This window comes from Camellia sinensis, chromosome 1 (genome assembly GCF_055761805.1).
Source record: "Camellia sinensis isolate YWXY chromosome 1, ASM5576180v1, whole genome shotgun sequence".
NCBI lineage: Eukaryota > Viridiplantae > Streptophyta > Magnoliopsida > Ericales > Theaceae > Camellia > Camellia sinensis.
Genome location: NC_138961.1, coordinates 3,929,141 through 4,073,319, shown reverse-complemented (window position 1 = coordinate 4,073,319; position 144,179 = coordinate 3,929,141). Strand labels below are relative to the sequence as shown.

At 35.0% G+C, this 144,179-nt stretch overlaps 7 protein-coding genes across 87 annotated transcripts; all 7 read left to right on the top strand.

Moving 5' to 3' along the window:
- The first annotated feature begins 10,692 nt into the window (after positions 1-10,692).
- Positions 10,693-20,915, top strand: LOC114306782 (uncharacterized). Of its 5 annotated transcripts, none has more exons than XM_082870998.1 (8): positions 10,693-10,848; positions 11,742-11,830; positions 12,325-12,357; positions 12,550-12,665; positions 13,228-13,306; positions 16,495-16,524; positions 20,291-20,415; positions 20,623-20,915. In XM_082870998.1, the coding sequence occupies exons 2-8, from the start codon at positions 11,806-11,808 to the stop codon at positions 20,683-20,685; spliced, it is 471 nt and encodes a 156-aa protein (XP_082727124.1). In that variant the 5' UTR covers positions 10,693-10,848; positions 11,742-11,805; the 3' UTR covers positions 20,686-20,915. The 5 variants fall into 5 exon arrangements, with proteins under 5 accessions (XP_082727124.1, XP_082727119.1, XP_082727133.1 ...); XM_082870993.1 differs by having other exon boundaries at positions 13,228-13,315; XM_082870996.1 differs by having other exon boundaries at positions 10,698-10,848; positions 11,707-11,830; positions 13,228-13,315.
- Positions 20,916-26,062: 5,147 nt separating this feature from the next.
- On the top strand, positions 26,063-39,002 carry LOC145791110 (uncharacterized). 5 transcript variants are annotated; one of them, XM_082871041.1, is made up of 7 exons: positions 26,063-26,105; positions 27,000-27,088; positions 27,583-27,615; positions 27,809-27,924; positions 28,487-28,565; positions 38,358-38,482; positions 38,691-39,002. In XM_082871041.1, exons 2-7 carry the CDS (start codon positions 27,064-27,066, stop codon positions 38,751-38,753), a joined length of 441 nt encoding a protein of 146 aa, XP_082727167.1. In that variant the 5' UTR covers positions 26,063-26,105; positions 27,000-27,063; the 3' UTR covers positions 38,754-39,002. The 5 variants fall into 5 exon arrangements, with proteins under 5 accessions (XP_082727167.1, XP_082727159.1, XP_082727153.1 ...); XM_082871033.1 differs by having other exon boundaries at positions 26,069-26,234; XM_082871027.1 differs by having other exon boundaries at positions 26,080-26,612.
- An 8,252-nt stretch (positions 39,003-47,254) lies between these two features.
- LOC114297143 (uncharacterized) lies at positions 47,255-69,017 on the top strand. Of its 28 annotated transcripts, none has more exons than XM_082870895.1 (8): positions 47,255-47,406; positions 48,315-48,403; positions 48,896-48,928; positions 49,121-49,236; positions 49,795-49,873; positions 53,061-53,090; positions 57,131-57,255; positions 57,463-57,736. In XM_082870895.1, the coding sequence occupies exons 2-8, from the start codon at positions 48,379-48,381 to the stop codon at positions 57,523-57,525; spliced, it is 471 nt and encodes a 156-aa protein (XP_082727021.1). In that variant the 5' UTR covers positions 47,255-47,406; positions 48,315-48,378; the 3' UTR covers positions 57,526-57,736. The 28 variants fall into 28 exon arrangements, with proteins under 28 accessions (XP_082727021.1, XP_082726982.1, XP_082727098.1 ...); XM_082870972.1 differs by lacking the exon at positions 57,463-57,736 and adding an exon at positions 68,795-69,017 and having other exon boundaries at positions 47,276-47,406; positions 49,187-49,236; XM_082870913.1 differs by lacking the exon at positions 57,463-57,736 and adding an exon at positions 68,795-69,017 and having other exon boundaries at positions 47,276-47,406.
- A 4,860-nt stretch (positions 69,018-73,877) lies between these two features.
- LOC145791097 (uncharacterized) lies at positions 73,878-83,759 on the top strand. 2 transcript variants are annotated; one of them, XM_082870988.1, is made up of 7 exons: positions 73,878-73,952; positions 74,563-74,651; positions 75,146-75,178; positions 75,372-75,487; positions 76,050-76,128; positions 83,115-83,239; positions 83,448-83,759. In XM_082870988.1, exons 2-7 carry the CDS (start codon positions 74,627-74,629, stop codon positions 83,508-83,510), a joined length of 441 nt encoding a protein of 146 aa, XP_082727114.1. In that variant the 5' UTR covers positions 73,878-73,952; positions 74,563-74,626; the 3' UTR covers positions 83,511-83,759. The 2 variants fall into 2 exon arrangements, with proteins under 2 accessions (XP_082727114.1, XP_082727108.1); XM_082870982.1 differs by lacking the exon at positions 73,878-73,952 and adding an exon at positions 74,037-74,175.
- A 4,984-nt stretch (positions 83,760-88,743) lies between these two features.
- LOC145791022 (uncharacterized) lies at positions 88,744-108,422 on the top strand. 28 transcript variants are annotated; one of them, XM_082870741.1, is made up of 8 exons: positions 88,744-88,874; positions 89,783-89,871; positions 90,364-90,396; positions 90,655-90,704; positions 91,263-91,341; positions 94,529-94,558; positions 96,551-96,675; positions 108,216-108,422. In XM_082870741.1, the coding sequence occupies exons 2-8, from the start codon at positions 89,847-89,849 to the stop codon at positions 108,276-108,278; spliced, it is 405 nt and encodes a 134-aa protein (XP_082726867.1). In that variant the 5' UTR covers positions 88,744-88,874; positions 89,783-89,846; the 3' UTR covers positions 108,279-108,422. The 28 variants fall into 28 exon arrangements, with proteins under 28 accessions (XP_082726867.1, XP_082726798.1, XP_082726762.1 ...); XM_082870672.1 differs by having other exon boundaries at positions 90,589-90,704; XM_082870636.1 differs by having other exon boundaries at positions 90,589-90,704; positions 94,466-94,558.
- Positions 108,423-113,310: 4,888 nt separating this feature from the next.
- LOC145791061 (uncharacterized) lies at positions 113,311-123,192 on the top strand. 2 transcript variants are annotated; one of them, XM_082870852.1, is made up of 7 exons: positions 113,311-113,385; positions 113,995-114,083; positions 114,578-114,610; positions 114,804-114,919; positions 115,482-115,560; positions 122,548-122,672; positions 122,881-123,192. In XM_082870852.1, the coding sequence occupies exons 2-7, from the start codon at positions 114,059-114,061 to the stop codon at positions 122,941-122,943; spliced, it is 441 nt and encodes a 146-aa protein (XP_082726978.1). In that variant the 5' UTR covers positions 113,311-113,385; positions 113,995-114,058; the 3' UTR covers positions 122,944-123,192. The 2 variants fall into 2 exon arrangements, with proteins under 2 accessions (XP_082726978.1, XP_082726971.1); XM_082870845.1 differs by lacking the exon at positions 113,311-113,385 and adding an exon at positions 113,470-113,608.
- A 4,984-nt stretch (positions 123,193-128,176) lies between these two features.
- LOC114303286 (uncharacterized) lies at positions 128,177-138,636 on the top strand. 17 transcript variants are annotated; one of them, XM_082870783.1, is made up of 8 exons: positions 128,177-128,309; positions 129,218-129,306; positions 129,799-129,831; positions 130,024-130,139; positions 130,698-130,776; positions 133,962-133,991; positions 138,031-138,155; positions 138,363-138,636. In XM_082870783.1, the coding sequence occupies exons 2-8, from the start codon at positions 129,282-129,284 to the stop codon at positions 138,423-138,425; spliced, it is 471 nt and encodes a 156-aa protein (XP_082726909.1). In that variant the 5' UTR covers positions 128,177-128,309; positions 129,218-129,281; the 3' UTR covers positions 138,426-138,636. The 17 variants fall into 17 exon arrangements, 13 of the variants coding, with proteins under 13 accessions (XP_082726909.1, XP_082726932.1, XP_082726955.1 ...); XM_082870829.1 differs by having other exon boundaries at positions 128,190-128,309; positions 130,090-130,139; XM_082870797.1 differs by having other exon boundaries at positions 128,266-128,452.
- Positions 138,637-144,179: the final 5,543 nt, after the last annotated feature.

Genomic DNA, 144,179 nt, shown 5'->3' with positions numbered 1-144,179 from the left:
ATGAGCTGTGACAGTCTGTATGCCAAAAAGATTTTTCATGCATATACAAACAGTACAGTCTATACAAAATTTACAGTCACACAGTACAGGGACCTAATCCCTTGATAACAGTACAGTTAGTAACTGACAGTCTATACAGTAATCCAAACAGTATGGAGACAGACGGGGGAAAACAAACAAAACACCCCAAAGCCATAGCATGGCAACTCGGAACCTCGCAGTGAGGCACAAAGGCTGGCTTGACAAAACTGGAATCTAACCCACGCTCCTAGCTCCGATCTGGTGGCTGAGCACCTACATATATATATAAACAGTGAGCTAAAGCCCAGTGAATAACATAATGCGTAAAGAGGTTAAGAATGAAATGTCCTTACAGTAATGAAAGCAGTTCATTAAACAATACTTCAGTCTTTCAAGTCAGAACAGTTATTCAGTCATATGTGGTACATCCATTAGCATAGTAGTAAACAGTAGGTCTTAAAGACCGAGCAGTAACGATGGCCATCAATCAGTAAACAGTAGTGGTTCCACGAGGGAACCGACAGAGAATTCTGTCACAGTAACAGTAAACAGTAGGTGCTAAGGATGCCACAATACAGTTCAGAATATAGGACATACATTCATTCAGTTAACAGTAAATCAGTTTAGAAAACAGTACAGTTCAGTCGTTCAGAAGATAATCATTTGTGAACATATCTTTACACAATCGTTACTCACAGAGTTTGGGCTACGGTATGCTAGAGCGTGTCTCCCCAGTCGCCAACCCTACACAGTTCACAGGTTGAACACACACTAAGCTACATAGTTGGGAAATATCATAACTTAATCCCTAATTTGCCTTGGTGTGTTCTACATCTATATCCTCATTAGGATGCAAAAATACACTTAGAAAACATTTTGCAAAGTTTGCTGAAAATAGGAGCCTCGCTCGAGCGAGACTTTCTTCGCTCGAGCGAGCTTCCAAAATCAAAGGCTTCGCTCGAGCGAGGAATCCTTCGCTCGAGCGGTCTGTCGAAACAGTAAAAATATTGGATGCTGTGATTTTACGCGCGATGGTCGCTCGATGGTCGCTCGAGCGGAGCCCTGGACAAAGGTGCTCGCTCGAGCGGGGAATCCTTCTCTCGAGCGAGGAAGCCAAATCTGGAATTTCCAGATTTGCCTCCCAAGCTCAAACCAAGCATTCTACCACTCCAAACTCGACCTCTTGGGCCCAAATTCTGGAAAACATAACTAAATTCAATGTATAACAAGTTTCAAAGCTCAATTTGTGAATTCAAGCCCCAAAGGTGAGTCAATTAAAACCATATTCAAACCCGTTTTCAAGAATATGAAGAACATGCAAACATGCATGGATTCAAACCAAATTCAACCTTCAAAGCTTGTTCAAATGGACTCATTTCTTCAAGAACATGATGAATTCATGGAGTATGACCAAAAGATGGACATGCATGTGAGGAAACATGGACTTACAACCTCAAAACTTCAATATATGTACATGCATGCAACAATTAAGCTTCAATTCAACAACAATGAACCAATTCATGACTTAGTTCTACAATGAAGCATGAATCATGCAAGAACTAGCTCAATGACATCATTAAGATGATGAACAATCTACCTTAGGTGTAGAATTAGAAGTGAGGGAGCTCAAATTAGTAATCAACCTTCAATTCTTCAAGTAATTCTAGCCAATTCACAATGAAGCAAGTTGAACTCAACTCTTCTAGCTCATCTCTCTCTCTAAGGTCGGCTAGAGCACAAGGAATGGGCTGAGGAAAATGTTTTTGGCTCAAGTATAATGAGCTCAAGGTATAGAGGTAGTGGCCCACTTAAGGGCAAAACGGTAATTAAGTCCAACTCTTTAATTGGCTTATTTTAATCTAATTTAATCATACCTAATCAGTTTTCGAATAATTATGCCATAAAATCACATTAATTATGAGGATCATAAAACACTAATCAATTCCGGATTCGGCCGTCGATAAGGCCTTCAATTAGCAATTTAAACATATAACACGAACAGGTCAAACAAACAGTCAACAGATAAAATGCAATTCAAACAGATGTATTCGTTCAATTCAGTTTCAATTTCGGTCAGTCAGTTCAGTACTTTTAGTCAGTTCAATTATCAGTCATAATCAATTCAGTTTAACGGTAATCGATGGTTATCGGCAATCAATCAGTCATTAATCAGTAAACAGTATGGGGGTTGTTACACGACCCAAACCCGGCCCTATGGGTTTAGCACCGTAACCGGCCAGTAATCCGAGATTACCGAAGGCCTGCAGAACAGTAGTACAGTAAAACAGAGTACAAGGCCTGGCGGAAGCCAATACAGTAAAGAAACAATGCCCAATGAGCTGTGACAGTCTGTATGCCAAAAAGATTATTCATACATTCATACATAAACGGTACAAAGCAGTATGCACAATATTTACAATCATTCAGACTAGGGACTTAATCCCTGCATAACAGTACGATAAACATTCAGTCTATACAGAACAGTAAGACAGTACAGAAGGGGAAAATCTAAAACTCCCCTAAGCCTTAACAAATAGGCTCGGAACCTCGCAGTGAGGCACATAGGCTGGCTTGACAAAACTGGAGTAACCCTGACGCTCCTAGCCGCGGTCCGGTGCCTGAACACCTACATATATATATGAGCAGTGAGCTAAAGCCCAGTGAATAACATAGTGCGTAAAGAGGTTAAGAATGAATGTCCTTACAGTATGAAAATAGTTCATTTCAATCAGTCTTTCAGTTGTTCAGTACAGTAAACAGTCATATGTGGTACATCCGTTAGCATAACAATAAACAGTAGGTCTAGAAGACCGAACAGTAATGATGGCCATCAGTCAGTAAACAGTAGTGGTTCCAACAAGGGAACCGACAGAGATCTCTGTAACAGTAACAGTAACAGTAACAGTAACAGTAACAGTAGGTGCTAAGGATGCCACAATACAGTTCAGAATATAGGACATACATTCATTCAGTTAACAGTAATCAGTTCAGAAATAGTACAGTTCAGTTGTTCAGAAAATAATCATTTGTGAACATATCTTTACACAATCGTTACTCGCAGAGTTCGGGCTACAGTATGCTAGAGCGTGCCTCCACAGTCGCCAACCCTACACAGTTAACAGATCGAACACACTAAGCTACACAGCTGGGAAAGATAATAACTTAATCCCTAAGTTGCCTCGATGTGTTCTACATCTATATCCTCAACAAGATGTCTTAAACTAGGCCTAAGAATGCCTAAAATGGGATGAGGATGCAAAGATGTACTCGAAAAGCAGTTTCAGAAAACAGAGTCCCGCTCGAGCGCAGGTTTCCCCGCTCGAGCGGACATGCAACAAAGGTACACGCTCGAGCGTAAACTTTCCCGCTCGAGCGTACTGTAAAAGTACTGGATGGGTGAAATCTCCGCTCGACGCCCGCTCGAGCTTGAGACATGACTCCGCTCGAGCGCCCAATCCTCCGCTCGAGCGGATTGTAAAACAGTGCAGAGAGATGCTGGATGCTCGGATTTCACGCTCGAGCGGCACTTCCCTCGCTCGAGCGGAAGTGCAGAATCTGGAAATTCCAGATTGCACCTCCAAGCTCAAACTCACATTCAAAAGCATTAAAAAACCAATCCTCTTGGGCCCATTTTCTGGAAAACATTTATAAACACATAGAATAACATGGTTCAAAACTCAATTTTGAGAAATCAAGGCCCAAGGGTGTTTAATTCGAACCCAATTTCAAACCATTTTCATGAACATGAAGAACATGCAAACATGCAAGGATTCAAATCAATTCAAAGCTCCAATTTGATGCTCTAGGGAGCCAATTGTTTCCAAAACATGATGAAATCATGGACTACACTCAAGACATGAACATGCATGTAACAATTTGCCATGAAAACAACTCAAAACTCATCAATTCAAACATGCATGCATGAACTATGCTCTATATCAACATGTATGAACTAAAACATAGCTTAGCTCTACAATTTAACATGGATCATGCAAGAATTAGTTCAATCACAAGAATGAGAAGGTGAAATTCATACCTAAGGTCCTTAATTACTAGTCTTGAGGTTCAATCTAGCAATCCACACTTCAATTAGCAAGCAATTCTCAAGTTGAGCTCAATTCTCTCCTATCTCCTCTCTTGGTCGGCTAGTGTAAGGAAAAGGGCTGAGGAAAATGTTTGTTTCAATGAGTGCAAGGCTCTAGTATGATATACTAACGGGCCCACTAGCCATGGCAAGATGGTAGATAAATCAAACTATGCAATTGATCAGTATTTAATCTAATTTAATCATACCTAATCAGTTTTCAGATAATTATACCATAAAATTACATTAATTATGAGGATCACGAAACATAAATCAATTCCCAGTTCGGCCGCCGATAGGGCCTTCAATTAGCAGTTTAAACATAAAATATGAACAGATAGTCAAACAGTCAAACAGATAGAATACAAATTAACACACATACTCAGTCAATTCGATTCCAGTTTTTCAGTCAGTCAGTTCAGTACTTTAATCAGTCATAATCAGTTCGGTTTAACGGTAATCAATGTTTATCGGTAGTCAATCAGTCATTAATCGGTAAACAGTATGAGGGTTGTTACAGGGGTCATCTATCCCCTTGCATGCTTCATTTCCTCATGTTTTGAGCTATGCTTTAGAGCATTTGTGTCGGCCTTGGTTTGTCCTTTTAGCCACTGAAATTCAATGGATTTTCAGTGGCTAACATGTGTCTTTGAGCCTCAAAATCAGAGAGGGGTGACCCTCTCACCCTTTGTTCTCTTTACTAGCTTTCTTGGCCTTCCAAAGGAGCCCCTATTTGCATGTTTCAAAGCCATGATCCAGGCCATTTTTGATGAGTTTTGTGACCTGCATGACCTCTGTCCAGAGGCGGTTTTGCCATATTAGATGTCTATTATGCATGTGTAGAGTAATCTTCTTCAAGGCCTTTCAAAGGGGCCTTCAGTTGCATGCTTCCCAGACTAATTTCAGGCCCTTTTCAGTGAGTTTTAGGGCCATCATAACCTCTGTCTAGAAGTGGTTTTGCCATTTTGTATGTCTATCTTGCATATATAGAACAACCCTCTTATTGGCCTTTCAAAGGGACACATCATTCTTGCATGCATTGACTGAGTTTCAGTGGGTTTTTGGGCATTATTTGGCATGGAATACTTCTTTTTTTGGCTAGTTTGGTGAGCTCTCATGTGCTTCACATAGTTGTAGTGCAAATCATGGTTCACTAGCTTGTTTTGCATGATGTTTTGGCCGCCTTTCCTAGCATATTTTGGTCATGCCTTAAACTAATTTTGTGCATATTTTGGACTGTCTTAGCTCTGTTTTTGGGTCTCATGGTCGAATGATGCTTGTTTTGCATGCTTGTAGTTCAATATCCATGCTTAACTTTGAGTTTCGAGGTCCATCGCATGCATATACTGAGGTGTTTTCATGTTTTCGGGCCATTTCACATCATATTTCAAAGCTTATATGCATGTCATATTCCCATAATTTCCACTCTTTAAGTGCATTAGAGAGTCGGGCTTGTATGCCTCATTTACCGACCATTGCATGGGCTTCACTCGAATGCATTCTGAGCCATCATTTTAGACCAATTTCCCACTATATTGGACTTGACTAGGATATGTTTGGGGCTGGTTTTACCATTTGTGCATTACTTTGTGTACCTCTAGTGTAATGCACTTCACTAGTTTCGGTATTCGGGCCATCTAGCATGCATTGTGTGAAGTGTTTGCATGATTCGGGACCATTCTGCATCATGTTTCAAAGCTGGAAAATGTGTGTTTCTATGCCATATTTCATCCTTTGCCATGCTTAGTTAGAATTGCATGTTGTGCCTTAGGATCAGTCCTTTGCATTCGTGCATGTTTGCATGTATTTCGGTTGTCTCATTTTCATCATATGGCCACTGATGTGAGCGTGGCTGAGATCCACTCATATTGGTGTAAGTCCATCTTGCATTTGTATATGCCATTTAGTTCATGTGCGCATGATAGTCTTCGTAAGTGCATTGTGTATGCCATGTTATGTCACGTGCGTTGTGTATGCCATTTTAGCCCATAGTATTGCGTATGCTAGGTTGCATGTTAGTCGCATTGTGTATGCCATCTCATTGCTTTGTGTTTGGAGTAGGGTTTAGTCTAAACACGGGAAACGAGGTACGTTTCGTACTCTAAGTGACGAAACGTGCCTTGATTCCCGGTCGCCGACACTCTTGACTATCCATGATAGAGTCGTTGGCTTTAGTTGCTTATATGTGCATTCACGTCCCATTGAGTCGTGCAATTTAACTTCTCGGCCATCATGCATCGAGATGCGTAATTGGTGGCACAAGGATCGAGGACTACACTCCCTTGAGCTTGTGGAAGGACGGGGAGAGTGGTCATGCACACATTTGTTGAAAATACATTGCCTTTTTTTCTCTCTTGCCTTTGTTGCCGAAAAACCAGAAACCAGAGGTGGAAACTGGTCGGCCGACTAGATTTTCTGGCTGGCCGACCACCCTCTTTGGTCTCCACCACAAAGGGTGGTCGGCAGGTGGTCTCCCATGCTAATAACTGGTCGGTGGCCTTCCCAAGGTAGAGTTTCAGCCTTCTAGAGCTTTATGCAAGTTTCTGAGATCAATTGCAAACAAGGGTAAGGCGAGGCATCGCGATGGAATTTACCGACAAAGCGACTCGAGCATGCATACACCCTTCGCCATCCGAAACAGAGCTGAGGCAATCCATTGTATTTAGTTTGCATGCTAGTTTATTGCTTACTTAGTTAATTTGTTGATTAATTAATGTTGTGTAATAATTAGCTGTAATTTGTTATTTAGCTTAGATTAGCTAGATGGTTTGTACTATTCATTCAAACCCTCCGAGCGAAGGCACAATTGTAATAAGTGTGCGTGTGTGTGATGTATGTCTTCCAACCCCACGTCTTACTCCCTTTTATTTACTAGCTAATGATGGTTAGTTTAGGGCACGTTTCAATTAGCATACTTATGATAGCATGTTTGCATTCATTCATCTGTCTTGCATGCACCGGGCTCGGCGTATCATACTAACTGCATTGTATTTCAATTCCGAGTTGAATACTTGTTAGTTGTAGTATTTCACATGACATCTTTAGAATAACCGAGCCTATTGTAGTTGCATTCCTGCATGTGTTGCATTAGGCATTTCAGTATAGTTAAGATCATGCATAGATTTCTAACATAGCTTCTGTTTTGGCTTGGAGTACTCGGTAAGTGTTTATGCTTTAGCATCCTTGCATGTGTGTGAGTGACTGCCATGATAGCATGCTTACCATGAGGCTATGTGCTTATGTGATATACCTGCCTGAATGCCTGTGGGTGAAGGTTGGATTATCTGAATTGGAATAATGCATTGACTGTGAGTTTTAAGCTCACTTGAGAGTGGCAAAACATTACGTTTTCTAAGCCCACCCGAGGGTGGCAAATTTGCATTTTAGCCTACTTGCGAGTAGCAAACCGTTTTAAAAGCAAACATGAGGTGTTTTGTTCCAATTCAGGCGATCCAATCTATATTTGTATGCTGTGCGCATCACATAGTAATTCTAGGCTAATAACCGGAATAAGAGCACATAATGTTTTCAAAACTCGATATCACGGTTAGTAGAGGCCGATCTCTGATCGGGCGAGCGGGGATGCTCACTAAGTGACCTTCTCCAATCGTACCCAAGTTCCCGAGCCGAGGCAACTTTGGTGGTGACGGACACGTGGCCTTAGGCAAACGAGTCCATGTTTGGCACTTCTTTCAAAAAAATCTATTTTCAAAAACGATTTGCCGGATTTGGACTCTTTGATGATTCATCGGTCTTGCATTGCATTCTGGGAGATTAGATACAGGACCGTGACATTTGAGTCCTGAACTGTAGTGAGCCCATATGAACAAAACGGGGGAATTTCTCCCGGGACGTTCGGGGACGTCTACAGTTCACAACACCCACTTCTTGGGTCAGGTTTCCCATACATGTGCCCTCTGGCAACTTTCCTTTATTGTTGGTCTTTCCGGCCACTGCAACTATCTCTGCTTCATTTCCTTCTGGTTTTATTGCAGTTTCTTTTTCATTGTCTGGCTCATCACTCAGCCATCCGAGATTATCAGTTGACCCGTTTAGATCAAACCACTCAATTTTTACCTCTCTCTGATCATGCTCATCAAAGAATTGCAGGTTGTCCAAATCCTCCTCGAGGTTTACCAAATCATTTAACCCTTGGCTCGATCCGTCTTCTCTAACCACATTAACACCTACCGAGCTTCGTAGAGCCACATCGGGCTTGGCCTGAGTAGTTGGGAAAATATAGCCACTCGGATCATACACGTTCTCAAACAGGACCCCAGAACACTCTGACAACAGGCTAGTACCCTCCCCCGAGGTCGATCTCCATTTCATTGCTAGTGTCATCACCACAGGCTTAGGTTGAGGTGTGGACGTGTCCATCATACACAGATTTGTGCCTTCCGGAATGAACAATGTCAGTCTTGGTAGGTGGGAAGAGGTAATATATACACTGGGGTCATAAAGGGTGGCCAGTGTATGGATAAGGTTAAGGTTCCGAGGTGGAGGGATTTGATTATGGGCCAACAGTGGGTTGGTAATTGTATTTGGTTTTTGGGGTAGTTGAGGTGGAGCGATGACCTTGTTGTCAATGAGATCCTGAATCTCATGACATAATCGGAAGCACTGGTCGGTATCATGACCATGCTGCTGGTGAAAAGCACAATACTTTGCAGGGTTGTGCTTGGAGGGAAGAGGATCAGGAAGTGGGCGAGGTTCTAAGAGTTTTAGGTGCCTTTTTTTGACTAGCACCTGCATGGCTTTGGACAGGGTCATGTATAGTTGGTTAAAGGTCCTCTGAGGTTGGGTAGGGTTGGATTATGTTTGTGGGCCTGTGTTAGCGAAAGGGTTAGCGGTCTTGGTTGTGGTGACAACACTTACATCCAACGACCTTGCAGTTGTGCTACTACTGGTTGCATTGGAACTGTGAACAAATAGCCTTTTAGCCAGCTCCTTCTCATCTGTAATGAGTCCCTATTTCATGGCATCATCGATTTGCACTCTCATTTCATGGAGTTCTGAGAATGTAAATAGAGGTAGAACAATCATCTTCTGTAGCAACTTGTCATGCAGATTCTAGACAACCATCCTTATTTGATCATTTTCTGAAGGTCGAGTGGTCATCATTGAGGCTTTAGCCCTCCATCTTGTCACAAACTCAAAGAATCTTTCCTCGGCTCTTGGCACGTCGTCTTGAGATCACGAGTTGTGACCTCGATTTGAGTGTTATAAGAATACTGTGCCATGAAGGCTTCAGCCATCTCCTCCCAATTCTGCTTTACTGAGTCTTCCAATTTGGCGTGTCGGATGGCCGCTATACCAAACATAGTCTGACCAAAGAGGCATAGCTTCTGTAACCTAGTCAAACCCATCGGTCGCAAGATGTTTGAAAACAACATTGACAAAATTTATCACAAAATAAATAACTATAACAACATTGACAAACACGAACTAGAGATCACGCGAATTTGCTTATCTATATACATACATACATATATGTATCGAGAGAGAGAGAGAGAGACACATACACACACAGAGTGCGTACGCAGAGATCGCCTGTACACAAAAATTCAGATCGCACAAAGAGATCGACCTCACAGCACAAAGAGATCAACCTCACAGAAAGAGATCGAGATCGCAGACAACCTTGCATAAGCGAGATCCACAATCTAAAATTTGATTTTGCACGTATATATATATATATATATATCTCAAATCAAAGAGTAATACAGTCATTTAAAAAATAAGAAATAAAAAACTGGACCTCTAGGTACAAAATTTTAAAAATTGTGGATCTATTGGTCTATCAAAAATATATTGGGACTAGAAGGACATAGGACTACATAGTAAGCCCTGGTTTGACATACACTAAAAAATACAAAAAGTCAAAAAGTTACTAAAAAAGTTAAAAAATTATCACTATTCGCAAGAAAAAAATATAAAAAAACCCCTTTTATACAGGCCAAGTACAAGCCACTGTCAGTATTGAATTGATGGCCACGCGGGTGCACAAAAAAATTTGCACATAATGGTGTTGTTCGGCCCGTGGGGCTCATCATGGGTCTTGTTTTGATAATCTGAACCGTTCAATATGTATAACTCGTCGAATACTATATGCTTATAAAAAATAACGTTAATTGGATATCGATAACTATATGATCAAATTAATTTTGTAAAAAAAATAGACGATAAAGAAAATTACGATTGACAAAAAACTAATATGATCGGATAGCTATCATATCCGACCCACATGGTTTTTTTCCAAGTATATAATACTCGACGATTTCTACATATTGAACGGTTTCGATTATCAAAACAAGACCCGTGGTAGGCCCCACGGGCTGAACAAGATCGTTTAATCTGATCTCGAACTATAGGCAATCTGCTCCTATATTTGTTTCCTGTCGACCGTTTAGCTTCCTGGACAATCCAAGTCAGGAGGCAATTCATTATAGTAGGGATAAAATGATAATTTTACTATTTTATACAATATTTTAATATATAATTTTTTTTTATTATAAAAAATCAAAAAATTATTCTAAAATTATTTTTTTCTTCTACTTTTTAATCTAAAAACGTAAAAAATCCATTAACAACTTTTAACTTTCAGAACTGTAACAGAATATTTTTGGGGAATATAAAATGAGCGGTATATGTATCGCAGCAACACGAGACAATGCAAGGCGTAATTTGAAGAAAATCGATTGAAAGAAAGAACATCTTCAATTCAACCCTCCGCTCCTCATGTACATCTCTTCTTCTTTCTTCTTCTTCACGTCGCTGTTTATTTTTGGGGGTTTTTTTGTTTGCAGGCTAGGGCTGATTGCTTTTTCTTCGTGTTCAGCATTTTTGTTTTCCCGGTTTTTTCCCCTTTAGGTTTGAGATCCAGGCCAATCTTCTCCGCCTCTTCTTAACAATAGAATTACAATTTTTGTATTTTTTTGTTGGTCTTATTTTTCTTGTTAATGATTAATTTTGGCCCTCTACTGAAGAATGAGTTATGGTTGTGATTTACAATGCTTATGAATTAGTTTGTCTATTTCTCTGAGAGTCGTTGTCATGGAATTAGCATTTTAAATCAATTCTATTGACTGAGAAAGAATGTGCTGTGCTGTTGTAGACTAGTAGTTTGTTATAATTTCAAGTGTTTAATCCTTCAATTATTTGCCTTCATTCAATTATCAATTTCCTTCCTTCAGCCTTGTTTGTGTGCTCTTTGCTTTGGCCAATCTCATGCCACCTGGACTGGGTACGGTTGTTCTTCGCATATTCTCCTAATTGTCAAATAAGGGGACTTGGCTAGAAACTGTCAAAAAAAAAAAAAAAAAAAAAAATTGGATACGGATTTAGCGTTAGTGAGCATATTCTCTTAATGTTAGCGTTAGTGAGCATGGCAAACAAATGAATCTCCTTATACTGACATTTATAATTCACAAATCTTCAAGTTTGTTTAGGTCAATCTGTGAATGTTTATCTGATTAATTTTGTTTTTTCAAAGATAGTTTTAATTAATTTATTTTTTATTATTCAATTGCATTCTCTCTGAATTTTGATAGTATTCATTAATCACATAAAAATTGTTATACATATTTTATTTCTTCTAGGATCTTACGATTCTTGATTTGATCATCCTATCTAGGCTGGTAGAATCCCAAAACAACAATTCAATTTTTTACAACCTTGCTTCCTGTTGATAAGGAGTCATGGTTCGTTTTTTTCGTGGTGGAGGTCAGTATCTGTTTCCTTTTGCCATCTCTCTCTTTTTTTCTATCTCGCTTTAAACATAATTTAATTATATTTCTTTTGCCTATTTCAATCTGTTTGTGCTTTTTGTTATCTGAAACCATTTGCTCAAAATGGTAGAGGTTTTTTTAAAAATTTCAGTGTCTTTTTGATCTTCTCACAAAAGGTACATGGCATCTGTGTACAACTTGCAGCATGTTGGAAACCAAAAATTCAAAACAAATATTGTTAGTTACTTTTTATGCTTGATTTATCACTAGTTTTACTTTCATCATTGACATTTCTTTCTCAGTTTGTGTTTGTGGATATGTTTTAATAAAGGTTCTTTGTTGAACTTCTAAGTTTTTTACAACCTCAACCTACGTTGCAAATTGATGTTTTTATGCTTTAGTTTAACTAATTCATGTTATGGGTTAATTGTTTTTGATATTGTCTTTCCATATTTTTCTTCTCAAATTTTTTGTTCTTGTCTTTTGCAGGAAAATCTTCTTCAGCTTCTTCTGGTTCAAAGAGTTTAGTGTGAACCATTTTTCTCATACTAAACGAAGTTGCTCGATCACTCCTAGTGACTTCCCTGCTTTTCGTTTCTAAGGGAAGTAGCGATCGGCTTTCAGAAACTTCTCTGGCTTTCTTCCGTTTTATTTTACGGTTATGATATCTTGTTTACGTGTTTACCTTTATCCTTTTGTTCTTTGTCTTCGTAGTTACTAGAAAAGTTGCAGCCATATTGAGTTTATCAGCTCTAAGCAAGAACTTGGAAAATTTTCCAGGAACGGCGGAGCTATATCCATGTGACAATGTAGACAAAGAATATGAAGAGGTACAATTTTTCACAGTTCAATGTCATTCGGAATGGTTATTGGTGATATAGTAGTTGTTGGCTCTTTTCTTAGTTGAAGATGTGATGGTGCAGCCCTTGATTGGTTAGATGGCAATTATTGGATTTGGAAGCCAATGTTGAAGTCCACGGGTCCAAAGTCTTTTTGGTCCCATAATTGTAATTGGCAGTTTATTATTATTTTTTACTTGGATTTAATTGAATAAAGTTAGCCAGGAATATTAATTGGTTTGGTTTCCTAATTAGAATATAAGACTTTGGTTATATAAATATTAGGGTTTTGACATTGTAATATTCAATTTTAAGAATATTATTTGAGAGTAAAACGCTGTGGCCGACTTTGAGTTCTTCTCCCTTTCTCTGCCCCGTCCTACACCAGGATGAGTCATAGGTTTATGGCTTAAATCCAAAGATTTAATTTTCCTAATGCAAAGATTTTAGTTTTATCTAAAAGAGTGTTTGGAGAGCTTTTATGTTTTCCTTTTCAATTTTCTTTTTAAGTACAGTGGTTGTACTAATATTTTTTCCTTTCTCTATTATGCAGTGCAAGAGCACAACTCCAACCAGTTATGATGCCAAACACTCTGAAAAAATTCGCAAAACGAAGGCATCTTGTCTTGAACGTAAGTGGGGTTTGTATGCATATCTGTGAACTTTCTTGTTTCCTGTGAGGTGCCACTTTTGCCATTAAATATTAAAGAATAAAATGATGATTTCTTGGTGCTTGTAAGATGGTTCTGCATTTTAATTATGCAAGAAACTCTATACTGTATTTCATACAAACCAAGAGTTCCATACCAATTCTAAAAGGAAAACTAAGAAGGTTCAATCGTTGTATAGGATTGTATTTTAAGGTGCCTTTATCTATTGTAATATGACTTTTGATCCATTAAAATGCAAAATACCATGTTCTAAGGTTTTGTTTTTTGGGGGATTGTTCGTGGGAGTAGCACATGTTGACAAAAATCATGTCCGTATTCGCCTGATCGCTGTTTTTTTTGGGATGTCATTAGATGGTTGTAGGCCTTCCAATTTACTGTATTTATTGGATTCATTTTATTTTTGATTTTCTTGGGAGGCAATGTAGTTAATAACCTTGTTTGCTTTGAGTTCTTCTACAATGTAGACTGCTTTTGCTTTGAAATTATAGTTACTATGGCTTATCAAAAAAGCGGCTTGCATAAATTTCAATTATGAACTTTATTAAGGTTCCTCATGGGGCGGTGATGGATTAGTGGTAAAAAGAATCTCAGGATTAGGACCGGTGAAAGTTGGATCTTAAGGTTTAGAAAACATGTAATGCAAGCTATTTGGGTTGTGATTAAAGAAGTTTACTTTCTAAAGAAAGATAAAGAAACAAAGAGGAGACAACATGGTGTATTTTTGATGAATGGATACAACATTGTGTAATATTAAGAAGGGAGAAAGTAAAAATGAGAAACCTATGGTGGGCTGAAATGATTAGGTTTGGAAACTAGACATGAATCCCAATTTATAAAGCTGTGATTAATGCTAACTTGTCAGGTGGTTTTCTGGTAATTCAATAGAGAATGCATGCTGAAAAATATGGGCCAATTATTTTTGATTCATAGTGTATGGGAATTTTGTATCCGGATTTAGGTTGAAACTTATTTGGTACTTAACCAAATCACCCAAACCAAACCTTTTGTCCCAATCAATTGGGGTCGGCTACGTGGGCCATATGCTTAAGTAAATTCATATCCTTCTTCACCATTGTATCACATGTCAATCTAGGTCTTCCATTCCCCATAGCATTTCCACTAGCAGTAATCCTATTGCACTATCTTAGTGTTGCCTCTACCAACTTCGTTGTACATATCCAGACTATCTTAGTTTATTCATTTCTAACATTATCAGCTCCAATCATTGGAGCTAATAATGTTAGTAATTTGTAATTTTGTTATAAACAAAGCATCTTGAATGGAAAGAAAACTGCTGGCTTCGGGGTGGGGGTAGAGGTGTGCTACAATAATTACATAAAAATAACTATATTTGTGGAGACATCATGTAGGCATGCAAGCTTTGGCCTTTTAAACCATTGATAAGGTGGGTTAACGTTTCTTATGAGTTATAAAGGTTATTGATGGTCCTGTTTTATTCGATCAATATGGTTTGATCAGTCGGAAGTGAGACTTCTTGATGGTGTTTCTCCAATAGGAAATCTTCAGTTGCTTCAAGAACAGGAAAGATGGCTCGAGCTTGGTGATCTGGTTAGTGAAAAGTTGCAAAGGGATGTTGATGGTTATGCATGAAGGCTTTATGAAGGATGATCTTGGTCAAGAGGATTTTTGTGATGATGGCGGGGGTATTCAATCAATTCATGGGGAAGACATTGATGAAGGATATTTTGGTGGCTGTCAAGCATTGGCAAAATTTGGGGATTATGGTGAATCTGATGACTTCTTAGATGAGTCTTTGGATGGCGATGATCACAACAAAAACTCGATCTCAGCGTTGCAAGAGTCCAACTTTGATACAGTGATTTTATTCAACAATGCTTCTGATCAAGAACAAGGGGAAAATCATTCATAAGGATTGATACAAAAAGGAAATGAGGGAACAAATGGTAATGGTGTTTTCACCGTTGAAATGGATCTTTGTGTATGCAAATCAAATGGGTATGAATGATCATATGAGTACTTGGCTTTGAAGGGGCATTATTGCTTTCCATTTTTGATACTGAATCTCTAACACCTTCCAATCCACTGAGAGATGCTTGCATTGGGGCTTGAGCTGATATTCTTTTTCCTTGTAAGGATCTTATACTAGTTGATGGCTGCAATTCTAATGCTGCCGTTAGTTACTTTGGACTTATGGAAGGGGAATCTGGCAACCATGACGAGGAGGGAGGAAGGATTTAGGAGAGAGTGGGGTTTACTAGTGTTTGCAGCCCGAACAATCCTAGGTTAATAGCTTTCTTCTAGGAGGAGTTAGTTGCTCTTTATGTGTTGCGTTCTCCCAGTTGGTGTCGGTGGTGACTTTAAGTTTAATATTACGGTAGTTTCAAAGAAGATTAGTGGGGATAAGTTACTTGAAGGATGAAGGATTTTGATATGTTCATTAGGAATTGTGATCTCAGTCGCCAAACTTGTCTTTAAGGCGGCTGCAGGGGTGCACTTGTCATCACAGGTCCATAACCATTCTCCTACCAACTTCCTTGAGGATACCTGTACATTTAAAGTAAGTTAGTTAATATACATATATATATTTTGTGTGTGCGCGTGTTTTGTGTTAGTGATACAAAAGAGTGGTGGTCGAGATTATGACAGGAAGAAGTCAACTTAGCCTGTTGGATAGGATCTTCATGATCACCTTGTAACTAAAGTTACAAAGATTGATTGGCTTCAAATCTGAAAGAGTCTTTAAGTTTTTAGGAAAGCAAAGATGAGGCACCGTAGCATATTCTATTAATGACTTATCCAACAGCCAGTTATCTGTCCAAAAGTGAGTTTAAGTTCCATCTCCAATAAGCCAACAAGAAATCTCAGTTAGAAGCTTATCATTGGAAATTCTTACAGACTGAAGCTTGCAATAATTTTGACAAGGAGTGGCCAGCAAGAGGCTTTTGTTTAATATATATTGGTTTGGGTTGACTGAGTTTTTTTTTTTGTTGGTTTGGAAAAGCTTGTTTGTATTAATGTTAACACTGTATGCTGTATTTCTCATGCTCTAAGTCATCAACATTTGTTTGATGGCACAAGTAGCTTAATTTTACCTTGTTGATCTTTATAGATGTCATATTTCAGTTATTTACGGGTTCTCCCCCCCCCCCCCCCCCCCCCAATCTTAGGTGCTCAAAGATGGGAACAACATCTAAAGGGTAAGTTTAACATTTTGATTTCTTGCTACTGTTTATTTCATTTTCCAATTAAAGCTTTCAAACTTCTATAGTGGTGTTGATTTATGTTTATTCATTTTATTTTTATTTAGAAAATGTTTTGAAAGTTATAAATATACCCCTTGAGGTTCTAGAAAATAAATATTGCCTCTCGATGTTTCAAATCACATGACAATTCTTTGTTAGGCAACCTTTAGGTCAACTTGCAAAAGTAGATGATGTTAGCAATTTTAGTGTTTGACATACCTAAACACTTTGCTCCTTTCTCTCTCTGTCTTTCCTATTCTCTTCCTTTCTTCCTCTCTGCCTCCCTCAACCACACCCTATTAGGAAAAGAAATGACTTTTTCATTTTATTTTCATTATTATATACTTCCATATAAATTCATATACAACTCTGTTAATGATTGCAAATTGCAAACACCAGTGAGGCTACATCCTTGTGAGACAATGCATCGAACTTTTGGCAAGTATCTTCCAAGCCTCTTCAAACATTTTAAAATTATTGTAAAATATGTCATATTTGCTCTTGGTTTTATAATTTGTAAACAGTTGGCCCCTCAAAAATCTCAATTTGCTTTAGTTAAGGTTATGATGCAATACACGTGGTGTATACCATATGCTAATTATGGTCTAAATTGGTGTTGGTTACGAGTCATCATGGTTTTTAGTTATAGGCCATTGTCTTAGTGAGGCTAACAAAGTATTAAATAAAAATTGGTTAAGTCTCATTATTATGTTTGATTATGTGTAAAAGTGATTTTAGTTACGACTTATTGTAGTGACTTTGGTTATGACCAAATTGGTATTTGATGACTCAAGTTGGTGTTAGCTACTACGACCAATATGGCTATGAGCATTGTGATAAAGTATTTAATATATGTTATTATTTTTATTTTTTTATTTTGTACATACTTTTTGTTTCATAAATGTCAAGTATTTATTGTTTGAATTTTTTTTTTTTTTTTTGCGAATATAATAATAATGTTCAATTCTTATTCTTAGAAGTATTTTTTTTGATAAATAAGCAAACTTTATTGAAAAAACATGAAGATGATGCAAATAATACAAAACCAACTAAAAGACTAGCCAGCAAAACACATATACAAGAGCAACACAAAACAGCTCCACAAGAGCATCAAAACAACTACTGAATCAAATCCTCTACGAAGTCAACAAAGATAGCACATTCGGATCAATTGATAATGATATCCAGCTATGCAACACAGTGAACAAACGTTGTTCCAACCATGCCACCGAACGTATCTCTCCCATAAAAACCCATCTATTTCACTCCAACTAAATCAACCACATCAAACAATGTCCAGCCAACTTCTATGCTTTCCGATGCCGCCTCCCAACCCTACCCCCAGCCCAACTTTGTAAAACCGCCAACACCGACACTGGTTGACCCAAACCAAACCAAAAATAATGACAATAAACATCCAAAGACGTGAAGCAACTAGGCAATATACAAGCAAATGATCCACTGTTTCCGCAGCCCCTCAACACATGCAACACTAGTTCACTTATCAAACAATGATGTCTACACAAAGAAAGCAACCTTGGACAGACAACCTGCCACCCAAACACTCTTCCACGGGAATGGCACCCCAGCCCCTCCCGTAAGCATATGATAGAAAGAATACACCGAAAAAACCCCTTTGGTCTTCGGGCCATCCTAACTCAAACAATCCTCTCCAACCCTCCCAAACCGAAGGCTATACAAAAAGCCCAACAAATCCAGCAGCTGGTCCAGCTCCCAATCCTACACATCACGTCGCAATCTGACATTCCACACCACCTCCAACCCTTGCACTTGTACACAGGAGGCCACCGTTGCCTCCCGGTCAACCGCAATGCGAAAAATCAATGAGAACCTCACCTCCAAAGCCAACTCTCCACACCATTGATTCCTCCCGACCTAACCAAATCCCTTTTATTAACTCTGCCCGTGTGATTGCTTCACCTCCCCTGTACTCCAATCCCCCCCATCCTAACCCATATTTAGCCTCCACCACTTTTCTCCACAACTGCTCCCTTTCTATCCCAAACCACCACAACCACTTTCCTAGAAGAGCCAAATGAAACAATACTAAACTTTGGTAAGAATTTAATAGAATAAATTTCGTAGTCAATTTTTTATTGTATATATAATTTGGCCCCCCTAAACGAGATTTTTGCGTCTACCATTAACTGAAGCGTGTTCTTGGTGTGCATCTTTAACCTCATTGCCAAAATGCACTCACTTCTTGCTCAAACCCACACCAAACTAGTCACCAACAAGCGTGTTTTGTCTAACACCGAGACGCTTTGGATACTCCTAAAAGTGTGTCTGACACTTCATCTTGTTTTAATTAAAAATTACATTTATAATATCAGACATTTAACCAACACAATGCAAACACTTTTGGTGACGTTTATTGCATTGCTTATTCAAGCCCTACGTGATGAACCCCTTTATATAACAGTGTTCTGCATTCGTTATTATATAATTCTCATGTGAATGATATCTTGATATTCAAACTATGAAATGTATTGTTTTTTTTTAATTGTAATTAGAGATATGTTATATTTTTTTAATTCTTTGAATAAATGATTTGTATATATGACCAGTGTTTTAAAAGGCTCTATGCGCACCGAGGTGATAAGGTCTTCTATAGCCTAAGTGTGAGGTGCGAGGCGAGGTGTGTGCCTCACCAAGGTGAGGCGCAATAGCAGAACAAAAGCAAAATTATTAAATTGGCAAATTTTTCAACATAACAAATATATATAGAATTCCAAAAATAACAAAGCAAGCTTCATCATTACAAATGATTGATAAACATAACATTCAATCTTCTAAAAATTAGAAATATAATATCCAACAAAAGATATAAAGTATTACATTCTTATGCACCAAAAACCTAAAGTTTTAAGATCATCTACATAAAGTTCAAAACAACTAAGCTTCTAGTTTGCAGTTCAAACAAGAAATGAAAAGCACTTAATTAACAGTTGGAATAAAAAAATAAGTAAAGCCCATGAAGGCCACGCTTCACGCCTCGAAAAAAAAATCCGTGCCTGCGCCTCGCCTTGACCAGTTTGAAGCGCAAGGGTGCGCCTCATTTTGCCTCGCACTTACGCGCGCCTTTTAAAACACTGTATATGACACATAATAAATTTGTAAAAAATGTAAAATTTTAATGTTTTTAAAAAATGTCGCGTTCTACATTTTTGGAAAATTGGAATGCTGGTGCATCTGTGTCTGTGCTATTTAGGTTCCAACAACTTCATCTGATGAGAAAATAGTATGTGTTAAGCCAATTGTGGATGGTGGTGTGATAAAGTGGGAGAAAATGAAAAGGAACAAAGGGGGATTGAGGACAAGTTGAGAGAGAAGCTAATATAGAGGGCAATTGTTCCAGCTCTTCTTGTCCATGGCTGCAAAAGGGTGTCGGTGAAGCATGCGAAGGGGTGGGGGTGGCAAAGGAGAGTGGATGAGGGTGGACATGGGTTTGCATAATGGAGGAAGGATGTGTAGGTATTAGGGTAAATTTATTTAGGTATTGGAGGGTAATTAGGTAATTTACATTATCTATTAATTCTATTAATTTAAGAGACAATCGTTGACAGGGGATATTTGAAATTTGTCAAATTAGGAGAAAATTTGTACTTTTGATAGACCTCAGTGGTATATTTGTAATTTAACCCAAGAAAATTTGTTATATACATGGTTGAATTGTGTTGGATCTTACTTTTTAATGCAGAATATAAGGAATCTCTCCAGAAAAAGGCAACTGCTGCAGGTTTTGACCGTCCTATAGATTACTTGTGGCATGAAAGGGAAAAGGACCCTCGATACTGCAGAATATCTTATGAGATGTACAAGAAGGTAAATTGTGTTTATTTTAGGAGCTTGTAGATATTTGTACACGTGATATAAATAACCGTTTCTTGCTTTTTCTACTTGAGAATGAATAACATGGACTAATTATTTAAATTATCGATTGTGTTTTTACTAAACAAGTTGTTAGTGTTACATAATCATGTGGTTGTCCAGAGTTATAACATTTGTTTTTCCTTTTCTTCAATCACGCAGTGCCTTAGCGAGAAAGAAACGATGTGTGAATTCATGCGCAACAATTGTCCCCAATTTAAATAGGCTACTAAATGTTGTGATGTTGTTCGCAACTACTTCATGAATGTCTGAACCACACTGAAATCTATAAATTATGCATCTGATCGGAGACTATTGTATCTATGGATGGAGTAATTATCCAGTTCAACCAATGCTTCATTTTAAGTAGGTTTGCTAGTTAGAGTTTGGTGTGATATATTAATATTTATATAATTTGTGTGATTTATATCTAAAGGAACTGGAATGAGCCAAAATTTTCTTGCTCTGGCTAAATTAGGGTGTGCATGTGAGAGATGTTCGCCATTATATTTCATGTCTCGTGAAATGCTTTGTAATTTAAAATATCGTGTTATGGCTAAGCAGATAGATAAATGTTGCTTGCAATAAGCTTCCGGTTAGATGAGATTGGACAGGTTGTTTTTGTGTATGTAAAAATATGTTGCATGCCCAACAGCCTAACCCTGTAATAATCTTCAGAATTCATCCTGGATATGTTACACACTTGTTGGCAGAGCTCAATTAATTTTTACAATGTTGAATAGTCAACTATGCACAACCATAGATGCATTTTTATTTTTTTATTTTTATATTATTTGTTTTTTGGGGAGGGTTTAGGAAATTTTGTTAGAGAAAGAAAAGTGGTGATGGTTGGAGAGATGGTGACTCACAAGGGAGGCTGTCATGGAGGGGACGCACTGGAATAGGAGAGAAAGAAATGGAGGCGGTGGGAAAGGGGTGGAGGAAGTGGGTGAGGGTGGTGAAAGTGTGGTGATGTGGGGGGTGGCAATGCAAATTCTAAAACACTCAAAATCTTTAATGGCGACGGAGTTGGTGATTGTGGCTGTGGTGGTGGTGGTGTGATTGTGGAGGTGTTAGTGGTGGAAAAATGTGATTATAATAGTAAAATTTTAATTAGAAAAATATTTTTATTCTATTGATCATAAAAAAATATTTTTCTTTGATTTTTATTTTACATTGTACTAAATATTAAAAAATGTAAAATATATTTTTTGTCCATAGAAAGGATAAAGGATTTTTAACCCTTAATCAGTCCAATTCACTCTCTTCAACTACAACCTCTTATGATTGAAATGATTATAATGCATTTTAACATGTCAAAGGAGTCAAAAGCACCAATCTAACGATTGAAAATAAATGTAGTGTTTAAAACAATTTCAACATAAAAAAATGTGTTGAGTTAATATAACAAAGAGGGTTAGCAATATAATATGAGTAATGTTATATATAACAATTAGTATACTAATTAGTATATGAAGTTCTTATTGGAATTTTCTCTTTTTTTAGTTAGAAAAAAAAAATATGTATATATATATTTTAAACTTTTGTATAAGTTTTATTTGTTGATACTTTTTATGAACAAATTTTTAATTTTAATTTATATGTACTTTTATATTTTTATGTGCAACTATTATATGAAGTTTCATAATTTCTTATTTATTAATATTGTAACCAATTATTCATACATATTTACACAAAACTAATTTTAAAACACAATCTTTGATAAAATTAAGAGTCTTGCTAATGACGGTTCATTATACGTTCGTTAAAAATCAAATAATATATAAAAAAAAATTAGAAATTCATACATTAAACGTATTTTTATACATTTGTCTATATACAAATCTCAACATTTTTTAAAAATTAAAATTTAAAATAAAGCCCGTGCATACATGAGTCGAAAACTAGTGGGTGTTTGGGAAGTTGCTATTTTAGTAGGTTATTTTATTTTTTTGAGTATTTTAGCAAGCTAAAATTTTTTTGTTTGGGAAGATAGTTGGATTTTTTTAAATATAATTTTGGTTAAGAAAAAAATAATAATTATCATTTTTATATAATTTTTATCTTTCGAGTGATTATAAATAATTTTTTACAAATTAAATGGAAACAACTATACGTGTGTATATAACTTGCCCAAAAGTTAAAATGATAATTTTTTTTACCCTTAAATGATAATTATTTTTTATTTTTTATTTCTTAACCAAATTAATTTTTAATTTTAAAAAAAAAATTCTAAAAATCAAACCATACATAACCTAAGAATCTTTTGATAGATCATTTCTTACGTTAGTAACTTATTTAATTATTTGTTAATTTTGCGACATTGTTACCATCAAAGGCCTGTTTGGTAACCATTTCGTTTTCAGTTTTCAATTTATATTTACTAAAATTTTAAAAACTGTCATAAAAATTTGTTTGATAATGTTTTTGATTTATAAATTGTTGTCTCAGTTTGTAAATTTGAGGAAAAAACGTAAATTCAAAAAATAAGTTTACATTACTTTTTAAACAAAAATTTAAAAATTTTACTAACAATTTTTTTTCAAATAATTTTTTTTCCCAATTAAATTTTTTTTTTCAATGAATTTTTTTTCCAACTAATACTAACCGATGGGGCAATTGGTAATGCTACCTTAAACCTTAATGAGAGGATTGTAATTTCTAAAATGTGAGGGGCGTCAATGTAATTTACCCAGTGAGGGCAAAATTGGTATTTAAACAAATTAAATAGCTGAGGGAAGAATCTGTAATAAACCTTTAAACCTCAGGGAGGGAGATGTAATTTCCAAAAGATGAGGGGGGAACTGTAATAAACATAAGCCTCATGAGGTATCAGTGTAATTTACCTCAAATAAATATATACCTTGATTACCATTGCTACAAGCAAATGCCCCTTATAACACGCCCTTTCAAGAATGCATTATTAACAAACAATAGCGGACGACAAAATTAAAATCCATACAAATATCCATGAAATGCCATAAACAACCTCCGAAAACACCCACTACTTTCATCACATTTAATTCAAACATACTTCCGGGATTCGTTCTTATACTCGTCTCAAGGTACCATTGAAGTTGGTCAAAAGAAGATGCAAAATCACCAAACAGCCCACCTCTTGCCTTATTAACTCCTAACCATGCAATTCGATCAGAAAAACATCTATACCATATTGTTTTTTCAACTTTTTTTAAATTTTGATAGGATGAGTCAACGGATTATTACTAATATTATTATGCACAATATCAGAGACAAGTCTAGAACCAACCATTTTGCTACAAGATCTACAAGCAACAACCCCACAAGTATGCACATTATCCAACTTCATAATAAAAAAAATATCGGAATTCATCAACACCCTTCCATGCACAAACCATTTATAACTCATAGTCGACTTCATCATACATTCAACAATTAGGCCAAGTTTGGCTACAAAGAAAAAAGTGCACTTATTTCATCTTTTTAGGATCACATCAATCAATATCTTCTCTCTACTTTTTCTACATATAATACAAAAAAAGTCAAAAAGTGTACTTATTTAGTCTTCCCAAACTAGGCCTTACTCTTGTTGCATTATTTTTCAAATAATTCACTGCAAAACCACACTCAACTGCATAATTAGCCAACGCAATACGGAACGTCGGTACTCTACCGTCAAATTCTTGACCAACATTGTGTATAATCCCCTTTCAACTAGCAGACAACAAACCACCAAAATCATTACAATCGTTAACCAAAGACTCACACAAATTACAAAATCAATCCTAGAAGAATTATCATCAACCTTCACAATTCTCCTATCACCCATAATAACATCAACAACATGAGAACCACTAGAAGCTACCATTGACATCATATTTCCCAAATCATCATTACATTCAACAATACAATTCGAATATCCAGAAATAGAGAAAAACAAACAAAAGTTACCAACACTCAACTTCTTGAACTTCGCACATATTTTCTCAATAACTTCATGATAACTACATCCATCACTAATCTTACTAGGAGCACAAGACTTACTGTATTTACACATTAACATGAAACACCCTTCCATATTACAAATCACAAACCAGTAAACAATTGATCATAGAATCCAAACTAGAAAATTATATAGTTATAATATATCAGTATCAAAACTTCAGAATTCACAATTCCAATTTACAAATTCAAAATACATTACACTATACAACAAACAAAATAAAAAAAAATTAAAATCATTACATTATATCACATACAAAAATCATAAAATCAATATCAAACAAACAAAATTTATTACAAAACAAAGAACTATAACAACATTGACGAACACGAACCAGAGATCATGCAAATTTGCTTATCTATATATATACATACATATATGTATCGAGAGATAGAGAGAGATAGAGAGAGAGAGAGAGAGAGAGACACACACACACATACACACACAGTGCGTACGTAGAGATCGCTTGTACATAACAATTCAGATCGACCTCACAACATAAAGAGATTGACCTCACAGAGAGAGATCGAGATCGCAGACAACCTCACATAGGCGAGATCCACAATCTAAAATTTGATTTTTCACACACACACACACACATATATATATATATATATAAATATAAATATATATATATTAAATCAAAGAGTAATACAGTCATTTAAAAAATAAGAAATAAAAAAGAGACCTCTGGGTATAAAACTTTAAAAATTGTGGATCTATTGGTCTATCAAAAATATATTGGGATTAGAAAGACATAGGACTACATAGTAAGGCCTGGTTTGACATATACTAAAAAATATAAAAAGTCAAAAAGTTACTAAAAAAATAAAAAATTATTACTATTTACAAATATATATATATATATATATAAAACTCTGCTTTACACAGGCCAAGTACAAGCCACTGTCAGTATTGAAGTGATGGTCAAGTAGGTGTACAAAAAAATTTGCACAAGATGGTGCTGTTCGGCTCATGGGGCCTATCACGGGTTTCGTTTTGATAATCTAAACCGTCAATATGTAAAACTCGTAGAGTACTATATGTTTGTAAAAAATACGTTGATCGGATATCGATAACTATATGATCAAATCAGTTTTGTAAAAAAAAAAATTGACGGTGAATAAATTAACGATTGACAAAAAACTAATATAATCAGATAGCTATCATATCCGACTAACATGATTTTTTACAGACATATAATACTTGATAATTTATATACATTGAACGGTTCCGATTATCAAAACGAGACCGGTGGTGGCCCCTACGGGTTGAACAGTACAGTCCAATTCAATCTCGGATTGTAGGTAATCTGCACCTATACTTGTTTCCTACCCACTGGCTTCCTCAACAATCCAAGTCAGGAAGCAATTCATTATAGTAGCGGTAAAATGATAATTTTGTTATTTTATATAATATTTTAATACATATTTTTTTATAAGAAGTTAAAAAATTATCTCAAATAATCATATATTTTTTTCTACTTTTTAATTCAAAAAATCAAAAAAAATATTTATTTAGGACATGCCAAACTATCCCAATTTTCCTAAACCCAAAATAGAAGTGTAACGGGATATTTTTGGGGAATATAAAATGAGCGGTATATGTATCGCAGCAACACGAGAAAGAAATAACATCTTCAATTCAGCCCTCCGCTCCTCACGTGCATCTCTTCTTCTTCTTCTTCTTCACGTCGCTGTTTTTTTTTGGGTTTTTTTTTTTGTTTTCAGGCTAGGGCTGATAGCTTTTCTTCGTGTTCAGCATTTTTGTTTTCCCGGTTTTTCCCCTTTAGGTTTGAGATCCAGGCCAATCTTCTCCGCCTCTTCTTAACAATAGAATTACAATTTCTGTATTTTTTTGTTGGTCTTATTTTTCTTGTTAATGATTAATTTTGGCCCTCTACTGAAGAATGAGTTATGGTTGTGATTTACAATGCTTATGAATTAGGTTGTCTATTTCTCTGAGAGTCGTTGTTATGGAATTAGCATTTTAAATCAATTCTATTAACTGAGAAAGAATGTGCTGTGCTGTTGTAGACTGATAGTTTGTTATAATTTCAAATGTTTAATCCTTCAATTATTTGCCTTCATTCAATTATCAATTTCCTTCCTTCCTGTCAGCCTTGTTTGTGTGCTCTTTGCTTTGGCCAATCTCACGCCACCTGGACTGGGTACGGTTGTTCTTCGCATATTCTCCTAATTGTCAAATAAGGGGATTTGCCTAGAAACTGTAAAAAAATTAAAAAAAAAAAAAAAATGGATACGGATTTAGGGACACCACATATTGCTTAATGTTAGTGTTAGTGAACATGGCAAACAAATGAATCTCCTCATACCGACATTTATAATTCACAAATCTTCAAGTTTGTTTAGGTCAATTTGTGAATGTTTATCTGATTAATTTTGTTTTTTCAAAGATAGTTTTAATTAATTTATTTTTTATTATTCAATTGCATTCTCTCTTAATTTTGATAGTATTCATTAATCATATAAAAATTGTTATACATATTCTATTTCTTCTAGGATCTTACGATTCTTGATTTGATGATCCTATCTAGGCTGGTAGAATCCCAAAACAACAATTCAATTTTTTACAACCTTGCTTCCTGTTGATAAGGAGTCATGTTTCGTTTTTTTCGTGGTGGAGGTCAGTATCTGTTTCCTTTTGCCATCTCTCTGTTTCTTTCTATCTCGCTTTAAACATAATTTAATTATATTTTTTTTTTGCCTATTTCGATTTGTTTGTGCTTTTTGTTATCTGAAACCATTTGCTCAAAATGGTAGAGGCTTTTTAAAAATTTCAGTGTCTTTTTGATCTTCTCACAAAAGGTACATGGCATCTGTGTACAACTTGCAGCATGTTGGAAACCAAAAATTAAAAACAAATATTGTTAGTTACTTTTTATGCTTCATTTATCACTAGTTTTACTTTTATCATTGACATTTCTTTCTCAGTCTGTTTTTGTGGATATATTTTAATAAAGGTTCTTTGTTGAACTTCTAAGTTTTTTACAAGCTCAACCTACGTTGCAAATTGATGTTTTTATGCTTTAGTTTAACTAATTCATGTTATGGGTTAATTGTTTTTGATATTGTCTTTCCATGTTTTTCTTCTCAAATTTTTTGTTCTTGTCTTTGCAGGAAAATCTTCTTCAGCTTCTTCTGGTTCAAAGAGTTTAGTGTGAACCATTTTTCTCATACTAAACGAAGTTTGCTCGATCGCTCCTAGTGACTTCCCTGCTTTTCATTTCTAAGGGAAGTAGCGATCGGCTTTCAGCAATTTCTCTAGCTTTCTTCCGTTTTATTTTACAGTTATGATATCTTGTTTACGTGTTTACCTTTACCCTTTTGTTCTCTGTCTTTGTAGTTACTAGAAATGTTGCAGTCATATTGAGTTTATCAGCTCTAAGCAAGAACTTGACAAATTTTCCAGGAATGGTGGAGCTAGATCCATGTGACAATGTTGACAAAGAATATGAAGAGGTACAATTTTTCACAGTTCAATGTCATTGGGAATGGTTATTGGTGATATAGTAGTTGTTGGCTCTTTTCTTAGTTGAAGATGTGATGGCGCAGCCCTTGATTGGTTAGATGGCAATTATTGGATTTGGAAGCCAATGTTGAAGTCCACGGGTCCAAAGTATTTTTGGTCCCATAATTGTAATTGGCAGTTTATTATTATTTTTTACTTGGATTTAATTGAATAAAGTTAGTCAGGAATATTAATTGGTTAGGTTTCCTAATTAGAATATAAGACTTTGGCTATATAAATATTAGGGTTTTGACATTGTAATATTCAGTTTTAAGAATATTATTTGAGAGTAAAACGCTGTGGCCGACTTTGAGTTCTTCTCCCTTTCTCTGCCCCGTCCTACACCAGGATGGGCCATAGGTTTATGGCTTAAATCCAAAGATTTAATTTTCCTAATGCGAAGATTTTAGTTTTATCTAAAAAAGTGTTTGGAGAGCTTTCATGTTTTCCTTTTCAATTTTCTTTTTAAGTACAGTGGTTGTACTAATATTTTTTCCTTTCTGTATTATGCAGTGCAAGAGCACAACTCCAACCAGTTATGATGCCAAACACTGTGAAAAAATTCGCAAAACGAAGGCATCTTGTCTTGAACGTAAGTGGGGTTTGTATGCATATCTATAAACTTTCTTGTTTCCTGTGAGGTGCCACTTTTGCCATTAAATATTAAAGAATAAAATGATGATTTCTTGGTGCTTGTAAGATGGTTCTGCATTTTAATTATGCAAGAAACTCTATACTGTATTTCATACAAACCAAGAGTTCCATACCAATTCTAAAAGGAAAACTAAGAAGGTTCAATCGTTGTATAGGATTGTATTTTAAGGTGTCTTTATCTATTGTAATATGACTTTTGATCCATTAAAACGCAAAATACCATGTTCTAAGGTTTTGTTTTTTTGGGGATTGTTCGTGGGAGTAGCACGTGTTGACAAAAATCATGTCCGTATTCGGCTGATCACTATTTTTTTTGGGATGTCATTAGATGGTTGTAGGCCTTCCAATTTACTGTATTTATTGGATTCATTTTATTTTTGATTTTCTTGGGAGGCAATGTAGTTAATAAACTTGTTTGCTTTGAGTTCTTGTACAATGTAGACTGCTTTTGCTTTGAAATTATAGTTACTATTGCTTATCAAAAAAGCGGCTTGCATAAATTTCAATTATGAACTTTATTAAGGTTTCTCATGGGGCGGTGATGGATTAGTGGTAAAAAGAATCTCAGGATTAGGACCGGTGAAAGTTGGATCTTAAGGTTTAGAAAACATGTAATGCAAGCTATTTGGGTTGTGATTGAAGAAGTTTACTTTCTAAAGAAAGATAAAGAAACAAAGAGGAGACAACATGGTGTATTTTTGATGAATGGATACAACATTGTGTAATATTAAGAAGGGAGAAAGTAAAAATGAGAAACCTATGGTGGGCTGAAATGATTAGGTTTGAAAACTAGACATGAATCCCAATTTATAAAGTTGTGATTAATGCTAACTTGTCAGGTGGTTTTCTGGTAATTCAATAGAGAATGCATGCTGAAAAATGTGGGCCAATTATTTTTGATTCATAGTGTATGGGAATTTTGTATCCGGATTTAGGTTGAAACTTATTTGGTACTTAACCAAATCACCCAAACCAAACCTTTTGTCCCCATCAATTGGGGTTGGCTACGTGGGCCATATGCTTAAGTAAATTCATATCCTTCTTCACCATTGTATCACATGTCAATCTAGGTCTTCCACTCCCCATAGCATTTCCACTAGCAGTAATCCTGTTGCACTATCTTAGTGTTGCCTCTACCAACTTCGTTGTACATATCCAAACTATCTTAGTTTATTCATTTCTAACATTATCAGCTCCAATCATTGGAGCTAATAATGTTTGTAATTTGTAATTTTGTTATAAACAAAACATCTTGAATGGAAAGAAAACTGCTGGCTTCGGGGTGGGGGTAGAGGTGTGCTACAATAATTACATAAAAATAACTATATTTGTGGAGACATCATGTAGGCATGCAAGCTTTGGCCTTTTAAACCATTGATAATGTGGGTTAACGTTTCTTATGAGTTATGAAGGTTATTGATGGTCCTGTTTTATTCGATCAATATGGTTTGATCAGTCGGAAGTGAGACTTCTTGATGGTGTTTCTCCAATAGGAAATCTTCAGTTTTTTCAAAGATGGCTCGAGCCTGGTGATCTGGTTAGTGAAAAGTTGCAAAGGGATGTTGATGGTTATGCATGAAGGCTTTATGAAGGATGATCTTGATCAAGAGGATTTTTGTGATGATGGCGGGGGTATTCAATCAATTCATGGGGAAGACATTGATGAAGGATATTTGGTGGTTGTCAAGCGTTGCCAAAATTTGGGGATTATGGTGAATCTGATGACTTCTTAGATGAGTCTTTGGATGGCGATGATCACAACAAAAACTCGATCTCAGCGTTGCAAGAGTCCAACTTGGATACAGTGATTTTATTCAACAATGCTTCTTGATCAAGAACAAGGGGAAAATCATTCAAAAGGATTGATACAAAAAGGAAATGAGGGAACAAATGGTAATGGTGTTTTCACCGTTGAAATGGATCTTCGTGTATGCAAATCAAATGGGTATGATCATATGAGTACTTGGCTTTGAAGGGGCATTATTGCTTTCCATTTTTGATACTGAATCTCTAACACCTTCCAATCCTTTGAGAGATGCTTGCATTGGGGCTTGAGATGATATTCTTTTTCCTTGTAAGGATCTTATACTAGTTGATGGCTGCAATTCTAATGCTGCCGTTAGTTACTTTGGACTTATGGAAGGGGAATCTGGCAACCATGACAAGGAGGGAGGAAGGATTTAGGAGAGAGTGGGGTTTACCAGTGTTTGCAGCCCGAACAATCCTAGGTTAATAGCTTTCTTTTTGGAGGAGTTAGTTGCTCTTTATGTGTTGCGTTCTCCCAGTTGGTGTCGGTGGTGACTTTAAGTTTAATATTACGGTAGTTTCAAAGAAGATTAGTGGCGATAAGTTACTTGAAGGATGAAGGATTTTGATATGTTCATTAGGAATTGTAATCTCAGTCTATCGCCAAACTTGTCTTTAAGGCGGCTACAGGGGTGCACTTGTCATCACAGGTCCATAACCATTCTCCTACCAACTTCCTTTAGGATACCTGTACATTTAAAGTAAGTTAGTTAATATATATATATATATATATATTTTTGTGTGTGTGTGTTTTGAATTAGTGGTACAAGGGAGTGGTGGTTGAGATTATGATAGGAAGAAGTCAACTTAGCCTGTTGGATAGGATCTTCATGATCACCTTGTAACTAAAGTTACAAAGATTGATTGGCCTCAAATCTGAAAGAGTCTTTAAGTTTTTAGGAAAGCAAAGATGAGTCACTGTAGCATATTCTATTAATGACTTATCAGAGCAAGGTTAAGAACTTAGTATTTTTCGCTTCACCGGCGGGCGGCAACCTCGCCTTGGCTGCTCGCCGGACCTCAACCTATTCCGCTTATTTTCTACGCATACCTTCACTCGGTTCGGATCACATGCGTCTTCAGGTTTCAAAGATGTGACTGCAGTGCTAAACACTGTATCTGGGGTTGCCTGCAGCGCTTTGACAATCCCATCTATTACTTCCGGATCAATTAGAGGTTCATCCCCTTGAATATTGACAACGACATCATATTTTTCCTTGAGCTTTTGTAGTGCTTCATTGCAACGCTCAGTACCGTTTCGGCAAGATTCTGATGTCATTATCACATCAGCACCAAATCCAGATCTGCAAACAGTAGAGGGATCTCAGATCAACCCATCCAAATTTACAACTCAAAGTCTCCTCCTCCGTAGCTTCGGCGACACCACCGCAGCACCGTCCTCCCGCTTCCTCTCCGCCTCGCGGGAAAACCAGCTCCACCGCACGTGCTCCAAACCGCCTGCGGAACTCCGGCATACACCTCCCCGGAAGTCCTCTGCGACACCACTGCAGCATCGAGAACCTGTGATCGTGCTCCTCCTTGGTGGCGTACGACTTTCCGAACTTGCTCTTGAAGAGGCTGAAGTGGTGGTGGTCGTAGTTCAACTGGTGGTCCTCGCCGACGACCTGCCGGATTCTGACGTCATCGCCGTCCGAATCGGCGGCTGAAGCGAAGGACGTCGCAATGACGAGAGAGAAAACGAAGAGGAGAGAGAAATGGTGATCCCTGTTTAGAGTCGTGCTCCTCCTTTATTTTATTTTTTTTTTATCTCCTTTTTGAAACGATAATCATCTCTCCCACCAAAACATCTTTCACATACATCCCACCACACTTTGTTTTTTAATATTTCCACCGGGTGCTTCTCTTTTTTTTTTTTTTTTCTTTTCTTTTCTTTTTATTTATTTATTTATTTATTTTTTAACTCTTCTTTTTTGAAACCATGACCATCTGTCCCACCTTTATTTTGCAACATCCATCTTCCCCACATCATTTCCTTTGTCTTTCCACATCCTTTCCTTTTGCTGGGCGTTACCCCCAACTTTATTTTGACACATCGTTTTTCCTTTACAAAAAAAAAAAAAAAAAAAAAAAAAACTTCTATTCATTCCATCTAATTTTTCTGCTCAGTCTTATACCTTCAAGCCATTCGGATTTGCGCAATACACTCATTTTATTCATATCGGGACTTCGCCCTGATCACAATTTTTACACCAAAAAAAAAAAAACAAACAAACAAACAAACAAAACAAAACAAACAAACCAACCACATCCACAGGCGGGCTTTTTCTTCTCTACTCTGCCGCCGGTCTCTTCTTCTTGCCTCCGTCCTGGACGGCCCTTGACGGTGTTGCTTCTGTGTTTCCCGTACCGCCGAGCACGTTCACTCCCTCCTGCTCCTCCACTGCAGCATATGGCGGACCTCCAAATTGGAACATAACGGTGGCCTTCTGCTTCAGCTCCTTGTTTTCCGCCTTTAGTACACATATTTCTGCTCGCGCATCCTTATGCATGCGCTGAAGCAAAGCCAGTTGGGCGTTTAACTGCTGCACCTCATTTGTCCTACTCTGAAGCTGGTGCGACAAGTTTGTGACTGCAGTCATCGTCTCCACACATGACTTCAATGTATACTGATTGGCCTCAATATCTGATTGCACTGCCATTCTTTGCTCCACAGACCGCATCAGAAAAGTCAACGGAGCAAACTCAGGGGCGCTTGGTTGCGGTTCAAGGGCAACTGCACCCGTTATCTCTCTTGTGGACTCGTTGAGGTTGGGAAAGAGAGTGAGCAGACCACGGGAAGAAGAGGCCATGTTCTGGGTAGCTGAACGGGAAGAAGAGGCCATGTTATGGGTTGCTGAGTGTTTCAGATGTTACAGAGTGTTTCAGGGTTTGCAGCTCTTAGAGACAAGCTCTCAGAGAACGAAAAGGTTTCAACTGGTTTGTTCTGCTTCCAAGCCTTAGGCCTCGTTTTGGTTTATATCGACAATGCCGAAGAGGACGCCACGACACTCTGTCGGTCACGTGCATCGCCGCGTGTCCGGCGCCCCTTTTGATGGCTCGACGCTTTCTGTCGGGCACGTCTTTTGATGAAGTGGGCGCGCCTTTTGAGGGCGCGACTTTTGAGGGCTCGATATATATATCCATGTATATATATTTGGGCAGCCTATATACACCATCCTACAGTGTATTTTACAGCGGTCCGGCATGACCCCATAAAACTGTCCCGACATTGATTCCGGTTAATTTTTCCAACGGTCCGGCATGACCCCATAAACTGTCCCGACATTGATTCCGGTTAGCTTCTACATCGGTCCGGTGTGACCTCGTCAACTGTCCAGACATTATCTCCTACAACAGTCTGACACGCCACTACAGTGTCTCCTATCCATTTTTTTTATTTTATTTTATTTGTCAGATTATTTTCCTGTTTTGTTACTCTCTCCAAACTCAAGTTGGTTAGTTCCTATCCCCCTTGAGTTTGAGGGGGCTGTTAAAACTACACCTACACCTACTCCACCTACTCCACCTACTCCACTACACCTACACCTACTCCACCTACTCTCCACCCTCATCTCCTATATAATGTACATACAATATATCAATCAATAATACAATTCTCTATTTCTTTTTTTATACATTAAATTTTAACAATCTTCATGATCACCTTGTAACTAAAGTTACAAAGATTGATTGGCCTCAAATCTGAAAGAGTCTTTAAGTTTTTAGGAAAGCAAAGATGAGTCACTGTAGCATATTCTATTAATGACTTATCCAACATCCAATTATCTATCCAAAAGTGAGTTTAAGTTCCATCTCCAATAAGCCAACGAGAAATCTCAGTTAGAAGCTTGTCATTGGAAATTCTTACAGACTGAAGCTTGCAATAATTTTGACAAGGAGTGGCCAGCAAGAGGGCTTTTGTATAATATATATTGGTTTAGGTTGACTGAGTTTTTTTTTTTGTTTTTGTTGGCTTGGAAAAGCTTGTTTGTATTAATGTTAACACCATATGCTGTAATTGGATTTCTCATGCTCTAAGTCATGAACATTTGTTTGATGGCACAAGTAGCTTAATTTGACCTCGTTGATCTTTGTAGATGTCATATTTCAGTTATTTACGATTTCTTCTCCTCCCCAATGTTGATTTATGTTTATTCATTTTATTTTTATTTAGAAAATGTTTTGAAAGTTATAAATATACCCCTTGAGGTTCTAGAAAGTAAATACTGCCCCTCGATGTTTCAAATCACATGACAATTCTTTGTTGGTCAACCTTTAGGTCTACTAGCAAAAGTAGATGATGTTAGCAATTTTATTTTTCAACATACCTAAACACTTTGCTCCTTTCTCTCTTTGTCTTTCCTATTCTCTTCCTTTCTCCCTCAACCACACCCTATTAGGAAAAGAAATGACTTTTTCATTTTATTTTCATTATTATATACTTCCATATAAATTCATATACAACTCTGTTAATGATTGCAAATTGCAAACACCAGTAAGGCTACATCCTTGTAAGACAATGTATCAAACTTTTGGCAAGTATCTTCCAAGCCCCTTCAAACATTTTAAAATTCTTGTAAAATATGTCATATTTGCTCTTGGTTTTATAACTGGTAAACAATTGGCCCCTCAAAAATCTCAATTTGCTTTAGTTAGGGTTATGATGCAATACACGTGGTGTATACCATATGCTAATTATGGTCTAAATTGGTGTTGGTTACGAGTCATCATGGTTTTTAGTTATAGGCCATTGTCTTAGTGAGGCTAACAAATTATTAAATAAAAATTGGTTAAGTCTCATTATTATGTTTGATTATGTGTAAAAGTGATTTTAGTTACGACTTATTGTAGTGACTTTGGTTATGACCAAATTGGTATTCGATGACTCAAGTTGGTGTTAGCTACGACCAGTATGGCTATGATCATTGTGATAAAGTATTTAGTATATGCTATTATTTTTATTTTTTTATTTTGTACATACTTTTTGTTTCATAAATGTCAAGTATTTATTGTTTGAAATTTTTTTTTTTTTTGCGAATTTAATAATAATGTTCAATTCTTATTCTTATAAGTATTTTTTTTGATTAATAAGCAAACTTTATTGAAAAAACATGAAGATGATGCAAATAATACAAAACCAACTAAAAGACTAGCCAGCAAAACACATATACAAGAGCAACACAAAACATCTCCACAAGAGCATCAAAACAACTACTAAATCAAATCCTCTACGAAGTCAACAAAGATAGCACATTCGGATCAATTGATAATGATATCCAGCTATGTAGCACAGTGAACAAACGTTGTTCCAACCATGCCACCGAACGCATCTCTCTCATAAAAACCTGTCTATTTCGCTCCAACTAAATCAACCACATCAAACAACGTCCAGCCAACTTCTATGCTTTCCGATGCCGCCTCCCAACCCTACCCCCAGCCCAACTTTGTAAAACCGCCAACACTGACCTTGGTTGAACTCAAACCAAACCAAAAATAACGACAATAAACATCCAAAGATGTGAAGCAACTGGGCAACATACAAGCAAATGATCCACTGTTTCCTCAGCCCCTCAACACATGCAACACCAATTCACTAAAATATGGCCACGGCGAATCAGATTATCAAACAATGATGTCTACACAAAGAAAGCAACCTTGGACAGACAACCTGCCACCCAAACACTCTTCCACGGGAATGGCACCCTAGCCCCTCCCGTAAGCATATGATAGAAGGAATACACCGAAAAAACCCCTTTGGTCTTCGGGCCATCCTAACTCAAACAATCCTCTCCAACCCTCCCAAACCGAAGGCCATACAAAAAGCCCAACAAATCCAGCAGCTGGTCCAGCTCCCAATCCTACAAATCACAACGCAATCTGACATTCCACCCCACCTCCAACCCTTGCACTTGTACACAGGAGGCCCCCGTTGCCTCCTGATCAACCGCAATGCGAAAAATCAATGAGAACCTCACCTCCAAAGCCAATTCTCCACACCACCGATCCCTCCAAAATCGAACTTGATCCCCCACCCCTACTTTAAAACAAACCCTCTTCCAAAATTCCTCCCGACCTAACCAAATCCCTTTCCACAAACTCCGCCCGTGTGATTGCTTCACCTTCCCTGTACTCCAATCCCCCCCACCCTAACCCATATTTAGCCTCCACCACTTTTCTCCACAACCGCTCCATTTCTACCCCAAACCGCCACAACCACTTTCCTAGAAGAGCCAAATTAAACAATACTAAACTTTGGTAAGAATTTAATAGAATAAATTTCGTAGTCAATTTTTTATTTTATATATAATTTGGCCCCCCTAAACGAGATTTTCGCGTCTACCACTGACTGAAGTGTGTTCTTGGTGTGCATCTTTAACCTCATTGCCAAAATGCACTCACTTCTTGCTCAAACCCACACCAAACTAGTCACGAACAACACAATGTGTTCACCGCTGAACTAGTCACCAACAAGCGTGTTTTGCCTAACACCGAGACGCTTTGGATACTCCTAAAAGTGTGTCTGACACTTCATCTTGTTTTAATTAAAAATTAAATTTATAATATCAGACATTTAACCAACACAATGCAAACACTTTTGGTGACGTTTATTGCATTGCTTATTCAAATCCTACGTGATGAACCCCTTTATATAACAGTGTTCTGCATTCGTTATTATGTAATTCTCATGTGAATGATATCTTGATATTCAAACTATGAAATGTATTGTTTTTTTTTTAATTGTAATTAGAGTTATGTTATATTTTTTTAATTCTTTGAATAAATTATTTGTATATATGACTAGTGTTTTAAAAGGCTCTATGCGCACCGAGGTGATAAGGTCTTCTATAGCCTAAGTGTGAGGTGCGAGGCGAGGCGTGCACCTCACCAAGGTGAGGTGTAGTAGTAGAAGAAAAGCAAAATTATTAAATTGGCAAATTTTTCAACATAACAAATATATATAGAATTCCAAAAATAACAAAGCAAGCTTCACCATTACAAATGATTGATAAACATAACATTCAATCTTCTAAAAATTAGAAATATAACATCCAACAAAAAATATAAAATATTACATTCTTATGCACCAAAAACCTAATGTTTTAAGATCATCCACATAAAGTTCAAAACAACTAAGCTTCTAGTTTGCAGTTCAAACAAGAAATAAAAAACACTTAATCAACAGTTGGAATAAAAAAATAAGTAAAGCCCATGGAGGCCACGCTTCACACGCCTCGAAAAAAAAATCCGTGCCTGCGCCTCGCCTTGACCAGTTTGAAGCGCAAGGGTGCGCCTCATTGTGACTCGCGCTTACGCGCGCCTTTTGAAACACTATATATGACACATAATAAATTTGTGAAAAATATAAAATTTTAACGTTTTTCAAAAATGTCGCGTTGGAAATTGGAATGTTGGCACATCTGTGTCTGCTATTTAGGCTCCAACAACTTCATCTCATGAGAAAATAGTATGTGTTAAGCCAATTGTGGATGGTGGTATGATAAAGTGGGAGAAAATGAAAAGGAACAAAGGGGGATTGAGGACAAGTTAAGAGAGAAGCTAATATAGAGGGCAATTGATCCAGCTCTTCTTGTCCATGGCTGCAAAAGGGTGTCGGTTGAGCATGAGAAGGGGTGGGGGTGGCAAAGGAGAGTGGATGAGGGTGGACATGGGTTTGCATAATGGAGGAAGGAGGTGTAGGTATTAGGGTAAATTTATTTAGGTATTGGAGGGTAATTAGGTAATTTACATTATCTATTAATTCTATTAATTTAAGAGACAATTATTGACAGGGGATATTTGAAATTTGTCAAATTATGAGAAAATTTGTACTTTTGATAGACCTCAGTGGTATATTTGTAATTTGACCCAAAAAAATTTGTTATATACATGGTTGAATTGTGTTGGATCTTGCTTTTTAATGCAGAATATAAGAAATCTCTCCAGAAAAAGGCAACTGCTGCAGGTTTTGACCGTCCTATAGATTACTTGTGGCATGAAAGGGAAAAGGACCCTCAATACTGCAGAATATCTTATGAGATGTACAAGAAGGTAAATTGTGTTTATTTTAGGAGCTTGTAGATATTTGTACATGTGATATAAATAACCGTTTCTTGCTTTTTCTACTTGAGAATGAATAACATGGACTAATTATTTAAATTATCAATTGTGTTTTTACTAAACAAGTTGTTTAGTGTTACATAATCATGAGGTTGTCCAGAGTTATAACATTTGTTTTTCCTTTTCTTCAATCATGCAGTGCCTTAGCGAGAAAGAAACGATGTATGAATTCATGCGCAACAATTGTCCCCAATTTAAATAGGCTACTAAATGTTGTGATGTTGTTCGCAACTACTTCATGAATGTCTGAACCACACTGAAATCTATAAATTATGCATCTGATTGGAGACTATTGTATCTATGGATGGAGTAATTATCCAGTTCAACCAATGCTTCATTTTAAGTAGTTTTGCTAGTTAGAGTTTGGTGTGATATATTAATATTTATATAATTTGTGTGATTTATATCTAAAGGAACCGGAATGAGCCAAAATTTTCTTGCTCTGGCTAAATTAGGGTGTGCAAGTGAGAGATGTTTGCAATTATATTTCATGTCTTGTGAAATGCTTTGTAATTTAAAATATCGTGTTATGGTTAAGCAGATAGATAAATGTTGATTATGGTTAAGCAGATAGATAAATGTTGCTTGCAATAAGCTTCCGGTTAGACGCGATTGGCCAGGTTGTTTTTTGTGTATGTAAAAATATGTTGCATGCCTAACAGGCTAACCCTTTAATAATCTTCAGAATTCATCCTGGATATGTTACACACTTGTTGGCAGAGCTCAATTAAGTTTTACAATGTTGAATAGTCAACTATGCACAACCATAGATGCATTTGTATTTTTATATTTTTATATTATTTGTTTTTTGGGGAGGGTTTAGGAAATTTTGTTAGAGAAAGAAAAGTGGTGATGGTTGGAGAGATGGTGACTCACAAGGGAGGCTGTGATGGAGGGGATGCACTGGAATAGGAGAGAAAGAAATGGAGGCGGTGGGAAAGGGGTGGAGGAAGTGGGTGAGGGCGGTGAAAGTGTGGTGATGTGGGGGTGGCAATGCAAATTCTGAACACACTCAAAATCTTTATATGCTCATAATATGGATCGTAAATTTATAATTTTTATGTTTGTTGCGGTGGGACAAAGGTGAAAGTGAAGTTGGTGGTGTGGTGATGGCGATGGAGATGGTGATTGTAGCTGTGGTGGTGGTGGTGTGATTGTGGAGGTGTTAGTGGTGGAAAAACGTGATTATAATAGTAAAATTTTAATTCAAAAAATATTTTTTATTTTATTGATTATAAAAAAATATTTTTCATCGATTTTTATTTTACATTGTACTAAATATTAAAAAATGTAAAATATATTTTTTGTCTATAGAAATGATTTTTAAGCCTTAATCAGTCCAATTCATTCTCTTCAACTACAACCGCTTATGATTGAAATGATTATAATGCATTTTAACATGTCTAAGGAGTCAAAAGCACCAATCTAATGATTGAAAATAAATGTAGTGTTTAAAACAATTTCAGCATAAAAAAATGTGTTGAGTTAATATTACGAAGAGGGTTAACAATATAATATGAGTAATGCTATATATAACAATTAGTACACTAATTAGTGTATCAAGTTCTTATTGGAATTTTTTCTCTTTTTAGTTAGAAAATATATATATATATATATATGTATTTTGAACTTTTGTATAAGTTTTATTTGTTGATACTTTTTGAGAACAAAATTTTAATTTTAATTTTAATTTATATGTACTTTTATATTTTTATGTGCAACTATTATATGAAGTTTCATAATTTCTTATTGTTAAAACCTATCACCTACTTCACCCACTTAAACCTACTCCACTAAACCTAACCCACTACACCTCACCTACTCCACTAAACCTAACCCACTACACCACTACCACCTCCACTTCACCTACTCCACCTACCACCTACTACCACCTACTCTTCTATATATAGGAATCATTGTAACAATCAATACATCAATTAATAATACAATCATTTCTCTTTATACATTAAATTTTTACATGGTATTAGAGCAGGTTTAGAACCTAGTATTTTCGCTTCCCCAGCGGGCGGCAACCTCACCTTAGCCGCCCGCCGGACCTCAACCTAATCCGCTAGAATTTTCTACACATACCTTGAAATTTCTTCGAGTTCACCACCTTCACGCCCAACTCCTTCGAGTTGCTATCCTTGACTCACCCAGTCAACCCATCACCACCATTTTCCTACCAGCAAACTTGCAGAAGAGAAAGCAAAGGAACTGGTGTGTTCATCCCACAGTCGTCGCATCCGAGAAGAAAGAACAGGCAAGGGCAAAACAGCTCATCCCACAACACGAAGTTCCAAAGGCACTCTGATAACTCCAGCGGTTCTCTCCGCCGGTTTACCCGTCCACCCCGGCTTGTCCGACGCCGAGTTTGCCCAAGCCGAAGCTGAGTTCGGCTTCGCATTCCCTCCTGACCTCAAAGCCGTACTCTCCGCAGGAGTTGAGTTTCCAGGGGATAAACCTGGCCATATTGATGAGCTAGGTATGCAACCTAGTGAAATAAAGAGGGAACAAAATCAGCCACCTAGGCCTACAATGGGAGAGAACCAGCAACATCACAGGGTGTCTTCTGTTCCAGTGCCAGACACGAATATTGATGACAGTGGCATGATGGACAATAAAATAATTGATCTTAATGCCAAGCCCCAGCGTATACACGGGCAGGCTTCAAACAACCAGGAACAAGGAATGGATGTTCTAAGTGGGGCTAATCATGAATCTGCTGGTACAGCTTCAAGAGCCTTGCACATGCATTGTCTCTCTCTCTCTTCCTTTTAATTAAGTGTTTTATATTCCACCGCCTGCACATCCTCTCCCCAAAAAAAAATATTCTCTGTTTTCTTTCTCTATTTTATTTTATTCTTATTATTATTTTTTAACCAAAAAAAAAACTCCAACCTATACTTTTCTTTTTTTATTCTTTCCCCACAATCTTTTTTTTAATCAACCCACTATCTCTCTCTCTGGTCCCGTTGTCTACTTTAATCAACCCCACTATCTTTTATTATTATAATATATTTCCCACACTATTATCCTTCACTCACCCTATATCCACTGATTCATCAATATATATATATATACTAATTTTTCACAAAACTTTATTTTATTTTCTTTTTATTTTTTCTATCTTTCTTTTTCATCAATACTTCAATATTCTACAACACAGTTGGTGAGTATCATCCTTTTTCCATTCTCTTATTATTTTATTTTATTTTTATTCCAATACCAAAAAAAAAAAAAAAAATCCATTCACCACCAACTCGTTTTCATTTCACAAACTTGTCATTTCTTCATATCGGGGCTCACCCCGATCACCATTTTACATTCCAAAAAAAAAAAAAAAAAAAAAAAAAAAAAAACACAAACAAACCAAAACAACAAAACCACATCCACAGACGGGATTTTTCTTCTCTACTTTGCCGCCGGTCTTTTCTTCTTGCCTCCGTCCTGGGCGGCCTTTGCCGGTGTTGTCTCCGTGTTTTCCACGCCACCGAGCACGTTTACTCCCCCATACTCCTCCACTGCAGCATATGGCGGACCTCCAAATCGAAACATAACGGTGGCCTTCCGCTTCAGCTCCTTATTTTCCGCCTTTAGCACACTTATCTCTGCTCGCGCATCCTTATACATGCGCTGGAGCAGAGCCAGTTGGGCGTTTAACTGTTGCACGTCATTTGTCCTACTCTGCAGCCGGTGCGACAAGTTTGTGACTGCCGTCATCGTCTCCACACAGGACTTCAAAGTATACTGATTGGCTTCAATGTCCGTTTGCACTGCCATTTTTTGCTCCACAGACCGCATAGGAAAGTTCAACGGAGCAAACCCTGGGGCGCTTGGTTGAGGTTCACTGGCCCCCGCACCAGTTATTTCTCTTGTGGACTCGTTCAGGTCTGGAAAGAGCGTGAGCAGACCACGGGAAGAGGATGCCATGTTCTGGGTAGCTGGACGGGAAGAAGAGGCCATGTTTTTTGGGTTGCTGAGTGTTTCAGCGAAGCAGCGATTTTCGACTAGTCCTTTCAGAGAAGGACTGGGCAACAGAGTGTTACAGCGCATCTCTCTCAGAAAAGGAAGAGTTTTTCAGAGGTTTTTAGCAGGTTTTTTGTCTCAGCCTCTGCCTCAGCCTCAGCCTCCGTCTTGGTTAAATAGCCGAGGCAGACACGCGCATCGCGCGCCACTTGACGCCAGACGACAAAACGGGCGCGCAAGCCAATGTGGTCACGCGTCTCGTCATCATGTCCGGCACACTTTTTATGGAATGGGCACGCCTTTTGATGGCACGTCTTTTTTTGGATTGGGCACGCCTTTTGATGGCACGCCTTTTGAAAGATTGGGCACACCTTTTGAGGGTGCGACTTTTACAACGGTCCGACATGACCCCATAAACTGTCCCGACATTTGATTCTGGTTAGCTTTTCCAAGGGTCCGACAAGACTCTGCAAACTGTCCCGACATTGATTCCGGTTAGCTCCTTCATGGGTCCGACAAGACTCTGTAAACTGTCCCGACATTGATTCCGGTTAGTTTCTACAAGGGTCCAGCAAGACTCCGTAAACTGTCACAACATTGTCTTCTACATCGGTCTGACACAACCATCCAGTGTCCTCTACAACGTTATGACACCACCATACAGTGTCTTCACCATCGGTCTGACACGACCATACAGTGTCTCCTATCCTCTTTTCTTTTATGTATTCGTCTATTTTCTTGTTTTGTTACTCTCTCCAAACTCAAGTTGGCTAGTTCCTATCCCCCTTGAGTTTGCGGAGGGCTGTTAAAACCTATCACCTACTTCACCCACTTAAACCTACTCCACTAAACCTAACCAACTACACCTCACCTACTCCACTAAACCTAACCCACTACACCACTACCACCTCCACTTCACCTACTCCACCTACCACCTACTACCACCTACTCTTCTATATATAGGAATCATTGTAACAATCAATACATCAATTAATAATACAATCATTTCTCTTTATACATTAAATTTTTACATTTATTTATTAATATTGTAACCAATTATTCATACATATTTACACAAAACTAATTTTAAAACACAATCTCTGATAAAATTAAGAGTCTTGCTAATGACGGTTCATTATATGTTCGTTAAAAATCAAACGTTCGTTAAAAATCAAATAATATATAAAAAAAAATTAGAAATTCATACATTAAACATATTTTTATACATTTGTCTATATACAAATATCAACATTTTTAAAAATTAAAATGTAAAATAAAACCCGTGCATACATGAGTCGAAAACTAGTGGGTGTTTGGGAAGTTGCTATTTTAGTTTTGACTATTTTAGCATGCTAAAATTTTTGTGTTTGGGAAGATAGTTGGATTTTTTAATATATAATTTTGGTTAAGAAATAAAAAATAATTATCATTTTTATATAATTTTTATCTTTCGAGTGGTTAGAAATAATTTTTTACAAATTAAATTGAAACAGCCATACGTATGTATATAACTTGCCCAAAAGTTAAAATGATAATTATTTTTTACCCATAAATGATGATTATTTTTTATTTTTTATTTCTTAACCAAATTAATTTTTAATTTTTTTTAAAAAAATTCTAAAAATCAAACCATACATAACCTAAGAATCTTTTGATAAGTCATTTCTTACGTTAGTAACTTATTTAATTATTTGTTAATTTTGCGACATTGTTACCATCTAAGGCCTGTTTGGTAACCATTTCGTTTTCAGTTTTCAATTTATATTTACAAAAATTTTAAAAACTGTCATAAAAACTTGTTTGATAATTTTTTTTTGTTTATAAATTGTTGTCTCAGTTTGTAAATTTAAGGAAAAAACGTAAATTCAAAAAATAAGTTTATGTTACTTTTTAAACAAAAATTTAAAAATTTTACTAACAATTTTTTTTCCAATGAATTTTTTTTCCAACTAATACTAACCAAGGGGGCAATTGGTAATGCTACCTTAAACCTTAGGGAGGGGATTGTAATTTCTAAAATGTGAGGGTTTCATTGTAATTTACCCAGTGAGGGCAAAATTGGTATTTAAAAAAAATTAAATTGCTGAGGGAGGAATCTGTAATGAAACTTTAAACCTCAGGGAAGGAGATGTAATTTCCAAAAGATGAGGGGGAAACTGTAATAAACATAAATCTCATGAGGTATCAGTGTAATTTACCCCAAATAAATATATACCTTGATTACCATCGTTTGATGTTGCTACAAGCAAATGCCCCTTATAACGCCCTTTCAAGAATGTACTATCAACAAACAACAACGGACGACAAAATTAAAATCCATACAAACATCCATGAAATGCCATAAATAACCTCCGAAAGCACCTACTACTTTCATTCACATCTAATTCAAACATACTTCCGGGATTCGTTCTTATACTCGTCTCAAGGTACCATCGAAGTTGGTCAAAATAAGATGCAAAATCACCAAAACAACCCACCTCTTGCCTTATCAACTCCTAACCATGCAATTCGATTAGAAACATCTATACCATATTGTTTCTTCAACTTTTTTTTTAATTTCGATAGGACGAGTCAACGGATTTTTACTAATATCATTATGCACAATATCAGAGACACGTCTAGAACCAACCATTTTGCTACAAGATCTACGAGTAACAACCCCATAAGTATGCACATTATCCAACGTCATAATAAAAAAAATACCGTAATTCGTAAGCACCCTTCCATGTACAAACTATTTATAACTCGTAGCCGACTTCATCATACATTCAACAATTACTCTTGTTGCATTATTCTTCAAATAATTCACTTCAAAACCACACTCAACTACATACTTAGCCAATGCAATACGGAATGTCGGTACTCTATCGTCAAATTCTTGACCAACACTGTGTATAATCCCCTTCCAACTAGTAGACAACAAACTACCAAAATTATCACAATCGTTAACCAAAGACTCTCACAAATTACAAAATCAATCCTAGAAGAATTATCATCAACTTTCACAATTCTCCTATCACCCACAATAACATCAACAACATGAGAACCACTAGAAGCTACCATTGACATCATATTCTCCAAATCATCAATACATTCGACAATATAATTCGAATATCCAAAAATAGAGAAAAACAAACAAAAGTTACCAACACTCAACTCCTTGAACTTCGCACATATTTTCTCAATAACTTCATGATAACTACATCCCTCACTAATCTTAATAAGAGCACAAGACTTACCGTATTTACACATTAACATGAAACACCCTTCCATATTACAAATCACAAACCGGCAAACAATTGATAATAGAGTCCAAACTGTAAAATTATATAGTTATAACATATCAGCATCAAAACTTTAGAATTCACAATTCTAAACTACAAATTCAAAACACATTACACTATATAACAAACAAAATAAAAAAAAAAAATCAAAATCATTACACTATATCACATACAAAAATCACAAAATCAATATCAAACAAACAAAATTTATCACAAAACAAAGAACTATAACAACATTGACGAACACGAACCAGAGATCATACGAATTTGCTTATCTATATATAAACATACATATGTATCGAGAGATAGATAGATAGAGAGAGAGAGAGAGAGAGAGAGAGAGAGACACACACACACACACACACAGAGTGCGTACGCAGAGATCGCCTGTACATAACAATTCAGATCGCACAAACAGATCGACCTCACAGCACAAAGAGATCGACCTCACAGAGGGCGATCGAGATCGCAGACAACCTCACATAGGCGAGATCCACAATCTAAAATTTGATTTTTCACACACACACACACACACACACACACATATATATATATATCAAATCAAAGAGTAATACAGTCATTTAAAAAATAAGAAATAAAAAAGAGACCTCTGGGTACAAAACTCTAAAAATTGTGGATCTATTGGTCTATCAAAAATATATTGGGATTAGAAGGACATAGGATTACATAGTAAGGCCTGGTTTGACATACACTAAAAAATACAAAAATTCAAAAAGCTACTAAAAAAGTAAAAAATTATTACTATTCACAAAAAATATATATATAAAAAACTCCGCTTTATATAGGCCAAGTACAAACCACTGTCAGTATTGAAGTGATGGTCAAGTGGGTGTACAAAAAAATTTGCACAAGATGGTGCTGTTCGGCTCGTGGGGCCCATCATGGGTCCTGTTTTGATAATCTAAACCGTTCAATGTGTAGAACTCGTAGAGTATTATATGCTTGTAAAAAATACGTTGATCGGATATCGATAGCTATATGATCAAATCAGTTTTGTAAAAAAAAATTGACGGTGAAGAAATTAACGATTGACAAAAAACTAATCTGATCAGATAGCTATCATATCCGACCAACATGATTTTTTACAAGCATATAATACTTGACAATTTCTACATATTGAATAGTTCCGATTATCAAAACGAGACCCATGGTGGCCCCCACGGGTTGAACAACAACGTCTAGTCCAATCTCGGATTGTAGGTAATCTGCTCCTATACTTGTTTCTTGCCCACTATCTGGCTTCCTGAACAATCAAAGTGAGGAAGCAATTCATTATAGTAGCTGTAAAATGGTAATTTTATTATTTTATATAATATTTTAATACATATTTTTTTTATAAAAAGTCAAAAAATTATCTTAAATAATCATATTTTTTTCTTCTACTTTTTAATCTAAAAAATAAAAAAAAAAAAATTTATTTAGGACATCCAAACGATCCTAATGTTCCTATAGCCTAGAAGTGTAACAAACCTAAAATAGAAGTGTAGCGGGATATTTTTGGGGAATATAAAATGGGCGGTATATGTATCGCAGCAACACGAGAAAGAAAGAACATCTTCCATTCAACCCTCCGCTCCTCATGTACCTCTCTTCTTCTTCTTCTTTTTCTTCTTCTTCTTCTTCACGTCGCTGCTTATTTTTGGGGGTTTTTTTGTTTTCGGGCTAGGGCTGATAGCTTTTTCTTCGTGTTCAGCATTTTTGTTTTCCCGGTTTTTCCCCTTTAGGTTTGAGATCCAGGCCAATCTTCTCCGCCTCTTCTTAACAATAGAATTACAATTTCTGTATTTTTTTGTTGGTCTTATTTTTCTTGTTAATGATTAATTTTGGCCCTCTACTGAAGAATGAGTTATGGTTGTGATTTACAATGCTTATGAATTAGGTTGTCTATTTCTCTGAGAGTCGTTGTTATGGAATTAGCATTTTAAATCAATTCTATTAACTGAGAAAGAATGTGCTGTGCTGTTGTAGACTGATAGTTTGTTATAATTTCAAATGTTTAATCCTTCAATTATTTGCCTTCATTCAATTATCAATTTCCTTCCTTCCTGTCAGCCTTGTTTGTGTGCTCTTTGCTTTGGCCAATCTCACGCCACCTGGACTGGGTACGGTTGTTCTTCGCATATTCTCCTAATTGTCAAATAAGGGGATTTGCCTAGAAACTGTAAAAAAATTAAAAAAAAAAAAAAAATGGATACGGATTTAGGGACACCACATATTGCTTAATGTTAGTGTTAGTGAACATGGCAAACAAATGAATCTCCTCATACCGACATTTATAATTCACAAATCTTCAAGTTTGTTTAGGTCAATTTGTGAATGTTTATCTGATTAATTTTGTTTTTTCAAAGATAGTTTTAATTAATTTATTTTTTATTATTCAATTGCATTCTCTCTGAATTTTGATAGTATTCATTAATCATATAAAAATTGTTATACATATTTTATTTCTTCTAGGATCTTACGATTCTTGATTTGATGATCCTATCTAGGCTGGTAGAATCCCAAAACAACAATTCAATTTTTTACAACCTTGCTTCCTGTTGATAAGGAGTCATGTTTCGTTTTTTTCGTGGTGGAGGTCAGTATCTGTTTCCTTTTGCCATCTCTCTCTCTTTTTCTATCTCGCTTTAAACATAATTTAATTATATTTTTTTTGCCTATTTCGATCTGTTTGTGCTTTTTGTTATCTGAAACCATTTGCTCAAAATGGTAGAGGTTTTTTTAAATTTCAGTGTCTTTTTGATCTTCTCACAAAAGGTACATGGCATCTGTGTACAACTTGCAGCATGTTGGAAACCAAAAATTAAAAACAAATATTGTTAGTTACTTTTTATGCTTCATTTATCACTAGTTTTACTTTCAGCATTGACATTTCTTTCTCAGTCTGTTTTTGTGGATATATTTTAATAAAGGTTCTTTGTTGAACTTCTAAGTTTTTTACAAGCTCAACCTACGTTGCAAATTGATGTTTTTATGGTTTAGTTTAACTAATTCATGTTATGGGTTAATTGTTTTTGATATTGTCTTTCCATGTTTTTCTTCTCAAATTTTTTGTTCTTGTCTTTTGCAGGAAAATCTTCTTCAGCTTCTTCTGGTTCAAAGAGTTTAGTGTGAACCATTTTTCTCATACTAAACAAAGTTGCTCGATCGCTCCTAGTGACTTCCCTGCTTTTCATTTCTAAGGGCAGTGGCGATCGGCTTTCAGCAACTTCTCTAGCTTTCTTCCGTTTTATTTTACGGTTATGATGTCTTGTTTACGTGTTTACCTTTACCCCTGTGTTCTCTGTCTTTGTAGTTACTAGAAATGTTGCAGTCATATTGAGTTTATCAGCTCTAAGCAAGAACTTGACAAATTTTCCAGGAATGGTGGAGCTAGATCCATGTGACAATGTAGACAAAGAATATGAAGAGGTACAATTTTTCACAGTTCAATGTCATTGGGAATGGTTATTCGTGATATAGTAGTTGTTGGCTCTTTTCTTAGTTGAAGATGTGGTGGCGCAACCCTTGATTGGTTAGATGGCAATTATTGGATTTGGAAGCCAATGTTGAAGTCCACGGGTCCAAAGTCTTTTTGGTCCCATAATTGTAATTGGTAGTTGTGTTATTATTTTTTACTTGGATTTAATTGAATAAAGTTAGCTAGGAATATTAATTGGTTAGGTTTCCTAATTAGAATATAAGACTTTGGTTATATAAATATTAGGGTTTTGACATTGTAATATTCAGTTTTAAGAATATTATTTGAGAGTAAAACGCTGTGGCGGACTTTGAGTTCTTCTCCCTTTCTCTGTCCTGCACCTGGATGAGTCATAGGTTTATGGCTTAAATCCAAAGATTTAATTTTCCTAATGCAAAGATTTTAGTTTTATCTAAAAGAGTGTTTGGAGAGCTTTTATGTTTTCCTTTTCAATTTTCTTTTTAAGTACAGTGGTTGTACTAATATTTTTTCCTTTCTCTATTATGCAGTGCAATAGCACAACTCCAACCAGTTACGATGCCAAACGCTGTGAAAAAATTCGCAAAACGAAGGCATCTTGTGTTGAACGTAAGTGGGGTTTGTATGCATATCTATAAACTTTATTGTTTCCTGTGAGGTGCCACTTTTGCCATTGAATATTAAAAAATAAAATGATGATTTCTTTGTGCTTGTAAGATGGTTCTGCATTTTAATTATGCAAGAAACGCTATACTGTATTTCATACAAACCAAGAGTTCCATACCAATTCTAAAAGGAAAGCTAAGAAGGTTCAATCGTTGTATAGGATTGTATTTTAAGGTGTCTTTATCTATTGTAATATGACTTTTGATCCATTAAAACGCAAAATACCATGTTCTAAGGTTTTGTTTTTTTGGGGATTGTTCTTGGGAGTAGCACGTGTTGACAAAATCATGTCCGTATTCGGCTGATCACTATTTTTTTGGGATGTCATTAGATGGTTGTAGGCCTTCCAATTTACTGTATTTATTGGATTCATTTTATTTTTGATTTTCTTGGGAGGCAATGTAGTTAATAAACTTGTTTGCTTTGAGTTCTTGTACAGTGTAGACTGCTTTTGCTTTGAAATTATAGTTACTATTGCTTATCAAAAAAGCGGCTCGCATAAATTTCAATTATGAACTTTATTAAGGTTTCTCATGGGGGCGGTGATGGATTAGTGGTAAAAGGAATCTCAGGATTAGGACTGGTGAAAGTTGGATCTTAAAGTTTAGAAAACATGTAATGCAAGCTATTTGGGTTGTGATTAAATAAGTTTACTTTCTAAAGAAAGATAAAGAAACAAAGAGGAGACAACATGGTGTATTTTTGATGAATGGATACAACAGTGTAATATTAAGAAGGGAGAAAGTAAAAATGAGAAACCTATGGTGGGCTGAAATGATTAGGTTTGGAAACTAGACATGAATCCCAATTTATAAAGCTATGATTAATGCTAACTTGTTAGGTGGTTTTCTGGTAATTCAATAGAGAATGCATGCTGAAAAATGTGGGCCAATTATTATTGATTTATAGTGTATGGGAATTTTGTATCCGGATTTAGGTTGAAACTCATTTCGTACTTAACCAAATCAACCAAACGAAACCTTTTGTCCCAATCAATTGGGGTCGGCTACGTGGGCCATATGCTTAAGTAAATTCATATCCTTCTTCACCATTGTATCACATGTCAATCTAGGTCTTCCACTCCCCATAGCATTTCCACTAGCAGTAATCCTATTGCACTATCTTAGTGTTGCCTCTACCAACTTCGTTGTACATATCCAAACTATCTTAGTCTATTCATTTCTAACATCATCAACTCCAATCATTGAAGCTAATAATGTTAGGAATTTGTAATTTTGTTATAAACAAAACATTTTGAATGGAAAGAAAACTGCCGGCTTGGGGGTGGGGGGAGAGGTGTGCTACATTAATTAAATAAAAATAACTATATTTGTGGAGACATCATGCAATCATGCAAACTTTGGCCTTTTAAACCATTGACAAGGTGGGGTAACGCTTCTTATGAGTTATAAAGGTTATTGATGGTCCTTTTTTATTCGATCAATATGGTTTGATCAGTCGGAAGTGACACTTCTTGATGGTGTTTCTCCAATAGGAAATCGTCAGTTGCTTAACAGGAAAGATGGCTCAAGCTTGGTGATCTGGTTAGTGAAAAGTTGCAAAGAGATGTTGATGGTTATGCATGAAGGCTTTATGAAGGATGATCTTGATGAAGAGGATTTTTGTGATGATGGCGGGGGTATTCAATCAATTCTTGGGGAAGACGTTGATGAAGGATATTTTGGTGGTTGTCAAACATTGGCAAAATTTGGGGATTATGGTGAATCTGATGACTTCTTAGATGAGTCTTTGGATGGCGATGATCACAATAAAGACTCGATCTCAGCGTTGTAAGAGTCCAACTTTGATACAGTGATTTTATTCAACAATGCTTCTTGATCAAGAACAAGGTGAAAATCATTCATTAGGATTGATACAAAAAGGAAACGAGGGAACAAATGGTAATGGTGTTTTCACCGTTGAAATGGATCTTAATGTATGCGAATCAAATGGGTATGAATGATCATATGAGTACTTGGCTTTGAAGGGGCATTATTGCTTTCCATTTTTGATACTGAATCTCTAACACCTTCCAATCCTCTGAGAGATGCTTGCATTGCGGCTTGAGATGATATTCTTTTTCCTTGTAAGGATCTTATACTAGTTGATGGCTGCAATTCTAATGCTGCCGTTAGTTACTTTGGACTTACGGAAGGGGAATCTAGCAACCATGACGAGGAGGGGGGAAAGATTTAGGAGAGAGTGGGGTTTACCAGTGTTTGCAGCCCGAACAATCCTAGCTTAATAGCTTTCTTCTAGGAGGAGTTAGTTGCTCTTTGTGTGTTGTGTTCTCCCAGTTGGTGGGTCGGTGGTGACTTTAAGTTTAATATTACGGTAGTTTCAAAGAAGATTAGTGGGGATAAGTTACTTGAAGGATGAAGGATTTTGATATGTTCATTAGGAATTGTGATCTCAGTCTATTGCCAAACTTGTCTTTAAGGCGGCTGCAGGGGTGCACTCGTCATCACAGGTCCATAACCATTCTCCTACCAACTTCCTTGAGGTTACTTGTACATTTAAAGTAAGTTAGTTAATATATATATATTTTTTTTTGTGTGTGTGTGTTTTGAATTAGTGGTACGAGGGAGTGGTGGTTGAGATTATGATAGGAAGAAGTCAACTTAGTCTGTTGGATAGGATCTTCATGATCACCTTGTAACTAAAGTTACAAAGATTGATTGGCCTCAAATCTGAAAGTCTTTTAAGTTTTTAGGAAAGCAAAGATGAGTCACTGTAGCAGATTCTATTAATGACTTATCCAAAAGTGAGTTTAAGTTCCATCTCCAATAAGCCAACGAGAAATCTCAGTTAGAAGCTTGTCATTGGAAATTCTTACAGATAGAAGCTTGCAATAATTTTGACAAGGAGTGGCCAGCTAGAGGCTTTTGTTTAATATATATATTGGTTTGGGTTGATTGGGTTTTTTTTTTTTTTTTTGGGTGGTTTGGAAAAGCTTGTTTGTATTAATGTTAACACCGTATGCTGTAATTGGATTTCTCATGCTCGAAGTCATCAACATTTGTTTGATGGCACAAGCAGCCTAATTTTACCTTGTTGATCTTTATAGATGTCATATTTCAGTTATTTACGGTTTTTTTCCCCCCCTCATGCATCATGTATGCAATCTTAGGTGCTCAAAGATGGGAACAACGTCGAAAGGGTAAGTTTGACATTTTGATTTCTTGCTACTGTGTATTTCATTTTCCAATTAAAGCTTTCAAACTTCTATAGTGGTGTTGATTTATGTTTATTCATTTTATTTTTATTTGGAAAATGTTTTGAAAGTTATAAATACACCCCTGGAGGTTCTAGAAAATAAATACTGCCCCTCGATGTTTCAAATCACGTGACAATTCTTTGTTAGTCAACCTTTAGGTCAACTAGCAAAAGTAGATGATGTTAGCAATTTTATTTTTCAACATACCTAAACACTTTGCTCCTTTCTCTCTTTGTCTTTCCTATTCTCCCTCTCTTCCTCCCTCAACCACACCCTTTAAGGAAAACAAATGACTTTTTCATTTTATTTTCATTATTATATACTCTCATATAAATTCATATACAACTCTGTTAATGATTGCAAATTGCGAACACCAGTAAGGCTACATCCTTGTGAGACAATGTATCGAACTTTTGGCAAGTATCTTCCAAGCCCCTTCAAACATTTTAAAATTCTTGTAAAATATGCCATATTTGCTCTTGGTTTTATAACTTGTAAAGAGTTGGCCCCTCAAAAATCTCAATTTGCTTTAGTTAGGGTTATGATGCAATACACGTGGTGTATACCATATGCTAATTATGGTCTAAATTGGTGTTGGTTACGAGTCGTCATGGTTTTTAGTTATAGGCCATTGTCTTAGTGACGCTAACAAATTATTAAATAAAAATTGGTTAAGTCTCATTATTATGTTTGATTATGTGTAAAAGTGGTTTTAGTTATGACTTATTGTAGTGACTTTGGTTATGACCAAATTGGTATTCGATGACTCAAGTTGGTGTTAGCTACGACCAATATGGCTATGATCGGTGTGATAAAGTATTTAGCCTAAGTTTGGCATCTTAAAAAAAAGCCAAAAAGTCAAAAAGTCACTATCCTATTTAAGTCACATCATTTTATTTAAGTCACATCACCTCTCTACCACATCACTTCAAACCCAACCCATATTTCATAAAAAGTCAAAAAGTGCACTTATTTAGAACATCCCAAACAAGCATGTTATTATTTTTATCTTTTTATTTTGTACATAATTTTTGTTTCATAAATGTCAAAAGTATTTATTGTTTGAATTTTTTTTTTGTTGTGAATTTAATAATAATGTTCAATTTTATTCTTTTAAATATTTTTTTTTGAAAAATAAACAAACTTTATTGAAAAAATATCAAGATGATGCAAATAATACAAAACCAACTAAAAGACTAGCCAGCAAAATACATATACAAGAGCAACACAAAACAGCTCCCCAAGAGCATCAAAACAACTACTAAATCAAATCCTCTACGAAGTCAACAAAGATAGCACATTTGGATCAATTGATAATGATATCCAGTTATGCAGCACAGTGGACAAACGTTGTTCCAACCATGCTACCAAACGCATCTCTCCCATAAAAACTTGTCTATTTCGCTCCAACTAAATCAACCATATCAAACAATGGCCAGCCAACTTCTATGCTTTCCAATGCCGCCTCCCAACCCTACCCCCAGCCCAACTCTGTAAAACCACCAACACCGACCCTGGTTGAACCCAAACCAAACCAAAAATAACAACAATAAACATCCAAGGACGTGAAGCAACTGGGCAACATACAAGCAAATGATCCACTGTTTCCGCAACCCCACAACACATGCAACACCAGTTCACTGAAATATGGCCACGGCGAATCAGATTATCAATAGTCAAAATTTGCACCAACAGTTATGTCTACACAAAGAAAGGAACTTTGGACGGACAACCTGCCACCCAAACACTTTTCCACAAGAATGGCACCCCAGCCCCTCCTATAAGCATATGATAGAAGGAAGACACCGAAAAAACCCCTTTGGTCTTCGGGCCATCCCAACTCAAACAATCCTCTCCAACCCCCCCAAACCGAAGGCCATACAAAAAGCCCAACAAATCCGGTAGCTGGTCTAGCTCCCAATCCTACACATCATGACGCAATCCGACATTCCACACCACCTCCAACCCTTGCACTTGTACACAGGAGGCCCCCATTGCCTCCTGATCAACCGCAATGCGAAAAATCAATGAGAACCTCACCTCCAAAGCCAATTCTCCACACCACCGATCCCTCCAAAATCGAACTTGATCCCCCACCCCTACCTTAAAACAAACCCTCTTCCAAAATTCCTCCTGACCTAACCAAATCCCTTTCCACAAACTCCGCCCGTGTGATTGCTTCACCTCCCCTGTACTCCAATCCCCCCCACCCTAACCCATATTTAGCCTCCACCACTTTTCTCCACAACCGCTCCATTTCTACCCCAAACCGCCACAACCACTTTCCTAGAAGAGCCAAATTAAACAATACTAAACTTTGGTAAGAATTTAATAGAATAAATTTTGTAGTCAATTTTTTATTGTATATATAATTTGGCTCCCCTAAACGAGATTTTTAGGTCTACCACTGACTGAAGTGTGTTCCTGGCGTGCATCTTTAACCTCATTGCCAAAATGCACTCACTTCTTGCTCAAACCCACACCAAACTAGTCACCAACAACACAATGTGTTCACCACTGAACCAGTCACCAGCAAGCGTGTTTTGTCTAACACCGAGATGCTTTGGATACTCCTAAAAGTGTGTTTGACACTTCATCTTGTTTTAATTAAAAATTAAATTTATAATATCAGACATTTAACCAACACAATGCAAACACTTTTGGCGACGTTTATTGCATTGCTTATTCAAGCCCTACGTGATAAACCCCTTTATATAACAGTGTTCTGCATTCGTTATAATGCAATTCTCATGTGAATGATATCTTGATATTCAAACTATGAAATGTATTGTTTTTTTTATTGTAATTAGAGTTATGTTATATTTTTTTAATTATCTTTGAATAAATTATTTGTATATATGACCAATGTTTTGAAAGGCTCTATGTGCACCGAGTTGATAAGGTCTTCTATAGCCTAAGTGTGAGGTGCGAGGCGAGGCATGGTGAGGCGCAGTAGTAGAAGAAAAGTAAAATTATAAAATAGGCAAAATTTTCAACATAACAAATATATATAGAGTTCCAAAAATAACAAAGGAAGTTTCACCATTACAAATGATTGATAAACATAACATTCAATCTTCTAAAAATTAGAAATATAATATCTAACAAAAGATATAAAGTATCACATTCTTATGCACAAAAAACCTAAAGTTTTAAGATCATCCACATAAAGTTCAAAACAACTAAGCTTCTAGTTTGTAGTTCAAACAAGAAATTAAAAGCACTTAATCAACAGTTGGAATAAAAAAATAAGTAAAGCCCATAAAGGCCACGCCTCACGCCTCGGAAAAAAACCCGTGCCTGCGCCTTGCCTTGACCAGTTTGAAGCGCAAGGGTGCGCCTCGTTGTGCCTCGCGCTTACGCGCGCCTTTTAAAACACTGTATATGACACATAATAAATTTGTGAAAAATATAAAATTTAAACGTTTTTCAAAAATGTCGTGTTCTACATTTTTGGAAAATTGGAATGTTGGCACATCTGTGTTTGTGCTACTTAGGTTCCAACATCATCTCATGAGAAAATAATATGTGTTAAGCCAATAGTGGATGGTGGTATGATAAAGTGGGAGAAAATGAAAAGGAACAAAGGGGGATTGAGGACAAGTTGAGAGAGAAGCTAATATAGAGGGCAATTGTTCTAGCTTTTCTTGTCCATGGCTGCAAAAGGGTGTTGGTTGAGCATGCGAAGGGGTGGGGGTGGCAAAGGAGAGTGGATGAGGGTGGACACGGGTTTGCATAATGGAGGAAGGAGGTGTAGTTATTAGGGTAAATTTATTTAGATATTGGAGGGTAATTAGGTAATTTACATTATCTATTAATTCTATTAATTTAAGAGACAATCGTTGACAGGGGATATTTGAAATTTGTCAAATTATGAGAAAATTTGTACTTTTGATAAACCTCAGTGGTATATTTGTAATTTAACCCAAAACAATTTGTTATATACATGGTTGAATTGTGTTGGATCTTGCTTTTTAATGCAGAATATGAGGAATCTCTCCAGAAAAAGGCAACTGCTGCAGGTTTTGACCGTCCTATAGATTACGTGTGGCATGAAAGGGAAAAGAACCCTCGATACTGCAGAATATCTTATGAGAAGTACAAGAAGGTAAATTGTGTTTATTTTAGGAGCTTGTAGATATTTGTACATGTGATATAAATAACCGTTTCTTGCTTTTTCTACTTGAGAATGAATAACATGGACTAATTATTTAAATTATCGATTGTGTTTTTACTAAACAAGTTGTTAGTGTTACATAATCGTGAGGTTGTCCAGAGTTATAACATTTGTTTTTCCTTTTCTTCAATCATGCAGTGCCTTAGGGAGAAAGATACGATTTGTGAATTCATGCGCAACAATTGTCCCCAATTTAAATAGGCTACTAAATGTTGTGATGTTGTTCACAACTACTTCATGAATGTCTGAACCACACTGAAATCTATAAATTATGCATCTGATCGGAGACTATTGTATCTATGGATGGAGTAATTATCCAGTTCAACCAATGCTTCATTTTATGTAGTTTTGCTAGTTAAGAGTTTGGTGTGATATATTAATATTTATATAATTTGTGTGATTTATATCTAAAGGAACTGGAATGAGCCAAAATTTTCTTGCTCTGGCTAAATTAGGGTGTGCAAGTGAGAGATGTCTGCAATTATATTTCATGTCTTGTGAAATGCTTTGTAATTTAAAATATTGTGTTATGGTTCAGCAAACAGATAAATGTTGCTTGCAATAAGCTTCCGGTTAGATGAGGTTGGACAAGTTGTTTTTGTGTATGTAAAAATATGTTGCATGCCTGGCAGCCTAACCCTTTAATAATCTTCAGAATTCATCCTGGATATGTTACACACTTGTTGGCAGAGCTCAATTAAGTTTTACAATGTTGAATAGTCAACTATGCACAACCATAGATGCATTTTTATTTTTATATTTTTATATTATTTGTTTTTTGGGGAGGGTTTAGGAAATTTTGTTAGAGAAAGAAAAGTGGTGATGGTTGGAGAGATGGTGACTCACAAGGGAGGCTGTGATGGAGGGGATGCACTGGAATAGTAGAGAAAGAAATGGAGGCGGTAGGAAAGGGGTGGAGGAAGTGGGTGAGGGCGGTGAAAGTGTGGTGATGTGGGGGTGGCAATGCAAATTCTAAATACACACAAAATCTTTATATGCTCATAATATGGATCGTAAATTTATAATTTTTATGTTTGTTGCAGCGGGACAAAGGTGAAAGTGAAGTTGGTGGTATGGTGATGGCGACGGAGATGGTGATTGTGGCTGTGGTGGTGGTGGTGTGATTGTGGAGGTGTTAGTGGTGGAAAAATGTGATTATAATAGTAAAATTTTAATTCGAAAAATATTTTTATTCTATTGATCATAAAAAATATTTTTCATCGATTTTTATTTTACATTGTACTAAATATTAAAAAATGTAAAATATGTTTTTTGTCCATAGAAATGATTTTTAACCCTTAATCAGTCCAATCCATTCTCTTCAACTACAACCTCTTATGATTGAAATGATTATAATGCATTTTAACATGTCTAAGGAGTCAAAAGTACCAATCTAATGATTGAAAATAAATGTAGTGTTTAAAACAATTTCACCAATATCATATAAAAAAATGTGTTGAATTAATATAACGAAGAGGGTTAGCAATATAATATGAATAATGTTATATGTACTAAATAGTGTATTAATTAATGTACCAAGTCCTTATTGGAACTTTCTCTCTTTTTAGTTAGAATTTTTTTTTTTTAAACTTTTGTATAAGTTTTATTTGTTGATACTTTTTGAGAACAAAATTTTAATTTTAATTTATATGTACTTTTATATTTTTATGTGCAACTATTATATGAAGTTTCATAATTTCTTATTTATTAATATTGTAACCAATTATTCATACATATTTACACAAACTAATTTTAAAACACAATCTGATATACTTAACAGTCTTGCTAATGATGGTTCATTAGACGTTCGTTAAAATCAAATAACATATAAAAAAAATTAGAAATTCATACATTGAATGTATTTTTATACATTTGTTCTATATACAACTATTAACATTTTTTAAAAATTAAAATTTAAAATAAAACCCTTGCATACATGAGTCAAAAACTAGTAGGTGTTTGGGAAGTTGCTATTTTAGTAGACTATTTTAGTTTTTGATTATTTTAGGAGGCTAAAATTTGTATTTGAGAAAATAGTTTGATTTTTTTATAGTTGGATGTGATGTTTGTGAGAGAAAAAATAAAATGATTATAGGTTTGATGTGATATTTTGTCTTATTAATTATTTTAACCAATTTTATTTTTATTTTTTTTTTAAGCCCAAAAAGTGCAAATAAAAAACTTTGCCAATGAAACTAGCCTTTTTGCTAGAAACTTTCAAATGTTGCTACGTGTCCATGTAACAATCTGTCATGTGTCTTCTCCAAGTTATGTGTCCTTTTATTTTATTTATTTATTTTTTTGGCAGTATCTCATTCTCTTTCCGTGGTTGATTTGCAGCTTTTCATCTTCACATGAATTAAGCTATTGTACTCTTCATTTTCATATTAATTAAACTATTACATCTTTATTAACTATGCATCTATTCATCTGGCTCTTTGTCGAGAATTCTTATCTGTAATTTTCTTATTTGATTGTTTACAAGTCCTGATTTCCAAATTGTCATATTAATAGTTGCTTTTTAAATTGTATAAATTTTTAAAAAGAAGTCTGCTGTCTTATTACAAAGTGTCACAGGATTTTTTTTTGACACACAATTTACTGCCTGACACTAACTTTTCCCTTTTCCTTTCCAAATCTCTTCTCAAATCCTCCAACTAAATACAGCGTAAGTTGTAGTATTAAAGTCTCAGATAACAATACTACCAGTATGATTGTCAAACGTCCAAGTTGGATAGGTAATGTCATGAATTTGTTTTGATTAAATTTTATGTGACATGGTTCCAAATATTATTTTAGGCCAAATTTCACCCATGGTACCATCCGTCCTCCCCCGCCACCCCAATCACCAAACCCATCCCACAACCATTTATTTCTCTCCAAAATCTTTGCCTCTCACTCTAAAAATATATCTTCAGTTCACCCACAAAGAGAATTCATTGACTGATTACATGTCGAAGGCCCAAAATTATCAACATGAATATACTGTTATGTGCGGCTGTAGCAGAGCTGGTGTTCTTGTTCTTCTGTTTACCTATTTTTGCTAGGAAGGAAAGACAAAGAAAAACAGAGTTGCTGGAAGAGAGTTAGGAACAGGGAAATCAAAAAGAAAATGGGTATCACACAAGTGTGGAATAAAATTCTGGATGATTATTTCCAACTGAGATCAGTACAATAAATAGGAATAAAGTGAACTAATCTGCTAAAGGTCAACATCCAATATCACACTAAAATAGGAACAAACCCACTATCTCACTAAACTTGGAACAACCCAACAAAATAGGAATAACCTAACAGAAAATCTGATAAACATGAATATGAAATTTAAATTCTCCTAATGTCAAGTAAAGACTTATTCAACTAATTTATTGCAACTAAAGTCTTGCTCGCAAACAGAACTCAGCTAAATTTTCCCATGTGGCGTCGGAAGGTGACAATCCTTGCCAATGAACCAAAACTTCTTCTCTGTTTTTCTTCTTTCGCTGATTGAGGATGGCTTTCTGCAAAGGGACAATTGTATTACTCTCTTCAGGAATGATGGGAAGAGAATCCAAAGTTTCTACATTCATCCTCACCTTCTTTTTCAGCAAAGAGACATGGGACACCAGATGAAGCCTTGAGTTTTCTGGTAGTTTGAGCTTGTATGCCACTGGTTTAATTTTATCAAGAATTTCAAAGGGTCCATAATATTTGGGCGATAGCTTGAGATTTCTTCGAAGGGCTAAGGACACTTGCCTATATGGTTGCAACTCGAGATATACAAAATCTCCAACATTGAAACTTCTGTCAGTTCTGTGAGCATCATAGAACTCCTTCATTCGCTGTTGAGCCTCATTCAATCGGTCTAGTAACTCCTTGATAACTGGCTCTTTATCTCGCAACTCTTGATTCACAGCCTCTACTTGTGAAGTGCCTGGAACATATGATAGAAGTGTGGGTGGAGGTTTGCCAAACACGATCTTATAAGGGGTTCGCTTGGTAGGAGAATGTGTGCTGGTGTTGTAACAGTACTCAGCCCAAGGAATCCAGCGAACCCACTCTTTCGGCCTATGACTTGTGAAACAACGAAGATACATCTCGATTGTTCGATTGACCACTTCGGTTTGCCTGTCAGTTTGCGGAACTAAAGTTGAAGTTGGTTCCCTGCAAGTTAAAAAGCTCTCTCCAAAAATGCTAGTGAAAGTGGCATCTCTATCACATACGATGCTTTTAGGCATGCCATACAATTTAAAGATTTGTTGAAAAAAAACCTGAGCTATTGAGGCAGTAGAGTATGGATGAGAGAGAGGAATAAGTGTGCAAATTTGGAGAGCCGATCAACTACTACAAAAATAACACACTTCCCCTTTGAGTTAGGCAGACCTTCCACAAAGTCCATTGATATATTTGTCCACACTTGCGTAGGAATTGGAAGTGGTTGTAAGAATCCAGCAGGCTTGAGATTCTCTCCTTTGTGCCTATGGCAAGTTTCACAACTTGTGATATACTCTCATAGAAAATTTCTCATGCCTTGCCAATAAAAAACTGACCTTATTCTTTGCAAAGTATTGTGATACCCTTCATGAGTACTAGAATGCATCTCCTTAACAATAAGAGGAATCAAAGTAGAATCAACTGCTAAATAAATCTTATTCTTGAAGTAAAGGATACCTTCTTTGTAGTCCCATGGCCCAATAGCTTCTCCTTGTTGGCATGGCTTAACTAATCGTTGCACGCTAGGGTGGTTACCGACCTCTTTTTTTATTGACTCCATCCATGTAGGGATCAGCGCCGACAAAGCAAGTAATTGGCCTACCTCGTCTCTACGTAAAAGTGCATCAGCCACACAATTCTCATTCCCCTTTTTATATTCGATGGTGAAGTCAAACCCCATCAATTTCACCAACCACTTCTCTTGTACTACAGTGGTGATCCTTTGTTCCCATAAATGCTTGAGACTACGCTGATCTGTTCAAACAATGAACTTCATTTCCTATAAATATGGCCTCCACTTTTGCACTGCAAGAATTAGTGCCAACATCTCTTTTTCATAGGTAAATGAAAGTAATTTTTTACCTTGCAAAGCACAGTTGAAAAATGCAATGGGTCTCTTGTTTTGCATGAGAACCCCTCTAATACCAGATCTCGATGCATCACATTCGACTGTAAATGGATGGTTGAAATCTAGAAGGGCCAACGCAAGCACTCGGGTCATTGCTTGTTTTAGTTCTTCGAAGGATTTTTTTGTCAAGGAATTCCATTCAAAACACCCTTTTTTTAACATCTAAGTTAGGGGTCTAGCAATCCTGCCAGTTTTCAATAAACTTCCTGTAATACCCGGTCAATCCAAGGAAACCCCTTAATGCCTTAACCGTTTTTGGCTTAGGCCATTATAGCAACAATTTTTTCAGAGTTCGCCGCAACACCTTTAGTGGTTATTACATGGCCCAAGTATTTGACTTCCTGTTGAGCAAATGTGCATTTCTCTTTTTTCACAAATAACTGGTTAGTTTTCGAAATATTTAAAGTAATATCAAGATGCTTCATGTGCTCATCCCATGATTTACTGTAAATTAGAATATTATCAAAAAATACAAGGATGAACTTATGGAGGTAGATCTTGAATATCTCATTCATCAAGGATTGATAGGTAGAGGGGCCGTTGGTTAGGCCAAAGGGCATTACGAGGAACTCATAATGTCCTTGATGTGTTCGAAATGCTGTCTTAGTGATGTCTTTAGGATACACCCTTATTTGGTGTTAATCAGATCTTAGATCCAATTTGATAAAAAATTTTGCCCCATGGAGTTCATCTAACAATTCATCGATAATTGGTACAGGGAATTTATCTTTAATGGTAATCTGGTTCAAGCCTCTATAATCAACATAGAGCCTCCAACAATACTGGGAAAGAGTAAAGACTTTGACTTAGTCAGATCACCCCAGAGTTTAGCATATTAGCCACCAATTTTTCATTCTCATTTTTTTGATAATGAGGGTATCTATATGGTCTCATGCTAACTGCTTCACTTCCTTGCTTCAAAGGAATTTTGTGGTCATGGGTCCTAGGAGGAGGCAATCAATGGGGCTCCTTGAACACATCTTGATAAAAGCTCAAAATTTGCTGCAACTTTAGTGTATTTAATTCCAAATCCAATTGTGTTGAGAGGTTACCTTGTGTGGTCTGCGTTGAGAGAAAACAAATCTGCAACAGAGCTCCTGTCTTCTTTTTTCTAAATTCTTTGGTGATTTCCTTCTCACTCACGACCTTGTTTTTTGGAGCAGCTAAGCCAGTAAAAACCACCTCTTTTCCCTCATGACAAAACTTCATTTGCAGCTTAGAGAAATCCTAGATAATAAGTCCCAACGTACTCAACCATTGGGCACCAAGAACAACATCACACCCTTTTAATGGAAGCAATAAGTAATCTGGTGTACTACGATCACCTTGAATAATTGTGAAAATTTCCTTACAACGGCCAGCGCTGCTATTCTTTTCTCCGTTAGCAATGACAACTTCAAATCTTCCCGCGGAGTTAGGTGAAACACCAAGCTTACGGGCAACCTTACTATTCAAAAAATTATGAGTACTTCCTGAATCAATCAAAAGTGTTATTTGATGTTGGCCGATCCGACCTCGCACCTTCATGGTTTGTGGAGCTCGTGCACCATAGATTGCATGAAGTGAAATTCGTAGAGTTTCTTTATTTTCCTTAAGTTCTATCACCTTCATGTCTACATCATCATCCTCCTCATCTGACCAACTCCTTTCAATGAGAAATAATTTTTTACACTGATGTCCTGGGCTGAACTTTTCTTTACAATTGAAACATAAACCTTTGCTTCTTCTATCCTGGAGTTTAGCGGGACTAAGTATTTTAATAGGCAAGGGACTTGAGTTAGGAATTAAAGAACGATTACGAATTGTTTTATGCGCCTCCGGTTGAACAATCCGACGATTGGAGTACCAACGCACCTCATATAGCCTTGCTAATTGTAATAACCCCACTCCGTGATTAGTTACTAATTTGTGATTAAGAATGCTAATTAAGTGGTTAAGTGAAATTGTGTGATAATTGTGCATTTTGTGTGTGTCATGTACTTCTATCTGTCTGATGTAAGAATATTTGTCTGAGATTAAGTGGTTAAGTGTAAGAATATTAATGTTAACACCGTATGCTGTATTTCTCATGCTCTAAGTCATCAACATTTGTTTGATGGCACAAGTAGCTTAATTTTACCTTGTTGATCTTTATAGATGTCATATTTCAGTTATTTACGGGTTCTCCCCCCCCCCTCCAATCTTAGGTGCTTAAAGATGGGAACAACATCTAAAGGGTAAGTTTAACATTTTGATTTCTTGTTACTGTTTATTTCATTTTCCAATTAAAGCTTTCAAACTTCTATAGTGGTGTTGATTTATGTTTATTCATTTTATTTTTATTTAGAAAATGTTTTGAAAGTTATAAATATACCCCTTGAGGTTCTAGAAAATAAATACTGCCTCTCGATGTTTCAAATCACATGACAATTCTTTGTTAGGCAACCTTTAGGTCAACTTGCAAAAGTAGATGATGTTAGCAATTTTAGTGTTTGACATACCTAAACACTTTGCCCCTTTCTCTCTCTGTCTTTCCTATTCTCTTCCTTTCTTCATCTCTGCCTCCCTCAACCACACCCTATTAGGAAAAGAAATGACTTTTTCATTTTATTTTCATTATTATATACTTCCATATAAATTCATATACAACTCTGTTAATGATTGCAAATTGCAAACACCAGTGAGGCTACATCCTTGTGAGACAATGTATCGAACTTTTGGCAAGTATCTTCCAAGCCTCTTCAAACATTTTAAAATTATTGTAAAATATGTCATATTTGCTCTTGGTTTTATAACTGGTAAACAGTTGGCCCCTCAAAAATCTCAATTTGCTTTAGTTAGGGTTATGATGCAATACACGTGGTGTATACCATATGCTAATTATGGTCTAAATTGGTGTTGGTTACGAGTCATCATGGTTTTTAGTTATAGGCCATTGTCTTAGTGAGGCTAACAAAGTATTAAATAAAAATTGGTTAAGTCTCATTATTATGTTTGATTATGTGTAAAAGTGATTTTAGTTACGACTTATTGTAGTGACTTTAGTTATGACCAAATTGGTATTTGATGACTCAAGTTGGTGTTAGCTACTACGACCAATATGGCTATGATCATTGTGATAAAGTATTTAATATATGTTATTATTTTTATTTTTTTATTTTGTACATACTTTTTGTTTCATAAATGTCAAGTATTTATTGTTTGAATTTTTTTTTTTTTTTGCGAATATAATAATAATGTTCAATTCTTATTCTTAGAAGTATTTTTTTTGATAAATAAGCAAACTTTATTGAAAAAACATGAAGATGATGCAAATAATACAAAACCAACTAAAAGACTAGCCAACCAAACACATATACATGAGCAACACAAAACAGCTCCACAAGAGCATCAAAACAACTACTGAATCAAATCCTCTACGAAGTCAACAAAGATAGCACATTCGGATCAATTGATAATGATATCCAGCTATGCAACACAGTGAACAAACGTTGTTCCAACCATGCCACCGAACGTATCTCTCCCATAAAAACCCATCTATTTCACTCCAACTAAATCAACCACATCAAACAATGTCCAGCCAACTTCTATGCTTTCCGATGCCGCCTCCCAACCCTACCCCCAGCCCAACTTTGTAAAACCGCCAACACCGACACTGGTTGACCCAAACCAAACAAAAAATAATGACAATAAACATCCAAAGACGTGAAGCAACTAGGCAATATACAAGCAAATGATCCACTGTTTCCTCAGCCCCTCAACACATGCAACACTAGTTCACTTATCAAACAATGATGTCTACACAAAGAAAGCAACCTTGGACAGACAACCTGCCACCCAAACACTCTTCCATGGGAATGGCACCCTAGCCCCTCCCGTAAGCATATGATAGAAAGAATACACCGAAAAAACCCCTTTGGTCTTCGGGCCATCCTAACTCAAACAATCCTCTCCAACCCTCCCAAACCGAAGGCCATACAAAAAGCCCAACAAATCCAGCAGCTGGTCCAGCTCCCAATCCTACACATCACGTCGCAATCTGACATTCCACACCACCTCCAACCCTTGCACTTGTACACAGGAGGCCACCGTTGCCTCCCAGTCAACCGCAATGCGAAAAATGAGAACCTTACCTCCAAGGCCAACTCTCCACACCATTGATCCCTCCAAAACCGAAGTCGATCCCCCATCCCTTCTTTAAAACAAACCCTCTTCCAAAATTCCTCCTGACCTAACCAAATCCCTTTTATTAACTCTGCCCGTGTGATTGCTTCACCTCCCCTGTACTCCAATCCCCCCCATCCTAACCCATATTTAGCCTCCACCACTTTTCTCCACAACTGCTCCCTTTCTATCCCAAACCGCCACAACCACTTTCCTAGAAGAGCCAAATGAAACAATACTAAACTTTGGTAAGAATTTAATAGAATAAATTTCGTAGTCAATTTTTTACTGTATATATAATTTGGCCCCCCTAAACGAGATTTTTGCGTCTACCATTGACTGAAGCGTGTTCTTGGTGTGCATCTTTAACCTCATTGCCAAAATGCACTCACTTCTTGCTCAAACCCACACCAAACTAGTCACCAACAAGCGTGTTTTGTCTAACACCGAGACGCTTTGGATACTCCTAAAAGTGTGTCTGACACTTCATCTTGTTTTAATTAAAAATTACATTTATAATATCAGACATTTAACCAACACAATGCAAACACTTTTGGTGACGTTTATTGCATTGCTTCTTCAAGTTCTACGTGATGAACCCCTTTATATAACAGTGTTCTGCATTCGTTATTATATAATTCTCATGTGAATGATATCTTGATATTCAAACTATGAAATGTATTGTTTTTTTTTTTAATTATAATTAGAGTTATGTTATATTTTTTTAATTCTTTGAATAAATTATTTGTATATATGACCGGTGTTTTAAAAGGCTCTATGCGCACCGAGGTGATAAGGTCTTCTATAGCCTAAGTGTGAGGTGCGAGGCGAGGTGTGTGCCTCACCAAGGTGAGGCGCAATAGCAGAACAAAAGCAAAATTATTAAATTGGCAAATTTTTCAACATAACAAATATATATAGAATTCCAAAAATAACAAAGCAAGCTTCACCATTACAAATGATTGATAAACATAACATTCAATCTTCTAAAAATTAGAAATATAATATCCAACAAAAGATATAAAGTATTACATTCTTATGCACCAAAAACCTAAAGTTTCAAGATCATCCACATAAAGTTCAAAACAACTAAGCTTCTAGTTTGCAGTTCAAACAAGAAATGAAAAGCACTTAATCAACAGTTGGAATAAAAAAATAAGTAAAGCCCATGAAGGCCACGCATCACGCCTCGAAAAAAAAATCCGTGCCTGCGCCTCGCCTTGACCAGTTTGAAGCGCAAGGGTGCGCCTCATTTTGCCTCGCATTTACGCGCGCCTTTTAAAACACTGTATATGACACATAATAAATTTGTAAAAAATGTAAAATTTTAACGTTTTTAAAAAATGTCGCGTTCTACATTTTTGGAAAATTGGAATGTTGGTGCATCTGTGTCTGTGCCATTTAGGTTCCAACAACTTCATCTCATGAGAAAATAGTATGTGTTAAGCCAATTGTGGATGGTGGTGTGATAAAGTGGGAGAAAATGAAAAGTAACAAAGGGGGATTGAGGACAAGTTGAGAGAGAAGCTAATATAGAGGGCAATTGTTCCAGCTCTTCTTGTCCATGGCTGCAAAAGGGTGTCGGTGAAGCATGCGAAGGGGTGGGGGTGGCAAAGGAGAGTGGATGAGGATGGACATGGGTTTGCATAATGGAGGAAGGATGTGTAGGTATTAGGGTAAATTTATTTAGGTATTGGAGGGTAATTAGGTAATTTACATTATCTATTAATTCTATTAATTTAAGAGACAATCGTTGACAGGGGATATTTGAAATTTGTCAAATTATGAGAAAATTTGTACTTTTGATAGACCTCAGTGGTATATTTGTAATTTAACCCAAGAAAATTTGTTATATACATGGTTGAATTGTGTTGGATCTTGCTTTTTAATGCAGAATATAAGGAATCTCTCCAGAAAAAGGCAACTGCTGCAGGTTTTGACCGTCCTATAGATTACTTGTGGCATGAAAGGGAAAAGGACCCTCGATACTGCAGAATATCTTATGAGATGTACAAGAAGGTAAATTGTGTTTATTTTAGGAGCTTGTAGATATTTGTACACGTGATATAAATAACCGTTTCTTGCTTTTTCTACTTGAGAATGAATAACATGGACTAATTATTTAAATTATCGATTGTGTTTTTACTAAACAAGTTGTTAGTGTTACATAATCATGAGGTTGTCCAGAGTTATAACATTTGTTTTTCCTTTTCTTCAATCACGCAGTGCCTTAGCGAGAAAGAAATGATGTGTGAATTCATGCGCAACAATTGTCCCCAATTTAAATAGGCTACTAAATGTTGTGATGTTGTTCGCAACTACTTCATGAATGTTTGAACCACACTGAAATCTATAAATTATGCATCTGATCGGAGACTATTGTATCTATGGATGGAGTAATTATCCAGTTCAACCAATGCTTCATTTTAAGTAGGTTTGCTAGTTAGAGTTTGGTGTGATATATTAATATTTATATAATTTGTGTGATTTATATCTAAAGGAACTGGAATGAGCCAAAATTTTCTTGCTCTGGCTAAATTAGGGTGTGCATGTGAGAGATGTTTGCCATTATATTTCATGTCTTGTGAAATGCTTTGTAATTTAAAATATCGTGTTATGGTTAAGCAGATAGATAAATGTTGCTTGCAATAAGCTTCCGGTTAGCTGAGATTGGACAGGTTGTTTTTGTGTATGTAAAAATATGTTGCATGCCCAACAGCCTAACCCTGTAATAATCTTCAGAATTCATCCTGGATATGTTACACACTTGTTGGCAGAGCTCAATTAATTTTTACAATGTTGAATAGTCAACTATGCACAACCATAGATGCATTTTTATTTTTTTATTTTTATATTATTTGTTTTTTGGGGAGGGTTTAGGAAATTTTGTTAGAGAAAGAAAAGTGGTGATGGTTGGAGAGATGGTGACTCACAAGGGAGGCTGTGATGGAGGGGACGCACTGGAATAGGAGAGAAAGAAATGGAGGCGGTGGGAAAGGGGTGGAGGAAGTGGGTGAGGGTGGTGAAAGTGTGGTGATGTGGGGGTGGCAATGCAAATTCTAAAACCCTCAAAATCTTTATATGCTCATAATATGGCCGTAAATTTATAATTTTTATGTTTGTTGCGGTGGGACAAAGGTGAAAGTGAAGTTGGTGGTGTGGCGATGGCGACGGAGTTGGTGATTGTTGCTGTGGTGGTGGTGGTGTGATTGTGGAGGTGTTAGTGGTGGGAAAATGTGATTATAATAGTAAAATTTTAATTCGAAAAATATTTTTATTCTATTGATCATAAAAAAATATTTTTCTTTGATTTTTATTTTACATTGTACTAAATATTAAAAAATGTAAAATATATTTTTTGTCCATAGAAAGGATAAAGGATTTTTAACCCTTAATCAGTCCAATCCACTCTCTTCAACTACAACCTCTTATGATTGAAATGATTATAATGCATTTTAACATGTCAAAGGAGTCAAAAGCACCAATCTAATGATTGAAAATAAATGTAGTGTTTAAAACAATTTCAACATAAAAAAATGTGTTGAGTTAATATAACAAAGAGGGTTAGCAATATAATATGAGTAATGTTATATATAACAATTAGTATACTAATTAGTGTATGAAGTTCTTATTGGAATTTTCTCTTTTTTTAGTTAGAAAAAAAAAAAATGTATATATATATTTTAAACTTTTGTATAAGTTTTATTTGTTGATACTTTTTATGAACAAATTTTTAATTTTAATTTATATGTACTTTTATATTTTTATGTGCAACTATTATATGAAGTTTCATAATTTCTTATTTATTAATATTGTAACCAATTATTCATACATATTTACACAAAACTAATTTTAAAACACAATCTTTGATAAAATTAAGAGTCTTGCTAATGACGGTTCATTATACGTTCGTTAAAAATCAAATAATATACAAAAAAAATTAGAAATTCATACATTAAACGTATTTTTATACATTTGTCTATATACAAATCTCAACATTTTTTTAAAATTAAAATTTAAAATAAAACCCGTGCATACATGAGTCGAAAACTAGTGGGTGTTTGGGAAGTTGCTATTTTAGTAGGTTATTTTAGTTTTTTGAGTATTTTAGCAAGCTAAAATTTTTGTGTTTGGGAAGATAGTTGGATTTTTTTAAATATAATTTTGGTTAAGAAAAAAATAATAATTATCATTTTTATATAATTTTTATCTTTCGAGTGATTATAAATAATTTTTTACAAATTAAATTGAAGCAACTATACGTGTGTATATAACTTGCCCAAAAGTTAAAATGATAATTTTTTTTACCCTTAAATGATAATTATTTTTTATTTTTTATTTCTTAACCAAATTAATTTTTAATTTAAAAAAAAAATTCTAAAAATCAAACCATACATAACCTAAGAATCTTTGATAGATCATTTCTTACGTTAGTAACTTATTTAATTATTTGTTAATTTTGCGACATTGTTACCATCGAAGGCCTGTTTGGTAACCATTTCGTTTTCAGTTTTCAATTTATATTTACTAAAATTTTAAAAACTGTCATAAAAACTTGTTTGATAATTTTTTTGGTTTATAAATTGTTGTCTCAGTTTGTAAATTTGAGGAAAAAACGTAAATTCAAAAAATAAGTTTACATTACTTTTTAAACAAAAATTTAAAAATTTTACTAACAATTTTTTTTCAAATAATTTTTTTTCCCAATTAATTTTTTTTTTCAATGAATTTTTTTTCTAACTAATACTAACCGAGGGGGCAATTGGTAATTCTACCTTAAACCTTAATGAGAGGATTGTAATTTCTAAAATGTGAGGGGCGTCAATGTAATTTACCCAGTGAGGGCAAAATTGGTATTTAAACAAATTAAATTGCTGAGGGAAGAATCTGTAATGAAACTTTAAACCTCAGGGAGGGAGATGTAATTTCCAAAAGATGAGGGGGGAACTGTAATAAACATAAACCTTATGAGGTATCAGTGTAATTTACCTCAAATAAATATATACCTTGATTACCATTGCTACAAGCAAATGCCCCTTATAACGCCCTTTCAAGAATGCATTATCAACAAACAATAACGGACGACAAAATTAAAGTCCATACAAACATCCATGAAATGCCATAAACAACCTCCGTAAACACCCACTACTTTCATCACATCTAATTCAAACATACTTCCGGGATTCGTTCTTATACTCGTCTCAAGGTACCATTGAAGTTGGTCAAAAGAAGATGCAAAATCACCAAATAGCCACCTCTTGCCTTATCAACTCCTAACCATGCAATTCGATCAGAAAACATCTATACCATATTGTTTTTTCAACTTTTTTTAAATTTTGAAAGGATGAGTCAACGGATTATTACTAATATCATTATGCACAATATCAGAGACAAGTCTAGAACCAAACATTTTGCTACAAGATCTACAAGCAACAACCCCACAAGTATGCACATTATCCAACTTCATAATAAAAAAAATGTCGGAATTCATCAACACCCTTCCATGCACAAACCATTTATAACTCGTAGTCGACTTCATCATACATTCAACAATTACTCTTGTTGCATTATTTTTCAAATAATTCACTGCAAAACCACACTCAACTGCATACTTAGCCAACGCAATACGGAACGTCGGTACTCTACCGTCAAATTCTTGACCAACATTGTGTATAATCCCCTTCCAACTAGCAGACAACAAACCACCAAAATCATTACAATCGTTAACCAAAGACTCACACAAATTACAAAATCAATCCTAGAAGAATTATCATCAACCTTCACAATTCTCCTATTACCCATAATAACAACAACAACATGAGAACCACTAGAAGCTACCATTGACATCATATTTCCCAAATCATCATTACATTCAACAATACAATTCGAATATCCAGAAATAGAGAAAAACAAACAAAAGTTACCAACACTCAACTCCTTGAACTTCACACATATTTTCTCAATAACTTCATGATAACTACATCCCTTACTAATCTTAATAAGAGCACAAGACTTACTGTATTTACACATTAACATGAAACACCCTTCCATATTACAAATCACAAACCAGTAAACAATTGATCATAGAATCCAAACTAGAAAATTATATAGTTATAATATATCAGTATCAAAACTTCAGAATTCACAATTCCAATTTACAAATTCAAAATACATTACACTATACAACAAACAAAATAAAAAAAATCAAAATCATTATATTATATCACATACAAAAATCATAAAATCAATATCAAACAAACAAAATTTATTACAAAATAAAGAACTATAACAACATTGACGAACACGAACCAGAGATCATGCGAATTTGCTTATCTATATATATACATACATATATGTATCGAGAGATAGACAGAGAGAGAGAGAAAGAGACACACACACACACACACACACATACACACACACAGTGCGTACGCAGAGATCGCTTGTACATAACAGTTCAGATTGACCTCACAACATAAAGAGATTGACCTCACAGAGAGAGATCGAGATCGCAGACAACCTCACATAGGCGAGATCCACAATCTAAAATTTGATTTTTCACACACACACACACACACACACATATATATATATATATTAAATCAAAGAGTAATACAGTCATTTAAAAAATAAGAAATAAAAAAGAGACCTCTGGATATAAAACTTTAAAAATTGTGGATCTATTGGTCTATCAAAAATATATTGGGATTAGAAAGACATAGGACTACATAGTAAGGCCTGGTTTGACATATACTAAAAAATATAAAAAGTCAAAAAGTTACTAAAAAAATAAAAAATTATTACTATTTACAAATATATATATATATATATATATATAAAACTCTGCTTTACACAGGCCAAGTACAAGCCACTGTCAGTATTGAAGTGATGGTCAAGTAGGTGTACAAAAAAATTTGCACAAGATGGTGCTGTTCGGCTCATGGGGCCTATCACGGGTTTCGTTTTGATAATCTAAACCGTCAATATGTAAAACTCGTAGAGTACTATATGTTTGTAAAAAATACGTTGATCGGATATCGATAACTATATGATCAAATCAGTTTTGTAAAAAAAAAATTGACGGTGAATAAATTAACGATTGACAAAAAACTAATATAATCAGATAGCTATCATATCCGACTAACATGATTTTTTACAGACATATAATACTTGATAATTTATACACATTGAACGGTTCCGATTATCAAAACGAGACCGGTGGTGGCCCCTACGGGTTGAACAGTACAGTCCAATTCAATCTCGGATTGTAGGTAATCTGCACCTATACTTGTTTTTGTTGGTCTTATTTTTCTTGTTAATGATTAATTTTGGCCCTCTACTGAAGAATGAGTTATGGTTGTGATTTACAATGCTTATGAATTAGGTTGTCTATTTCTCTGAGAGTCGTTGTTATGGAATTAGCATTTTAAATCAATTCTATTAACTGAGAAAGAATGTGCTGTGCTGTTGTAGACTGATAGTTTGTTATAATTTCAAATGTTTAATCCTTCAATTATTTGCCTTCATTCAATTATCAATTTCCTTCCTTCCTGTCAGCCTTGTTTGTGTGCTCTTTGCTTTGGCCAATCTCACGCCACCTGGACTGGGTACGGTTGTTCTTCGCATATTCTCCTAATTGTCAAATAAGGGGATTTGCCTAGAAACTGTAAAAAAATTAAAAAAAAAAAAAAAATGGATACGGATTTAGGGACACCACATATTGCTTAATGTTAGTGTTAGTGAACATGGCAAACAAATGAATCTCCTCATACCGACATTTATAATTCACAAATCTTCAAGTTTGTTTAGGTCAATTTGTGAATGTTTATCTGATTAATTTTGTTTTTTCAAAGATAGTTTTAATTAATTTATTTTTTATTATTCAATTGCATTCTCTCTTAATTTTGATAGTATTCATTAATCATATAAAAATTGTTATACATATTCTATTTCTTCTAGGATCTTACGATTCTTGATTTGATGATCCTATCTAGGCTGGTAGAATCCCAAAACAACAATTCAATTTTTTACAACCTTGCTTCCTGTTGATAAGGAGTCATGTTTCGTTTTTTTCGTGGTGGAGGTCAGTATCTGTTTCCTTTTGCCATCTCTCTGTTTCTTTCTATCTCGCTTTAAACATAATTTAATTATATTTTTTTTTTGCCTATTTCGATCTGTTTGTGCTTTTTGTTATCTGAAACCATTTGCTCAAAATGGTAGAGGCTTTTTAAAAATTTCAGTGTCTTTTTGATCTTCTCACAAAAGGTACATGGCATCTGTGTACAACTTGCAGCATGTTGGAAACCAAAAATTAAAAACAAATATTGTTAGTTACTTTTTATGCTTCATTTATCACTAGTTTTACTTTCAGCATTGACATTTCTTTCTCAGTCTGTGTTTGTGGATATATTTTAATAAAGGTTCTTTGTTGAACTTCTAAGTTTTTTACAAGCTCAACCTACGTTGCAAATTGATGTTTTTATGCTTTAGTTTAACTAATTCATGTTATGGGTTAATTGTTTTTGATATTGTCTTTCCATGTTTTTCTTCTCAAATTTTTTGTTCTTGTCTTTGCAGGAAAATCTTCTTCAGCTTCTTCTGGTTCAAAGAGTTTAGTGTGAACCATTTTTCTCATACTAAACGAAGTTTGCTCGATCGCTCCTAGTGACTTCCCTGCTTTTCATTTCTAAGGGAAGTAGCGATCGGCTTTCAGCAATTTCTCTAGCTTTCTTCCGTTTTATTTTACAGTTATGATATCTTGTTTACGTGTTTACCTTTACCCTTTTGTTCTCTGTCTTTGTAGTTACTAGAAATGTTGCAGTCATATTGAGTTTATCAGCTCTAAGCAAGAACTTGACAAATTTTCCAGGAATGGTGGAGCTAGATCCATGTGACAATGTTGACAAAGAATATGAAGAGGTACAATTTTTCACAGTTCAATGTCATTGGGAATGGTTATTGGTGATATAGTAGTTGTTGGCTCTTTTCTTAGTTGAAGATGTGATGGCGCAGCCCTTGATTGGTTAGATGGCAATTATTGGATTTGGAAGCCAATGTTGAAGTCCACGGGTCCAAAGTATTTTTGGTCCCATAATTGTAATTGGCAGTTTATTATTATTTTTTACTTGGATTTAATTGAATAAAGTTAGTCAGGAATATTAATTGGTTAGGTTTCCTAATTAGAATATAAGACTTTGGTTATATAAATATTAGGGTTTTGACATTGTAATATTCAGTTTTAAGAATATTATTTGAGAGTAAAACGCTGTGGCCGACTTTGAGTTCTTCTCCCTTTCTCTGCCCCGTCCTACACCAGGATGGGTCATAGGTTTATGGCTTAAATCCAAAGATTTAATTTTCCTAATGCGAAGATTTTAGTTTTATCTAAAAAAGTGTTTGGAGAGCTTTCATGTTTTCCTTTTCAATTTTCTTTTTAAGTACAGTGGTTGTACTAATATTTTTTCCTTTCTGTATTATGCAGTGCAAGAGCACAACTCCAACCAGTTATGATGCCAAACACTGTGAAAAAATTCGCAAAACGAAGGCATCTTGTCTTGAACGTAAGTGGGGTTTGTATGCATATCTATAAACTTTCTTGTTTCCTGTGAGGTGCCACTTTTGCCATTAAATATTAAAGAATAAAATGATGATTTCTTGGTGCTTGTAAGATGGTTCTGCATTTTAATTATGCAAGAAACTCTATACTGTATTTCATACAAACCAAGAGTTCCATACCAATTCTAAAAGGAAAACTAAGAAGGTTCAATCGTTGTATAGGATTGTATTTTAAGGTGTCTTTATCTATTGTAATATGACTTTTGATCCATTAAAACGCAAAATACCATGTTCTAAGGTTTTGTTTTTTTGGGGATTGTTCGTGGGAGTAGCACGTGTTGACAAAAATCATGTCCGTATTCGGCTGATCACTATTTTTTTTGGGATGTCATTAGATGGTTGTAGGCCTTCCAATTTACTGTATTTATTGGATTCATTTTATTTTTGATTTTCATGGGAGGCAATGTAGTTAATAAACTTGTTTGCTTTGAGTTCTTGTACAATGTAGACTGCTTTTGCTTTGAAATTATAGTTACTATTGCTTATCAAAAAAGCGGCTTGCATAAATTTCAATTATGAACTTTATTAAGGTTTCTCATGGGGCGGTGATGGATTAGTGGTAAAAAGAATCTCAGGATTAGGACCGGTGAAAGTTGGATCTTAAGGTTTAGAAAACATGTAATGCAAGCTATTTGGGTTGTGATTGAAGAAGTTTACTTTCTAAAGAAAGATAAAGAAACAAAGAGGAGACAACATGGTGTATTTTTGATGAATGGATACAACATTGTGTAATATTAAGAAGGGAGAAAGTAAAAATGAGAAACCTATGGTGGGCTGAAATGATTAGGTTTGAAAACTAGACATGAATCCCAATTTATAAAGTTGTGATTAATGCTAACTTGTCAGGTGGTTTTCTGGTAATTCAATAGAGAATGCATGCTGAAAAATGTGGGCCAATTATTTTTGATTCATAGTGTATGGGAATTTTGTATCCGGATTTAGGTTGAAACTTATTTGGTACTTAACCAAATCAACCAAACCAAACCTTTTGTCCCAATCAATTGGGGTCGGCTACGTGGGCCATATGCTTAAGTAAATTCATATCCTTCTTCACCATTGTATCACATGTCAATCTAGGTCTTCCACTCCCCATAGCATTTCCACTATCAGTAATCCTGTTGCACTATCTTAGTGTTGCCTCTACCAACTTCGTTGTACATATCCAAACTATCTTAGTTTATTCATTTCTAACATTATCAGCTCCAATCATTGGAGCTAATAATGTTAGTAATTTGTAATTTTGTTATAAACAAAACATCTTGAATGGAAAGAAAACTGCTGGCTTCGGGGTGGGGGTAGAGGTGTGCTACAATAATTACATAAAAATAACTATATTTGTGGAGACATCATGTAGGCATGCAAGCTTTGGCCTTTTAAACCATTGATAATGTGGGTTAACGTTTCTTATGAGTTATGAAGGTTATTGATGGTCCTGTTTTATTCGATCAATATGGTTTGATCAGTCAGAAGTGAGACTTCTTGATGGTGTTTCTCCAATAGGAAATCTTCAGTTTTTTCAAGAACAGGAAAGATGGCTCGAGCCTGGTGATCTGGTTAGTGAAAAGTTGCAAAGGGATGTTGATGGTTATGCATGAAGGCTTTATGAAGGATAATCTTGATCAAGAGGATTTTTGTGATGATGGCGGGGGTATTCAATCAATTCATGGGGAAGACATTGATGAAGGATATTTGGTGGTTGTCAAGCGTTGCCAAAATTTGGGGATTATGGTGAATCTGATGACTTCTTAGATGAGTCTTTGGGTGGCGATGATCACAACAAAAACTCGATCTCAGCGTTGCAAGAGTCCAACTTGGATACAGTGATTTTATTCAACAATGCTTCTTGATCAAGAACGAGGGGAAAATCATTCATAAGGATTGATACAAAAAGGAAATGAGGGAACAAATGGTAATGGTGTTTTCACCGTTGAAATGGATCTTCGTGTATGCAAATCAAATGGGTATGATCATATGTGTACTTGGCTTTGAAGGGGCATTATTGCTTTCCATTTTTGATACTGAATCTCTAACACCTTCCAATCCTTTGAGAGATGCTTGCATTGGGGCTTGAGATGATATTCTTTTTCCTCGTAAGGATCTTGTACTAGTTGATGGCTGCAATTCTAATGCTGCCGTTAGTTACTTTGGACTTATGGAAGGGGAATCTGGCAACCATGACAAGGAGGGAGGAAGGATTTAGGAGAGAGTGGGGTTTACCAGTGTTTGCAGCCCGAACAATCCTAGGTTAATAGCTTTCTTTTTGGAGGAGTTAGTTGCTCTTTATGTGTTGCGTTCTCCCAGTTGGTGTCGGTGGTGACTTTAAGTTTAATATTACGGTAGTTTCAAAGAAGATTAGTGGGGATAAGTTACTTGAAGGATGAAGGATTTTGATATGTTCATTAGGAATTGTGATCTCAGTCTATCGCCAAACTTGTCTTTAAGGCAGCTACAGGGGTGCACTTGTCATCACAGGTCTATAACCATTCTCCTACCAACTTCCTTGAGGATACCTGTACATTTAAAGTAAGTTAGTTAATATATATATATATATATTTTTGTGTGTGTGTGTGTTTTGAATTAGTGGTACAAGGGAGTGGTGGTTGAGATTATGATAGGAAGAAGTCAACTTAGCCTGTTGGATAGGATCTTCATGATCACCTTGTAACTAAAGTTACAAAGATTGATTGGCCTCAAATCTGAAAGAGTCTTTAAGTTTTTAGGAAAGCAAAGATGAGTCACTGTAGCATATTCTATTAATGACTTATCGAACAGCCAATTATCTATCCAAAAGTGAGTTTAAGTTCCATCTCCAATAAGCCAACGAGAAATCTCAGTTAGAAGCTTGTCATTGGAAATTCTTACAGACTGAAGCTTGCAATAATTTTGACAAGGAGTGGCCAGCAAGAGGGCTTTTGTTTAATATATATTGGTTTAGGTTGACTGAGTTTTTTTTTTTTTTTTTGTTGGCTTGGAAAAGCTTGTTTGTATTAATGTTAACACCGTATGCTGTAATTGGATTTCTCATGCTCTAAGTCATGAACATTTGTTTGATGGCACAAGTAGCTTAATTTGATCTCGTTGATCTTTGTAGATGTCATATTTCAGTTATTTACGATTTTTTTTCCTCCCCAATGTTGATTTATGTTTATTCATTTTATTTTTATTTAGAAAACGCTTTGAAAGTTATAAATATACCCCTTGAGGTTCTAGAAAGTAAATACTACCCCTCGATGTTTCAAATCACATGACAATTCTTTGTTGGTCAACCTTTAGGTCTACTAGCAAAAGTAGATGATGTTAGCAATTTTATTTTTCAACATACCTAAACACTTTGCTCCTTTCTCTCTTTGTCTTTCCTATTCTCTTCCTTTCTCCCTCTCTTCCTCCCTCAACCACACCCTATTAGGAAAAGAAATGACTTTTTCATTTTATTTTCATTATTATATACTTCCATATAAATTCATATACAACTCTGTTAATGATTGCAAATTGCAAACACCAGTAAGGCTACATCCTTGTGAGACAATGTATCAAACTTTTGGCAAGTATCTTCCAAGCCCCTTCAAACATTTTAAAATTCTTGTAAAATATGTCATATTTGCTCTTGGTTTTATAACTGGTAAACAGTTGGCCCCTCAAAAATCTCAATTTGCTTTAGTTAGGGTTATGATGCAATACACGTGGTGTATACCATATGCTAATTATGGTCTAAATTGGTGTTGGTTACGAGTCATCATGGTTTTTAGTTATAGGCCATTGTCTTAGTGAGGCTAACAAATTATTAAATAAAAATTGGTTAAGTCTCATTATTATGTTTGATTATGTGTAAAAGTGATTTTAGTTACGACTTATTGTAGTGACTTTGGTTATGACCAAATTGGTATTCGATGACTCGAGTTGGTGTTAGCTACGACCAGTATGGCTATGATCATTGTGATAAAGTATTTAGTATATGTTATTATTTTTATTTTTTTATTTTGTACATACTTTTTGTTTCATAAATGTCAAGTATTTATTGTTTGAATGTTTTTTTTTTTTTTGCGAATTTAATAATAATGTTCAATTCTTATTCTTATAAGTATTTTTTTTTATTAATAAGCAAACTTTATTGAAAAAACATGAAGATGATGCAAATAATACAAAACCAACTAAAAGACTAGCCAGCAAAACACATATACAAGAGCAACACAAAACATCTCCACAAGAGCATCAAAACAACTACTGAATCAAATCCTCTACGAAGTCAACAAAGATAGCACATTCGGATCAATTGATAATGATATCCAGCTATGTAGCACAGTGAACAAACGTCGTTCCAACCATGCCACCGAACGCATCTCTCTCATAAAAACCCGTCTATTTCGCTCCAAATAAATCAACCACATCAAACAACGTCCAGCCAACTTCTATGCTTTCCGATGCCGCCTCCCAACCCTACCCCCAGCCCAACTTTGTAAAACCGCCAACACTGACCTTGGTTGAACCCAAACCAAACCAAAAATAACGACAATAAACATCCAAAGATGTGAAGCAACTGGGCAACATACAAGCAAATGATCCACTGTTTCCTCAGCCCCTCAACACATGCAACACTAGTTCACTAAAATATGGCCACGGCGAATCAGATTATCAAACAATGATGTCTACACAAAGAAAGCAACCTTGGACAGACAACCTGCCACCCAAACACTCTTCCACGGGAATGGCACCCTAGCCCCTCCCGTAAGCATATGAAAGAAGGAATACACCGAAAAAACCCCTTTGGTCTTCGGGCCATCCTAACTCAAACAATCCTCTCCAACCTTTCCAAACCGAAGGCCATACAAAAAGCCCAACAAATCCAGCAGCTGGTCCAGCTCCCAATCCTACAAATCACGACGCAATCTGACATTCCACACCACCTCCAACCCTTGCACTTGTACACAGGAGGCCACCGTCACCTCCCGATCAACCGCAATGCGAAAAATCAATGAGAACCTCACCTCCAAAGCCAACTCTCCACACCACTAATCCCTCCAAAATCGAACTCGATCCCCCATCCCTACTTTAAAACAAACCCTTTTCCAAAATTCCTCCCGACCTAACCAAATCCCTTTCCACAAACTTTGCCCGTGTGATTGCTTCACCTCCCCTGTACTCCAATCCCCCCCATCCTAACCCATATTTAGCCTCCACCACTTTTCTCCACAACTGCTCCCTTTCTACCCCAAACTGCCACAACCACTTTCCTAGAAGAGCCAAATTAAACAATACTAAACTTTGGTAAGAATTTAATAGAATAAATTTCGTAGTCAATTTTTTATTTTATATATAATTTGGCCCCCCTAAACGAGATTTTCGCGTCTACCATTGACTGAAGTGTGTTCTTGGTGTGCATCTTTAACCTCATTGCCAAAATGCACTCACTTCTTGCTCAAACCCACACCAAACTAGTCACGAACAACACAATGTGTTCACCGCTGAACTAGTCACCAACAAGCGTGTTTTGTCTAACACCGAGACGCTTTGGATACTCCTAAAAGTGTGACTGACACTTCATCTTGTTTTAATTAAAAATTAAATTTATAATATCAGACATTTAACCAACACAATGCAAACACTTTTGGTGACGTTTATTGCATTGCTTATTCAAATCCTACGTGATGAACCCCTTTATATAACAGTGTTCTGCGTTCGTTATTATGTAATTCTCATGTGAATGATATCTTGATATTCAAACTATGAAATGTATTGTTTTTTTTTTAATTGTAATTAGAGTTATGTTATATTTTTTTAATTCTTTGAATAAATTATTTGTATATATGACTAGTGTTTTAAAAGGCTCTATGCGCACCGAGGTGATAAGGTCTTCTATAGCCTAAGTGTGAGGTGCGAGGCGAGGCGTGCACCTCACCAAGGTGAGGTGTAGTAGTAGAAGAAAAGCAAAATTATTAAATTGGCAAATTTTTCAACATAACAAATATATATAGAATTCCAAAAATAACAAAGCAAGCTTCACCATTACAAATGATTGATAAACATAACATTCAATCTTCTAAAAATTAGAAATATAATATCCAACAAAAAATATAAAATATTACATTCTTATGCACCAAAAACCTAAAGTTTTAAGATCATCCACATAAAGTTCAAAACAACTAAGCTTCTAGTTTGCAGTTCAAACAAGAAATAAAAAGCACTTAATCAACAGTTGGAATAAAAAAATAAGTAAAACCCATGGAGGCCACGCTTCACACGCCTCGAAAAAAAAATCCGTGCCTGCGCCTCGCCTTGACCAGTTTGAAGCGCAAGGGTGCGCCTCATTGTGACTCGCGCTTACGCGCGCCTTTTGAAACACTATATATGACACATAATAAATTTGTGAAAAATATAAAATTTTAGCGTTTTTCAAAAATGTCGCGTTGGAAATTGGAATGTTGGCACATCTGTGTCTGCTATTTAGGCTCCAACAACTTCATCTCATGAGAAAATAGTATGTGTTAAGCCAATTGTGGATGGTGGTATGATAAAGTGGGAGAAAATGAAAAGGAACAAAGGGGGATTGAGGACAAGTTAAGAGAGAAGCTAATATAGAGGGCAATTGATCCAGCTCTTCTTGTCCATGGCTTTAAAAGGGTGTCGGTTGAGCATGAGAAGGGGTGGGGGTGGCAAAGGAGAGTGGATGAGGGTGGACATGGGTTTGCATAATGGAGGAAGGAGGTGTAGGTATTAGGGTAAATTTATTTAGGTATTGGAGGGTAATTAGGTAATTTACATTATCTATTAATTCTATTAATTTAAGAGACAATTATTGACAGGGGATATTTGAAATTTGTCAAATTATGAGAAAATTTGTACTTTTGATAGACCTCAGTGGTATATTTGTAATTTGACCCAAAAAAATTTGTTATATACATGGTTGAATTGTGTTGGATCTTGCTTTTTAATGCAGAATATAAGGAATCTCTCCAGAAAAAGGCAACTGCTGCAGGTTTTGACCGTCCTATAGATTACTTGTGGCATGAAAGGGAAAAGGACCCTCAATACTGCAGAATATCTTATGAGATGTACAAGAAGGTAAATTGTGTTTATTTTAGGAGCTTGTAGATATTTGTACATGTGATATAAATAACCGTTTCTTGCTTTTTCTACTTGAGAATGAATAACATGGACTAATTATTTAAATTATCAATTGTGTTTTTACTAAACAAGTTGTTTAGTGTTACATAATCATGAGGTTGTCCAGAGTTATAACATTTGTTTTTCCTTTTCTTCAATCATGCAGTGCCTTAGCGAGAAAGAAACGATGTATGAATTCATGCGCAACAATTGTCCCCAATTTGAATAGGCTACTAAATGTTGTGATGTTGTTCGCAACTACTTCATGAATGTCTGAACCACACTGAAATCTATAAATTATGCATCTGATTGGAGACTATTGTATCTATGGATGGAGTAATTATCCAGTTCAACCAATGCTTCATTTTAAGTAGTTTTGCTAGTTAGAGTTTGGTGTGATATATTAATATTTATATAATTTGTGTGATTTATATCTAAAGGAACCGGAATGAGCCAAAATTTTCTTGCTCTGGCTAAATTAGGGTGTGCAAGTGAGAGATGTTTGCAATTATATTTCATGTCTTGTGAAATGCTTTGTAATTTAAAATATCGTGTTATGGTTAAGCAGATAGATAAATGGTGATTATGGTTAAGCAGATAGATAAATGTTGCTTGCAATAAGCTTCCGGTTAGACGAGATTGGCCAGGTTGTTTTTTGTGTATGTAAAAATATGTTGCATGCCTAACAGGCTAACCCTTTAATAATCTTCAGAATTCATCCTGGATATGTTACACACTTGTTGGCAGAGCTCAATTAAGTTTTACAATGTTGAATAGTCAACTATGCACAACCATAGATGCATTTGTATTTTTATATTTTTATATTATTTGTTTTTTGGGGATGGTTTAGGAAATTTTGTTAGAGAAAGAAAAGTGGTGATGGTTGGAGAGATGGTGACTCACAAGGGAGGCTGTGATGGAGGGGATGCACTGGAATAGGAGAGAAAGAAATGGAGGCGGTGGGAAAGGGGTGGAGGAAGTGGGTGAGGGCGGTGAAAGTGTGGTGATGTGGGGGTGGCAATGCAAATTCTGAACACACTCAAAATCTTTATATGCTCATAATATGGATCGTAAATTTATAATTTTTATGTTTGTTGCGGTGGGACAAAGGTGAAAGTGAAGTTGGTGGTGTAGTGATGGCGATGGAGATGGTGATTGTGGCTGTGGTGGTGGTGGTGTGATTGTGGAGGTGTTAGTGGTGGAAAAACGTGATTATAATAGTAAAATTTTAATTCAAAATTTTTTTTTATTCTATTGATGATAAAAAATATTTTTCATCGATTTTTATTTTACGTTGTACTAAGTATTAAAAAATGTAAAATATATTTTTTGTCCATAGAAATGATTTTTAAGCCTTAATCAGTCCAATCCATTCTCTTCAACTACAACCGCTTATGATTGAAATGATTATAATGCATTTTAACATGTCTAAGGAGTCAAAAGCTCCAATCTAATGATTGAAAATAAATGTAGTGTTTAAAACAATTTCAGCATAAAAAAATGTGTTGAGTTAATATTACGAAGAGGGTTAGCAATATAATATGAGTAATGCTATATATAACAATTAGTACACAAATTAGTGTATCAAGTTCTTATTGGAATTTTTTCTCTTTTTAGTTAGAATATATATATATATATATATATGTATTTTGAACTTTTGTATAAGTTTTATTTGTTGATACTTTTTGAGAACAAAATTTTAATTTTAATTTATATGTACTTTTATATTTTTATGTGCAACTATTATATGAAGTTTCATAATTTCTTATTTATTAATATTGTAACCAATTATTCATACATATTTACACAAAACTAATTTTAAAACACAATCTCTGATAAAATTAAGAGTCTTGCTAATGACGGTTCATTATACGTTCGTTAAAAATCAAATAATATATAAAAAAAAATTAGAAATTCATACATTAAACATATTTTTATACATTTGTCTATATACAAATATCAACATTTTTAAAAATTAAAATTTAAAATAAAACCCGTGCATACATGAGTCGAAAACTAGTGGGTGTTTAGGAAGTTGCTATTTTAGTTTTGACTATTTTAGCATGCTAAAATTTTTGTGTTTGGGAAAATAGTTGGATTTTTTAATATATAATTTTGGTTAAGAAATAAAAAATAATTATCATTTTTATATAATTTTTATCTTTCGAGTGGTTAGAAATAATTTTTTACAAATTAAATTGAAACAGCCATACGTATGTATATAACTTGCCCAAAAGTTAAAATGATAATTATTTTTTACCCATAAATTATAATTATTTTTTATTTTTTATTTCTTAACCAAATTAATTTTTAATTTTTAAAAAAAAAATTCTAAAAATCAAACCATACATAACCTAAGAATCTTTTGATAAGTCATTTCTTACGTTAGTAACTTATTTAATTATTTGTTAATTTTGCGACATTGTTACCATCTAAGGCCTGTTTGGTAACCATTTCGTTTTCAGTTTTCAATTTATATTTACAAAAATTTTAAAAACTGTCATAAAAACTTGTTTGATAATTTTTTTTGTTTATAAATTGTTGTCTCAGTTTGTAAATTTAAGGAAAAAACGTAAATTCAAAAAATAAGTTTACGTTACTTTTTAAACAAAAATTTAAAAATTTTACTAACAATTTTTTTTCCAATGAATTTTTTTTCCAACTAATACTAACCAAGGGGGCAATTGGTAATGCTACCTTAAACCTTAGGGAGGGGATTGTAATTTCTAAAATGTGAGGGTTTCATTGTAATTTACCCAGTGAGGGCAAAATTGGTATTTAAAAAAAATTAAATTGCTGAGGGAGGAATCTGTAATGAAACTTTAAACCTCAGGGAAGGAGATGTAATTTCCAAAAGATGAGGGGGGAACTGTAATAAACATAAATCTCATGAGGTATCAGTGTAATTTACCCCAAATAAATATATACCTTGATTACCATCGTTTGATGTTGCTACAAGCAAATGCCCCTTATAACGCCCTTTCAAGAATGTACTATCAACAAACAACAACGGACGACAAAATTAAAATCCATACAAACATCCATGAAATGCCATAAATAACCTCCGAAAGCACCTACTACTTTCATTCACATCTAATTCAAACATACTTCCGGGATTCGTTCTTATACTCGTCTCAAGGTACCATCGAAGTTGGTCAAAATAAGATGCAAAATCACCAAAACAACCCACCTCTTGCCTTATCAACTCCTAACCATGCAATTCGATTAGAAACATCTATACCATATTGTTTCTTCAACTTTTTTTTTAATTTCGATAGGACGAGTCAACGGATTTTTACTAATATCATTATGCACAATATCAGAGACACGTCTAGAACCAACCATTTTGCTACAAGATCTACGAGTAACAACCCCATAAGTATGCACATTATCCAACGTCATAATAAAAAAAATACCGTAATTCGTAAGCACCCTTCCATGTACAAACTATTTATAACTCGTAGCCGACTTCATCATACATTCAACAATTACTCTTGTTGCATTATTCTTCAAATAATTCACTTCAAAACCACACTCAACTACATACTTAGCCAATGCAATACGGAATGTCGGTACTCTATCGTCAAATTCTTGACCAACACTGTGTATAATCCCCTTCCAACTAGTAGACAACAAACTACCAAAATTATCACAATCGTTAACCAAAGACTCTCACAAATTACAAAATCAATCCTAGAAGAATTATCATCAACTTTCACAATTCTCCTATCATCCACAATAACATCAACAACATGAGAACCACTAGAAGCTACCATTGACATCATATTCTCCAAATCATCAATACATTCAACAATATAATTCGAATATCCAAAAATAGAGAAAAACAAACAAAAGTTACCAACACTCAACTCCTTGAACTTCGCACATATTTTCTCAATAACTTCATGATAACTACATCCCTCACTAATCTTAATAAGAGCACAAGACTTACCGTATTTACACATTAACATGAAACACCCTTCCATATTACAAATCACAAACCGGCAAACAATTGATAATAGAGTCCAAACTGTAAAATTATATAGTTATAACATATCAGCATCAAAACTTTAGAATTCACAATTCTAAACTACAAATTCAAAACACATTACACTATATAACAAACAAAATAAAAAAAAAAATCAAAATCATTACACTATATCACATACAAAAATCACAAAATCAATATCAAACAAACAAAATTTATCACAAAACAAAGAACTATAACAACATTGACGAACACGAACCAGAGATCATACGAATTTGCTTATCTATATATAAACATACATATGTATCGAGAGATAGATAGATAGAGAGAGAGAGAGAGAGAGAGAGACACACACACACACACACACACAGAGTGCGTACGCAGAGATCGCCTGTACATAACAATTCAGATCGCACAAACAGATCGACCTCACAGCACAAAGAGATCGACCTCACAGAGGGCGATCGAGATCGCAGACAACCTCACATAGGCGAGATCCACAATCTAAAATTTGATTTTTCACACACACACACACACATATATATATATATATATATATATCAAATCAAAGAGTAATACAGTCATTTAAAAAATAAGAAATAAAAAAGAGACCTCTGGGTACAAAACTCTAAAAATTGTGGATCTATTGGTCTATCAAAAATATATTGGGATTAGAAGGACATAGGATTACATAGTAAGGCCTGGTTTGACATACACTAAAAAATACAAAAATTCAAAAAGCTACTAAAAAAGTAAAAAATTATTACTATTCACAAAAAATATATATATAAAAAACTCCGCTTTATACAGGCCAAGTACAAACCACTGTCAGTATTGAAGTGATGGTCAAGTGGGTGTACAAAAAAATTTGCACAAGATGGTGCTGTTCGGCTCGTGGGGCCCATCATGAGTCCTGTTTTGATAATCTAAACCGTTAAATGTGTAGAACTCGTAGAGTATTATATGCTTGTAAAAAATACGTTGATCGGATATCGATAGCTATATGATCAAATCAGTTTTGTCAAAAAAAATTGACGGTGAAGAAATTAACGATTGACAAAAAACTAATCTGATCAGATAGCTATCATATCCGACCAACATGATTTTTTACAAGCATATAATACTTGACAATTTCTACATATTGAATAGTTCCGATTATCAAAACGAGACCCATGGTGGCCCCCACGGGTTGAACAACAACGTCTAGTCCAATCTCGGATTGTAGGTAATCTGCTCCTATACTTGTTTCTTGCCCACTGTCTGGCTTCCTGAACAATCAAAGTGAGGAAGCAATTCATTATAGTAGCTGTAAAATGGTAATTTTATTATTTTATATAATATTTTAATACATATTTTTTTTATAAAAAGTCAAAAAATTATCTTAAATAATCATATTTTTTTCTTCTACTTTTTAATCTAAAAAATAAAAATAAAAAATTTATTTAGGACATCCAAACGATCCTAATGTTCCTATAGCCTAGAAGTGTAACAAACCTAAAATAGAAGTGTAGCGGGATATTTTTGGGGAATATAAAATGGGCAGTATATGTATCGCAGCAACACGAGAAAGAAAGAACATCTTCCATTCAACCCTCCGCTCCTCATGTACCTCTCTTCTTCTTCTTCTTTTTCTTCTTCTTCTTCTTCACGTCGCTGCTTATTTTTGGGGGTTTTTTTGTTTTCGGGCTAGGGCTGATAGCTTTTTCTTCGTGTTCAGCATTTTTGTTTTCCCGGTTTTTCCCCTTTAGGTTTGAGATCCAGGCCAATCTTCTCCGCCTCTTCTTAACAATAGAATTACAATTTCTGTATTTTTTTGTTGGTCTTATTTTTCTTGTTAATGATTAATTTTGGCCCTCTACTGAAGAATGAGTTATGGTTGTGATTTACAATGCTTATGAATTAGGTTGTCTATTTCTCTGAGAGTCGTTGTTATGGAATTAGCATTTTAAATCAATTCTATTAACTGAGAAAGAATGTGCTGTGCTGTTGTAGACTGATAGTTTGTTATAATTTCAAATGTTTAATCCTTCAATTATTTGCCTTCATTCAATTATCAATTTCCTTCCTTCCTGTCAGCCTTGTTTGTGTGCTCTTTGCTTTGGCCAATCTCACGCCACCTGGACTGGGTACGGTTGTTCTTCGCATATTCTCCTAATTGTCAAATAAGGGGATTTGCCTAGAAACTGTAAAAAAATTAAAAAAAAAAAAAAAATGGATACGGATTTAGGGACACCACATATTGCTTAATGTTAGTGTTAGTGAACATGGCAAACAAATGAATCTCCTCATACCGACATTTATAATTCACAAATCTTCAAGTTTGTTTAGGTCAATTTGTGAATGTTTATCTGATTAATTTTGTTTTTTCAAAGATAGTTTTAATTAATTTATTTTTTATTATTCAATTGCATTCTCTCTGAATTTTGATAGTATTCATTAATCATATAAAAATTGTTATACATATTTTATTTCTTCTAGGATCTTACGATTCTTGATTTGATGATCCTATCTAGGCTGGTAGAATCCCAAAACAACAATTCAATTTTTTACAACCTTGCTTCCTGTTGATAAGGAGTCATGTTTCGTTTTTTTCGTGGTGGAGGTCAGTATCTGTTTCCTTTTGCCATCTCTCTCTCTTTTTCTATCTCGCTTTAAACATAATTTAATTATATTTTTTTTGCCTATTTCGATCTGTTTGTGCTTTTTGTTATCTGAAACCATTTGCTCAAAATGGTAGAGGTTTTTTTAAATTTCAGTGTCTTTTTGATCTTCTCACAAAAGGTACATGGCATCTGTGTACAACTTGCAGCATGTTGGAAACCAAAAATTAAAAACAAATATTCTTAGTTACTTTTTATGCTTCATTTATCACTAGTTTTACTTTCAGCATTGACATTTCTTTCTCAGTCTGTTTTTGTGGATATATTTTAATAAAGGTTCTTTGTTGAACTTCTAAGTTTTTTACAAGCTCAACCTACGTTGCAAATTGATGTTTTTATGGTTTAGTTTAACTAATTCATGTTATGGGTTAATTGTTTTTGATATTGTCTTTCCATGTTTTTCTTCTCAAATTTTTTGTTCTTGTCTTTTGCAGGAAAATCTTCTTCAGCTTCTTCTGGTTCAAAGAGTTTAGTGTGAACCATTTTTCTCATACTAAACGAAGTTGCTCGATCGCTCCTAGTGACTTCCCTGCTTTTCATTTCTAAGGGCAGTGGCGATCGGCTTTCAGCAACTTCTCTAGCTTTCTTCCGTTTTATTTTACGGTTATGATGTCTTGTTTACGTGTTTACCTTTACCCCTGTGTTCTCTGTCTTTGTAGTTACTAGAAATGTTGCAGTCATATTGAGTTTATCAGCTCTAAGCAAGAACTTGACAAATTTTCCAGGAATGGTGGAGCTAGATCCATGTGACAATGTAGACAAAGAATATGAAGAGGTACAATTTTTCACAGTTCAATGTCATTGGGAATGGTTATTCGTGATATAGTAGTTGTTGGCTCTTTTCTTAGTTGAAGATGTGGTGGCGCAACCCTTGATTGGTTAGATGGCAATTATTGGATTTGGAAGCCAATGTTGAAGTCCACGGGTCCAAAGTCTTTTTGGTCCCATAATTGTAATTGGTAGTTGTGTTATTATTTTTTACTTGGATTTAATTGAATAAAGTTAGCTAGGAATATTAATTGGTTAGGTTTCCTAATTAGAATATAAGACTTTGGTTATATAAATATTAGGGTTTTGACATTGTAATATTCAGTTTTAAGAATATTATTTGAGAGTAAAACGCTGTGGCGGACTTTGAGTTCTTCTCCCTTTCTCTGTCCTGCACCTGGATGAGTCATAGGTTTATGGCTTAAATCCAAAGATTTAATTTTCCTAATGCAAAGATTTTAGTTTTATCTAAAAGAGTGTTTGGAGAGCTTTTATGTTTTCCTTTTCAATTTTCTTTTTAAGTACAGTGGTTGTACTAATATTTTTTCCTTTCTCTATTATGCAGTGCAATAGCACAACTCCAACCAGTTACGATGCCAAACGCTGTGAAAAAATTCGCAAAACGAAGGCATCTTGTGTTGAACGTAAGTGGGGTTTGTATGCATATCTATAAACTTTATTGTTTCCTGTGAGGTGCCACTTTTGCCATTGAATATTAAAAAATAAAATGATGATTTCTTTGTGCTTGTAAGATGGTTCTGCATTTTAATTATGCAAGAAACGCTATACTGTATTTCATACAAACCAAGAGTTCCATACCAATTCTAAAAGGAAAGCTAAGAAGGTTCAATCGTTGTATAGGATTGTATTTTAAGGTGTCTTTATCTATTGTAATATGACTTTTGATCCATTAAAACGCAAAATACCATGTTCTAAGGTTTTGTTTTTTTGGGGATTGTTCTTGGGAGTAGCACGTGTTGACAAAATCATGTCCGTATTCGGCTGATCACTATTTTTTTGGGATGTCATTAGATGGTTGTAGGCCTTCCAATTTACTGTATTTATTGGATTCATTTTATTTTTGATTTTCTTGGGAGGCAATGTAGTTAATAAACTTGTTTGCTTTGAGTTCTTGTACAGTGTAGACTGCTTTTGCTTTGAAATTATAGTTACTATTGCTTATCAAAAAAGCGGCTCGCATAAATTTCAATTATGAACTTTATTAAGGTTTCTCATGGGGGCGGTGATGGATTAGTGGTAAAAGGAATCTCAGGATTAGGACTGGTGAAAGTTGGATCTTAAAGTTTAGAAAACATGTAATGCAAGCTATTTGGGTTGTGATTAAATAAGTTTACTTTCTAAAGAAAGATAAAGAAACAAAGAGGAGACAACATGGTGTATTTTTGATGAATGGATACAACAGTGTAATATTAAGAAGGGAGAAAGTAAAAATGAGAAACCTATGGTGGGCTGAAATGATTAGGTTTGGAAACTAGACATGAATCCCAATTTATAAAGCTATGATTAATGCTAACTTGTTAGGTGGTTTTCTGGTAATTCAATAGAGAATGCATGCTGAAAAATGTGGGCCAATTATTATTGATTTATAGTGTATGGGAATTTTGTATCCGGATTTAGGTTGAAACTCATTTCGTACTTAACCAAATCAACCAAACGAAACCTTTTGTCCCAATCAATTGGGGTCGGCTACGTGGGCCATATGCTTAAGTAAATTCATATCCTTCTTCACCATTGTATCACATGTCAATCTAGGTCTTCCACTCCCCATAGCATTTCCACTAGCAGTAATCCTATTGCACTATCTTAGTGTTGCCTCTACCAACTTCGTTGTACATATCCAAACTATCTTAGTCTATTCATTTCTAACATCATCAACTCCAATCATTGAAGCTAATAATGTTAGGAATTTGTAATTTTGTTATAAACAAAACATTTTGAATGGAAAGAAAACTGCCGGCTTGGGGGTGGGGGGAGAGGTGTGCTACATTAATTAAATAAAAATAACTATATTTGTGGAGACATCATGCAATCATGCAAACTTTGGCCTTTTAAACCATTGACAAGGTGGGGTAACGCTTCTTATGAGTTATAAAGGTTATTGATGGTCCTTTTTTATTCGATCAATATGGTTTGATCAGTCGGAAGTGACACTTCTTGATGGTGTTTCTCCAATAGGAAATCGTCAGTTGCTTAACAGGAAAGATGGCTCAAGCTTGGTGATCTGGTTAGTGAAAAGTTGCAAAGAGATGTTGATGGTTATGCATGAAGGCTTTATGAAGGATGATCTTGATGAAGAGGATTTTTGTGATGATGGCGGGGGTATTCAATCAATTCTTGGGGAAGACGTTGATGAAGGATATTTTGGTGGTTGTCAAACATTGGCAAAATTTGGGGATTATGGTGAATCTGATGACTTCTTAGATGAGTCTTTGGATGGCGATGATCACAATAAAGACTCGATCTCAGCGTTGTAAGAGTCCAACTTTGATACAGTGATTTTATTCAACAATGCTTCTTGATCAAGAACAAGGTGAAAATCATTCATTAGGATTGATACAAAAAGGAAACGAGGGAACAAATGGTAATGGTGTTTTCACCGTTGAAATGGATCTTAATGTATGCGAATCAAATGGGTATGAATGATCATATGAGTACTTGGCTTTGAAGGGGCATTATTGCTTTCCATTTTTGATACTGAATCTCTAACACCTTCCAATCCTCTGAGAGATGCTTGCATTGCGGCTTGAGATGATATTCTTTTTCCTTGTAAGGATCTTATACTAGTTGATGGCTGCAATTCTAATGCTGCCGTTAGTTACTTTGGACTTACGGAAGGGGAATCTAGCAACCATGACGAGGAGGGGGGAAAGATTTAGGAGAGAGTGGGGTTTACCAGTGTTTGCAGCCCGAACAATCCTAGCTTAATAGCTTTCTTCTAGGAGGAGTTAGTTGCTCTTTGTGTGTTGTGTTCTCCCAGTTGGTGGGTCGGTGGTGACTTTAAGTTTAATATTACGGTAGTTTCAAAGAAGATTAGTGGGGATAAGTTACTTGAAGGATGAAGGATTTTGATATGTTCATTAGGAATTGTGATCTCAGTCTATTGCCAAACTTGTCTTTAAGGCGGCTGCAGGGGTGCACTCGTCATCACAGGTCCATAACCATTCTCCTACCAACTTCCTTGAGGTTACTTGTACATTTAAAGTAAGTTAGTTAATATATATATATTTTTTTTTGTGTGTGTGTGTTTTGAATTAGTGGTACGAGGGAGTGGTGGTTGAGATTATGATAGGAAGAAGTCAACTTAGTCTGTTGGATAGGATCTTCATGATCACCTTGTAACTAAAGTTACAAAGATTGATTGGCCTCAAATCTGAAAGTCTTTTAAGTTTTTAGGAAAGCAAAGATGAGTCACTGTAGCAGATTCTATTAATGACTTATCCAAAAGTGAGTTTAAGTTCCATCTCCAATAAGCCAACGAGAAATCTCAGTTAGAAGCTTGTCATTGGAAATTCTTACAGATAGAAGCTTGCAATAATTTTGACAAGGAGTGGCCAGCTAGAGGCTTTTGTTTAATATATATATTGGTTTGGGTTGATTGGGTTTTTTTTTTTTTTTTTGGGTGGTTTGGAAAAGCTTGTTTGTATTAATGTTAACACCGTATGCTGTAATTGGATTTCTCATGCTCGAAGTCATCAACATTTGTTTGATGGCACAAGCAGCCTAATTTTACCTTGTTGATCTTTATAGATGTCATATTTCAGTTATTTACGGTTTTTTTCCCCCCCTCATGCATCATGTATGCAATCTTAGGTGCTCAAAGATGGGAACAACGTCGAAAGGGTAAGTTTGACATTTTGATTTCTTGCTACTGTGTATTTCATTTTCCAATTAAAGCTTTCAAACTTCTATAGTGGTGTTGATTTATGTTTATTCATTTTATTTTTATTTGGAAAATGTTTTGAAAGTTATAAATACACCCCTGGAGGTTCTAGAAAATAAATACTGCCCCTCGATGTTTCAAATCACGTGACAATTCTTTGTTAGTCAACCTTTAGGTCAACTAGCAAAAGTAGATGATGTTAGCAATTTTATTTTTCAACATACCTAAACACTTTGCTCCTTTCTCTCTTTGTCTTTCCTATTCTCCCTCTCTTCCTCCCTCAACCACACCCTTTAAGGAAAACAAATGACTTTTTCATTTTATTTTCATTATTATATACTCTCATATAAATTCATATACAACTCTGTTAATGATTGCAAATTGCGAACACCAGTAAGGCTACATCCTTGTGAGACAATGTATCGAACTTTTGGCAAGTATCTTCCAAGCCCCTTCAAACATTTTAAAATTCTTGTAAAATATGCCATATTTGCTCTTGGTTTTATAACTTGTAAAGAGTTGGCCCCTCAAAAATCTCAATTTGCTTTAGTTAGGGTTATGATGCAATACACGTGGTGTATACCATATGCTAATTATGGTCTAAATTGGTGTTGGTTACGAGTCGTCATGGTTTTTAGTTATAGGCCATTGTCTTAGTGACGCTAACAAATTATTAAATAAAAATTGGTTAAGTCTCATTATTATGTTTGATTATGTGTAAAAGTGGTTTTAGTTATGACTTATTGTAGTGACTTCGGTTATGACCAAATTGGTATTCGATGACTCAAGTTGGTGTTAGCTACGACCAATATGGCTATGATCGGTGTGATAAAGTATTTAGCCTAAGTTTGGCATCTTAAAAAAAAGCCAAAAAGTCAAAAAGTCACTATCCTATTTAAGTCACATCATTTTATTTAAGCACCCCAGCCCCTCCTGTAAGCATATGATAGAAGGAAGACACCGAAAAAACCCCTTTGGTCTTCGGGCCATCCCAACTCAAACAATCCTCTCCAACCCCCCCAAACCGAAGGCCATACAAAAAGCCCAACAAATCCGGTAGCTGGTCTAGCTCCACATAAGATATAAAGTATCACATTCTTATGCACAAAAAACCTAAAGTTTTAAGATCATCCACATAAAGTTCAAAACAACTAAGCTTCTAGTTTGTAGTTCAAACAAGAAATTAAAAGCACTTAATCAACAGTTGGAATAAAAAAATAAGTAAAGCCCATAAAGGCCACGCCTCACGCCTCGGAAAAAAACCCGTGCCTGCGCCTTGCCTTGACCAGTTTGAAGCGCAAGGGTGCGCCTCGTTGTGCCTCGCGCTTACGCGCGCCTTTTAAAACACTGTATATGACACATAATAAATTTGTGAAAAATATAAAATTTAAACGTTTTTCAAAAATGTCGTGTTCTACATTTTTGGAAAATTGGAATGTTGGCACATCTGTGTTTGTGCTACTTAGGTTCCAACATCATCTCATGAGAAAATAATATGTGTTAAGCCAATAGTGGATGGTGGTATGATAAAGTGGGAGAAAATGAAAAGGAACAAAGGGGGATTGAGGACAAGTTGAGAGAGAAGCTAATATAGAGGGCAATTGTTCTAGCTTTTCTTGTCCATGGCTGCAAAAGGGTGTTGGTTGAGCATGCGAAGGGGTGGGGGTGGCAAAGGAGAGTGGATGAGGGTGGACACGGGTTTGCATAATGGAGGAAGGAGGTGTAGTTATTAGGGTAAATTTATTTAGATATTGGAGGGTAATTAGGTAATTTACATTATCTATTAATTCTATTAATTTAAGAGACAATCGTTGACGGGGGATATTTGAAATTTGTCAAATTATGAGAAAATTTGTACTTTTGATAAACCTCAGTGGTATATTTGTAATTTAACCCAAAACAATTTGTTATATACATGGTTGAATTGTGTTGGATCTTGCTTTTTAATGCAGAATATGAGGAATCTCTCCAGAAAAAGGCAACTGCTGCAGGTTTTGACCGTCCTATAGATTACGTGTGGCATGAAAGGGAAAAGAACCCTCGATACTGCAGAATATCTTATGAGAAGTACAAGAAGGTAAATTGTGTTTATTTTAGGAGCTTGTAGATATTTGTACATGTGATATAAATAACCGTTTCTTGCTTTTTCTACTTGAGAATGAATAACATGGACTAATTATTTAAATTATCGATTGTGTTTTTACTAAACAAGTTGTTAGTGTTACATAATCGTGAGGTTGTCCAGAGTTATAACATTTGTTTTTCCTTTTCTTCAATCATGCAGTGCCTTAGGGAGAAAGATACGATTTGTGAATTCATGCGCAACAATTGTCCCCAATTTAAATAGGCTACTAAATGTTGTGATGTTGTTCACAACTACTTCATGAATGTCTGAACCACACTGAAATCTATAAATTATGCATCTGATCGGAGACTATTGTATCTATGGATGGAGTAATTATCCAGTTCAACCAATGCTTCATTTTATGTAGTTTTGCTAGTTAAGAGTTTGGTGTGATATATTAATATTTATATAATTTGTGTGATTTATATCTAAAGGAACTGGAATGAGCCAAAATTTTCTTGCTCTGGCTAAATTAGGGTGTGCAAGTGAGAGATGTCTGCAATTATATTTCATGTCTTGTGAAATGCTTTGTAATTTAAAATATTGTGTTATGGTTCAGCAAACAGATAAATGTTGCTTGCAATAAGCTTCCGGTTAGATGAGGTTGGACAAGTTGTTTTTGTGTATGTAAAAATATGTTGCATGCCTGGCAGCCTAACCCTTTAATAATCTTCAGAATTCATCCTGGATATGTTACACACTTGTTGGCAGAGCTCAATTAAGTTTTACAATGTTGAATAGTCAACTATGCACAACCATAGATGCATTTTTATTTTTATATTTTTATATTATTTGTTTTTTGGGGAGGGTTTAGGAAATTTTGTTAGAGAAAGAAAAGTGGTGATGGTTGGAGAGATGGTGACTCACAAGGGAGGCTGTGATGGAGGGGATGCACTGGAATAGTAGAGAAAGAAATGGAGGCGGTAGGAAAGGGGTGGAGGAAGTGGGTGAGGGCGGTGAAAGTGTGGTGATGTGGGGGTGGCAATGCAAATTCTAAATACACACAAAATCTTTATATGCTCATAATATGGATCGTAAATTTATAATTTTTATGTTTGTTGCAGCGGGACAAAGGTGAAAGTGAAGTTGGTGGTATGGTGATGGCGACGGAGATGGTGATTGTGGCTGTGGTGGTGGTGGTGTGATTGTGGAGGTGTTAGTGGTGGAAAAATGTGATTATAATAGTAAAATTTTAATTCGAAAAATATTTTTATTCTATTGATCATAAAAAATATTTTTCATCGATTTTTATTTTACATTGTACTAAATATTAAAAAATGTAAAATATGTTTTTTGTCCATAGAAATGATTTTTAACCCTTAATCAGTCCAATCCATTCTCTTCAACTACAACCTCTTATGATTGAAATGATTATAATGCATTTTAACATGTCTAAGGAGTCAAAAGCACCAATCTAATGATTGAAAATAAATGTAGTGTTTAAAACAATTTCACCAATATCATATAAAAAAATGTGTTGAATTAATATAACGAAGAGGGTTAGCAATATAATATGAATAATGTTATATGTACTAAATAGTGTATTAATTAATGTACCAAGTCCTTATTGGAACTTTCTCTCTTTTTAGTTAGAATTTTTTTTTTTTAAACTTTTGTATAAGTTTTATTTGTTGATACTTTTTGAGAACAAAATTTTAATTTTAATTTATATGTACTTTTATATTTTTATGTGCAACTATTATATGAAGTTTCATAATTTCTTATTTATTAATATTGTAACCAATTATTCATACATATTTACACAAACTAATTTTAAAACACAATCTGATATACTTAACAGTCTTGCTAATGATGGTTCATTAGACGTTCGTTAAAATCAAATAACATATAAAAAAAATTAGAAATTCATACATTGAATGTATTTTTATACATTTGTTCTATATACAACTATTAACATTTTTTAAAAATTAAAATTTAAAATAAAACCCTTGCATACATGAGTCAAAAACTAGTAGGTGTTTGGGAAGTTGCTATTTTAGTAGACTATTTTAGTTTTTGATTATTTTAGGAGGCTAAAATTTGTATTTGAGAAAATAGTTTGATTTTTTTATAGTTGGATGTGATGTTTGTGAGAGAAAAAATAAAATGATTATAGGTTTGATGTGATATTTTGTCTTATTAATTATTTTAACCAATTTTATTTTTATTTTTTTTTTAAGCCCAAAAAGTGCAAATAAAAAACTTTGCCGATGAAACTAGCCTTTTTGCTAGAAACTTTCAAATGTTGCTACGTGTCCATGTAACAATCTGTCATGTGTCTTCTCCAAGTTATGTGTCCTTTTATTTTATTTATTTATTTTTTTGGCAGTATCTCATTCTCTTGCCGTGGTTGATTTGCAGCTTTTCATCTTCACATGAATTAAGCTATTGCACTCTTCATTTTCATATTAATTAAACTATTACATCTTTATTAACTATGCATCTATTCATCTGGCTCTTTGTCGAGAATTCTTATCTGTAATTTTCTTATTTGATTGTTTACAAGTCTTGATTTCCAAATTGTCATATTAATAGTTGCTTTTTAAATTGTATAAATTTTTAAAAAGAAGTCTGCTGTCTTATTACAAAGTGTCACAGGATTTTTTTTTGACACACAATTTACTGCCTGACACTAACTTTTCCCTTTTCCTTTCCAAATCTCTTCTCAAATCCTCCAACCAAATACAGCGTAAGTTGTAGTATTAAAGTCTCATATAACAATACTACCAGTATGATTGTCAAGGGTCCAAGTTGGATAGGTAATGTCATGAATTTGTTTTGATTAAATTTTATGTGACATGGTTCCAAATATTATTTTAGGCCAAATTTCACCCATGGTACCATCCGTCCTCCCCCGCCACCCCAATCACCAAACCCATCCCACAACCATTTATTTCTCTCCAAAATCTTTGCCTCTCACTCTAAAAATATATCTTCAGTTCACCCACAAAGAGAATTCATTGACTGATTACATGTCGAAGGCCCAAAATTATCAACATGAATATACTGTTATGTGCGGCTGTAGCAGAGCTGGTGTTCTTGTTCTTCTGTTTACCTATTTTTGCTAGGAAGGAAAGACAAAGAAAAACAGAGTTGCTGGAAGAGAGTTAGGAACAGGGAAATCAAAAAGAAAATGGGTATCACACAAGTGTGGAATAAAATTCTGGATGATTATTTCCAACTGGGATCAGTACAATAAATAGGAATAAAGTGAACTAATCTGCTAAAGGTCAACATCCAATATCACACTAAAATAGGAACAAACCCACTATCTCACTAAACTTGGAACAACCCAACAAAATAGGAATAACCTAACAGAAAATCTGATAAACATGAATATGAAATTTAAATTCTCCTAATGTCAAGTAAAGACTTATTCAACTAATTTATTGCAACTAAAGTCTTGCTCGCAAACAGAACTCAGCTAAATTTTCCCATGTGGCGTCGGAAGGTGACAATCCTTGCCAATGAACCAAAACTTCTTCTCTGTTTTTCTTCTTTCGCTGATTGAGGATGGCTTTCTGCAAAGGGACAATTGTATTACTCTCTTCAGGAATGATGGGAAGAGAATCCAAAGTTTCTACATTCATCCTCACCTTCTTTTTCAGCAAAGAGACATGGGACACCAGATGAAGCCTTGAGTTTTCTGGTAGTTTGAGCTTGTATGCCACTGGTTTAATTTTATCAAGAATTTCAAAGGGTCCATAATATTTGGGCGATAGCTTGAGATTTCTTCGAAGGGCTAAGGACACTTGCCTATATGGTTGCAACTCGAGATATACAAAATCTCCAACATTGAAACTTCTGTCAGTTCTGTGAGCATCATAGAACTCCTTCATTCGCTGTTGAGCCTCATTCAATCGGTCTAGTAACTCCTTGATAACTGGCTCTTTATCTCGCAACTCTTGATTCACAGCCTCTACTTGTGAAGTGCCTGGAACATATGATAGAAGTGTGGGTGGAGGTTTGCCAAACACGATCTTATAAGGGGTTCGCTTGGTAGGAGAATGTGTGCTGGTGTTGTAACAGTACTCAGCCCAAGGAATCCAGCGAACCCACTCTTTCGGCCTATGACTTGTGAAACAACGAAGATACATCTCGATTGTTCGATTGACCACTTCGGTTTGCCTGTCAGTTTGCGGAACTAAAGTTGAAGTTGGTTCCCTGCAAGTTAAAAAGCTCTCTCCAAAAATGCTAGTGAAAGTGGCATCTCTATCACATACGATGCTTTTAGGCATGCCATACAATTTAAAGATTTGTTGAAAAAAAACCTGAGCTATTGAGGCAGTAGAGTATGGATGAGAGAGAGGAATAAGTGTGCAAATTTGGAGAGCCGATCAACTACTACAAAAATAACACACTTCCCCTTTGAGTTAGGCAGACCTTCCACAAAGTCCATTGATATATTTGTCCACACTTGCGTAGGAATTGGAAGTGGTTGTAAGAATCCAGCAGGCTTGAGATTCTCTCCTTTGTGCCTATGGCAAGTTTCACAACTTGTGATATACTCTCATAGAAAATTTCTCATGCCTTGCCAATAAAAAACTGACCTTATTCTTTGCAAAGTATTGTGATACCCTTCATGAGTACTAGAATGCATCTCCTTAACAATAAGAGGAATCAAAGTAGAATCAACTGCTAAATAAATCTTATTCTTGAAGTAAAGGATACCTTCTTTGTAGTCCCATGGCCCAATAGCTTCTCCTTGTTGGCATGGCTTAACTAATCGTTGCACGCTAGGGTGGTTACCGACCTCTTTTTTTATTGACTCCATCCATGTAGGGATCAGCGCCGACAAAGCAAGTAATTGGCCTACCTCGTCTCTACGTAAAAGTGCATCAGCCACACAATTCTCATTCCCCTTTTTATATTCGATGGTGAAGTCAAACCCCATCAATTTCACCAACCACTTCTCTTGTACTACAGTGGTGATCCTTTGTTCCCATAAATGCTTGAGACTACGCTGATCTGTTCAAACAATGAACTTCATTTCCTATAAATATGGCCTCCACTTTTGCACTGCAAGAATTAGTGCCAACATCTCTTTTTCATAGGTAAATGAAAGTAATTTTTTACCTTGCAAAGCACAGTTGAAAAATGCAATGGGTCTCTTGTTTTGCATGAGAACCCCTCTAATACCAGATCTCGATGCATCACATTCGACTGTAAATGGATGGTTGAAATCTAGAAGGGCCAACGCAAGCACTCGGGTCATTGCTTGTTTTAGTTCTTCGAAGGATTTTTTTGTCAAGGAATTCCATTCAAAACACCCTTTTTTTAACATCTAAGTTAGGGGTCTAGCAATCCTGCCAGTTTTCAATAAACTTCCTGTAATACCCGGTCAATCCAAGGAAACCCCTTAATGCCTTAACCGTTTTTGGCTTAGGCCATTATAGCAACAATTTTTTCAGAGTTCGCCGCAACACCTTTAGTGGTTATTACATGGCCCAAGTATTTGACTTCCTGTTGAGCAAATGTGCATTTCTCTTTTTTCACAAATAACTGGTTAGTTTTCGAAATATTTAAAGTAATATCAAGATGCTTCATGTGCTCATCCCATGATTTACTGTAAATTAGAATATTATCAAAAAATACAAGGATGAACTTATGGAGGTAGATCTTGAATATCTCATTCATCAAGGATTGATAGGTAGAGGGGCCGTTGGTTAGGCCAAAGGGCATTACGAGGAACTCATAATGTCCTTGATGTGTTCGAAATGCTGTCTTAGTGATGTCTTTAGGATACACCCTTATTTGGTGTTAATCAGATCTTAGATCCAATTTGATAAAAAATTTTGCCCCATGGAGTTCATCTAACAATTCATCGATAATTGGTACAGGGAATTTATCTTTAATGGTAATCTGGTTCAAGCCTCTATAATCAACATAGAGCCTCCAACAATACTGGGAAAGAGTAAAGACTTTGACTTAGTCAGATCACCCCAGAGTTTAGCATATTAGCCACCAATTTTTCATTCTCATTTTTTTGATAATGAGGGTATCTATATGGTCTCATGCTAACTGCTTCACTTCCTTGCTTCAAAGGAATTTTGTGGTCATGGGTCCTAGGAGGAGGCAATCAATGGGGCTCCTTGAACACATCTTGATAAAAGCTCAAAATTTGCTGCAACTTTAGTGTATTTAATTCCAAATCCAATTGTGTTGAGAGGTTACCTTGTGTGGTCTGCGTTGAGAGAAAACAAATCTGCAACAGAGCTCCTGTCTTCTTTTTTCTAAATTCTTTGGTGATTTCCTTCTCACTCACGACCTTGTTTTTTGGAGCAGCTAAGCCAGTAAAAACCACCTCTTTTCCCTCATGACAAAACTTCATTTGCAGCTTAGAGAAATCCTAGATAATAAGTCCCAACGTACTCAACCATTGGGCACCAAGAACAACATCACACCCTTTTAATGGAAGCAATAAGTAATCTGGTGTACTACGATCACCTTGAATAATTGTGAAAATTTCCTTACAACGGCCAGCGCTGCTATTCTTTTCTCCGTTAGCAATGACAACTTCAAATCTTCCCGCGGAGTTAGGTGAAACACCAAGCTTACGGGCAACCTTACTATTCAAAAAATTATGAGTACTTCCTGAATCAATCAAAAGTGTTATTTGATGTTGGCCGATCCGACCTCGCACCTTCATGGTTTGTGGAGCTCGTGCACCATAGATTGCATGAAGTGAAATTCGTAGAGTTTCTTTATTTTCCTTAAGTTCTATCACCTTCATGTCTACATCATCATCCTCCTCATCTGACCAACTCCTTTCAATGAGAAATAATTTTTTACACTGATGTCCCGGGCTGAACTTTTCTTTACAATTGAAACATAAACCTTTGCTTCTTCTATCCTGGAGTTTAGCGGGACTAAGTATTTTAATAGGCAAGGGACTTGAGTTAGGAATTAAAGAACGATTACGAATTGTTTTATGCGCCTCCGGTTGAACAATCCGACGATTGGAGTACCAACGCACCTCATATAGCCTTGCTAATTGTAATAACCCCACTCCGTGATTAGTTACTAATTTGTGATTAAGAATGCTAATTAAGTGGTTAAGTGAAATTGTGTGATAATTGTGCATTTTGTGTGTGTCATGTACTTCTATCTGTCTGATGTAAGAATATTTGTCTGAGATTAAGTGGTTAAGTGTAAGAATATTAATGTTAACACCGTATGCTGTATTTCTCATGCTCTAAGTCATCAACATTTGTTTGATGGCACAAGTAGCTTAATTTTACCTTGTTGATCTTTATAGATGTCATATTTCAGTTATTTACGGGTTCTCCCCCCCCCTCCAATCTTAGGTGCTTAAAGATGGGAACAACATCTAAAGGGTAAGTTTAACATTTTGATTTCTTGTTACTGTTTATTTCATTTTCCAATTAAAGCTTTCAAACTTCTATAGTGGTGTTGATTTATGTTTATTCATTTTATTTTTATTTAGAAAATGTTTTGAAAGTTATAAATATACCCCTTGAGGTTCTAGAAAATAAATACTGCCTCTCGATGTTTCAAATCACATGACAATTCTTTGTTAGGCAACCTTTAGGTCAACTTGCAAAAGTAGATGATGTTAGCAATTTTAGTGTTTGACATACCTAAACACTTTGCCCCTTTCTCTCTCTGTCTTTCCTATTCTCTTCCTTTCTTCATCTCTGCCTCCCTCAACCACACCCTATTAGGAAAAGAAATGACTTTTTCATTTTATTTTCATTATTATATACTTCCATATAAATTCATATACAACTCTGTTAATGATTGCAAATTGCAAACACCAGTGAGGCTACATCCTTGTGAGACAATGTATCGAACTTTTGGCAAGTATCTTCCAAGCCTCTTCAAACATTTTAAAATTATTGTAAAATATGTCATATTTGCTCTTGGTTTTATAACTGGTAAACAGTTGGCCCCTCAAAAATCTCAATTTGCTTTAGTTAGGGTTATGATGCAATACACGTGGTGTATACCATATGCTAATTATGGTCTAAATTGGTGTTGGTTACGAGTCATCATGGTTTTTAGTTATAGGCCATTGTCTTAGTGAGGCTAACAAAGTATTAAATAAAAATTGGTTAAGTCTCATTATTATGTTTGATTATGTGTAAAAGTGATTTTAGTTACGACTTATTGTAGTGACTTTAGTTATGACCAAATTGGTATTTGATGACTCAAGTTGGTGTTAGCTACTACGACCAATATGGCTATGATCATTGTGATAAAGTATTTAATATATGTTATTATTTTTATTTTTTTATTTTGTACATACTTTTTGTTTCATAAATGTCAAGTATTTATTGTTTGAATTTTTTTTTTTTTTTTGCGAATATAATAATAATGTTCAATTCTTATTCTTAGAAGTATTTTTTTTGATAAATAAGCAAACTTTATTGAAAAAACATGAAGATGATGCAAATAATACAAAACCAACTAAAAGACTAGCCAACCAAACACATATACATGAGCAACACAAAACAGCTCCACAAGAGCATCAAAACAACTACTGAATCAAATCCTCTACGAAGTCAACAAAGATAGCACATTCGGATCAATTGATAATGATATCCAGCTATGCAACACAGTGAACAAACGTTGTTCCAACCATGCCACCGAACGTATCTCTCCCATAAAAACCCATCTATTTCACTCCAACTAAATCAACCACATCAAACAATGTCCAGCCAACTTCTATGCTTTCCGATGCCGCCTCCCAACCCTACCCCCAGCCCAACTTTGTAAAACCGCCAACACCGACACTGGTTGACCCAAACCAAACAAAAAATAATGACAATAAACATCCAAAGACGTGAAGCAACTAGGCAATATACAAGCAAATGATCCACTGTTTCCTCAGCCCCTCAACACATGCAACACTAGTTCACTTATCAAACAATGATGTCTACACAAAGAAAGCAACCTTGGACAGACAACCTGCCACCCAAACACTCTTCCATGGGAATGGCACCCTAGCCCCTCCCGTAAGCATATGATAGAAAGAATACACCGAAAAAACCCCTTTGGTCTTCGGGCCATCCTAACTCAAACAATCCTCTCCAACCCTCCCAAACCGAAGGCCATACAAAAAGCCCAACAAATCCAGCAGCTGGTCCAGCTCCCAATCCTACACATCACGTCGCAATCTGACATTCCACACCACCTCCAACCCTTGCACTTGTACACAGGAGGCCACCGTTGCCTCCCAGTCAACCGCAATGCGAAAAATGAGAACCTTACCTCCAAGGCCAACTCTCCACACCATTGATCCCTCCAAAACCGAAGTCGATCCCCCATCCCTTCTTTAAAACAAACCCTCTTCCAAAATTCCTCCTGACCTAACCAAATCCCTTTTATTAACTCTGCCCGTGTGATTGCTTCACCTCCCCTGTACTCCAATCCCCCCCATCCTAACCCATATTTAGCCTCCACCACTTTTCTCCACAACTGCTCCCTTTCTATCCCAAACCGCCACAACCACTTTCCTAGAAGAGCCAAATGAAACAATACTAAACTTTGGTAAGAATTTAATAGAATAAATTTCGTAGTCAATTTTTTACTGTATATATAATTTGGCCCCCCTAAACGAGATTTTTGCGTCTACCATTGACTGAAGCGTGTTCTTGGTGTGCATCTTTAACCTCATTGCCAAAATGCACTCACTTCTTGCTCAAACCCACACCAAACTAGTCACCAACAAGCGTGTTTTGTCTAACACCGAGACGCTTTGGATACTCCTAAAAGTGTGTCTGACACTTCATCTTGTTTTAATTAAAAATTACATTTATAATATCAGACATTTAACCAACACAATGCAAACACTTTTGGTGACGTTTATTGCATTGCTTCTTCAAGTCCTACGTGATGAACCCCTTTATATAACAGTGTTCTGCATTCGTTATTATATAATTCTCATGTGAATGATATCTTGATATTCAAACTATGAAATGTATTGTTTTTTTTTTTTAATTATAATTAGAGTTATGTTATATTTTTTTAATTCTTTGAATAAATTATTTGTATATATGACCGGTGTTTTAAAAGGCTCTATGCGCACCGAGGTGATAAGGTCTTCTATAGCCTAAGTGTGAGGTGCGAGGCGAGGTGTGTGCCTCACCAAGGTGAGGCGCAATAGCAGAACAAAAGCAAAATTATTAAATTGGCAAATTTTTCAACATAACAAATATATATAGAATTCCAAAAATAACAAAGCAAGCTTCACCATTACAAATGATTGATAAACATAACATTCAATCTTCTAAAAATTAGAAATATAATATCCAACAAAAGATATAAAGTATTACATTCTTATGCACCAAAAACCTAAAGTTTCAAGATCATCCACATAAAGTTCAAAACAACTAAGCTTCTAGTTTGCAGTTCAAACAAGAAATGAAAAGCACTTAATCAACAGTTGGAATAAAAAAATAAGTAAAGCCCATGAAGGCCACGCATCACGCCTCGAAAAAAAAATCCGTGCCTGCGCCTCGCCTTGACCAGTTTGAAGCGCAAGGGTGCGCCTCATTTTGCCTCGCATTTACGCGCGCCTTTTAAAACACTGTATATGACACATAATAAATTTGTAAAAAATGTAAAATTTTAACGTTTTTAAAAAATGTCGCGTTCTACATTTTTGGAAAATTGGAATGTTGGTGCATCTGTGTCTGTGCCATTTAGGTTCCAACAACTTCATCTCATGAGAAAATAGTATGTGTTAAGCCAATTGTGGATGGTGGTGTGATAAAGTGGGAGAAAATGAAAAGTAACAAAGGGGGATTGAGGACAAGTTGAGAGAGAAGCTAATATAGAGGGCAATTGTTCCAGCTCTTCTTGTCCATGGCTGCAAAAGGGTGTCGGTGAAGCATGCGAAGGGGTGGGGGTGGCAAAGGAGAGTGGATGAGGATGGACATGGGTTTGCATAATGGAGGAAGGATGTGTAGGTATTAGGGTAAATTTATTTAGGTATTGGAGGGTAATTAGGTAATTTACATTATCTATTAATTCTATTAATTTAAGAGACAATCGTTGACAGGGGATATTTGAAATTTGTCAAATTATGAGAAAATTTGTACTTTTGATAGACCTCAGTGGTATATTTGTAATTTAACCCAAGAAAATTTGTTATATACATGGTTGAATTGTGTTGGATCTTGCTTTTTAATGCAGAATATAAGGAATCTCTCCAGAAAAAGGCAACTGCTGCAGGTTTTGACCGTCCTATAGATTACTTGTGGCATGAAAGGGAAAAGGACCCTCGATACTGCAGAATATCTTATGAGATGTACAAGAAGGTAAATTGTGTTTATTTTAGGAGCTTGTAGATATTTGTACACGTGATATAAATAACCGTTTCTTGCTTTTTCTACTTGAGAATGAATAACATGGACTAATTATTTAAATTATCGATTGTGTTTTTACTAAACAAGTTGTTAGTGTTACATAATCATGAGGTTGTCCAGAGTTATAACATTTGTTTTTCCTTTTCTTCAATCACGCAGTGCCTTAGCGAGAAAGAAATGATGTGTGAATTCATGCGCAACAATTGTCCCCAATTTAAATAGGCTACTAAATGTTGTGATGTTGTTCGCAACTACTTCATGAATGTTTGAACCACACTGAAATCTATAAATTATGCATCTGATCGGAGACTATTGTATCTATGGATGGAGTAATTATCCAGTTCAACCAATGCTTCATTTTAAGTAGGTTTGCTAGTTAGAGTTTGGTGTGATATATTAATATTTATATAATTTGTGTGATTTATATCTAAAGGAACTGGAATGAGCCAAAATTTTCTTGCTCTGGCTAAATTAGGGTGTGCATGTGAGAGATGTTTGCCATTATATTTCATGTCTTGTGAAATGCTTTGTAATTTAAAATATCGTGTTATGGTTAAGCAGATAGATAAATGTTGCTTGCAATAAGCTTCCGGTTAGCTGAGATTGGACAGGTTGTTTTTGTGTATGTAAAAATATGTTGCATGCCCAACAGCCTAACCCTGTAATAATCTTCAGAATTCATCCTGGATATGTTACACACTTGTTGGCAGAGCTCAATTAATTTTTACAATGTTGAATAGTCAACTATGCACAACCATAGATGCATTTTTATTTTTTTATTTTTATATTATTTGTTTTTTGGGGAGGGTTTAGGAAATTTTGTTAGAGAAAGAAAAGTGGTGATGGTTGGAGAGATGGTGACTCACAAGGGAGGCTGTGATGGAGGGGACGCACTGGAATAGGAGAGAAAGAAATGGAGGCGGTGGGAAAGGGGTGGAGGAAGTGGGTGAGGGTGGTGAAAGTGTGGTGATGTGGGGGTGGCAATGCAAATTCTAAAACCCTCAAAATCTTTATATGCTCATAATATGGCCGTAAATTTATAATTTTTATGTTTGTTGCGGTGGGACAAAGGTGAAAGTGAAGTTGGTGGTGTGGCGATGGCGACGGAGTTGGTGATTGTTGCTGTGGTGGTGGTGGTGTGATTGTGGAGGTGTTAGTGGTGGGAAAATGTGATTATAATAGTAAAATTTTAATTCGAAAAATATTTTTATTCTATTGATCATAAAAAAATATTTTTCTTTGATTTTTATTTTACATTGTACTAAATATTAAAAAATGTAAAATATATTTTTTGTCCATAGAAAGGATAAAGGATTTTTAACCCTTAATCAGTCCAATCCACTCTCTTCAACTACAACCTCTTATGATTGAAATGATTATAATGCATTTTAACATGTCAAAGGAGTCAAAAGCACCAATCTAATGATTGAAAATAAATGTAGTGTTTAAAACAATTTCAACATAAAAAAATGTGTTGAGTTAATATAACAAAGAGGGTTAGCAATATAATATGAGTAATGTTATATATAACAATTAGTATACTAATTAGTGTATGAAGTTCTTATTGGAATTTTCTCTTTTTTTAGTTAGAAAAAAAAAAAATGTATATATATATTTTAAACTTTTGTATAAGTTTTATTTGTTGATACTTTTTATGAACAAATTTTTAATTTTAATTTATATGTACTTTTATATTTTTATGTGCAACTATTATATGAAGTTTCATAATTTCTTATTTATTAATATTGTAACCAATTATTCATACATATTTACACAAAACTAATTTTAAAACACAATCTTTGATAAAATTAAGAGTCTTGCTAATGACGGTTCATTATACGTTCGTTAAAAATCAAATAATATACAAAAAAAATTAGAAATTCATACATTAAACGTATTTTTATACATTTGTCTATATACAAATCTCAACATTTTTTTAAAATTAAAATTTAAAATAAAACCCGTGCATACATGAGTCGAAAACTAGTGGGTGTTTGGGAAGTTGCTATTTTAGTAGGTTATTTTAGTTTTTTGAGTATTTTAGCAAGCTAAAATTTTTGTGTTTGGGAAGATAGTTGGATTTTTTTAAATATAATTTTGGTTAAGAAAAAAATAATAATTATCATTTTTATATAATTTTTATCTTTCGAGTGATTATAAATAATTTTTTACAAATTAAATTGAAGCAACTATACGTGTGTATATAACTTGCCCAAAAGTTAAAATGATAATTTTTTTTACCCTTAAATGATAATTATTTTTTATTTTTTATTTCTTAACCAAATTAATTTTTAATTTAAAAAAAAAATTCTAAAAATCAAACCATACATAACCTAAGAATCTTTGATAGATCATTTCTTACGTTAGTAACTTATTTAATTATTTGTTAATTTTGCGACATTGTTACCATCGAAGGCCTGTTTGGTAACCATTTCGTTTTCAGTTTTCAATTTATATTTACTAAAATTTTAAAAACTGTCATAAAAACTTGTTTGATAATTTTTTTGGTTTATAAATTGTTGTCTCAGTTTGTAAATTTGAGGAAAAAACGTAAATTCAAAAAATAAGTTTACATTACTTTTTAAACAAAAATTTAAAAATTTTACTAACAATTTTTTTTCAAATAATTTTTTTTCCCAATTAATTTTTTTTTTCAATGAATTTTTTTTCTAACTAATACTAACCGAGGGGGCAATTGGTAATTCTACCTTAAACCTTAATGAGAGGATTGTAATTTCTAAAATGTGAGGGGCGTCAATGTAATTTACCCAGTGAGGGCAAAATTGGTATTTAAACAAATTAAATTGCTGAGGGAAGAATCTGTAATGAAACTTTAAACCTCAGGGAGGGAGATGTAATTTCCAAAAGATGAGGGGGGAACTGTAATAAACATAAACCTTATGAGGTATCAGTGTAATTTACCTCAAATAAATATATACCTTGATTACCATTGCTACAAGCAAATGCCCCTTATAACGCCCTTTCAAGAATGCATTATCAACAAACAATAACGGACGACAAAATTAAAGTCCATACAAACATCCATGAAATGCCATAAACAACCTCCGTAAACACCCACTACTTTCATCACATCTAATTCAAACATACTTCCGGGATTCGTTCTTATACTCGTCTCAAGGTACCATTGAAGTTGGTCAAAAGAAGATGCAAAATCACCAAATAGCCACCTCTTGCCTTATCAACTCCTAACCATGCAATTCGATCAGAAAACATCTATACCATATTGTTTTTTCAACTTTTTTTAAATTTTGAAAGGATGAGTCAACGGATTATTACTAATATCATTATGCACAATATCAGAGACAAGTCTAGAACCAAACATTTTGCTACAAGATCTACAAGCAACAACCCCACAAGTATGCACATTATCCAACTTCATAATAAAAAAAATGTCGGAATTCATCAACACCCTTCCATGCACAAACCATTTATAACTCGTAGTCGACTTCATCATACATTCAACAATTACTCTTGTTGCATTATTTTTCAAATAATTCACTGCAAAACCACACTCAACTGCATACTTAGCCAACGCAATACGGAACGTCGGTACTCTACCGTCAAATTCTTGACCAACATTGTGTATAATCCCCTTCCAACTAGCAGACAACAAACCACCAAAATCATTACAATCGTTAACCAAAGACTCACACAAATTACAAAATCAATCCTAGAAGAATTATCATCAACCTTCACAATTCTCCTATTACCCATAATAACAACAACAACATGAGAACCACTAGAAGCTACCATTGACATCATATTTCCCAAATCATCATTACATTCAACAATACAATTCGAATATCCAGAAATAGAGAAAAACAAACAAAAGTTACCAACACTCAACTCCTTGAACTTCACACATATTTTCTCAATAACTTCATGATAACTACATCCCTTACTAATCTTAATAAGAGCACAAGACTTACTGTATTTACACATTAACATGAAACACCCTTCCATATTACAAATCACAAACCAGTAAACAATTGATCATAGAATCCAAACTAGAAAATTATATAGTTATAATATATCAGTATCAAAACTTCAGAATTCACAATTCCAATTTACAAATTCAAAATACATTACACTATACAACAAACAAAATAAAAAAAATCAAAATCATTATATTATATCACATACAAAAATCATAAAATCAATATCAAACAAACAAAATTTATTACAAAATAAAGAACTATAACAACATTGACGAACACGAACCAGAGATCATGCGAATTTGCTTATCTATATATATACATACATATATGTATCGAGAGATAGACAGAGAGAGAGAGAAAGAGACACACACACACACACACACACACATACACACACACAGTGCGTACGCAGAGATCGCTTGTACATAACAGTTCAGATTGACCTCACAACATAAAGAGATTGACCTCACAGAGAGAGATCGAGATCGCAGACAACCTCACATAGGCGAGATCCACAATCTAAAATTTGATTTTTCACACACACACACACACACACACATATATATATATATATTAAATCAAAGAGTAATACAGTCATTTAAAAAATAAGAAATAAAAAAGAGACCTCTGGATATAAAACTTTAAAAATTGTGGATCTATTGGTCTATCAAAAATATATTGCGATTAGAAAGACATAGGACTACATAGTAAGGCCTGGTTTGACATATACTAAAAAATATAAAAAGTCAAAAAGTTACTAAAAAAATAAAAAATTATTACTATTTACAAATATATATATATATATATATATATATATATATATAAAACTCTGCTTTACACAGGCCAAGTACAAGCCACTGTCAGTATTGAAGTGATGGTCAAGTAGGTGTACAAAAAAATTTGCACAAGATGGTGCTGTTCGGCTCATGGGGCCTATCACGGGTTTCGTTTTGATAATCTAAACCGTCAATATGTAAAACTCGTAGAGTACTATATGTTTGTAAAAAATACGTTGATCGGATATCGATAACTATATGATCAAATCAGTTTTGTAAAAAAAAAATTGACGGTGAATAAATTAACGATTGACAAAAAACTAATATAATCAGATAGCTATCATATCCGACTAACATGATTTTTTACAGACATATAATACTTGATAATTTATACACATTGAACGGTTCCGATTATCAAAACGAGACCGGTGGTGGCCCCTACGGGTTGAACAGTACAGTCCAATTCAATCTCGGATTGTAGGTAATCTGCACCTATACTTGTTTTTGTTGGTCTTATTTTTCTTGTTAATGATTAATTTTGGCCCTCTACTGAAGAATGAGTTATGGTTGTGATTTACAATGCTTATGAATTAGGTTGTCTATTTCTCTGAGAGTCGTTGTTATGGAATTAGCATTTTAAATCAATTCTATTAACTGAGAAAGAATGTGCTGTGCTGTTGTAGACTGATAGTTTGTTATAATTTCAAATGTTTAATCCTTCAATTATTTGCCTTCATTCAATTATCAATTTCCTTCCTTCCTGTCAGCCTTGTTTGTGTGCTCTTTGCTTTGGCCAATCTCACGCCACCTGGACTGGGTACGGTTGTTCTTCGCATATTCTCCTAATTGTCAAATAAGGGGATTTGCCTAGAAACTGTAAAAAAATTAAAAAAAAAAAAAAATGGATACGGATTTAGGGACACCACATATTGCTTAATGTTAGTGTTAGTGAACATGGCAAACAAATGAATCTCCTCATACCGACATTTATAATTCACAAATCTTCAAGTTTGTTTAGGTCAATTTGTGAATGTTTATCTGATTAATTTTGTTTTTTCAAAGATAGTTTTAATTAATTTATTTTTTATTATTCAATTGCATTCTCTCTTAATTTTGATAGTATTCATTAATCATATAAAAATTGTTATACATATTCTATTTCTTCTAGGATCTTACGATTCTTGATTTGATGATCCTATCTAGGCTGGTAGAATCCCAAAACAACAATTCAATTTTTTACAACCTTGCTTCCTGTTGATAAGGAGTCATGTTTCGTTTTTTTCGTGGTGGAGGTCAGTATCTGTTTCCTTTTGCCATCTCTCTGTTTCTTTCTATCTCGCTTTAAACATAATTTAATTATATTTTTTTTTTGCCTATTTCGATCTGTTTGTGCTTTTTGTTATCTGAAACCATTTGCTCAAAATGGTAGAGGCTTTTTAAAAATTTCAGTGTCTTTTTGATCTTCTCACAAAAGGTACATGGCATCTGTGTACAACTTGCAGCATGTTGGAAACCAAAAATTAAAAACAAATATTGTTAGTTACTTTTTATGCTTCATTTATCACTAGTTTTACTTTCAGCATTGACATTTCTTTCTCAGTCTGTGTTTGTGGATATATTTTAATAAAGGTTCTTTGTTGAACTTCTAAGTTTTTTACAAGCTCAACCTACGTTGCAAATTGATGTTTTTATGCTTTAGTTTAACTAATTCATGTTATGGGTTAATTGTTTTTGATATTGTCTTTCCATGTTTTTCTTCTCAAATTTTTTGTTCTTGTCTTTGCAGGAAAATCTTCTTCAGCTTCTTCTGGTTCAAAGAGTTTAGTGTGAACCATTTTTCTCATACTAAACGAAGTTTGCTCGATCGCTCCTAGTGACTTCCCTGCTTTTCATTTCTAAGGGAAGTAGCGATCGGCTTTCAGCAATTTCTCTAGCTTTCTTCCGTTTTATTTTACAGTTATGATATCTTGTTTACGTGTTTACCTTTACCCTTTTGTTCTCTGTCTTTGTAGTTACTAGAAATGTTGCAGTCATATTGAGTTTATCAGCTCTAAGCAAGAACTTGACAAATTTTCCAGGAATGGTGGAGCTAGATCCATGTGACAATGTTGACAAAGAATATGAAGAGGTACAATTTTTCACAGTTCAATGTCATTGGGAATGGTTATTGGTGATATAGTAGTTGTTGGCTCTTTTCTTAGTTGAAGATGTGATGGCGCAGCCCTTGATTGGTTAGATGGCAATTATTGGATTTGGAAGCCAATGTTGAAGTCCACGGGTCCAAAGTATTTTTGGTCCCATAATTGTAATTGGCAGTTTATTATTATTTTTTACTTGGATTTAATTGAATAAAGTTAGTCAGGAATATTAATTGGTTAGGTTTCCTAATTAGAATATAAGACTTTGGTTATATAAATATTAGGGTTTTGACATTGTAATATTCAGTTTTAAGAATATTATTTGAGAGTAAAACGCTGTGGCCGACTTTGAGTTCTTCTCCCTTTCTCTGCCCCGTCCTACACCAGGATGGGTCATAGGTTTATGGCTTAAATCCAAAGATTTAATTTTCCTAATGCGAAGATTTTAGTTTTATCTAAAAAAGTGTTTGGAGAGCTTTCATGTTTTCCTTTTCAATTTTCTTTTTAAGTACAGTGGTTGTACTAATATTTTTTCCTTTCTGTATTATGCAGTGCAAGAGCACAACTCCAACCAGTTATGATGCCAAACACTGTGAAAAAATTCGCAAAACGAAGGCATCTTGTCTTGAACGTAAGTGGGGTTTGTATGCATATCTATAAACTTTCTTGTTTCCTGTGAGGTGCCACTTTTGCCATTAAATATTAAAGAATAAAATGATGATTTCTTGGTGCTTGTAAGATGGTTCTGCATTTTAATTATGCAAGAAACTCTATACTGTATTTCATACAAACCAAGAGTTCCATACCAATTCTAAAAGGAAAACTAAGAAGGTTCAATCGTTGTATAGGATTGTATTTTAAGGTGTCTTTATCTATTGTAATATGACTTTTGATCCATTAAAACGCAAAATACCATGTTCTAAGGTTTTGTTTTTTTGGGGATTGTTCGTGGGAGTAGCACGTGTTGACAAAAATCATGTCCGTATTCGGCTGATCACTATTTTTTTTGGGATGTCATTAGATGGTTGTAGGCCTTCCAATTTACTGTATTTATTGGATTCATTTTATTTTTGATTTTCATGGGAGGCAATGTAGTTAATAAACTTGTTTGCTTTGAGTTCTTGTACAATGTAGACTGCTTTTGCTTTGAAATTATAGTTACTATTGCTTATCAAAAAAGCGGCTTGCATAAATTTCAATTATGAACTTTATTAAGGTTTCTCATGGGGCGGTGATGGATTAGTGGTAAAAAGAATCTCAGGATTAGGACCGGTGAAAGTTGGATCTTAAGGTTTAGAAAACATGTAATGCAAGCTATTTGGGTTGTGATTGAAGAAGTTTACTTTCTAAAGAAAGATAAAGAAACAAAGAGGAGACAACATGGTGTATTTTTGATGAATGGATACAACATTGTGTAATATTAAGAAGGGAGAAAGTAAAAATGAGAAACCTATGGTGGGCTGAAATGATTAGGTTTGAAAACTAGACATGAATCCCAATTTATAAAGTTGTGATTAATGCTAACTTGTCAGGTGGTTTTCTGGTAATTCAATAGAGAATGCATGCTGAAAAATGTGGGCCAATTATTTTTGATTCATAGTGTATGGGAATTTTGTATCCGGATTTAGGTTGAAACTTATTTGGTACTTAACCAAATCAACCAAACCAAACCTTTTGTCCCAATCAATTGGGGTCGGCTACGTGGGCCATATGCTTAAGTAAATTCATATCCTTCTTCACCATTGTATCACATGTCAATCTAGGTCTTCCACTCCCCATAGCATTTCCACTATCAGTAATCCTGTTGCACTATCTTAGTGTTGCCTCTACCAACTTCGTTGTACATATCCAAACTATCTTAGTTTATTCATTTCTAACATTATCAGCTCCAATCATTGGAGCTAATAATGTTAGTAATTTGTAATTTTGTTATAAACAAAACATCTTGAATGGAAAGAAAACTGCTGGCTTCGGGGTGGGGGTAGAGGTGTGCTACAATAATTACATAAAAATAACTATATTTGTGGAGACATCATGTAGGCATGCAAGCTTTGGCCTTTTAAACCATTGATAATGTGGGTTAACGTTTCTTATGAGTTATGAAGGTTATTGATGGTCCTGTTTTATTCGATCAATATGGTTTGATCAGTCAGAAGTGAGACTTCTTGATGGTGTTTCTCCAATAGGAAATCTTCAGTTTTTTCAAGAACAGGAAAGATGGCTCGAGCCTGGTGATCTGGTTAGTGAAAAGTTGCAAAGGGATGTTGATGGTTATGCATGAAGGCTTTATGAAGGATAATCTTGATCAAGAGGATTTTTGTGATGATGGCGGGGGTATTCAATCAATTCATGGGGAAGACATTGATGAAGGATATTTGGTGGTTGTCAAGCGTTGCCAAAATTTGGGGATTATGGTGAATCTGATGACTTCTTAGATGAGTCTTTGGGTGGCGATGATCACAACAAAAACTCGATCTCAGCGTTGCAAGAGTCCAACTTGGATACAGTGATTTTATTCAACAATGCTTCTTGATCAAGAACGAGGGGAAAATCATTCATAAGGATTGATACAAAAAGGAAATGAGGGAACAAATGGTAATGGTGTTTTCACCGTTGAAATGGATCTTCGTGTATGCAAATCAAATGGGTATGATCATATGTGTACTTGGCTTTGAAGGGGCATTATTGCTTTCCATTTTTGATACTGAATCTCTAACACCTTCCAATCCTTTGAGAGATGCTTGCATTGGGGCTTGAGATGATATTCTTTTTCCTCGTAAGGATCTTGTACTAGTTGATGGCTGCAATTCTAATGCTGCCGTTAGTTACTTTGGACTTATGGAAGGGGAATCTGGCAACCATGACAAGGAGGGAGGAAGGATTTAGGAGAGAGTGGGGTTTACCAGTGTTTGCAGCCCGAACAATCCTAGGTTAATAGCTTTCTTTTTGGAGGAGTTAGTTGCTCTTTATGTGTTGCGTTCTCCCAGTTGGTGTCGGTGGTGACTTTAAGTTTAATATTACGGTAGTTTCAAAGAAGATTAGTGGGGATAAGTTACTTGAAGGATGAAGGATTTTGATATGTTCATTAGGAATTGTGATCTCAGTCTATCGCCAAACTTGTCTTTAAGGCAGCTACAGGGGTGCACTTGTCATCACAGGTCTATAACCATTCTCCTACCAACTTCCTTGAGGATACCTGTACATTTAAAGTAAGTTAGTTAATATATATATATATATATATTTTTGTGTGTGTGTGTGTTTTGAATTAGTGGTACAAGGGAGTGGTGGTTGAGATTATGATAGGAAGAAGTCAACTTAGCCTGTTGGATAGGATCTTCATGATCACCTTGTAACTAAAGTTACAAAGATTGATTGGCCTCAAATCTGAAAGAGTCTTTAAGTTTTTAGGAAAGCAAAGATGAGTCACTGTAGCATATTCTATTAATGACTTATCGAACAGCCAATTATCTATCCAAAAGTGAGTTTAAGTTCCATCTCCAATAAGCCAACGAGAAATCTCAGTTAGAAGCTTGTCATTGGAAATTCTTACAGACTGAAGCTTGCAATAATTTTGACAAGGAGTGGCCAGCAAGAGGGCTTTTGTTTAATATATATTGGTTTAGGTTGACTGAGTTTTTTTTTTTTTTTTGTTGGCTTGGAAAAGCTTGTTTGTATTAATGTTAACACCGTATGCTGTAATTGGATTTCTCATGCTCTAAGTCATGAACATTTGTTTGATGGCACAAGTAGCTTAATTTGATCTCGTTGATCTTTGTAGATGTCATATTTCAGTTATTTACGATTTTTTTTCCTCCCCAATGTTGATTTATGTTTATTCATTTTATTTTTATTTAGAAAATGCTTTGAAAGTTATAAATATACCCCTTGAGGTTCTAGAAAGTAAATACTACCCCTCGATGTTTCAAATCACATGACAATTCTTTGTTGGTCAACCTTTAGGTCTACTAGCAAAAGTAGATGATGTTAGCAATTTTATTTTTCAACATACCTAAACACTTTGCTCCTTTCTCTCTTTGTCTTTCCTATTCTCTTCCTTTCTCCCTCTCTTCCTCCCTCAACCACACCCTATTAGGAAAAGAAATGACTTTTTCATTTTATTTTCATTATTATATACTTCCATATAAATTCATATACAACTCTGTTAATGATTGCAAATTGCAAACACCAGTAAGGCTACATCCTTGTGAGACAATGTATCAAACTTTTGGCAAGTATCTTCCAAGCCCCTTCAAACATTTTAAAATTCTTGTAAAATATGTCATATTTGCTCTTGGTTTTATAACTGGTAAACAGTTGGCCCCTCAAAAATCTCAATTTGCTTTAGTTAGGGTTATGATGCAATACACGTGGTGTATACCATATGCTAATTATGGTCTAAATTGGTGTTGGTTACGAGTCATCATGGTTTTTAGTTATAGGCCATTGTCTTAGTGAGGCTAACAAATTATTAAATAAAAATTGGTTAAGTCTCATTATTATGTTTGATTATGTGTAAAAGTGATTTTAGTTACGACTTATTGTAGTGACTTTGGTTATGACCAAATTGGTATTCGATGACTCGAGTTGGTGTTAGCTACGACCAGTATGGCTATGATCATTGTGATAAAGTATTTAGTATATGTTATTATTTTTATTTTTTTATTTTGTACATACTTTTTGTTTCATAAATGTCAAGTATTTATTGTTTGAATGTTTTTTTTTTTTTTGCGAATTTAATAATAATGTTCAATTCTTATTCTTATAAGTATTTTTTTTTATTAATAAGCAAACTTTATTGAAAAAACATGAAGATGATGCAAATAATACAAAACCAACTAAAAGACTAGCCAGCAAAACACATATACAAGAGCAACACAAAACATCTCCACAAGAGCATCAAAACAACTACTGAATCAAATCCTCTACGAAGTCAACAAAGATAGCACATTCGGATCAATTGATAATGATATCCAGCTATGTAGCACAGTGAACAAACGTCGTTCCAACCATGCCACCGAACGCATCTCTCTCATAAAAACCCGTCTATTTCGCTCCAAATAAATCAACCACATCAAACAACGTCCAGCCAACTTCTATGCTTTCCGATGCCGCCTCCCAACCCTACCCCCAGCCCAACTTTGTAAAACCGCCAACACTGACCTTGGTTGAACCCAAACCAAACCAAAAATAACGACAATAAACATCCAAAGATGTGAAGCAACTGGGCAACATACAAGCAAATGATCCACTGTTTCCTCAGCCCCTCAACACATGCAACACTAGTTCACTAAAATATGGCCACGGCGAATCAGATTATCAAACAATGATGTCTACACAAAGAAAGCAACCTTGGACAGACAACCTGCCACCCAAACACTCTTCCACGGGAATGGCACCCTAGCCCCTCCCGTAAGCATATGAAAGAAGGAATACACCGAAAAAACCCCTTTGGTCTTCGGGCCATCCTAACTCAAACAATCCTCTCCAACCTTTCCAAACCGAAGGCCATACAAAAAGCCCAACAAATCCAGCAGCTGGTCCAGCTCCCAATCCTACAAATCACGACGCAATCTGACATTCCACACCACCTCCAACCCTTGCACTTGTACACAGGAGGCCACCGTCACCTCCCGATCAACCGCAATGCGAAAAATCAATGAGAACCTCACCTCCAAAGCCAACTCTCCACACCACTAATCCCTCCAAAATCGAACTCGATCCCCCATCCCTACTTTAAAACAAACCCTTTTCCAAAATTCCTCCCGACCTAACCAAATCCCTTTCCACAAACTTTGCCCGTGTGATTGCTTCACCTCCCCTGTACTCCAATCCCCCCCATCCTAACCCATATTTAGCCTCCACCACTTTTCTCCACAACTGCTCCCTTTCTACCCCAAACTGCCACAACCACTTTCCTAGAAGAGCCAAATTAAACAATACTAAACTTTGGTAAGAATTTAATAGAATAAATTTCGTAGTCAATTTTTTATTTTATATATAATTTGGCCCCCCTAAACGAGATTTTCGCGTCTACCATTGACTGAAGTGTGTTCTTGGTGTGCATCTTTAACCTCATTGCCAAAATGCACTCACTTCTTGCTCAAACCCACACCAAACTAGTCACGAACAACACAATGTGTTCACCGCTGAACTAGTCACCAACAAGCGTGTTTTGTCTAACACCGAGACGCTTTGGATACTCCTAAAAGTGTGACTGACACTTCATCTTGTTTTAATTAAAAATTAAATTTATAATATCAGACATTTAACCAACACAATGCAAACACTTTTGGTGACGTTTATTGCATTGCTTATTCAAATCCTACGTGATGAACCCCTTTATATAACAGTGTTCTGCGTTCGTTATTATGTAATTCTCATGTGAATGATATCTTGATATTCAAACTATGAAATGTATTGTTTTTTTTTTAATTGTAATTAGAGTTATGTTATATTTTTTTAATTCTTTGAATAAATTATTTGTATATATGACTAGTGTTTTAAAAGGCTCTATGCGCACCGAGGTGATAAGGTCTTCTATAGCCTAAGTGTGAGGTGCGAGGCGAGGCGTGCACCTCACCAAGGTGAGGTGTAGTAGTAGAAGAAAAGCAAAATTATTAAATTGGCAAATTTTTCAACATAACAAATATATATAGAATTCCAAAAATAACAAAGCAAGCTTCACCATTACAAATGATTGATAAACATAACATTCAATCTTCTAAAAATTAGAAATATAATATCCAACAAAAAATATAAAATATTACATTCTTATGCACCAAAAACCTAAAGTTTTAAGATCATCCACATAAAGTTCAAAACAACTAAGCTTCTAGTTTGCAGTTCAAACAAGAAATAAAAAGCACTTAATCAACAGTTGGAATAAAAAAATAAGTAAAACCCATGGAGGCCACGCTTCACACGCCTCGAAAAAAAAATCCGTGCCTGCGCCTCGCCTTGACCAGTTTGAAGCGCAAGGGTGCGCCTCATTGTGACTCGCGCTTACGCGCGCCTTTTGAAACACTATATATGACACATAATAAATTTGTGAAAAATATAAAATTTTAGCGTTTTTCAAAAATGTCGCGTTGGAAATTGGAATGTTGGCACATCTGTGTCTGCTATTTAGGCTCCAACAACTTCATCTCATGAGAAAATAGTATGTGTTAAGCCAATTGTGGATGGTGGTATGATAAAGTGGGAGAAAATGAAAAGGAACAAAGGGGGATTGAGGACAAGTTAAGAGAGAAGCTAATATAGAGGGCAATTGATCCAGCTCTTCTTGTCCATGGCTTTAAAAGGGTGTCGGTTGAGCATGAGAAGGGGTGGGGGTGGCAAAGGAGAGTGGATGAGGGTGGACATGGGTTTGCATAATGGAGGAAGGAGGTGTAGGTATTAGGGTAAATTTATTTAGGTATTGGAGGGTAATTAGGTAATTTACATTATCTATTAATTCTATTAATTTAAGAGACAATTATTGACAGGGGATATTTGAAATTTGTCAAATTATGAGAAAATTTGTACTTTTGATAGACCTCAGTGGTATATTTGTAATTTGACCCAAAAAAATTTGTTATATACATGGTTGAATTGTGTTGGATCTTGCTTTTTAATGCAGAATATAAGGAATCTCTCCAGAAAAAGGCAACTGCTGCAGGTTTTGACCGTCCTATAGATTACTTGTGGCATGAAAGGGAAAAGGACCCTCAATACTGCAGAATATCTTATGAGATGTACAAGAAGGTAAATTGTGTTTATTTTAGGAGCTTGTAGATATTTGTACATGTGATATAAATAACCGTTTCTTGCTTTTTCTACTTGAGAATGAATAACATGGACTAATTATTTAAATTATCAATTGTGTTTTTACTAAACAAGTTGTTTAGTGTTACATAATCATGAGGTTGTCCAGAGTTATAACATTTGTTTTTCCTTTTCTTCAATCATGCAGTGCCTTAGCGAGAAAGAAACGATGTATGAATTCATGCGCAACAATTGTCCCCAATTTGAATAGGCTACTAAATGTTGTGATGTTGTTCGCAACTACTTCATGAATGTCTGAACCACACTGAAATCTATAAATTATGCATCTGATTGGAGACTATTGTATCTATGGATGGAGTAATTATCCAGTTCAACCAATGCTTCATTTTAAGTAGTTTTGCTAGTTAGAGTTTGGTGTGATATATTAATATTTATATAATTTGTGTGATTTATATCTAAAGGAACCGGAATGAGCCAAAATTTTCTTGCTCTGGCTAAATTAGGGTGTGCAAGTGAGAGATGTTTGCAATTATATTTCATGTCTTGTGAAATGCTTTGTAATTTAAAATATCGTGTTATGGTTAAGCAGATAGATAAATGGTGATTATGGTTAAGCAGATAGATAAATGTTGCTTGCAATAAGCTTCCGGTTAGACGAGATTGGCCAGGTTGTTTTTTGTGTATGTAAAAATATGTTGCATGCCTAACAGGCTAACCCTTTAATAATCTTCAGAATTCATCCTGGATATGTTACACACTTGTTGGCAGAGCTCAATTAAGTTTTACAATGTTGAATAGTCAACTATGCACAACCATAGATGCATTTGTATTTTTATATTTTTATATTATTTGTTTTTTGGGGATGGTTTAGGAAATTTTGTTAGAGAAAGAAAAGTGGTGATGGTTGGAGAGATGGTGACTCACAAGGGAGGCTGTGATGGAGGGGATGCACTGGAATAGGAGAGAAAGAAATGGAGGCGGTGGGAAAGGGGTGGAGGAAGTGGGTGAGGGCGGTGAAAGTGTGGTGATGTGGGGGTGGCAATGCAAATTCTGAACACACTCAAAATCTTTATATGCTCATAATATGGATCGTAAATTTATAATTTTTATGTTTGTTGCGGTGGGACAAAGGTGAAAGTGAAGTTGGTGGTGTAGTGATGGCGATGGAGATGGTGATTGTGGCTGTGGTGGTGGTGGTGTGATTGTGGAGGTGTTAGTGGTGGAAAAACGTGATTATAATAGTAAAATTTTAATTCAAAATTTTTTTTTATTCTATTGATGATAAAAAATATTTTTCATCGATTTTTATTTTACGTTGTACTAAGTATTAAAAAATGTAAAATATATTTTTTGTCCATAGAAATGATTTTTAAGCCTTAATCAGTCCAATCCATTCTCTTCAACTACAACCGCTTATGATTGAAATGATTATAATGCATTTTAACATGTCTAAGGAGTCAAAAGCTCCAATCTAATGATTGAAAATAAATGTAGTGTTTAAAACAATTTCAGCATAAAAAAATGTGTTGAGTTAATATTACGAAGAGGGTTAGCAATATAATATGAGTAATGCTATATATAACAATTAGTACACAAATTAGTGTATCAAGTTCTTATTGGAATTTTTTCTCTTTTTAGTTAGAATATATATATATATATATATATATGTATTTTGAACTTTTGTATAAGTTTTATTTGTTGATACTTTTTGAGAACAAAATTTTAATTTTAATTTATATGTACTTTTATATTTTTATGTGCAACTATTATATGAAGTTTCATAATTTCTTATTTATTAATATTGTAACCAATTATTCATACATATTTACACAAAACTAATTTTAAAACACAATCTCTGATAAAATTAAGAGTCTTGCTAATGACGGTTCATTATACGTTCGTTAAAAATCAAATAATATATAAAAAAAAATTAGAAATTCATACATTAAACATATTTTTATACATTTGTCTATATACAAATATCAACATTTTTAAAAATTAAAATTTAAAATAAAACCCGTGCATACATGAGTCGAAAACTAGTGGGTGTTTAGGAAGTTGCTATTTTAGTTTTGACTATTTTAGCATGCTAAAATTTTTGTGTTTGGGAAAATAGTTGGATTTTTTAATATATAATTTTGGTTAAGAAATAAAAAATAATTATCATTTTTATATAATTTTTATCTTTCGAGTGGTTAGAAATAATTTTTTACAAATTAAATTGAAACAGCCATACGTATGTATATAACTTGCCCAAAAGTTAAAATGATAATTATTTTTTACCCATAAATTATAATTATTTTTTATTTTTTATTTCTTAACCAAATTAATTTTTAATTTTTAAAAAAAAAATTCTAAAAATCAAACCATACATAACCTAAGAATCTTTTGATAAGTCATTTCTTACGTTAGTAACTTATTTAATTATTTGTTAATTTTGCGACATTGTTACCATCTAAGGCCTGTTTGGTAACCATTTCGTTTTCAGTTTTCAATTTATATTTACAAAAATTTTAAAAACTGTCATAAAAACTTGTTTGATAATTTTTTTTGTTTATAAATTGTTGTCTCAGTTTGTAAATTTAAGGAAAAAACGTAAATTCAAAAAATAAGTTTACGTTACTTTTTAAACAAAAATTTAAAAATTTTACTAACAATTTTTTTTCCAATGAATTTTTTTTCCAACTAATACTAACCAAGGGGGCAATTGGTAATGCTACCTTAAACCTTAGGGAGGGGATTGTAATTTCTAAAATGTGAGGGTTTCATTGTAATTTACCCAGTGAGGGCAAAATTGGTATTTAAAAAAAATTAAATTGCTGAGGGAGGAATCTGTAATGAAACTTTAAACCTCAGGGAAGGAGATGTAATTTCCAAAAGATGAGGGGGGAACTGTAATAAACATAAATCTCATGAGGTATCAGTGTAATTTACCCCAAATAAATATATACCTTGATTACCATCGTTTGATGTTGCTACAAGCAAATGCCCCTTATAACGCCCTTTCAAGAATGTACTATCAACAAACAACAACGGACGACAAAATTAAAATCCATACAAACATCCATGAAATGCCATAAATAACCTCCGAAAGCACCTACTACTTTCATTCACATCTAATTCAAACATACTTCCGGGATTCGTTCTTATACTCGTCTCAAGGTACCATCGAAGTTGGTCAAAATAAGATGCAAAATCACCAAAACAACCCACCTCTTGCCTTATCAACTCCTAACCATGCAATTCGATTAGAAACATCTATACCATATTGTTTCTTCAACTTTTTTTTTAATTTCGATAGGACGAGTCAACGGATTTTTACTAATATCATTATGCACAATATCAGAGACACGTCTAGAACCAACCATTTTGCTACAAGATCTACGAGTAACAACCCCATAAGTATGCACATTATCCAACGTCATAATAAAAAAAATACCGTAATTCGTAAGCACCCTTCCATGTACAAACTATTTATAACTCGTAGCCGACTTCATCATACATTCAACAATTACTCTTGTTGCATTATTCTTCAAATAATTCACTTCAAAACCACACTCAACTACATACTTAGCCAATGCAATACGGAATGTCGGTACTCTATCGTCAAATTCTTGACCAACACTGTGTATAATCCCCTTCCAACTAGTAGACAACAAACTACCAAAATTATCACAATCGTTAACCAAAGACTCTCACAAATTACAAAATCAATCCTAGAAGAATTATCATCAACTTTCACAATTCTCCTATCATCCACAATAACATCAACAACATGAGAACCACTAGAAGCTACCATTGACATCATATTCTCCAAATCATCAATACATTCAACAATATAATTCGAATATCCAAAAATAGAGAAAAACAAACAAAAGTTACCAACACTCAACTCCTTGAACTTCGCACATATTTTCTCAATAACTTCATGATAACTACATCCCTCACTAATCTTAATAAGAGCACAAGACTTACCGTATTTACACATTAACATGAAACACCCTTCCATATTACAAATCACAAACCGGCAAACAATTGATAATAGAGTCCAAACTGTAAAATTATATAGTTATAACATATCAGCATCAAAACTTTAGAATTCACAATTCTAAACTACAAATTCAAAACACATTACACTATATAACAAACAAAATAAAAAAAAAAATCAAAATCATTACACTATATCACATACAAAAATCACAAAATCAATATCAAACAAACAAAATTTATCACAAAACAAAGAACTATAACAACATTGACGAACACGAACCAGAGATCATACGAATTTGCTTATCTATATATAAACATACATATGTATCGAGAGATAGATAGATAGAGAGAGAGAGAGAGAGAGAGAGAGACACACACACACACACACACAGAGTGCGTACGCAGAGATCGCCTGTACATAACAATTCAGATCGCACAAACAGATCGACCTCACAGCACAAAGAGATCGACCTCACAGAGGGCGATCGAGATCGCAGACAACCTCACATAGGCGAGATCCACAATCTAAAATTTGATTTTTCACACACACACACACATATATATATATATATATATATATATCAAATCAAAGAGTAATACAGTCATTTAAAAAATAAGAAATAAAAAAGAGACCTCTGGGTACAAAACTCTAAAAATTGTGGATCTATTGGTCTATCAAAAATATATTGGGATTAGAAGGACATAGGATTACATAGTAAGGCCTGGTTTGACATACACTAAAAAATACAAAAATTCAAAAAGCTACTAAAAAAGTAAAAAATTATTACTATTCACAAAAAATATATATATAAAAAACTCCGCTTTATACAGGCCAAGTACAAACCACTGTCAGTATTGAAGTGATGGTCAAGTGGGTGTACAAAAAAATTTGCACAAGATGGTGCTGTTCGGCTCGTGGGGCCCATCATGAGTCCTGTTTTGATAATCTAAACCGTTAAATGTGTAGAACTCGTAGAGTATTATATGCTTGTAAAAAATACGTTGATCGGATATCGATAGCTATATGATCAAATCAGTTTTGTCAAAAAAAATTGACGGTGAAGAAATTAACGATTGACAAAAAACTAATCTGATCAGATAGCTATCATATCCGACCAACATGATTTTTTACAAGCATATAATACTTGACAATTTCTACATATTGAATAGTTCCGATTATCAAAACGAGACCCATGGTGGCCCCCACGGGTTGAACAACAACGTCTAGTCCAATCTCGGATTGTAGGTAATCTGCTCCTATACTTGTTTCTTGCCCACTGTCTGGCTTCCTGAACAATCAAAGTGAGGAAGCAATTCATTATAGTAGCTGTAAAATGGTAATTTTATTATTTTATATAATATTTTAATACATATTTTTTTTATAAAAAGTCAAAAAATTATCTTAAATAATCATATTTTTTTCTTCTACTTTTTAATCTAAAAAATAAAAATAAAAAATTTATTTAGGACATCCAAACGATCCTAATGTTCCTATAGCCTAGAAGTGTAACAAACCTAAAATAGAAGTGTAGCGGGATATTTTTGGGGAATATAAAATGGGCAGTATATGTATCGCAGCAACACGAGAAAGAAAGAACATCTTCCATTCAACCCTCCGCTCCTCATGTGCCTCTCTTCTTCTTCTTCTTTTTCTTCTTCTTCTTCTTCACGTCGCTGCTTATTTTTGGGGGTTTTTTTGTTTTCGGGCTAGGGCTGATAGCTTTTTCTTCGTGTTCAGCATTTTTGTTTTCCCGGTTTTTCCCCTTTAGGTTTGAGATCCAGGCCAATCTTCTCCGCCTCTTCTTAACAATAGAATTACAATTTCTGTATTTTTTTGTTGGTCTTATTTTTCTTGTTAATGATTAATTTTGGCCCTCTACTGAAGAATGAGTTATGGTTGTGATTTACAATGCTTATGAATTAGGTTGTCTATTTCTCTGAGAGTCGTTGTTATGGAATTAGCATTTTAAATCAATTCTATTAACTGAGAAAGAATGTGCTGTGCTGTTGTAGACTGATAGTTTGTTATAATTTCAAATGTTTAATCCTTCAATTATTTGCCTTCATTCAATTATCAATTTCCTTCCTTCCTGTCAGCCTTGTTTGTGTGCTCTTTGCTTTGGCCAATCTCACGCCACCTGGACTGGGTACGGTTGTTCTTCGCATATTCTCCTAATTGTCAAATAAGGGGATTTGCCTAGAAACTGTAAAAAAATTAAAAAAAAAAAAAAAATGGATACGGATTTAGGGACACCACATATTGCTTAATGTTAGTGTTAGTGAACATGGCAAACAAATGAATCTCCTCATACCGACATTTATAATTCACAAATCTTCAAGTTTGTTTAGGTCAATTTGTGAATGTTTATCTGATTAATTTTGTTTTTTCAAAGATAGTTTTAATTAATTTATTTTTTATTATTCAATTGCATTCTCTCTTAATTTTGATAGTATTCATTAATCATATAAAAATTGTTATACATATTCTATTTCTTCTAGGATCTTACGATTCTTGATTTGATGATCCTATCTAGGCTGGTAGAATCCCAAAACAACAATTCAATTTTTTACAACCTTGCTTCCTGTTGATAAGGAGTCATGTTTCGTTTTTTTCGTGGTGGAGGTCAGTATCTGTTTCCTTTTGCCATCTCTCTCTCTTTTTCTATCTCGCTTTAAACATAATTTAATTATATTTTTTTTGCCTATTTCGATCTGTTTGTGCTTTTTGTTATCTGAAACCATTTGCTCAAAATGGTAGAGGTTTTTTTAAATTTCAGTGTCTTTTTGATCTTCTCACAAAAGGTACATGGCATCTGTGTACAACTTGCAGCATGTTGGAAACCAAAAATTAAAAACAAATATTCTTAGTTACTTTTTATGCTTCATTTATCACTAGTTTTACTTTTATCATTGACATTTCTTTCTCAGTCTGTTTTTGTGGATATATTTTAATAAAGGTTCTTTGTTGAACTTCTAAGTTTTTTACAAGCTCAACCTATGTTGCAAATTGATGTTTTTATGCTTTAGTTTAACTAATTCATGTTATGGGTTAATTGTTTTTGATATTGTCTTTCCATGTTTTTCTTCTCAAATTTTTTGTTCTTGTCTTTTGCAGGAAAATCTTCTTCAGCTTCTTCTGGTTCAAAGAGTTTAGTGTGAACCATTTTTCTCATACTAAACGAAGTTGCTCGATCGCTCCTAGTGACTTCCCTGCTTTTCATTTCTAAGGGCAGTGGCGATCGGCTTTCAGCAACTTCTCTAGCTTTCTTCCGTTTTATTTTACGGTTATGATATCTTGTTTACGTGTTTACCTTTACCCCTGTGTTCTCTGTCTTTGTAGTTACTAGAAATGTTGCAGTCATATTGAGTTTATCAGCTCTAAGCAAGAACTTGACAAATTTTCCAGGAATGGTGGAGCTAGATCCATGTGACAATGTAGATAAAGAATATGAAGAGGTACAATTTTTCACAGTTCAATGTCATTGGGAATGGTTATTCGTGATATAGTAGTTGTTGGCTCTTTTCTTAGTTGAAGATGTGGTGGCGCAACCCTTGATTGGTTAGATGGCAATTATTGGATTTGGAAGCCAATGTTGAAGTCCACGGGTCCAAAGTCTTTTTGGTCCCATAATTGTAATTGGTAGTTGTGTTATTATTTTTTACTTGGATTTAATTGAATAAAGTTAGCTAGGAATATTAATTGGTTAGGTTTCCTAATTAGAATATAAGACTTTGGTTATATAAATATTAGGGTTTTGACATTGTAATATTCAGTTTTAAGAATATTATTTGAGAGTAAAACGCTGTGGCCGACTTTGAGTTCTTCTCCCTTTCTCTGTCCTGCACCAGGATGAGTCATAGGTTTATGGCTTAAATCCAAAGATTTAATTTTCCTAATGCAAAGATTTTAGTTTTATCTAAAAGAGTGTTTGGAGAGCTTTTATGTTTTCCTTTTCAATTTTCTTTTTAAGTACAGTGGTTGTACTAATATTTTTTCCTTTCTCTATTATGCAGTGCAATAGCACAACTCCAACCAGTTACGATGCCAAACGCTGTGAAAAAATTCGCAAAACGAAGGCATCTTGTGTTGAACGTAAGTGGGGTTTGTATGCATATCTATAAACTTTATTGTTTCCTGTGAGGTGCCACTTTTGCCATTGAATATTAAAAAATAAAATGATGATTTCTTTGTGCTTGTAAGATGGTTCTGCATTTTAATTATGCAAGAAACGCTATACTGTATTTCATACAAACCAAGAGTTCCATACCAATTCTAAAAGGAAAACTAAGAAGGTTCAATCGTTGTATAGGATTGTATTTTAAGGTGTCTTTATCTATTGTAATATGACTTTTGATCCATTAAAACGCAAAATACCATGTTCTAAGGTTTTGTTTTTTTGGGGATTGTTCGTGGGAGTAGCACGTGTTGACAAAATCATGTCCGTATTCGGCTGATCACTATTTTTTTGGGATGTCATTAGATGGTTGTAGGCCTTCCAATTTACTGTATTTATTGGATTCATTTTATTTTTGATTTTCTTGGGAGGCAATGTAGTTAATAAACTTGTTTGCTTTGAGTTCTTGTACAGTGTAGACTGCTTTTGCTTTGAAATTATAGTTACTATTGCTTATCAAAAAAGCGGCTCGCATAAATTTCAATTATGAACTTTATTAAGGTTTCTCATGGGGGCGGTGATGGATTAGTGGTAAAAGGAATCTCAGGATTAGGACTGGTGAAAGTTGGATCTTAAAGTTTAGAAAACATGTAATGCAAGCTATTTGGGTTGTGATTAAATAAGTTTACTTTCTAAAGAAAGATAAAGAAACAAAGAGGAGACAACATGGTGTATTTTTGATGAATGGATACAACAGTGTAATATTAAGAAGGGAGAAAGTAAAAATGAGAAACCTATGGTGGGCTGAAATGATTAGGTTTGGAAACTAGACATGAATCCCAATTTATAAAGCTATGATTAATGCTAACTTGTTAGGTGGTTTTCTGGTAATTCAATAGAGAATGCATGCTGAAAAATGTGGGCCAATTATTATTGATTTATAGTGTATGGGAATTTTGTATCCGGATTTAGGTTGAAACTCATTTCGTACTTAACCAAATCAACCAAACGAAACCTTTTGTCCCAATCAATTGGGGTCGGCTACGTGGGCCATATGCTTAAGTAAATTCATATCCTTCTTCACCATTGTATCACATGTCAATCTAGGTCTTCCACTCCCCATAGCATTTCCACTAGCAGTAATCCTATTGCACTATCTTAGTGTTGCCTCTACCAACTTCGTTGTACATATCCAAACTATCTTAGTCTATTCATTTCTAACATCATCAACTCCAATCATTGAAGCTAATAATGTTAGGAATTTGTAATTTTGTTATAAACAAAACATTTTGAATGGAAAGAAAACTGCCGGCTTGGGGGTGGGGGGAGAGGTGTGCTACATTAATTAAATAAAAATAACTATATTTGTGGAGACATCATGCAATCATGCAAACTTTGGCCTTTTAAACCATTGACAAGGTGGGGTAACGCTTCTTATGAGTTATAAAGGTTATTGATGGTCCTTTTTTATTCGATCAATATGGTTTGATCAGTCGGAAGTGACACTTCTTGATGGTGTTTCTCCAATAGGAAATCGTCAGTTGCTTAACAGGAAAGATGGCTCAAGCTTGGTGATCTGGTTAGTGAAAAGTTGCAAAGAGATGTTGATGGTTATGCATGAAGGCTTTATGAAGGATGATCTTGATGAAGAGGATTTTTGTGATGATGGCGGGGGTATTCAATCAATTCTTGGGGAAGACGTTGATGAAGGATATTTTGGTGGTTGTCAAACATTGGCAAAATTTGGGGATTATGGTGAATCTGATGACTTCTTAGATGAGTCTTTGGATGGCGATGATCACAATAAAGACTCGATCTCAGCGTTGTAAGAGTCCAACTTTGATACAGTGATTTTATTCAACAATGCTTCTTGATCAAGAACAAGGTGAAAATCATTCATTAGGATTGATACAAAAAGGAAACGAGGGAACAAATGGTAATGGTGTTTTCACCGTTGAAATGGATCTTAATGTATGCGAATCAAATGGGTATGAATGATCATATGAGTACTTGGCTTTGAAGGGGCATTATTGCTTTCCATTTTTGATACTGAATCTCTAACACCTTCCAATCCTCTGAGAGATGCTTGCATTGCGGCTTGAGATGATATTCTTTTTCCTTGTAAGGATCTTATACTAGTTGATGGCTGCAATTCTAATGCTGCCGTTAGTTACTTTGGACTTACGGAAGGGGAATCTAGCAACCATAACGAGGAGGGGGGAAGGATTTAGGAGAGAGTGGGGTTTACCAGTGTTTGCAGCCCGAACAATCCTAGCTTAATAGCTTTCTTCTAGGAGGAGTTAGTTGCTCTTTATGTGTTGTGTTCTCCCAGTTGGTGGGTCGGTGGTGACTTTAAGTTTAATATTACGGTAGTTTCAAAGAAGATTAGTGGGGATAAGTTACTTGAAGTATGAAGGATTTTGATATGTTCATTAGGAATTGTGATCTCAGTCTATCGCCAAACTTGTCTTTAAGGCGGCTGCAGGGGTGCACTCGTCATCATAGGTCCATAACCATTCTCCTACCAACTTCCTTGAGGTTACTTGTACATTTAAAGTAAGTTAGTTAATATATATATATATTTTTTTGTGTCTGTGTGTTTTGAATTAGTGGTACAAGGGAGTGGTGGTTGAGATTATGATAGGAAGAAGTCAACTTAGTCTGTTGGATAGGATCTTCATGATCACCTTGTAACTAAAGTTACAAAGATTGATTGGCCTCAAATCTGAAAGTCTTTTAAGTTTTTAGGAAAGCAAAGATGAGTCACTGTAGCAGATTATATTAATGACTTATCCAAAAGTGAGTTTAAGTTCCATCTCCAATAAGCCAACGAGAAATCTCAGTTAGAAGCTTGTCATTGGAAATTCTTACAGATAGAAGCTTGCAATAATTTTGACAAGGAGTGGCCAGCTAGAGGCTTTTGTTTAATATATATATTGGTTTGGGTTGATTGGGTTTTTTTTTTTTTTTTGGGTGGTTTGGAAAAGCTTGTTTGTATTAATGTTAACACCGTATGCTGTAATTGGATTTCTCATGCTCGAAGTCATCAACATTTGTTTGATGGCACAAGCAGCCTAATTTTACCTTGTTGATCTTTATAGATGTCATATTTCAGTTATTTACGGTTTTTTTCCCCCCTCATGCATCATGTATGCAATCTTAGGTGCTCAAAGATGGGAACAACGTCGAAAGGGTAAGTTTGACATTTTGATTTCTTGCTACTCTGTATTTCATTTTCCAATTAAAGCTTTCAAACTTCTATAGTGGTGTTGATTTATGTTTATTCATTTTATTTTTATTTGGAAAATGTTTTGAAAGTTATAAATACACCCCTGGAGGTTCTAGAAAATAAATACTGCCCCTCGATGTTTCAAATCACATGACAATTCTTTGTTAGTCAACCTTTAGGTCAACTAGCAAAAGTAGATGATGTTAGCAATTTTATTTTTCAACATACCTAAACACTTTGCTCCTTTCTCTCTTTGTCTTTCCTATTCTCCCTCTCTTCCTCCCTCAAACACACTCTTTAAGGAAAACAAATGACTTTTTCATTTTATTTTCACTATTATATACTCTCATATAAATTCATATACAACTCTGTTAATGATTGCAAATTGCGAACACCAGTAAGGCTACATCCTTGTGAGACAATGTATCGAACTTTTGGCAAGTATCTTCCAAGCCCCTTCAAACATTTTAAAATTCTTGTAAAATATGCCATATTTGCTCTTGGTTTTATAACTTGTAAAGAGTTGGCCCCTCAAAAATCTCAATTTGCTTTAGTTAGGGTTATGATGCAATACACGTGGTGTATACCATATGCTAATTATGGTCTAAATTGGTGTTGGTTACGAGTCGTCATGGTTTTTAGTTATAGGCCATTGTCTTAGTGACGCTAACAAATTATTAAATAAAAATTGGTTAAGTCTCATTATTATGTTTGATTATGTGTAAAAGTGGTTTTAGTTATGACTTATTGTAGTGACTTCGGTTATGACCAAATTGGTATTCGATGACTCAAGTTGGTGTTAGCTACGACCAATATGGCTATGATCGGTGTGATAAAGTATTTAGCCTAAGTTTGGCATCTTAAAAAAAAGCCAAAAAGTCAAAAAGTCACTATCCTATTTAAGTCACATCATCTTATTTTAGTCACATCACCTCTCTACCACATCACTTCAAACCCAACTCATATTTCATAAAAAGTCAAAAAGTGCACTTATTTAGAACATCCCAAACAAGCATGTTATTATTTTTATCTTTTTATTTTGTACATAATTTTTGTTTCATAAATGTCAAAAGTATTTATTGTTTGAATTTTTTTTTTGTTGTGAATTTAATAATAATGTTCAATTTTATTCTTTTAAATATTTTTTTTGAAAAATAAACAAACTTTATTGAAAAAATATCAAGATGATGCAAATAATACAAAACCAACTAAAAGACTAGCCAGCAAAATACATATACAAGAGCAACACAAAACAGCTCCCCAAGAGCATCAAAACAACTACTAAATCAAATCCTCTACGAAGTCAACAAAGATAGCACATTTGGATCAATTGATAATGATATCCAGCTATGCAGCACAGTGGACAAACGTTGTTCCAACCATGCTACCAAACGCATCTCTCCCATAAAAACCTGTCTATTTCGCTCCAACTAAATCAACCATATCAAACAATGGCCAGCCAACTTCTATGCTTTCCAATGCCGCCTCCCAACCCTACCCCCAGCCCAACTCTGTAAAACCACCAACACCGACCCTGGTTGAACCCAAACCAAACCAAAAATAACAACAATAAACATCCAAAGACGTGAAGCAACTGGGCAACATACAAGCAAATGATCCACTGTTTCCGCAACCCCACAACACATGCAACACCAGTTCACTGAAATATGGCCACGGCGAATCAGATTATCAATAGTCAAAATTTGCACCAACAGTTATGTCTACACAAAGAAAGGAACCTTGGACGGACAACCTGCCACCCAAACACTTTTCCACAAGAATGGCACCCCAGCCCCTCCTGTAAGCATATGATAGAAGGAAGACACCGAAAAAACCCCTTTGGTCTTCGGGCCATCCCAACTCAAACAATCCTCTCCAACCCCCCCAAACCGAAGGCCATACAAAAAGCCCAACAAATCCGGTAGCTGGTCTAGCTCCCAATCCTACACATCATGACGCAATCCGACATTCCACACCACCTCCAACCCTTGCACTTGTACACAGGAGGCCCCCGTTGCCTCCTGATCAACCGCAATGCGAAAAATCAATAAGAACCTCACCTCCAAAGCCAATTCTCCACACCACCGATCCCTCCAAAATCGAACTTGATCCCCCACCCCTACCTTAAAACAAACCCTCTTCCAAAATTCCTCCCGACCTAACCAAATCCCTTTCCACAAACTCCGCCCGTGTGATTGCTTCACCTCCCCTGTACTCCAATCCCCCCCACCCTAACCCATATTTAGCCTCCACCACTTTTCTCCACAACCGCTCCATTTCTACCCCAAACCGCCACAACCACTTTCCTAGAAGAGCCAAATTAAACAATACTAAACTTTGGTAAGAATTTAATAGAATAAATTTTGTAGTCAATTTTTTATTGTATATATAATTTGGCTCCCCTAAACGAGATTTTTAGGTCTACCACTGACTGAAGCGTGTTCCTGGTGTGCATCTTTAACCTCATTGCCAAAATGCACTCACTTCTTGCTCAAACCCACACCAAACTAGTCACCAACAACACAATGTGTTCACCACTGAACTAGTCACCAGCAAGCGTGTTTTGTCTAACACCGAGATGCTTTGGATACTCCTAAAAGTGTGTTTGACACTTCATCTTGTTTTAATTAAAAATTAAATTTATAATATCAGACATTTAACCAACACAATGCAAACACTTTTGGCGACGTTTATTGCATTGCTTATTCAAGCCCTACGTGATAAACCCCTTTATATAACAGTGTTCTGCATTCGTTATAATGCAATTCTCATGTGAATGATATCTTGATATTCAAACTATGAAATGTATTGTTTTTTTTATTGTAATTAGAGTTATGTTATATTTTTTTAATTATCTTTGAATAAATTATTTGTATATATGACCAATGTTTTGAAAGGCTCTATGCGCACCGAGTTGATAAGGTCTTCTATAGCCTAAGTGTGAGGTGCGAGGCGAGGCATGGTGAGGCGCAGTAGTAGAAGAAAAGTAAAATTATAAAATAGGCAAAATTTTCAACATAACAAATATATATAGAATTCCAAAAATAACAAAGGAAGTTTCACCATTACAAATGATTGATAAACATAACATTCAATCTTCTAAAAATTAGAAATATAATATCTAACAAAAGATATAAAGTATCACATTCTTATACACAAAAAACCTAAAGTTTTAAGATCATCCACATAAAGTTCAAAACAACTAAGCTTCTAGTTTGTAGTTCAAACAAGAAATTAAAAGCACTTAATCAACAGTTGGAATAAAAAAATAAGTAAAGCCCATAAAGGCCACGCCTCACGCCTCGGAAAAAAACCCGTGCCTGCGCCTTGCCTTGACCAGTTTGAAGCGCAAGGGTGCGCCTCGTTGTGCCTTGCGCTTACGCGCGCCTTTTAAAACACTGTATATGGCACATAATAAATTTGTGAAAAATATAAAATTTTAACGTTTTTCAAAAATGTCGTGTTCTACATTTTTGGAAAATTGGAATGTTGGCACATCTGTGTTTGTGCTACTTAGGTTCCAACATCATCTCATGAGAAAATAATATGTGTTAAGCCAATAGTGGATGGTGGTATGATAAAGTGGGAGAAAATGAAAAGGAACAAAGGGGGATTGAGGACAAGTTGAGAGAGAAGCTAATATAGAGGGCAATTGTTTTAGCTTTTCTTGTCCATGGCTGCAAAAGGGTGTTGGTTGAGCATGCGAAGGGGTGGGGGTGGCAAAGGAGAGTGGATGAGGGTGGACACGGGTTTGCATAATGGAGGAAGGAGGTGTAGTTATTAGGGTAAATTTATTTAGATATTGGAGGGTAATTAGGTAATTTACATTATCTATTAATTCTATTAATTTAAGAGACAATCGTTGACGGGGGATATTTGAAATTTGTCAAATTATGAGAAAATTTGTACTTTTGATAAACCTCAGTGGTATATTTGTAATTTAACCCAAAACAATTTGTTATATACATGGTTGAATTGTGTTGGATCTTGCTTTTTAATGCAGAATATGAGGAATCTCTCCAGAAAAAGGCAACTGCTGCAGGTTTTGACCGTCCTATAGATTACGTGCGGCATAAAAGGGAAAAGAACCCTCGATACTGCAGAATATCTTATGAGAAGTACAAGAAGGTAAATTGTGTTTATTTTAGGAGCTTGTAGATATTTGTACATGTGATATAAATAACCGTTTCTTGCTTTTTCTACTTGAGAATGAATAACATGGACTAATTATTTAAATTATCGATTGTGTTTTTACTAAACAAGTTGTTAGTGTTACATAATCGTGAGGTTGTCCAGAGTTATAACATTTGTTTTTCCTTTTCTTCAATCATGCAGTGCCTTAGGGAGAAAGATACGATTTGTGAATTCATGCGCAACAATTGTCCCCAATTTAAATAGGCTACTAAATGTTGTGATGTTGTTCACAACTACTTCATGAATGTCTGAACCACACTGAAATCTATAAATTATGCATCTGATCGGAGACTATTGTATCTATGGATGGAGTAATTATCCAGTTCAACCAATGCTTCATTTTATGTAGTTTTGCTAGTTAAGAGTTTGGTGTGATATATTAATATTTATATAATTTGTGTGATTTATATCTAAAGGAACTGGAATGAGCCAAAATTTTCTTGCTCTGGCTAAATTAGGGTGTGCAAGTGAGAGATGTCTGCAATTATATTTCATGTCTTGTGAAATGCTTTGTAATTTAAAATATTGTGTTATGGTTCAGCAAACAGATAAATGTTGCTTGCAATAAGCTTCCGGTTAGATGAGGTTGGACAAGTTGTTTTTGTGTATGTAAAAATATGTTGCATGCCTGGCAGCCTAACCCTTTAATAATCTTCAGAATTCATCCTGGATATGTTACACACTTGTTGGCAGAGCTCAATTAAGTTTTACAATGTTGAATAGTCAACTATGCACAACCATAGATGCATTTTTATTTTTATATTTTTATATTATTTGTTTTTTGGGGAGGGTTTAGGAAATTTTGTTAGAGAAAGAAAAGTGGTGATGGTTGGAGAGATGGTGACTCACAAGGGAGGCTGTGATGGAGGGGATGCACTGGAATAGTAGAGAAAGAAATGGAGGCGGTAGGAAAGGGGTGGAGGAAGTGGGTGAGGGCGGTGAAAGTGTGGTGATGTGGGGGTGGCAATGCAAATTCTAAATACACACAAAATCTTTATATGCTCATAATATGGATCGTAAATTTATAATTTTTATGTTTGTTGCAGCGGGACAAAGGTGAAAGTGAAGTTGGTGGTATGGTGATGGCGACGGAGATGGTGATTGTGGCTGTGGTGGTGGTGGTGTGATTGTGGAGGTGTTAGTGGTGGAAAAATGTGATTATAATAGTAAAATTTTAATTCGAAAAATATTTTTATTCTATTGATCATAAAAAATATTTTTCATCGATTTTTATTTTACATTGTACTAAATATTAAAAAATGTAAAATATGTTTTTTGTCCATAGAAATGATTTTTAACCCTTAATCAGTCCAATCCATTCTCTTCAACTACAACCTCTTATGATTGAAATGATTATAATGCATTTTAACATGTCTAAGGAGTCAAAAGCACCAATCTAATGATTGAAAATAAATGTAGTGTTTAAAACAATTTCACCAATATCATATAAAAAAATGTGTTGAATTAATATAACGAAGAGGGTTAGCAATATAATATGAATAATGTTATATGTACTAAATAGTGTATTAATTAATGTACCAAGTCCTTATTGGAACTTTCTCTCTTTTTAGTTAGAATTTTTTTTTTTTAAACTTTTGTATAAGTTTTATTTGTTGATACTTTTTGAGAACAAAATTTTAATTTTAATTTATATGTACTTTTATATTTTTATGTGCAACTATTATATGAAGTTTCATAATTTCTTATTTATTAATATTGTAACCAATTATTCATACATATTTACACAAACTAATTTTAAAACACAATCTGATATACTTAACAGTCTTGCTAATGATGGTTCATTAGACGTTCGTTAAAATCAAATAACATATAAAAAAAATTAGAAATTCATACATTGAATGTATTTTTATACATTTGTTCTATATACAACTATTAACATTTTTTAAAAATTAAAATTTAAAATAAAACCCTTGCATACATGAGTCAAAAACTAGTAGGTGTTTGGGAAGTTGCTATTTTAGTAGACTATTTTAGTTTTTGATTATTTTAGGAGGCTAAAATTTGTATTTGAGAAAATAGTTTGATTTTTTTATAGTTGGATGTGATGTTTGTGAGAGAAAAAATAAAATGATTATAGGTTTGATGTGATATTTTGTCTTATTAATTATTTTAACCAATTTTATTTTTATTTTTTTTTTAAGCCCAAAAAGTGCAAATAAAAAACTTTGCCGATGAAACTAGCCTTTTTGCTAGAAACTTTCAAATGTTGCTACGTGTCCATGTAACAATCTGTCATGTGTCTTCTCCAAGTTATGTGTCCTTTTATTTTATTTATTTATTTTTTTGGCAGTATCTCATTCTCTTGCCGTGGTTGATTTGCAGCTTTTCATCTTCACATGAATTAAGCTATTGCACTCTTCATTTTCATATTAATTAAACTATTACATCTTTATTAACTATGCATCTATTCATCTGGCTCTTTGTCGAGAATTCTTATCTGTAATTTTCTTATTTGATTGTTTACAAGTCTTGATTTCCAAATTGTCATATTAATAGTTGCTTTTTAAATTGTATAAATTTTTAAAAAGAAGTCTGCTGTCTTATTACAAAGTGTCACAGGATTTTTTTTTGACACACAATTTACTGCCTGACACTAACTTTTCCCTTTTCCTTTCCAAATCTCTTCTCAAATCCTCCAACCAAATACAGCGTAAGTTGTAGTATTAAAGTCTCATATAACAATACTACCAGTATGATTGTCAAGGGTCCAAGTTGGATAGGTAATGTCATGAATTTGTTTTGATTAAATTTTATGTGACATGGTTCCAAATATTATTTTAGGCCAAATTTCACCCATGGTACCATCCGTCCTCCCCCGCCACCCCAATCACCAAACCCATCCCACAACCATTTATTTCTCTCCAAAATCTTTGCCTCTCACTCTAAAAATATATCTTCAGTTCACCCACAAAGAGAATTCATTGACTGATTACATGTCGAAGGCCCAAAATTATCAACATGAATATACTGTTATGTGCGGCTGTAGCAGAGCTGGTGTTCTTGTTCTTCTGTTTACCTATTTTTGCTAGGAAGGAAAGACAAAGAAAAACAGAGTTGCTGGAAGAGAGTTAGGAACAGGGAAATCAAAAAGAAAATGGGTATCACACAAGTGTGGAATAAAATTCTGGATGATTATTTCCAACTGGGATCAGTACAATAAATAGGAATAAAGTGAACTAATCTGCTAAAGGTCAACATCCAATATCACACTAAAATAGGAACAAACCCACTATCTCACTAAACTTGGAACAACCCAACAAAATAGGAATAACCTAACAGAAAATCTGATAAACATGAATATGAAATTTAAATTCTCCTAATGTCAAGTAAAGACTTATTCAACTAATTTATTGCAACTAAAGTCTTGCTCGCAAACAGAACTCAGCTAAATTTTCCCATGTGGCGTCGGAAGGTGACAATCCTTGCCAATGAACCAAAACTTCTTCTCTGTTTTTCTTCTTTCGCTGATTGAGGATGGCTTTCTGCAAAGGGACAATTGTATTACTCTCTTCAGGAATGATGGGAAGAGAATCCAAAGTTTCTACATTCATCCTCACCTTCTTTTTCAGCAAAGAGACATGGGACACCAGATGAAGCCTTGAGTTTTCTGGTAGTTTGAGCTTGTATGCCACTGGTTTAATTTTATCAAGAATTTCAAAGGGTCCATAATATTTGGGCGATAGCTTGAGATTTCTTCGAAGGGCTAAGGACACTTGCCTATATGGTTGCAACTCGAGATATACAAAATCTCCAACATTGAAACTTCTGTCAGTTCTGTGAGCATCATAGAACTCCTTCATTCGCTGTTGAGCCTCATTCAATCGGTCTAGTAACTCCTTGATAACTGGCTCTTTATCTCGCAACTCTTGATTCACAGCCTCTACTTGTGAAGTGCCTGGAACATATGATAGAAGTGTGGGTGGAGGTTTGCCAAACACGATCTTATAAGGGGTTCGCTTGGTAGGAGAATGTGTGCTGGTGTTGTAACAGTACTCAGCCCAAGGAATCCAGCGAACCCACTCTTTCGGCCTATGACTTGTGAAACAACGAAGATACATCTCGATTGTTCGATTGACCACTTCGGTTTGCCTGTCAGTTTGCGGAACTAAAGTTGAAGTTGGTTCCCTGCAAGTTAAAAAGCTCTCTCCAAAAATGCTAGTGAAAGTGGCATCTCTATCACATACGATGCTTTTAGGCATGCCATACAATTTAAAGATTTGTTGAAAAAAAACCTGAGCTATTGAGGCAGTAGAGTATGGATGAGAGAGAGGAATAAGTGTGCAAATTTGGAGAGCCGATCAACTACTACAAAAATAACACACTTCCCCTTTGAGTTAGGCAGACCTTCCACAAAGTCCATTGATATATTTGTCCACACTTGCGTAGGAATTGGAAGTGGTTGTAAGAATCCAACAGGCTTGAGATTCTCTCCTTTGTGCCTATGGCAAGTTTCACAACTTGTGATATACTCTCATAGAAAATTTCTCATGCCTTGCCAATAAAAAACTGACCTTATTCTTTGCAAAGTATTGTGATACCCTTCATGAGTACTAGAATGCATCTCCTTAACAATAAGAGGAATCAAAGTAGAATCAACTGCTAAATAAATCTTATTCTTGAAGTAAAGGATACCTTCTTTGTAGTCCCATGGCCCAATAGCTTCTCCTTGTTGGCATGGCTTAACTAATCGTTGCACGCTAGGGTGGTTACCGACCTCTTTTTTTATTGACTCCATCCATGTAGGGATCAGCGCCGACAAAGCAAGTAATTGGCCTACCTCGTCTCTACGTAAAAGTGCATCAGCCACACAATTCTCATTCCCCTTTTTATATTCGATGGTGAAGTCAAACCCCATCAATTTCACCAACCACTTCTCTTGTACTACAGTGGTGATCCTTTGTTCCCATAAATGCTTGAGACTACGCTGATCTGTTCAAACAATGAACTTCATTTCCTATAAATATGGCCTCCACTTTTGCACTGCAAGAATTAGTGCCAACATCTCTTTTTCATAGGTAAATGAAAGTAATTTTTTACCTTGCAAAGCACAGTTGAAAAATGCAATGGGTCTCTTGTTTTGCATGAGAACCCCTCTAATACCAGATCTCGATGCATCACATTCGACTGTAAATGGATGGTTGAAATCTAGAAGGGCCAACGCAAGCACTCGGGTCATTGCTTGTTTTAGTTCTTCGAAGGATTTTTTTGTCAAGGAATTCCATTCAAAACACCCTTTTTTTAACATCTAAGTTAGGGGTCTAGCAATCCTGCCAGTTTTCAATAAACTTCCTGTAATACCCGGTCAATCCAAGGAAACCCCTTAATGCCTTAACCGTTTTTGGCTTAGGCCATTATAGCAACAATTTTTTCAGAGTTCGCCGCAACACCTTTAGTGGTTATTACATGGCCCAAGTATTTGACTTCCTGTTGAGCAAATGTGCATTTCTCTTTTTTCACAAATAACTGGTTAGTTTTCGAAATATTTAAAGTAATATCAAGATGCTTCATGTGCTCATCCCATGATTTACTGTAAATTAGAATATTATCAAAAAATACAAGGATGAACTTATGGAGGTAGATCTTGAATATCTCATTCATCAAGGATTGATAGGTAGAGGGGCCGTTGGTTAGGCCAAAGGGCATTACGAGGAACTCATAATGTCCTTGATGTGTTCGAAATGCTGTCTTAGTGATGTCTTTAGGATACACCCTTATTTGGTGTTAATCAGATCTTAGATCCAATTTGATAAAAAATTTTGCCCCATGGAGTTCATCTAACAATTCATCGATAATTGGTATAGGGAATTTATCTTTAATGGTAATCTGGTTCAAGCCTCTATAATCAACATAGAGCCTCCAACAATACTGGGAAAGAGTAAAGACTTTGACTTAGTCAGATCACCCCAGAGTTTAGCATATTAGCCACCAATTTTTCAT

Excerpts from the sequence above, each read along its gene's own strand:
- LOC114297143 (XM_082870856.1), top strand. The coding sequence starts at position 48,379 with ATGTTTCGTTTTTTTCGTGGTGGAG. Across the intron at positions 48,404-48,895 it reads TCGTTTTTTTCGTGGTGGAG|GAAAATCTTCTTCAGCTTCT; the intron begins GTCAGTATCTGT and ends TGTCTTTTGCAG. Across the intron at positions 49,237-49,794 it reads TAGACAAAGAATATGAAGAG|TGCAATAGCACAACTCCAAC; the intron begins GTACAATTTTTC and ends TCTATTATGCAG.
- LOC145791110 (XM_082871021.1), top strand. The coding sequence starts at position 26,359 with ATGGTTGTGATTTACAATGCTTATGAATTAG. Across the intron at positions 26,390-27,582 it reads TTACAATGCTTATGAATTAG|GAAAATCTTCTTCAGCTTCT; the intron begins GTTGTCTATTTC and ends TTGTCTTTGCAG. Across the intron at positions 38,483-38,690 it reads CTTATGAGATGTACAAGAAG|TGCCTTAGCGAGAAAGAAAC; the intron begins GTAAATTGTGTT and ends TCAATCATGCAG.
- LOC145791097 (XM_082870988.1), top strand. The coding sequence starts at position 74,627 with ATGTTTCGTTTTTTTCGTGGTGGAG. Across the intron at positions 75,488-76,049 it reads TTGACAAAGAATATGAAGAG|TGCAAGAGCACAACTCCAAC; the intron begins GTACAATTTTTC and ends TGTATTATGCAG. Across the intron at positions 83,240-83,447 it reads CTTATGAGATGTACAAGAAG|TGCCTTAGCGAGAAAGAAAC; the intron begins GTAAATTGTGTT and ends TCAATCATGCAG.
- LOC145791061 (XM_082870852.1), top strand. The coding sequence starts at position 114,059 with ATGTTTCGTTTTTTTCGTGGTGGAG. Across the intron at positions 115,561-122,547 it reads GAAGGCATCTTGTCTTGAAC|AATATAAGGAATCTCTCCAG; the intron begins GTAAGTGGGGTT and ends TTTTTAATGCAG. Across the intron at positions 122,673-122,880 it reads CTTATGAGATGTACAAGAAG|TGCCTTAGCGAGAAAGAAAC; the intron begins GTAAATTGTGTT and ends TCAATCATGCAG.
- LOC114306782 (XM_082870993.1), top strand. The coding sequence starts at position 11,806 with ATGGTTCGTTTTTTTCGTGGTGGAG. Across the intron at positions 12,358-12,549 it reads AGCTTCTTCTGGTTCAAAGA|TTACTAGAAAAGTTGCAGCC; the intron begins GTTTAGTGTGAA and ends TTGTCTTCGTAG. Across the intron at positions 20,416-20,622 it reads CTTATGAGATGTACAAGAAG|TGCCTTAGCGAGAAAGAAAC; the intron begins GTAAATTGTGTT and ends TCAATCACGCAG.
- LOC114303286 (XM_082870777.1), top strand. The coding sequence starts at position 129,282 with ATGTTTCGTTTTTTTCGTGGTGGAG. Across the intron at positions 130,140-130,697 it reads TAGATAAAGAATATGAAGAG|TGCAATAGCACAACTCCAAC; the intron begins GTACAATTTTTC and ends TCTATTATGCAG. Across the intron at positions 130,777-132,328 it reads GAAGGCATCTTGTGTTGAAC|GAAATCGTCAGTTGCTTAAC; the intron begins GTAAGTGGGGTT and ends TTTCTCCAATAG.
- LOC145791022 (XM_082870593.1), top strand. The coding sequence starts at position 89,847 with ATGTTTCGTTTTTTTCGTGGTGGAG. Across the intron at positions 89,872-90,363 it reads TCGTTTTTTTCGTGGTGGAG|GAAAATCTTCTTCAGCTTCT; the intron begins GTCAGTATCTGT and ends TGTCTTTTGCAG. Across the intron at positions 90,705-91,262 it reads TAGACAAAGAATATGAAGAG|TGCAATAGCACAACTCCAAC; the intron begins GTACAATTTTTC and ends TCTATTATGCAG.